This window comes from Meles meles, chromosome X (assembly GCF_922984935.1).
Source record: "Meles meles chromosome X, mMelMel3.1 paternal haplotype, whole genome shotgun sequence".
NCBI lineage: Eukaryota > Metazoa > Chordata > Mammalia > Carnivora > Mustelidae > Meles > Meles meles.
The window spans coordinates 116712298-116834193 of record NC_060087.1 but is presented as its reverse complement, the minus strand read 5'-3'; the positions used below and the strand labels follow the sequence as shown (position 1 = coordinate 116834193).

The 121896-nt window shown below is 47.0% G+C and overlaps 2 protein-coding genes across 14 annotated transcripts; one reads left to right on the top strand and one right to left on the bottom strand.

Annotated features, from left to right (window-relative positions):
- Positions 1–570: 570 nt before the first annotated feature.
- MAP7D3 (MAP7 domain containing 3) lies at positions 571–34599 on the top strand. 9 transcript variants are annotated; one of them, XM_045995808.1, is made up of 19 exons: positions 571–677; positions 5642–5740; positions 5838–5921; positions 7442–7605; positions 11024–11138; positions 11844–11948; positions 15850–15945; positions 17829–17954; positions 21158–21702; positions 22669–22796; positions 23062–23267; positions 24814–24943; positions 26294–26426; positions 27420–27524; positions 28679–28732; positions 29964–30066; positions 31093–31291; positions 32350–32621; positions 33199–34599. In XM_045995808.1, exons 1-19 carry the CDS (start codon positions 623–625, stop codon positions 33267–33269), a joined length of 2790 nt encoding a protein of 929 aa, XP_045851764.1. In that variant the 5' UTR covers positions 571–622; the 3' UTR covers positions 33270–34599. The 9 variants fall into 9 exon arrangements, with proteins under 9 accessions (XP_045851764.1, XP_045851757.1, XP_045851762.1 ...); XM_045995801.1 differs by having other exon boundaries at positions 21158–21954; positions 23065–23267; XM_045995806.1 differs by having other exon boundaries at positions 21158–21954; positions 32350–32395.
- A 3799-nt stretch (positions 34600–38398) lies between these two features.
- On the bottom strand, positions 38399–100279 carry FHL1 (four and a half LIM domains 1). 5 transcript variants are annotated; one of them, XM_045996067.1, is made up of 8 exons: positions 100129–100279; positions 77976–78049; positions 42996–43177; positions 42493–42667; positions 41740–41909; positions 41093–41279; positions 40271–40470; positions 38399–39885 (listed from the first exon to the last, which is right to left on the bottom strand). In XM_045996067.1, exons 3-8 carry the CDS (start codon positions 43149–43151, stop codon positions 39802–39804), a joined length of 972 nt encoding a protein of 323 aa, XP_045852023.1. In that variant the 5' UTR covers positions 43152–43177; positions 77976–78049; positions 100129–100279; the 3' UTR covers positions 38399–39801. The 5 variants fall into 5 exon arrangements, with proteins under 5 accessions (XP_045852023.1, XP_045852022.1, XP_045852024.1 ...); XM_045996066.1 differs by lacking the exons at positions 77976–78049; positions 100129–100279 and adding an exon at positions 51000–51074; XM_045996068.1 differs by lacking the exons at positions 77976–78049; positions 100129–100279 and adding an exon at positions 44445–44589.
- Between the last annotated feature and the right edge of the window lie 21617 nt (positions 100280–121896).

Here is a 121896-nt window from a genome sequence, read left to right as displayed (position 1 = left end):
TCAAGACCCACAAACACTCTAGAGATAATCCATGCAACTTTGAGACCTAACAGTGTCATGATTTATTTTGCAACAATTTAAAGAAAGGCTCTACTCTTGATTGGGCCCCTAGTGCCTCCCAGGAACATCTCTACCCCCTAACCTGTCTCTGGGCCTCTTGTCCCTCACTTAGGACTTTCTGTAGTGTTTCAAAGACTAGCAAACTCCGGATACAAGCGCACCCAGGAGGCGCTCAGTATAATGCTCCCTAAAGGAACGAAGGAACAAACGAAGAGAGAAAGGAATGTTACTGCGTTGCTCTGTAGACGGGATGAAAGGGAAAAAGGAATGTTGGACGGCCAAGCCGGCTGATGACTGGCTGGCCCCCGCACACGGATGCGAGGAGAACATGGAACATAGGAGAGAGTTGCTTTAGACAGAGGTCCCTGCCCAGCGGGTCAGGACGTGGTGTGTAGTGAGCCGCGCTGCAGGGTTTGCGGGTCTCAGGCGGCGCGGCAGCTCTGCGGGCCCCGCCCCGCCCCGCCCCCCGGCGCCGCGGCCGAAGCGGGCCAGACGGCTGCGCCGGAGCCTGCGCACTGGACCCCCAGCGCCGCCAGCGGTTTCAGACGCAGCGGCTCGGAAGATGGCGGAGCGCGCCGGCGGCGGCACCTCCCTGAGGGGGATGCGCGAACGCATGGGTGAGCGGCCCGGCGGCTCCCGGGGGAACTCGGAACCGCGCGGGAGGCGGGTGTCTCGTGGCCCCGGGGGCCGTTGAAGCGGCGCGGAGGGCGCCAGAAAACTTTACTCCGGAGTGGCCTCGCGCCGTCCGGTCCTCCCCTCACCCGCCCCGGAGTTTCCCTGGACGCGACAGAGAACCGTTGTGGGACGGGGGTGGGGAGGAGGAACGGTCGGCCGGCATCACCGACGGCCGAAGTCCCGCGGCCAACGGCCCAACGGTCGCCGCCACCGGCCGAACGCCGCGAGCGGGGCGTGAGGGAACTAACGGACGCCGTGGGCGCGGGGGTGAGGGTGGTAGGGCCTGTGACCCCGGACCCCGAAGACGGTCCTGAGCTGCGCCTGCCGTTGGAGGGCGGCGGGCGCCCGCGCAGCCATCGAACGGACGCGCCACAGCCCGGGATGTGCGGGCGCCCGCCCAGACCCCGCGCGCCGGGGCAGCCTTTCCAGGCGCCGGGAGCCGGGAGTTTTCCCTCTGCGCGGGGCGCTCGCATCCTCTCCCACGGTCGCAGTCCTTGCCTCTCCCAGGGACTTAATCTACCGCACCCTCCCGGTCAACGTCCGGTGAGGAGGGAGCCTTGGGGGCTGTTCCTTTGAAAGTTGGGAGAAACTTGCCTCTCCGCTCCTCCTGATTTGCCTGCTGTAGCACATGACTTCGTCAAGATGTCACCTTCCGTGGGACATCTTGCAGACCCTAGGCGGCAGTGAACGGGAAGCAGCACTTCAGTGTGCTTTTTTCCCGAACTGGTCCCAATGCCAAAATGTTTGTTGCCCCCAAATCGTTAATTTTCTAAAATTTGGCAGCGCATTGCTTAGCTCAGGAGACTTGCTCCGCTAGCTGAGCGAAATGGTATTTCTCGCTTGTGGGAGGTTGCTTGGTTTTCTCAGGCCAGTTGCTATTACTATGAACTTGAGAATAAAACGGTCTTAATTGATTTTATCGAAAGCCCTGGGGATTTTTTCATTTGCAGTTGAAAAATTGGCTGAGATTGAGAGGCTTTGTTACTTCAGAATATGTGTTACTTCGAATCCACTCCCCAAACAACGTATCAGAAGCAAATACACTTTCATCTTTACCTAGAGAGAGAGTGCAGTAAATTCGGATTGTTTTACTACTTGTCGATACCTAAGGGTCTCTGCCATTTGTTTATTTCAGTGATTTAAAGTAACCAGCATTCTGGATAACCCCCTTCCCAAGCATTTTTGGATATTGAATGTTGTGAAGTATTTTAAAATCTTTTATGAAACAGTTGCTTGGATTCACAGTATTTCAAGCCAAAAACTTAGTCATGCCAAAAGGGCTTAACCCAGAACCCTAATTGACCTCCTTGCTGCCCATTTCCTATTAGGAATTGAAAACATCATATGTTATATGTTAGAATTTTCACAGACTACCGGCTTTAATAAGATTTGCCTTCATGGTCTCAGCCTTTTTCTGAAGGGGACAAGGAGTCATTGAAATGTTTTGACACTTTGTGGCAAATGAAATGCCACTGTGACAGTTGCTTCTTTTTATTTTGTTATCCAAATAACCATGAGTAGTCCTGAATCTGTTAATCTGGTCAATTTCATTTACTGCTGGGAGCCTGGCTCCAAGAGTTAAAACGTTGTCCCTGAAAAAGTGACTTCTAAGGGGGCATGAATTATGTACATTCATTTTATTATGTTTTCTGTGCATAGCACTGTGCTAAGATTGTAACATACTGAAGATGTACAGTTTTAAAAAATTTTTATTTACCTGAAAGAGATAGGGGTCAGGAGCATGGGTGGGGCAGAGAGAGGGGGAGAAACTGACTCCCCTGAGAGCATGACTTGAGTGGAAGGCAGACGTTTAACCCACTGAACCATCCAGGCATCCCTAAATACAATTCTTTTAACAGAACATGTGTTTTATACTTTTACACATAATTGTAAGATAATATATATGAATTTTTCAACCTGATGAGCATAAGAAACTTTGCCACTGATCTGTCATCTTGTTTTTCTTAATTCACAAGTAATTTCTTTAAACAAATGCAGAAAAAGCTACTAAGGTTGAGTGAGATGATTATAGAATTTTAGAGCTGGAGAAACCTTAAGATTCTCAAGTCTAACACCCAGAGTCCCAGCTATAAAATCCTGGGCAGTTTATGTATAGTCTAACAGCTTACTATTTTTCCAAGTAGCCATTCCACTGTAGGCAGCACTGACTGGTAGGAAACTGTCTGTAATTTACTTTAAGACATGCTATCTTTGAGGAATTTTTTGTTTTGTCTTGTTTATTTTTTAGTAATCTCTACCCACTTTGGGGCTCAAACACAAGACCCAGAGTTACTACCTGCGTGATCTGGGACAGTAATGTTTAGCTTCAGTTTTTCCTACCTGTAAAAAATATGGAAAATAATAATATCCACTTTATAGGATTGTTAGAATTTAATGAAGTCATATAAATGTAAAGAATATCGTAAATGGTGAGATTGATATATAGTATTTGTTATAGCAATTTTTAGGAAAGTACCATAAATACGGATTAAGGTTCTTACTTCAGTTCTGGTAATAAACTCTACCCCTTTTATTAACTTCCAGGCAAAAGGTGACTCTTTTAAGATTTTATTTGAGAGAGAGAGAGAACATGACTGGGGCTGGGGTGGACAGAGGCAGAGGTAGAGAGGGAGAGCGAGAAGCAGACTCACTGCTGAGCAGGGAACCAGATGCAGGGCTCAGGGCTGGATCCCAGGACCCTGAGAACATGACCCGAGTCGAAGGTTACCGAGGTGCTCTGCAAAAGGTAACTTTTAGCTTTAGTTTGGGATTCAGAATTAGTATAGGAACTACAGAAATACTGTAGTATACTTAAACTGTTCCTTACTGTGGCTTTAAAATGATTGGTAAGTGAATTCTCTCATTAATGGAGTTGAATAAAGTATTCTTTTAAGACATAAAGCCTTTCTCCCATTGCCTGGACATTTTAAACAACTTCTAGAGCCTGTCCTTTTGGTGAATATATTTCTTGCCAATGGGAATTTGGATATGCAGTTCTAAAAATCAGACTTGATATTATTACCACATTAACCTTTAAATTATTTAGTTCATTATTCCCACCACAGCTAATCCTGAGGTTACTGCTGTTTAATAAGATCTTTAAATATGGTAAAATTATACATTTCAAGAGAAATTGTCCTTATGCTCAGGTAATTTGTGCCGAAATAGGAACTTTCTTTGGGATTTCTAATCAGGAAAATGGAATGTGCAAAACCAACTGTTTTTTTCCTGCGCTCACATAGAGATGTTACAAGCAGGAGAGAGTATATAAGAGGGTTTAATTAATTTATAGACTATATTTAAGAATTGTTCTAATACAGTAGTATGCAAATTCAGAGGATAATCTGTGGTCCACAAAATTGCTGGTAGTTGAACTATGAAGGAAGCTGAGAAGAGTCTAATCTTCCAATTTAGCTAAATCATGGATCATCTAGGCTGTTAGGTCTCTGTGGTTAAAAAAAAAAAAATCCTTTTTCCTTTTTGAAATAGTGGTCCCTATGGCAGCAATTATGAGATCACTTTCAAGGGTACTCTGTAAAATGACTCCCAGATCTCTTTCCTCAGTGACAAGAAACATGTCAGAGTCCTTTCATTCTTTAAGGACAATGGCAGCTACTCTGTTCCTTTAATTATTTTAACCACCCATCTTCAACTGTTACATTTTTTCCTGATATATAGAAAACCAAATTGTATGCAAAATCACAGGGGCATATTTCCTGTGCTTTCACAGAGGTAGAAGGAGAGTTTTCAGTGTTAATCTCCAGATTCTTCCTGAAGATGCCCAGCACTGTGGGACATTTTAGATGGAGCCATAAATGGAATTCAAGTGCTCCTGAATCCCCTATAATAATTGCTGTGTGTGTCATCCTGGCATTTGTTTTTCTTACTCTCCCTCAAATTGTGCCCCCCTAATCTTGTATTTCACCCTTATTGAAGTTTATTTACCACTTTTGGGCACATTTTACTAGGCATGTGTAAATTTATCTTTGTTTGCGGGACATTTTTCTACCTAGAATAATACTATCTCAATGGGAATTCCTTGAGTGCTTCTCCACCTTCACTGCATTAGAATAGAGCTTTTAGCAACTGGAAGTGCCTGGGCCTCCACCCAGACTGAGACTGGGGGTGGGGAAAGGCAGGCATTGCTGGTATCTTTAAAGCAATGTGGGTAAAGAAAACCCCATATCTAGGTAATTTATAAATGTACTTTTTTAAAAAAGATTTTCTTTATTTTATTTAACAGACAGAGATCACAAATAGGCAGAGAGGCAGGCAGAGAGAGAGAGAGGAGGAATCAGGCTTCCTGCTGAGCAGAGAGCCTGATGCGGGGCTCGATCCCAGGACTCTGGGATCATGACCCAAGCTGAAGGCAGAGGCTTTAACCCACTGAGCCACCCAGGCGCCCCTATAAATTTACTTTTTAATATTGGATCCAATCTCTGAGGATCTCACTGTTGACACTTCTGCTTCCAAATTCAGATCTGTAAACACCACGTCTTTTCTAAATTCTCAATTTATGGTGAAACAGTTTTTCCATTTCTGTGCCAGCTCAGTTTTTCCAGTACTTGGTGTGATATCTTGTCTGAGGCATTTTTGAAAGTTATTAATCATTAGCTCCTACTTATCCACAAGCTAGTGCTGCCACTCCCACTAACAAGCTCTAAGTCCTCAGATAGACTGGCACACCCACAGTAAACACCCTTAATTCTTTTGTAAACTGTTGAACATCCTAGGTACTCAGTATGTCTTTGTTGTTGACCTGGATTAATCTGTCCTGATTTTGTCTTCTAGATGAGAGATGCTGTCCTGTATCATCAAGGACGATTGCCCAGGCCTTGCCTCCCCCTTTATTAGCTGTTTGTGTTCATAATATCTAATCCCTTCCTTTTCTCTCCCTGTATTCTAGTTGCGGCTGCTCACGCCATAGCTGAAGAAAGACGGAATCAAAGTAGTTTCAGCACTCATCCATCTCAATCTGCAAATATAAGATCAGCTTTCAAACCAGGTATAATTTCTAGAATGCTTTTTTATAGATGTCAGAGTGTCACGTCAGTAAAACCAGATCTATTAATGCCTTACTATATTTTCCTTTTTGTTTTTAGTAATAGATGGATCCGTGCTTAAAAATGATGTGAAGCAGAGGTTGGCAAAGGAGCGAAGAGAAGAAACAAAAAGACAACAAGAGGGTATATTTTAGACTTAAAATCAGAATGAATAAATTTTCTGTTGAGGTTGTATATTTTCAAAGTGATTTTATCTACTTTTCCTGATCTGTTTATACATAGATTACATGTTTTTCTGGGATGTATTATGTTGGATTGAATAATTATACGAAGGCAGATAAAGAAGGCCTTAAAAATAGTTGATTGTACAACTATCATATGATCTCCCTGATATGAGGACATGGAGAAGCAACATGGGGGGGTAGGAGATAGGAGAAGAATAAATGAAACAAGATGGGATTGGGAGGGAGACAAACCATAAATGACTCTTAATCTCACAAAACAAACTGGGGGTTGCTGCGGGGAGGTGGGATTGGGGGAGGGGGAGCGGGCTATGGACATTGGGGAGGGGAAGCGAACCATAAGAGACTATGGACTCTGAAAAACAACCTGAGGGTTTTGAAGGGTCAGGGGTGGGAGGTTGGGGCAACCTGAGGGTTTTGAAGGGTCAGGGGTGGGAGGTTGGGGGAACAGGTGGTGGGTAATGGAGAGGGCACGTTTTGCATGGAGCACTGGGTGTTGTGCAAAAAGAATGAATACTGTTACGCTGAAAAAATAAATAAAATGAGAAAAAAAAAAAAAAAAAAAATAGTTGATTGTTTAAATTTTGAAGTAGTTTCTGTTAGCTCTAATTTTCTGAAAACTAAGGTATGAAAATTTCAGCATTTGTAGAAACAAGCAGAATGGGGTTTCAATAAAAATGACTCTACAAAGGAAAATGAAGTTGTTAATAATCCTAACATAGGCTTCTCAAGTGTAAATTTGGACCTGAAAGAATAATCTTTTTACACCTCAAGAGAATGCCTTTCTCAACTAGGCATTTTTCTTTGGCCTTTGAAATCCCTTGACAAAACTTGTGCTCAGCTTCATTCAAATGGATATCATTTTTCTTTGTTTTGGTGAGGAGTTATTTCTTCCTGGAGCTCTTCAGGAGGGTATTTTAGAACTGCATAGATGCTCGCCAGGCTTTAGTGAGGGAAAATTTGAAATAGGAAAACATCATGCTGTTCCGTAGTGTGGTGTCTTAACTCCATGAATGTAAAATGGGCATGATTAAATCTGGTCTGCATAGATGAGGCCTTTGAAAGAAGTTTCCTAGTAGAAGGAAAAAAAAAAAACCCTTCTGGCCATGTGTTTTCTTTTTAATTTTTATTGTAATGTATATAGCATGTTAATCTGGTGGGGTTTAATTTTGCCTCAAATCAGTGGAAATATCACATGAAAGAAAATACTTGTTTTTAATTCGGAATTTTAGCTTGGACAGGATATGAGGGTCATCTGTGCCATCTCTGTTCTCTGGAATTAAATGAACACTCAGTGCAAATGATTCTTGTTCACTTATATAATCGTTTGTTATTGGCATAGGTCATGTTATTTTTAAGAAAGAGGAGGAGATACATTAACTTTTTCCTTTGTGAGTACTGTAGAAAACTTAAATATTTTCTTGGCTCTTACGCCTCGAAAATGTATTTGGAATATTTCAGCTACCAAGGAAACACAACTGCTTGAAAAAGAAAGAAAATCACGGATCCAATATGAAAAGCAGATGGAGGAGAAACAACGAAAACTGAAAGAACAAAAAGAAAAGGATGAGCAGCGGAGAATATCTGCAGAAGAAAAAAGGAAACAAAAATTACAGGAGGAAAGGGTACAGTACATGTTTCCTAGCCTGTTCATCAGATGCCACGTGGTGTCACCTGGCACTGGAATACTTTTTCCTTAGCCTTTCACTGCCTTTCCTGCCCCCTCTCCTGCCAAGGGATCCAGTCCCAGTTCTCTCTCCCCTTCAGCGGGAGAGCCTCTTGTCCCTGTGCTCTCAGATCCCCGAGTTGCGACCTGCTATCTGAGGTAAAGCGGAGCCTCGCAGGCCTGGAAAGAGAGCCCTTCCATGCTCTGGGATGCGGCTCACTGGTGTCTCTGCACTCTGTCCCGGTGGTCTCATGCTCATAGACCCATCCGTAGGCCGCGATCTCACTTCTCACAGCTGCTCCTCTGACTTGAGCGCAGGCCAGTCAGATGACAGCGCTTGCTCTCCCGTCTGGCTTCCACTGCCGTTCTGCCCTGGGCACTCTTCCTCCCTGCTGTGCTCGGGCCCTGCCTCTCTCTACCTTCCTGGACTCTTGGTGTCTGGCACTCTGTTGGTATGAGTCACTGCCTTCATGATGCCCTCTCTTTCCCTTTCTGTCCCTCTTCAGTCAGTTTGTCTTTTAGTGTCCATACTTGGGCATCTGGCTACCTGTCTCGTGCTGTCTGATGCTCTCTGGCACCAGAGTTTTCTCCTATAGGTCATTCTCCTACTTTACTTTGAGGATCCTTGACTCCTTGTGCATCTGCCGTGCTCTCTGGGATCCCGTTCTCTTTCTGGCTGGCATTCTCTTATTTGCTTTATTCCGGTGATTCTCAAGTGTCCCTGACTAAGTCTTTGTCTTCTGGTTCTCTGGCTGACTCTGACCTTTTTCTGCTTGAGGTGCCTCACTTTTCCTTCGTCTTTGTCTTAGCTTTTCTCTCTCCCCCCATCTTTGGGTTCTGCCTATTCTCTCAGTCTGTGTTTTTATCTCTCCCTCTTTTCTTCTCTTGCTCTAATTTTAAATTTTCTTTTTCTGTCCTTTCTTTTTGGTTTCATTCGTCCCCATGAGGCTTCTTCTCTGTGGGGCCCACTCTTCCGCCTTGTACGCACGGTTGCTCTCACATACCTCACCCCAGCCCCTGCCCCGTCTGTGGATCGTCCTTATTCTGGGACTGTTCCCATGCCATTTCTTCCCCACCCATGGTCCACGACCACTTCTTTGTCTTTCCGTGCCTTTTTCTGTGGTTGTTTATGCTGGGTTTTTTTTTTTTTTTTGTATTCTAGTATTTGATGAACTCTCATTCAAAATTTCTATCACTAGCTATCTTCCTCTATGGAAGAGCTCCTTAATTTACTTCTGTGGTGAAGAGAATGAAGGCCAGAGTTAGATTTGAACTAAGAGACTGAAAGAAAGTAAAACAGAACATTGCCAGACTGGAGAGAGACTCCCAGGGACTGAGAGAAAAAAAGATAGAAAGAAAGAGGAACCTGAGAGAGATCCCAGAGAAAATGTAACAAAATGGCACTGCAGGGGGGAGGGAGCCAGAGATGTGGTGGGGGAAAAGAGGCAGAAGGACAAGGAGAAAAGGGGCAAAAGAGAATCAGCCTCACAGACCTAATGTGATGGAGGAGGTGGTCCCTGACAGCAGGAGTGGTCGGTGGGACACTGAGCAGCCTGCACATAGAGACAATGATTCTTTTTTTTTTTTAAGATTATTTATTTATTTGACAGACAGAGATCACAAGTAGGCATAGAGACAGGCAGAGAGAGAGAGGAGGAAGCAGGCTCTTCATGGAGCAGAAAACCCGATGTGGGGCTCCATCCCAGGACCCCGGCATCATGACCTGAGCCGAAGGCAGAGGCTTTAACCCACTGAGCCACCCAGGCGCCCTGAGAGAATGATTCTTTAGAGCAGGGGTAATGTGGAGGAGGGGGAAGTATGAACAGGAAACCTGTAGAAACCACAGATGCTAGAGGAACCTGAGAGCACAGAGGGCCAGTGCATTTGGAAGCAGGGGGATAGGGTTTTTACAAATTAGAAATGTTAAAATAACACAATACGAGTCACTGTTTTCAGCCTTTATTATACTTTGTGGGTTTTTACTAATTTGAGCAACTTACTTTCTGTTAAAAAATATAATTATAAAGTATTGCCATTAGATACATTTTTAAGAATTGCAGCTGCTTTTCTCCTCAGAGGATATGGACGACTCTCCCATTTTTCTAGGGTGTTTATCTTTTGCCTCAGAAGTGTTTGGGGCCATTGTAAGGATGATGTTGCTATGAAACGGTCTTCGTTCTCAGGGAAGAATAGAAAGCCTCCTGGCCCTGCAGTTGATTTGCTTACTTGAGTTATAGTCCATGGTCTGTTATAGCACAAGGACTTGAAATATCAGAAAGGAAAATCATGCGTGCCGCTCATTTCTGGCGGGGAGGTGGTTTGGCCACAGTGTAGTGTTTAGTTGAATAGCTGTTACCCAGAACCCTTGCAGTTAAAGTTGAGGTCAAGGGGTGCCGGCTGGCTCATTCAGAAGAGCATGAACTCTTAATCTTCTGAGTTGGGGCCCCATGTTGAGTGCAGAGATGACTTAAAAAAACAAGACTTAAAAAAAAAATAAAATTGAGGTCAAGACAAACACATTGATTATCCCTTTCTTTTAAATTTTATCACCACTAGAATTTAAAATGTTACAAACATGGGTATTATAGATGATTCTGGCATAGATTTCACTTATATGTACGTTGGTTTTTTTTTTTCCTGCCTGATTCTACAAAGAATTTAAGGTGTATTTTATTTTAGTTTTTAAAGATTTTATGTATTTATTTAGAGAGTGAGCAGTGGGAGGGGCAGAGAGAGAGGAAGAATCCCAAACAGACTCTCATGTAGAGCGCAGAGCCCAATGTGGGGTCCTGAAATCATGACCTGAGCCAAAATCAAGAGTTGGATGCTTAACTCACTGCATCACTGAGGCACCCCTTAAGGTGTATTTAACCCACTGAGCCACCCAGGCACCCCTAGCTGTATTTAAAAAAAACCACATACCACAGGGGAACCTGGGTGGCTCTGTTGATTAAGCATCTGCCTTTGGCTCCGGTTGTGATCCCAGGGCCCTGGGATCCAGGCTCATGTCAGGCTCCCTGCTTCTCCTTCTCCCTCTGCCTGCTGCTCCCCTTGCTTGTGCACATTCTCTCTCTCAGATTAATTAATTAATTTCCTCATGATACAAGCAGAAGTAAGCACAGTCTGTTCTTCAGTTCATATCCATAAGATTAAAGCCTGTTACTCAGGAGAAGCATTGACATTGCTTGATACCAGAAATATGGTCTTCAGTTGATTTTTTGGTCTTCATTTTTAACTACTACCTACCTCATACCCCCCCCCCAAATTTTGCTTGATAGAAAAATTTGGTAATGGGTTGGTGTTCTAACCCACAGATCTAAATTATACTATCCAGTGTATTGAAAATGTAAAAATTTGTTGGCATTTATTTTAAATAGGAGAGATTCAAGGCTGTTCTCTGTCGGACATTGGAACGGAGCAACCGTGTTGATCATCGTCAAAAAAGATGGTCATGGGAAGGCTCTACAGCTGTGAACCCAGAAACCAAAACCGGTAACTAATAAACTGTTAAACTTTTAAGTTATTCATGCTCATATTTAGATATTGGCTGTTGCTGCAAGGTTGCATTTACAGTAGGGTTTTGAACTTTGTGTTTTAAGTGAAAATGCTGCCATGTACTCTTTGGTGTGCCCATTAAGTTTATGTTTAAATTTTTATCATGTAAGATTGCAAAAGAAAATTTTTTTAAAGATTTTATTTATTTATTTGAGAGACAGAGATCACAGGTAGGCAGAGAGCAGGCAGAGAGAGAGGAGGAAGCAGGGAGCCTGATGCGGGGCTCAATCCCAGGACGCTGGGATCATGACCTGAGCTGAAGGCAGAGGCTTTAACCCACTGAGCCACCCAGGCGCCCCTGCAAAAGAAATTTTAATATTTTATCCAGTATATCCAAAATCTTACCATTTAAATTTGTAATCTCTGTAAAAATGATTAAATTTTATATAGCTTTATCCAATGTGTATTTTTTCCAGTGCATATTTTAAAATAAGTCCCATTTACTATTGCAGCTACTATAAATTTTCCTATAAATGGACAGAGCTCTACAGTTTCATAAAATTTAAATTTATATCGCATGTAAGGAATGACAGTAAGCATTGTGCACCTCGTTAGTGCACGTACTCTATAGAGCTACATCATGAACTTTGTTTCAGCTAGTGATGCTTTAAGTATGAGTGCAGTAAATATATCTTTCCTCAGCCAGTAAACGTTCTATATCGACTGAGAAACTTGAACAAGAGACATCTGGTTTACAGAAGCAAATGTCTGTGTCATCTGTAGGTCTTCAGAGTTCTGTTGCCAAGAGTAAGTAGTTATTTCATGTATTCTGCTGAATTTTAAACCAACGAAGTAAATTCTTTTTAGTGTCTTTTCACAGTACCACTTATCCTTTAGATTGTGGAACATTTAGATTTATTTCAGAGGCGTACCACCTGGTTTCGTTGTTGGTGGAGGTGGTCATTACTGTTTCGTATTTTCATCAGTGTTAGTCCTTGTTTCATAATTCGCACATGCATCATCAGAGGCGCTTGTTGATTTCAGGTAGCCCAAACTGAAACACATTTTATTGCCATTGCTTGGCACAGTAACTTGGTATAAAACAGATTCATATTCTACCTAACCAGTAAATGAGATCCTTTTTCCTAGAGAGTAGCTAGACTGGTCATTCAATTTCCGTTAAGTTTCATGAATATCACCTCATTTAAGGAAAATGTTAGCGTATATACAGCAGTGGACAGGTTGATTTGCTTCACATATGTCGTACTTGTTACTCGGTGACAGGCAAGTGTAATTACCTTCCTGGCTTTATAGTTAAGACCCCAAGAAAGTCAGTGCTCTTCACTCTGTCATGCTTGTTTTTGGCTTATATTTTGGTCATTTGATAGATAGATCGTGATGTTGAAATTGTACATTGCAATAATCCTGTGTTTTCCTTCCAAGCAGATAACATGGTACCCATGTTTAATGAGCAAAGCATTGCTAACCTCCTCTTTACAACTCTTTGTAGTGCTAATGTGGTGTTCTTTAAACAGTAAAAGAAATTACCTACTATGACTGCCTCAATACCTTTTTTTTTGTTTTTGTTTTTGTTTTTAAAGATTTTGCTTATTTGACAGACAGATCACAAGTAGGCAGAGAGGTGGTGGGAAGCAGGCTCCCTGCTGAGCAGAGAGCCCGATGGATATGGGGCTCAATCCCAGGACCCTGAGATTATGATCTGAGCCGAAGGCAGAGGTTTTAACCCACTGAGCCACCTAGGCGCCCCAACCTCAATACCTTTTGCTTCTAGTGTTTGCCCTCTTTTTTTTTTTTTTTTTAAGATTTTATTTATTTATTTGACAGAGAGAGATCACAAGTAGGCAGAGAGGCAAGCAGAGAGAGTGAGAGGGAAGCAGGCTCCCCGCCGAGCAGAGAGCCCGATGCGGGACTCGATCCCAGGACCCTGAGATCATGACCTGAGCCGAAGGCAGCGGCTTAAACCACTGAGCCACCCAGGCGCCCCATAGTGTTTGCCCTCTTAATTAGTGTTCCTTTTTTAAAAAATCCTTCACCTGGGGCGCCTGGGTGGCTCAGTCATTAAATGTCTGCCTTCCGCTCGGGATCGTGATCCCAACGTCCTGGGATCGAACCCCATATCGGGGCTCCCTGCTCAGTAGGGAGCCTGCTTCTCCCTCTCCAGCTCTCCTGTGCTTTTGTTCCCTCTTTCACTATTTCTCTCTGTAATAAACAAATAAAATCTTTAAAAAAATCCTTCACCTGACTGTAAGTGACCATTTCTGGCTTGTTGTGCATGGTGTTTCCCACTGATAATTGAAATGGATTAGGCAAACCATACCCATCAATCAATTTTTAAAAATCCTTTCTGGAGGCAAAACCAAGTGATATTGGCAGGAAGAAGACATAGCAAAAATATTCCACATCATTCCCACTTCAGTGCCTTATGAACTAAAGGAAAAAAAGGCATAATTATGGTTTCAATGTAAAAATCTTTTTTTTTAAAGATTTTTATTTATTTATTTGACAGAGAGAGATCACAAGTAGGCAGAGAGAGAGAGGGAAGCAGGCTCCCCACTGAGCAGAGAGCCCGATGCGGGACTCGATCCCAGGACCCTGAGATCATGACCTGAGCCGAAAGCAGCGGCTTAACCCACTGAGCCACCCAGGCGCCCCTGTAAAAATCTTTTTTAAAAACATTTTATTTATTTGAGAGCAAGTGAGAGAGTGATAGAGCACAAGCGGTAAGTGGGGCAAAGGGAGAGGGAGACAAAGATTCCCCGCTGAGCAGGGAACCCCTGATCTGGGGTTATCACATTTTTTCTTTTAATGGTCTAACAAAAGTTGATCCACTTACCACCCTAACTGTTGATAGGCTTTCCCAGAGCACTTATGTGTAGCCTGGGATCATTTGTAGATTAATGTGGGAAGGTTTTCTCTAGCACCTTCCTTGTCATATAATGAAATTAATTTATTCACCATTTCAATCCTTTAGAAAAACTAGAATTCATTGCAATGTTGTATTTATATACTTTGATGTATGCACACAAACACACATTCATTTTGATATATTTTACTTGTTTAACTAGCATTCACTCTGTTTCAGAAACTATCTAATTGTTCTGAGGAGTTAGCAAATATTTCTTCCACAGACATGTATGACATTTTTAGTATCATGAGCAAATACTAGTATGCCTTCATTCATAGGCCTCATGCTATTAAAAGAGATTTGTAAAGAGGAGGAACAGGCGATGCCTTTTAGGATATTAATTAGTTAAATTGCACTGAAAGAGCAATTCCAAGTAATTTTTAAAAAGATTTTATTTATTTGACAGAGAAATAGCAAGAGAGGGAACATAAGCAGGGGGAGTGGGAGAGGGAGAAGGAGACTTCCTGCTGAGCAAGGAGCCTGATGCAGGGTGCTATCCCAGGACTTTGCAATCGTGACCTGAGCTGAAGGCAGATGCTTAATGACTGAGCCACCCAGGCACCCCTATATGATTTTTTTAAATGATTTTTTTACTAGTTTTTTTAAAAGATTTTATTTATTTATTTGACAGAGAGAGATCACAAGTAGGCAGAGAGAGAGGAAGGGACCCAGTCTCCCCACTGAGCAGAGAGCCGGATGCGGGGCTCGATCTCAGGACCCTGAGATCATGACCCAAGGTGAAGGCAGAGGCCTAACACACTGAGTCACCCAGGAGCCCCTTTTAGTAGTTTTTAATATAAGAATGTATGATGGAAGATACTTTGTGAAATAGCTTACTTACAGGTATAGTACTGCTGCACACTCTGAAAAAATGAATGTTGTCATTAATGATGTCAGGGAAAATAAAGTCCATATTGGTGGTGGCTTACCTTTGTAAAATCTCTTCAAATTGAAATGAAACCTGTTTGATCCAGAGAGATGAATATTTACATGTAAATGAAGTTCATAATCTGATAACCTGTAATATTTTAAGGAGTCCTGTTTTAGAGCTTGGCTGATTGAAATTGTCTGTTTTTCTGCTCATTGCCGACTCATAATAACTGTTCACTATCTTGTCTTTTCTTGCAGTATGAAAATAAAAGATGTGTGATTTAATCACATGATTGAATTGATTATACCTCTGATTCATGCTGTTCAATTACATTATCAGTTCAGGAATTTTCAAATGATGCTATGTTGTCAATATCTATAGGTCCCCAGTTTAATTTATAGGTTCCCAAAAGAGAAGTTATTCTTTAAACAGATACTCCTCACCTGAGTCAGAATATTTCAAGTGAAATAGAAAAGTGTCTACACAAACCATGTTTTTCATTAGGTTGCTAAAGTTGTGACCTCTGTGCCAAAGGTTAATGACAATTTTTGTTTAAAAAAATAACCATTATAATTAAAGTATACATTACTTTAGTAATAGATGTCATGGATTGTGTCCAGAATTAAAGGTTGTATAGTCCTGATTTGGGAATGTTGATCTTGTCAGGTAGTATTAGACATTATCCTCTTAATTTTTAACTATTTTTTTCCTAATAAATTTTATTGTCCAGATCACCTAAAGAGCAAATGAGCTTTAAGTTGGGGATATAGAATCTCTACAGAAGATTGGAAATCTAAATTTTTATAAGCAAAAGTGGAAAAGATAAAAAATGTGTGAAGAGTGACTTACTTCTGAAATAATACATTTAAATAATTTGTAAAAAATAATATTCCTTTGCCTTTGATCTCCAGAAAAAATAGAAAAGAAGAGAAGCTCATCCTTGACGAGAAGATCTAACAAACCGCAGGCACCTTTGGAAACTGTACAAGTAGAAGAAAAACCAACTGGTTAGTTATTTCTAAGTACCAGTCTTAAATAGTGGTTTAAAAGAGATCTTTTGTGGTACCTGTGTGGCTCAGTTGGTTGAGCTCCGCCTCCTGATTTTGGCTCAGGCCAGGATGCTGAGTTGAGCTCCAAGCTAAACTTGGAACCTGCTCAAGATCGTCTCTCCCTGCACTTCCCTATTCCCGTGCTTCTTGTAGTTCTCCCAAAAAAAGATCTCTGTCAACATTTGGTTGCCTGAGAAGTTGTTCCTGAAATTTGAAGCCAGAATATCCTTTCTTTAACTGCAAAATGTCCTTTGATGTCATACTTATTTGGCTGAAGCCAAGAGTCTGTCTTCGTTTTTTAAATTTTTTTTAAGATTTTATTTGTTGATTTGACATACAGAGATCACAAGCAGGCAGAGAGGCAGGCAGAGACAGAGAGAGGGGGAAGCAGGCTCCCCGCCAAGCAGAGGGCCCGATGTGGGGCTCGATCCCAGAACACTGGGATCATGACCCTAGCCGAAGGCAGAGGCTTTAACCCACTGAGCCACCCAGGCACCCCCAGAGTCTGTCTTTAAATGAAATAGGTAGTTCTGCTGTCATCTGAGCAGGAGGTCTATAATGAAGCTGAGGGACTAGATCACAGAGTGTTGGTATAGATAAAGATTTGTGCTGGAAGACTTAATTCTCTTCAAACATTTCATTAGTTAGTGTTAAGAAATTTTTGAGTTATTGGCCATAATTTGAACTTCAAAGCCTTGTTGTGTTTCATAGCATTACCCACGTCGAACCTTTGTGCATGTTTTCACTGCTGATTATTATACACAAAATTTCATACTTACTACTGAAGTACTTCTTTTTTTTCCTAAAGATTTTACCCATTTATTTGACAGAGATCACAAGTAGGCAGAGAGGCAGGCAGAGAGAGAGGGGGAAGCAGGCCCCCCGCTGAGCAGAGAGCCCAAGACCCCGAGATCATGATCATGACCCGAGGCGAAGGCAGAGGCCCTAACCCACTGAGCCACCCAGGCGCCCAGGACTTCTTTATTTAAAGTAGTTTCTTTCTAATACCCCCTCCCCCAACTTTTCTCTGTCAAACACTACTGTTGCTTTTTGTTTTATACCAAACCACTTACAGAATACTCTCCAGTTTGTTGATTCAGGTCAAATCCTGTTATAACAAATGCCATTGTCACAGGGATCTTTAGGAACATGAAAACTTGGAGCAAGGTATTTACAAGATGCACTTTTTTTTTTAAAGATTTTATTTAACAGATCACAAGTAGGCAGAGAGGCAGGCAGAGAGAGGAGGAAGCAGGCTCCCCGCTGAGCAGAGAGCCCAATGCTTGGCTCAGTTTCAGGACCCTGAGATCGTGACCTGAGCTGAAGGCAGAGGCTTTAACCCACTGAGCTACACAGGCGCCCCTACAAGATGCACTTTTAACAAAAGAATTCAGTTAGTCCCTTGGAGCTTTTGGTAATGAATTTGACCACTATGACTGTCAGTGGCATATATCTGTAGAAGTCCACCTCAAAGTTGTTTTGCCACATACAACTTTGTGAATTCCCGTAGAGACGATATGTTGGGATAGGGCTTTGTTAGCTATGTTACCTGGATTTCTTCATTGGGTTATTGAGTGTGCCGGGGACTTTGACCCTTAATTCAGGTGCTCTCTTCCCTACCAAGGCAGTCGGATCCAGTGGTGATGTTCAGTCCCATTATTTATATATATTTATATATATACGTATATGTGTACATATACATATATACGTATATGTGTGTATATATATATTGCTCTCATTTCCTCTACTTGTAGGCTGGGAAAGTTCTCATGAGCAGTTCATATGCTTTGCATTTATTTGTGAGACTTCAACTTGAATTCTTTTTGTTTGTTCTCATTTAGCTCGTCAGCCATACACCAGTCTTCGGGAGAATAATTTAATCACTCGCCTGCTTGTCCCTACCAAAGCGTCAATAGCCAGGAGCAAAAGTGCTGTTTCCTTGTCAGTTCCTGGCAAAGATACTTCAGGTAATAGGCATAAGGCAGAAAGCCTAAAAGTGTTAGTGTTTGCACTTAAAAAGCAGGTTAATATCATTTCATTTGTTGCAGTAAGACATAAAAATAATTTGAATCAGTAGTTTCCAGATGACTGATATTTACGTTGCATATTTATTTTATGCCTTCTAGCATGGTAGGTTGAGTTATCTGGATGATAGTTGATTGATAGGATGAAATAAGGTAGTTGTGGTGGTGGTTGTTAGATTTTAAGTGATTTTTTTTTAAAAGTACTAGATGTTAAAAGTATCAAAAATTTTTATAATATTAAGGGAGGAAGTTTCCTACTCCACTTTCTTTTTCCCCCTAAAATGTGGAAGAATGACTTTGAGCTGTTGTTCAGCATTTTATTAATAGTAAAATAAAACCCATTTTCAGGCTGATGTGGGTTTTCTCACTTAGACGTTTCAAAGAGTGTTAGACATGCCTGTGGGTAGTAAGAAGTCCTCGGTAGTGGAGAGCTCAAATGCACTATTCCCATTATTCTGTTTTCCTCCACTTTTTTCTTCCCACCACTTTTATTCTTTTATTTTTTCTTCTGTTAATATTCATATAATTAAAAAATTACAGTGCTATCATAGACTTTCTGGTAGCGCAGCTTTACTTCTTCTGGTTCAGATTCCGGACTTTGTTTTTGCCCTGTTATATGTATGTCAAATTATTTTCTGCCAATCTTCCCCCAGTCTCCTGTAAGATAGTCCTTGTATTAACTTTCATTCTTGTTAAATAATCTGTTACTTCCATCAAAAATATAATATTTATCTTAAATTTCTCTAGCTGCACTTAATATATTCTTTGTAGCACAAACTGTCAGTGTTAAATAATGTGACTGTTTAGATACATACAGATCTGTAAATAAAATGCTTTTTCCACCAAAAGTGGGTGACTAAAAGAAAACATTTAAGTCAGATTGTTTATTTATGAGTAGTCAGTCTTTGGTAATTTGTTTTATTTTGATTACTTGATGAGATCGTGTAAAAGTTTACCACCCAGTTAAAGAGGAGGCGACAAATTTACCAAGTCTTATAAAAACTACCACCAAATACTTTCTAAAAAAATAATTACTTTTCTTTATTATACAAGCAATAAATATTTAGTGTAGAAAAAATTTTAAATATAATTTATTATTATCTCAGTAACTCACTGGTAATTGAATATTTTGTTTGTGTTTTCTTTACAAAATGGGATTGTAACTTGTTTTTGTTTTTTTGATTTGCTTTTGTCTATACTCAATATATACCATTTTCTGGGGGGCACCTGGGTGGCTCAGTTGGTTAAGCATCTGACTTCGGCTCAAGTCATGATCTCTGGGTCCTGGTATCCAGCCCTGCATTGGGCTCCCCTCTCAGCGGGGAGTGTCCTTTGTCCCTGTCCCTCTCTGCCCCTCCCCTTGTGTGCCTGTGTGTGCAGGCACTCTCTCAGATAAAACTTTTTTTAAGATTTATTGATTTATTTATTTGACAGAGAGAGATCACAAGTAGGCAGACAGAGATGGGGAAGCAGGCTCCCTGCTGAGCAGAGAGCCTGATTTGGGGCTGGATCCCAGGACCCTGAGACATGACCTAAGGCAGAGGCTTAACCCACTGAGCCACCCAGGGCACGCTAAATAAAATCTTTTTTAAAAAAGTATATATATATCATTTTCTAGGTCCGAAAATTGTATAACTGTGAATGACTGCCTTAGTATTTCTTTTCTTTTTTTTTTTTTTTTAAAGATTCATTTATTTGACAGAGATCACTAGTAGGCAGAGAGGCAGGCAGAGAAAGAGGGGGAAGCAGGCTCCCCGCCAAGCAGAAAGCCCAATGTGGGGCTTGATCCCAGGACCCCGAGACCATGACCTGAGCCAAAGGCAGAGGCTTTAACCCACTGAGCCACCCAGGCGCCCCTGCCTTAGTATTTTCTAAATTTCTTGTTGAATATTTGGATTATAGTTCTGTTTCAGTATTATTAAGTAACCTTATTACATATGTTTTCATGTCTGATTTTTTTCCTAAGAATAGATCTAGAAGTAAAATTCTGGGAACAAAGAGTATGTCCTTTTAATGACTTTTAATGCCTTATTGCCCCAATCCCCCTGTCAGGAGCATATACAGATCTACACCCCACCAGTAGTGTGGGGCTGCCTGGTTCCCAACATTGGCATTACCACTTTTTTCCTCCTGTGCTGGTACCAAGTATTACCATTTTTATCCATTTATTAGGCAAAAAATTACTTATTTTAAAGATTTTTTTTTTATTTGACAGGGAGAGAGCAAGAGAGGGAATACAAGCAGGGGGAGTGGGAGAGGTTCGAGAAGCAGGCCTCCTGCTGAGCAGGGAGCCCGATGCAGGGCTCGAACCCAGGACCCCAGGATCACCACCTGAGCCAAAGGCAGATGTTTAATGACTGAGCCACCCAGGCACCCTGGCAAAAAAAATTTAGATTGTTAAAGCTGGAAGAGACCTTGAAAATCTAGCCCATTCTGATTAATGTCTTATAGTTTTTAGAATGGGTGAGAAATACTCTTTTTTTTTTTAAAGATTTTATTTATTTATTTGACAGACAGAGATCACAAGTAGGCAGAGAGGCAGGCAGAGAGAGAGGAGGAAGCAGGCTCCCTGCTGAGCAGAGAGCCCGATGTGGGACTCCATCCCAGGACCCTGAGATCATGACCTGAGCTGAAGGCAGAGGCTTTAAACCACTGAGCCACCCAGGAGCCCCGAGAAATACTCTTTTCTTAAATTTAAATCACCCTATATGGAGTTTCTTACCTGATCACTTGAAATGGTAGGTCTCTGGCCCTAGTGAAATTGTTCTAGATTACTTTTTCAAAGTGTTGAATATCTTACAATGTGTTATAAAAATCATTCAAAACTGTGATATTAAAAGAGAAACGACTTACTGCAAACATCGACTTTGAAGAAGCATCCTCTTTTCACCTGTAGTGGACTTTTGCTTTCACTACACCTCTTAATGGTGGCGCTTCTGAAGTAACCAACTTCGAGGTGTTTCTGTTGGGTGTGTGGGTTCCATTTCACTAGACACTTCCATGTTGTGGGGTAATCCCTGCAATTTACTAATGAACACATAGTCTGTCTTTTTTTTCTTCCTGTTCTTGTACTGTTCCGTGGTGCGTTTCTGTCTTGTTTGGTTTCTGTGTATAGGCAGTCTCATCCTGTCCTCGTTCACCCACAGGTACCCACAGTGCCTTAATCCAGTATATAAACATGCCCTTGCGGAGCCACAGCAGTGAGGAACTGAAGAATACCATGGTGCTTCGCAAGTCCGCAGTGGCAGGGCCTCCCCAGGAGAAGGTGGAAGCACCCCCTGACGTGAGTGTGGTGGCAGCCCCTCACGTGAAGGTGGAAGCAACCCCCGAGGCGACCGTGGAAGCGGCTCCCGAGGCGACCGTGGAAGTGGCTCCCGAGGCGACCGTGGAACCGGCCCCCGAGGTGACCGTGGAAGCGGCCCCCGAGGCGACCGTGGAACCGGCCCCCGAGGTGACCGTGGAAGTGGCCCCTGAAGGGAATGCAGAAGCCACCCCCAAGGTGAGCATGGAAGGGCCCCCTGAAGGGAGCGTGGAAGCATCATGTGAAGCAGGTGTGGAAGCACTCCCTGAGAGCATGGAAATATCACCGGAAGTGAGTGTGGACGTGACCCCTGAGGCGAGTGTGGACCCGTCCCCTGAGGCGAGCGTGGACCTGTCGTCCCCGGAGGTCAGCGTGGATCCATCCCCCGAGGTGAGCCTAGACTCATCTCCTGAGGTGAGCATGGATGCATCCCCTGATGTGAGCATGGAAGTGTCGTCTGAGGCCAGTGTGGAAGCGTCTCCCAAGGCTAGTGTGGGAGTGTCTCCTGAGGCCAGTGTGGAAACATCGCCTGGGGCTAGTGTGAAAGCACTCCCCAAAGAGAGTGTGGAAGCTTTCTCCAAGGCATCCCCCGAGGTGGGCGCAGAAGCATCTTCCAAGGTGAAAGTGAAAGACTCTCCACAGGTTTGTCAAGTGCCTTTTATTGACAAAATTTCTATTAAAATCTATATTTAGTTGTGTTATGATAGGTCAGGTTTCACAACATAAGCAACTTCTTTTGTTTTAGATTTATTTATTTGACAGAGAGAGAGAGATCACAGGTAGGCAGAGCAGCAGGCAGAGAAAGGGGGGGAAGCAGGCTCCCCGCTGAGCAAAGAGCCCGATGCGGGGCTCGATCCCAGGACCCTGAGATCATGACCAGAGCTGAAGGCAGAGGCTTAACCCACTGAGCCACCCAGGCGCCCCCATAAGCAGCTTCTTAATATTTATAGCATTCTGTAAAAAATTAGTAAAACAGGATAACTCACTTTAATGATTTAAAATTCTCTGATATTTGTTGTACAGTTTCCCCTCAAAGCTGGAATATTAGTTCATTTTTGGTAAGGAGTAACTGTTATCTGAACTATTTCTAAACTGAAGAGAAATTTTTTGAGAAATATAGTAAACCTTTTAATCAGGATTTAGAAATAGAATTAGGTTTTGAAGTGAAAGAAAGATGTTTTAAGGTAATTATTTCTGTGACCTTGACTTTTGTAATCTGAATTGTTATGCTTGAAAAGGAAATGGGGAATTTAAGGAGCTATAACTGTACTATATTCATGGTATTTTTAGTCTAAAAAAAGCCAGCTGCAGTAAGGCAAATGCTAATTTATTAATCTGATCATATGCTTTGTTCAGAAATCAGAAACGGACAAGCAGGCTTCAAACCCTGCTACCAAGAAGCGCCCATCATCGCATATACCGTGTTATAAATGGCCGTCATCTCCTGCAAGTGGGTGGCGTCCACCTTCTCCCATCAGTATTAAGTAAGTTTATTTGCAACTGTTCCTGATAGGTATTTTACCAGGACAAATTTCACATCAGTGTTTCATAAATGAAATAATGTAGTATGTATCGTAATGTAAATATAAAGAGAAAACAAACCTTTAAAATGGATTTACCCCATCATAAAATATTATCTCATAGTATCAAGACATTATATTTATGAAATGACACTTTATAAACTTAATTAGCACATATCTATTACAAAACCATATCAGATTTCCCCCATTAATGGTTACTTTTTCCCAGTAGGCAAATGCAAAAGAATCGCCCGTCATCACCATCACCTGTCGTGTCAAAACAGTCACAGTCTTCTCTTTCCTATAAAGTAATCCCTGTTCAGCGTAGCCTATTGGCACAAAATGCATTGGGTAGTCTTGGAAAGAAAAGAGAAGGAGTGCCTAAAGCTGCTAGCAGCGCTGAGGCTGTGAGCCCAAAGCAGATGGTCTGTGAGGGTAAGTTCCTTTACTAAGAAGTTTATTTTGGCAACACGGAAAATCTAGGGTAGTTTGGGAATGGTTGCCTTTGTTTTATTCTCCATTTCTGAGAACTTCAGGGGGTGAGCCTTCTTTTGATAGAGAATTTAACCAGTCATTGGTACCTTGTTTTCTTTTTTCCTTGCCAGAGCTGCTTACTCACCCCCACCCCCTTGTTGTTTAGGAAAATCCATTTTTGGAACTGATGGTTTTTTTTTTAAGATTTTATTTATTTGACAGACAGAGATCCCAAGTAGGCAGAGAGGCAGGCAGAGAGAGAGGAGAAAGCAGGCTCCCTGCCAAGCAGAGAGCCTGATGCGGGTCTCCATCCCAGGACTCTGGGATCGTGACCTGAGCCGAAGGCAGAGGCCTTAACCCACTGAGCCACCCAGGCGCCCCTGGAACTGATGTTAAAAGTACTGGTTGGGGGCCACCTGGGTGGCACAGTCAGTGAAGCAACTAATTCTTGGTTTGGGCTCTGGTCCTGATCTCAGGATCCTGAGATTGAGTCCCATGGCAGGTTGTGTGCTTGGCATGGAGTTTGCTTGGGATTCTCTCTCTTCCTCTGCCTGCCCTCCCCTCAAATAAATAAACCTTAAAAAAACAAAAAAAGCACTGCTTGGATGAGCTTATTGCTCTAGGTGATCCCTGGGGTCCCGTCCAGCTCTGATAGTGGATGGTTCCGTGAATGGCCATAAGATGTTGTCCATCCTTGGAGAGAGTACATCTGGCCATTTGTGGCCCTGCAGGTGTCCATAAAGAGTTGACGGTCATTTCCATACATAGGCCGTGACATTTTAAATACACTAGTAAATTCTTTTTTGAAGGATTTCCATGGTGATTTTTTCAAATCATAGGAATAATCTTTTTATTACAAATTATTCATTCCTGATGCCTTAAGATCCTTGTTGTTATATGTGATCTATTTAAAATAGTCATTATATGGACTGAAATATTACAGTATGCCTCTGTGTGGTCTCCTTATTTTACTGACAGTCTTGGTTTCTTTGGTTATGTAGTTCGCCACTTTATGATCAGTCAGATACAGTTTACTATTACCATGTTCATCGAAACAGTAATTATTTAGTAAAAATTATGCACAAATTTCAAAATGCATGCTGGATATATTTTTGTTTAGTCAGGTTACTTGTATGTTTCATATAGACTGAGCATAAGTTTGTCTTCCTCAGTATTCACTGTGTCTTAATCTTTGTCCCCCATAAGGTCAGTTTAGTCTGATGTCTCTCAAAGCAGCTAAACCAAAGTGGGAGTACATTATTTCATTTGGAGCAAGTAGTTGTTAACAAGAGAGAAACTGCTACTTACATTATTGGGAGTGGGGTTGGGTTTTTGAACCAAACCTGTTCTGTTGTAACCACTTACTTATACGTTGCTGGTTATCTATAAATTTTAGAGCATGTGCGTATTTGGCTTTTTAATGTTGTTGGTTGTCTTGCACCTCTTTATTGGACCTAAGGGGGTTAAGTTCCCTCAGTTAACTGTTTTACCTGTGAATTTCAACTAGAGTCTAGTAATAAAAGCACACCAGGGACTATGAATGCCAAGGAGGCAACAAAAATTTTGGCAGAGAAACGACGGCTTGCTCGGGAACAAAGAGAGAGAGAAGAAAGAATACAAAAGGAAAGGGAGCAAAGGTCAGCACAAATCCACTCTTTCCCTACTCTTAGTCTTGGCCGGGGCCCAGATTTTGAAAGTCAAAATGTACCTTCAGGTTCGACGTATTGTAAATAATCAAAGAGCAACTGACTTTAGTGTGAATCAGAAATGACTCGTTGCCTTCGAAACAAATGTGGGAAGCATCTCCAGCAGAGAGGACACTGGTCTGTAGAGAGAGGTCGTCTGGGAGCCGTGCATCATGCGTGAAGATGCACAAGGAGACCAGCACTTGGGTCAGGGTTCCACATTGGCAGGAACACCCAAGTGGGCCCGCCAGGCTGTTGCTGTTGGCATTCACTGGGGCCGGCCCCTTTCTTTGTTTCAGAAGTCTTTAAAGTTACTAACTTTAGACTTTGTAAACCTGGAAAGTGTACTTCCTCGTGTTTCGCTAGGACTTTCCAGTGACTTTTGTGATACCTCAGTGTCACCAGGCCTTGCCGAAATGCTTTCCTCGTGTACACTTGAGTTCATTCTAACTCCATCTCAGGGTTTCTTGACCCTCAGTCTTGAAGCTCACTTGACTTAGGGCCCTGGAATAGAAATCTCTGTCCACGGCCTGCACAGAATAGCTACAGTCCTGAGGTCGTTTTGAAGTACTAAGTATTTGAAATGCAGTCACACGCTTTCAGTACTCTCTATGTGGGTTTGGAAAGAAAGGGATGTTGTGAATAGCAAGAACATGTTAAGGGGAAGAACATCATTGCTTTGTGTAAACAGCTCATTTAACATTTTAAAAGCCCTGCATACTGGTCGTTGGGGATGGGCTTCCCTTTGGCACCACCAGACCCTCCTTTAAATTATGTGTGAGATTGGGTGGGAACATGCGTATAATGAGGCCTTTTTGAGGGTCCCGTGTGTTTAACACAGTTAAGGATTGTCATTCTTTCTCTCCTTTTAAAATGTAGCCTACTATTTGATAAACATCTTTTCTACTACCAGGAGCTAGTTTCGTTTCCCCCATTTAAAAATGGTAAAATTGAGGTGCCTCGGTGGCTCAGTCGGTTGAGTGTCTGACTCCTGGTTTCAACTCAAGTCAGATCTCAGCCTTTGGTTGAGCTCTGTGCTGAGTGTGGAGCCTGCCTGGGATTCTCTCTCTCTCTCTCCCTCCCTCTGTCCCACCCCCAACTCATGCGTGCATGCATGCAGCCTCTAGAATAGACTGGCTGCCTCAGTTGGGGGACCATGTGACTCTTGATCTCGGGGTCGGGAGTTTGAGCCCCGTGTTGGATGTAGAGATGACTTTAAAAAATGCACGTATAACTGTAAGCTGTATTATGGTAGAGACTGAGACAAATACTAAGAGTTGTTTTAATGTGCTGTGTTATTAGCAAACTGAAGGACACAGCAGAGAAAGCAGTGGAAGGCCAACAAGAAGAATTCTCGAAACTGGAAGAAGGGCAACAACAGAAGGAAATGAAGAAAGGATCTCCAGAACCAGAAGACCAGAAAGTGTTACTACAGGTTTGCTGACTCTCCACTTTATCAGGGGTTCAGGACCAGATTCATTTAAAACCCAAGGCAAAAATTTGTTTCCCCCAGAAAGATGATGAACAGATGCAGCCTTGTGTGGCTGCGTTTTTCCATTATCATCTAGCTGCTACCTGGGGCCACTACAAGTCATTCCCAGCCACCCTTGGCAAAATTCTAGAATATCTTCCAAGTGAAACAGAAGCAGAAAGCTGAGAATTATAAATTATTAGTTTTTTATTTTGTCTACATAAACAACATTGCAGCTCGGTTTCAGGAAGTCCCATGGCTTGCACAGATTAAACGTCCTATGTGAGTTTTCCCAGTCCTGCACTCTGTGGCACTCACAACTGCACTCCACATACCCCCCCAACAGAGACGATAAAAATCATGAGTGCCTCCAAACGTTTAAAGTCCTCCAGTTCCCCAGTAAGAATGTCTCACCCATGCAAATTCAAATCCTCTGGTGAATAAATCCACAAACTGAGCTCAGACTATACACTCACTTTAAATTGCTTACTTAATATTCCACTTTTAGTGTATCACTTAATAGAATCAGTTGTGTGTCGCATAAGCGGTTGTGTGTATTTGCATTCCCTGGGAAGCTGTCTTAAAGGATCCTCTCCATGCTTTCGAAAGGTGTAAGAGTTTTGGCTCCTGTTGCTGTGTTAATGGATAGCTGTATAATTCCTGATTTTGGGACCATAGTGGCCTGATAACCACGGTGCTGGAATGGTGACCCTGAGGTCCTGGAGGGGACAGACATGGCTTCTAAATCTTCAAGACGATGGTTAGCCTGGTTTTGTGCATTTTTAGCTGATGTTTGAAAACTCAGAATTCATGAATGTCGTGTGTATAGGTACTGTCAGTCAGAAGGTTACATTCTTTTATGCTGGATAACCTTTAATTGTTTAACTTTCTCAGCTGTTGTTCTCAGTTATCACTTGTATATTGAGAGTAAGTGGTATTTTTATGCAAATTTTCTAGAAAGGGGACGCCAAAATAAAAGCTCAGGAGGAGGCTGACAAGCGCAAGAAGGAACAGGAGAGAATTATGTTACAGAATTTGCAGGAGAGATTAGAGAGAAAAAAGGTACTGTTTCTGTTTTGGGAGTTTGGTTCGTTTGGAAAACAATGTTGGGCACATGATACCAAAACATGTTCTTCAAAATCACAAGTAAGTGGCATGTTAGCCTCTGGTGGTTTTCCCACTGCAGCTCTCTTCTTCCTTATCCAAGGATCTCACTCTTCTGATATAGAAGGGTCTCCTCTTGTTGACCTGACCTCTCTGTGGCAGACCACTGATGGCACTGTGGTATCGCAAACCTCTAGGAACAAAGCTCCTTTGAGCAGAATCACTCTGGTCCTGGGAGGGTAGTTTCTTTTGGACTGGGCTGGAAACCGTAGTGGCTGAGTGGGAGGGAGCACCAGCTGCCCGCTTCTCTCAAAGGCCAAGGTGCAGGCTGTTTGTAAGGTGGGACCTCACTTTGTGCAACTCAGTTTGGCTCGTCTGGGATCAGAAGGCCCCAGTCCAGGCTGCAAGGCCTCTCTGTTGGGAGTGGGTCACCCTGAGGAGGCCAGGTGTGCACCAGGGAGAAAATTCTTTCCCTCCTGTGCGTGTGCTCTTTGCAGCCTCAGCCTTCTGACAATGTTACATCATTGGGGTGCATTCTTTTTGTTATTATCCGCTTCAGTCTTGATCTGTTCAGACTAAAACATTAAAAAGTCCTAACTGGCTCGCAGTATGTGCTTTTAAGTCATGAGTTTCTGAGTCTACAAAATGAGAAGTGAAAGGTAATTGGATTTCAGGGTTAAGATGGCTAGTTCGGGGGTATGCCTGGGTGACTCAGTGGGTTAAAGCCTCTGCCTCCAGCTCAGGTCATGGTCTCAGGGTCCTGGGATCGAGCCACACATCGGGCTCTCTGCTCAGTGGGGAGCCTGCTTCCCCTTCTCTCTCTGCCTGCCTGTCTGCCTACTTGTGATCTCTGTCAAAATAAATTTTTAAAAAATTAAAAAAAAAAGATGGCTAGTTCGGCTGCTACCCCTCCAGATGTTTTCAGGATGATTGACATTGGGATTGGGAGGGCCCCTGGCGGCAGCCCCGAGCTCTCAGAGTGGTGAAAGCTGTGGCTTGGGACCAGTTCTGGTGCGTCTGCTTGTGGAAAATAGAAGTAATCAACTTCCTCGGGACTGTTGGTTTGTTTTTAATCTGTTTTCACGTTTGAATTTTTATTTTCCTTTAAATAGAGAATTGAGGAGATTATGAAGCGGACAAGAAAGACAGATTCGAATGCCGCAAAGGTAGTCTATGTGTCCCCACCAGCAGTGCGTAAGAAGTCCTGTTGCTTCAGCTGCTTGCCGCCTTTTGGCCAGTCGGGCGGTAACGCGAGCATCATGCGTGCGTGTCCCTCATTATGGGAGGTGGAGCACATTCTGTCCTTAATGAGCTGTCCTGCTTTTTCTTGTGCGAGATGCTTGTTCGGGTCTGTGCCCAGAGCCTTTGGGCTGATACTTTCTCTCACTGACTTGCGGTTCTTCCTCTGTTCTGGACGCTCCTGTTTTCCTGCTCGTTTGTGCTGCGTGTGTCCTCTGCCACTTCGTGGCCTGTCTTAACGCGTGGCCTCCTGCTGCATAGAAGTTCTTAATTTCCACACTACCGAGCTGATGGGTAGTTTTTGGTGATTAATGAACTCGAGTGCCTTTTCATCTGCTTTTTGGCCATTTGGAGATCTGCTTTGGTGAAGTGCCTTGTCGAGTCCTTCGTCCATGTTTCCGTTCGGTGGCTTCTTACTGATGTGTAGTTTTTACCGCCTGCTTCTGTGCATGTGTAGGTATTACTCTAGTTTGCCCCATACTCTCACAATGCTTTCTGATGGACAGACGTTCATCTTCATGAATTCAATTCAGCAGTTTTTTCTTTTATGGTAAGTGCTTTTTGGGGTTGCTCTCACAAGTATTTGCTTACCCCAGCATCCTGTCTTTTGAGGCATCACATGCCTCTAAGGCCTTTTCCCTCCAAATTCTATGCCCTTTAACCTTTGTGCTACCACACTGGTATTTTAGCTCTTTCCAGTTCCCCAGTGTGGTCATTCATACTGCGACAATGTAGAATACAAATGTCATTTCTGGAAAGTGCAGCGAGTCATCACCTGAAAGATCATTTAAGCCTGCTGGCCTGGGAAGTTTCCCCTCAAGAGACAGCCAGGAATTTTTTTAGCTCTTCCGTCAGTTGGCCCTACCTTAGCTTAGTTCGGACTCTGCATCCCAACCCAGAGCCATGGCCCCCTTGGCTCCCACTCGGGGAAGTCTTTCATTCCTGAGTGTCTTTCCCTAACCGAAAGACATAACTAGGGCCAGCTCTTCTGTCCCCTGTCATCTTTGGGCCCAAGACATTAGATTTTTTTTACTTTTTAATTGAAACGATGAAAAATAGCCATCAATCGGTCCAGCATGAAACCTCTTCTCTCCGAAATAGCCAAGTCAGGCTGATAGCATATTAGATGTGATCCTGACTTCTTTTCTCGTCCTATAGGCTGCAGAACCATTCGTTGATAACACGTACGAGGAGGACGAGGCGGACGACGAGGATGAGTCAGAAAGTGATGACAATTCGTTTGATGACCTGCATCCGTCAGGTTTGTAGCCTTTTGAGTTTTGTTAGTTGCTGTGTAGGACTTGGACTGTCTGGGTTCATCTAGGGGCTCCTCTGCTTCTGAGCTGTGTGGCTTTGGGCAACTTCCCGAACCTCTCTGTACTCAGTTTTCCTACCTGAAAAAGGGGAAGCAAATGTGGTCCTTCTAGGGTAGCAGGAGGTAGCCCATTGCAATAGGCTGATCCATGTCGTGCTGAGAATAGTACCTGGCGCGTAGACAACTCGGGAAAGCCTGCCGCGGTGGCGTCCGTCAGTTGGTGCAGCTTGTGCCGTTAGGCTGCAGGTAGCAGCTCTTACCTGAACGTGAGGCTTCACGAGCACTTCCTGGCTCCCAGCCTTGGACGGCATCCGTGATTAACCGCAGGAGGAATGCCACTTTGCACCTCCCGGAGAGAAACGTCACCTGTCATGACCTGAGAACCCTTTGAAACGTATGGCTGGGTCCCTCATGGGTAGGCACCACTTCATGGCAGCAGAACTAGGCACTCCTTAATGCCACAAATGGAAACGAACATGCATTTCTCTCTCCTGGGCTAGCTGGGATACGGAGAGGAGGAGACCTAGCCTCAGGGCAGCCCGGGGCAAAACAGGGGCACACAGTGATACTGCCACCGGCGGGTTGGCCCGAACGCAGTGAGAGTAGAGCAGTCAGAGCAGGGCCAGGGGCACGGAGGAGGCAGCACTGGAATCGAGGCCGAAAGAAGAGGCGGGATTGGCCAGGTGGCTGGGCAGGAGGAGGGGTAAGAAGCCTGCTACCTGCTACCCTCCGGCCTCCCACTCTTGCCTGGCAGAGGAAGGAGGCAGGTTCCTCAGAGGTGGCTCCTTTGTGCTTTGAGGCCCGAGCAGGCCTGTGCGCCGGGCGGCACCCTGCACCCCAGCATCCCACTGCATGGCCCCCCTCGCCTGTAGGTGGCCGCTGTGCCCCGATGCGCCACCGTCACAGCCTTTGCCTTCTGTTGCCTTCGTTGTCGAAACTCCAGTTTTAATCTTTTTCCTTTTGTTTTCCAAGCCTTTATAAATGGCATGGATTCATCCACAAAACTCAAAACACATTTTAAAAACATGAAGAAGAACACTCCCAAGCTGGTGTTTTTAGACGCCACTTCTGGCCAAGTCCGTAGAGAGACAAAAACATTTTTTAATGGCGACATGAAAAACTTCAGACAAAAAAGTGCGAAAGACCCTTTGGCTCAGGCAAAGGGTACCAGGTGAGTCACTCAGCAAGCTTATCAGAATAAACTTGGTGGGAGTCATACACAAAATTACTGACTGAGCTCTTAGTTTTTACCAAGCACTGTGTCAAGCACTTCCAGAAGTAAATTGATCCCCACAGCAGCCTTGCTAGGTAAGGGCTATCGTCTTCACTTTTACAGACGAGGAAACTGAGGCACGGAGAGACGATGGGCCTTATTTGCCCAACATCCCATTGTGATAAGGCAGAGCCCACATTCAAACCAGATACATCCGGCCCTAAGCTGTGCTTTTGTGCACACTGGTGTTGCTCATAAAATCGGGGAGGGGGGCACCGAGTGACTGCCGCATACCAGGTGTTTGATGTTGCCTGTCCCGATGCGCGTTTCAACTCTGACTTCGGTGTGGATGTCGTTTTACATGTGGGGAATCTGAGGGCAGGAGTTAGGTTGGGAGAGTGGCACTAGATTCTTAGGGAGGCTCCCTGGGGATTGCCTAAGAAGACGTGAGCCTGGGGCGCCTGGGTGGCTCAGTCATTAAGCATCTGCCTTATGGCGCAGCTCATGATCCCGGGGTCCTGCTCAGCAGGAAGCCTGCTTCTCCCTCTCCCACTCCCCACTGTCTGTGTTTCCTCGCTCTGTTTCTGTGTCAAATAAATAAAATCTTAAAAAAAGACACGAGACTCCAAGGCCCATGTGAACACAAGGGGCCAAGAGGCTCATTGATGGGCTGGACTAAGCCCCGGAGCGGGGAGAACCAGTCCGTCCTCACTCCATGGTTCTGGCCACGTCCTGGATCCACGTGAAGTGGGGGATGGGGCTTCTGGAGGCCTGCGTGCTCAGCTGCTCTTGGCCTTGCTTAGTGTTTGCTGAACCCCAGGACTCGGCAGGACACAATTTGGAAACCAGTATGTTCTGTGGTTTCTAGGGTCTCTTCCCGCTTTCCCATGCTAGGATTCTGAAGGATAAGTTACTTATCCTAAGTTACTTATCCTTCATTTAAGGATAAAGCTTCTTTCAGGACAAAACCTTGGCTTTGGGATAGTCAGGGTTCTAACCTAAGCATCTCTTTCCAGATCGCCCACCAAAAGAATGACGAGCCATGCAGCCAATACCAGAAAGGCAAGTGAAACCTGTAACACCGTGGGACCTTCCAAGAGTTTAGACCCAGAGGCACAGGAGTGGATCTGTGACAAAATTATTGACATCAGAAATGAGGCAGAGTCCCTTATGTCCAGTACCCCTCCTGATAGCCGAAAATACCATCCGAAAAGTTCCATGACATTCCACCAGAGTCCCCCGTTGCCTTTAGACGACAAGAAAAACAATTCTGTTCCTGCTCCATCGGGTAAGGCCTCCTCCTGTCTTTACCTTGCTTGAAAGGCAGTTGGCCATGAACTCTCCTGCTTCTGGCTCTTCCCAGGCCTTCTTGGCACCCTGTAACTTTGAGGCAAGTAGGGAGATGGTGGTGGGTTTGAAGGCTAGGTGGATGTCAAAGGGTCTTCCACTGAGTTGGCTTTGAGAGCATAAAGGACTTGATTCTAGCTCTGATGCCCTGCCGTTTCCTACCAGATACACAAAGTAGCTTCTCGTCAGCGCCCCGGGTACCCCTGCTGCTTTACAGCATGCAGATAAATAATCATGTAGGGCGCAAGTTCGTCAGCCCTTTGGACTTAGTCTCTCAACCTGATTTCCAAAAACCAAAAGGCCTTTTCTTTCCTTTAAGAAGCTTTTTTGTTTTTGAAGTTGAGAGGCAGCGTGGGCCTGTTTGGGGGTTGGGATCCTGGGGGCACTGTGTCAGGAACGATGGTTCGGGGAGGGGGTTGCCAAAGGTCCTGGACCCACCACGAGGCTGGGGCCCAGCGGCAGTGCGACCGGCATCTTCTCTACTGTTCTTTTTCTTTTTTCTTTTTCCCTCTGGTCAGATATGCAGCCTTCGTGCAGCCCAGAAGAGAACTCACCCTCTACTCTGGATCTCATCTTCCAGACCCCCTAATTTTTCAGCCTCTGACTTGAACCTTGCCACAAAATGACCATCAGACACAGGGAAAACTACAGACAGACGCCTTAATGTGTATCATCTCAGAAGATGCACGATAGCATCTTGACTCTTAACAACATCCAGGGTTTCGAGTAAAGAGTCATTTTCGTTTCCCTGTGAAAACCTCTGCTGTCTCGTTCTTGGTTTCCCGCCGGGGTGTCTGAGTGCACGGCCGGAGCGCCTTCCGGAAGTGGCCACTCTAAGTTTCTAAACTGAGGACGGAGTTTCTCCCTTAAAATACTGCTTATTCTGTTTAATAGTTACATTACTTTAGAAATTCAGAGCAGATGTTCGATCTTGTAGAGGCCAGATGGGGTGGGCGAGGGGTTCAAGATGGTGCATAAGAGCTTTGCTGGGTTGTTTCTAATCCACAAGCAGGAGGTTGCAAAATACAGTAGGTCACATGTCACCATGACGTATGTATGTTCTTAACTCTGCCGTCTCCTGAGTGCACAGGCCCTGGCCCCCCCCAAATGCTCCGGGTCCTAGAAAGGGCTCTCAGGACGGTGTCCGCACCTTCCGTGCTTACCCGTGTTACCTTTTTTGAAGTGCACCTTGGATTTATTTCCAAAAACGTGCAGTGTTGGTATCGTAGCTAAGACAGTATGTGGCTGCTGTCCGGCCGGGCACGTGTCATGCTCCTAGTGGTTTGCAACATGTCTTCTTTTGGTCCTTGTGCCTGCCAGGCTTGCACTTCGTTTACACACTCAGCCTTGGGATGTAGGGACCAGAGCTGCTTGCCTTGCCCTAGCCACTGGCTGCAAGTGAGCACAGGAGCAGTGCCATTCTTGGTCTCCGTGATAGATAGGTGTGCGCACATGCACGCGTACACACGTGCATACACACTTGTGCGCACACGTCCCGCGTGCACGCAGAATAGGTTTCCTGAAATCTGTCAAATTCTGCTTACACACACCATCAATTCAAACTTGAATGCGGGATAGTCCTACTGCTAATGAGTTTGCTGGCAAATCACAACGAGTTTCAAGCAAGCCTTGTGTTCCTTTCTAGCCACCAGCCTTGGATTAATAAAAGGAAGGAATTCTTTCTGATTCTTTAATTTTGGGGCATTCAGAATACTGTACCATTGTTATGGGTTAGAACTTGGTGGCTTAGATTTGAAAACTATTTTTATACACTAGCTGTTTTGCATAGAAGGCAGAGACAATCATCCCGACAGAGTTTCTGGTCTTTTTCTGCACAAATGTCGCATGTTGAAACACTGTTATACCCATGTTTGTGTGCTCTGTGAAATAAACTTTGCAGATAAAGCAAGTTTTCTTTATCATTCTTGTTTTTAAAGATTTTATTTATTTATCACAGATCACAAGTAGGCAGAGAGGCAGGCAGAGAGAGAGGAGGAAGCAGGCTCCCCGCTGAGCAGAGAGCCCGATGCGGGGCTCGATCCCAGGACCGTGGGACCATGACCTGAGCCGAAGGCAGAGGCTTTGACCCACCGAGCCACCCAGGTGCCCGTTCTTTTTCATTCTAATCATAAAACCCTTACTGCTGGTGGTTTGAAGGTGGCCCTAATTGTTAACCAGGCTGTGATTGGAGCCAAGTGGTAGGTTCAGTAAAAGATGAGCAGACCCGGGCGCCTGGGTGCCTCAGTGGGTTAAGCCGCTGCCTACGGCCCAGGTCATGATCTCGGGGTCCTGGGATCGAGTCCCGCATCAGGCTCTCTGCTCGGCAGGGAGCCTGCTTTCCCCTCTCTCTCTGCCTGCCTCTCTGTCTACTTGTGATCTCTCTGTCAAATAAATAAAAAATCTTTAAAAAAAAAAAAAAAAAAAGATGAGCAGACCCTCTGCTGTCCCCCCTCAGCCACCTGTGGGGCACGGAGGTGCTATCTTCAAATTCTGTGCCTGTTTCAGTGCTTGTTACTCTCTCCAGCAGTGGCTCTTCACTTCTCCGGGAGGCCAGTGGTCATAAAGTATTTTTCTCCGGGGCACGTGAGGGGTTCAGTGAAGTGGCTCCTTTGGGCTCAGGTCATGATCCCGGGCTCCCTGCTCATCGGGGATTCTGCCTCTCCCTCCGTCCCTCCCTCCCCCCACCTCGCCTGCTCGGGTGCTTGCTCTCTCAATTGAATAAAATCTTGAAAAAAAAATTCCTACATGTTGTTGGGCAGCTGTCTGGTTCCAGAACATTTTCATCACCCTCAAAACACCCATCCCCTCTAAGCAGTCACTCCTCACCTCCCTCCGCAGCCCCTTTAGGGGCCTCACTTGGGTGCCTGCCACAGGGACAGTGCTCTGCCTCCATCCTGCGGGTGCGCACGCGTGGCCAGTGGCTGGGCGCATGTCCTGACTCCCGACCCCTCCCTGGTCCTGTGCGTGGCTAAACCCTGCGTTCTGACCCACCCGTAGGTGTCTGGTGTCCCGCCCGGAGACATGTTCTGTTCTGCTAGGTTTTGTTTCCGACAGGCGAGGCCCCTGTTTATCCCGTCTCCGGGTCCGGTGCTGAGAACAGCGGCAGCCAGCCCCGCTCGGCCTTGCACGTTGCCGGTCCGGCTGCAGTCGCCGACCCCGATGCCCCGGGCACACGCCACCTGCAGCGGCTCTCAGCTCCCAGGTGGCGGACACTGGCTGAGCCCCTTGAACTCAGTGGGGGTATGGGACACCTTGGTTACCTCTCATGTTCCTTCCTCTCTAGGTAGTCTCTTAGTGTCCCTGTCCCTGAGGGACAGGTCCCTAACTTCTGCCAGCGGGTTCTGCCTATGAGCCCGTTTCCTGTACCTGTGTCCTCTCGCACAGGTATGATGCCTTGGGACAGCTCTGTTCCCAGGCTGCCACAGCGGTGCGGTAGGGACTGCTGGAAAGGGTGCCGGCCAGGGACTGAAAGTACTCAAGTCCTGCGTCTTAGCTGAGGTGTCCGTGTGCTCCCTCTGGGACTTGGCTTGTGTTTTCACGTGGCCGTGCTATGGTCTCGGAGTCCCTCGTGGCGAGAGAGGGAAGAGCAGCAGGAGCTAGTGCCAGGAAGCAAAAACCTGGAGGCAGGCTGGACCCCACAATTCCATCAGGGGTCCGTTCCTGGTGGCCTGGTGGTGCCTCCCCCCAGCCCCCCTGCCCTGCCACCCCAGGGCCGTGGAGGCCTGGTTTGTAGAAGCAGGCCCTGGAGAGGCCGCCTCACTGTTGCTTTCCCGTCCCACAGTCCAGTCGCAGTGTTCCCGGATGGGTGCATCCAGGGGGTTCCCCAAGTCTGGTAATAACTATAGTTACATCTACACGCGCCATATGCCGGGGACTCTATTATTAGGCATCTTTAAACCCTGTGAGGATGGGTATTCATTTTTACCTGGGACGACACAGAATGGTGGAGACTGGCACTTGTTCAACATCGTACAGCCAGGAAGAGGCAGAGCTGATGCTCAAATTCAAGGGTGATCGTAAAGCCAACAACCCCGTCTTGCTTTGCGAGTGGGAAGTGCCCTGTGGCTTGCGTGGTGGGCAACAGACTGCCTTTGATGCTGGAGGTACGAGCAAATTGCTAACATTCATCGAGCTTTTACTGGATGTCCGTCGTCCTGCTAAGCGCTTATTCTGTCCTCTGCATGTGATTCCGGGAGGTAGGAATTCCGTCACATTTTACAGGCGAGGAGAGCTCAGAGAGGTCAGGTCTCGGTGGCAGAGTGAGTGGCAGAACCCAGGGGTTTGAACCCAGGCCACCCGCTCCAGAACACACCCTGTGAACCACAGTATGTTCCTGATATTCCGATCCCTGTAATTACCAGGGAGAAAAGGGTTCTCTGATGAAAAGCTGACATCTCCCCTCCCCCCTCCTGTGTCTCTATGGCGTCCGTCTGCGGATGGAGTACTGAGCAGACGCGATGGTTTTCGCAGTGTGATGCGGCAGACACAGCCCCTACCGCGAGGGGCTCACCATTTCGGTGGCGATGCCTGCTCACAATGCCCTCCGGCAGACCTCTCTGACCTTCCGCCTTCTCACCTGGAAAATGGGGCCATAGTGCCATCAGCGGAGGCCGTGAGGGTTAGCTATCAAGCCAGACCTGTTCTCGGGTGAGGAACGGGGAGGAAGCAGCCTGCTGGTCCGGGGAAGGCAAGGCCGAGCTGGCCGGGCCGGCCTGGCCTGGCTTGGGCGGTGCCAGTGGCTGCGGTCGTGGTGCATTTTCGTAGCGGACCCTGGCGCTGGTGTGGGCTGGAGTTTTACGGGCCAAGGGGGATAGGAAGGCCAGAGGGTGACACAGGATGGCAGAGGAGTGGAGAATCTAGGGCAGATGAGAGAAGTTAGGAAGGGAAGGGGCTGGGAGCAGTCAGTGGACTGGGGGGGGGGCGGCCAAGCACAAGCTCAGTGGGAATAAGGACCCCTCCCTCCACTGGGTCCCTGAAGGAAGTCCCCACTCCACGCCAGGCTTGTCTCCTCTGGGCTCTGCCCCTTACCGCGATCTCCATAACCTGGCCAGCTCCCTTGGGAGGCGGGGGCGGGGTGGGAGGATCACCCCAATTCCCCACCCCACCCTGCTCCCTTGGGGCTCCAGATGACCCAGCACTTCCGTGGTTTTAACTGCTCATTTCTCTAGGGAGACAGACACAAGGGGCTGTCACCCGTTCATAAAAATGCCCGTGGTCTCTTGCTGACAGGCGGATTCCCTGCTAACACGGTCAGGTTCACACTAGCATGAGAGCGGTCCTGCCCTTTGCTTTCTCGACTATGGCCCCGACGCTCCTCAGACCGTCGCCCCATCCCCGGGCCGGCCACAAGGGGGAGCGAGTTTCTCCCGCCGGCCCAAGGGTGGAGGGAGCCCTTGACAGCGGCGCTCCGCAGGGCACAGGGAAAGGGCAGCCTTCAGCTGCCAATCCCTTCCTACTTCCGGCTCCCCCCGTCCAGCCCCCCCCCCCGTTTCTTTCAGGGATGTGAGCATCTGCGAAATGCTTCTTTGGGATCAGAGTGGGGTTCTGTTTTTAACTGGATCTGAGGGCTCTTACAGGTTTTATCTTGCTCGGAATTCCTATTCCGTGCTGCACTGAATGGGCTCCATGCTTGAAGGAAGGAAAACAGTCACTGGGGTTCTGGGATCAGTCGTGTCCCCCTACAGCAACCCCAGCGGCAAAATGAAAAGACCAGGCCAGTTATTTATATGCTGCTTTATTTCTGTAAGGGTACACTGAAACGTTAGAGGATAATAGCTAATGACAAAATGCAGAAATGAGGCGTTGGCTTCGCTAACCACTCCTACGAGAATGTTCGTATGCACTGGCATTACGTGTTTACTTGTACTGTCTCGTTATACTACGTCCTAGAACAATGTCGATGAGAGTGCAGTGAGGTGAGCACTACATGGGCGTCCGGCTGGCCCGGGAGGGTGGCCGCCACGCCCCCAGAGATCCCGCGAAGCTGAGGGGCAGTCCTTTAAGAGTCACAAGAAGAGGGACTGGGCGGGGCTCTTCACCACGGGGACCAAGAGCAGACAACTACTACATTACGTCACTGTCCAGAGACATCCTGTCGGGTCAGTGACCGTCCCGGTGCCTGCTCAGCTACCCCTCTCGGGTGTTAGGGTTACTTCTGTAGGATGGATTTCAAAACTGCAGGAACGCTGGAGGGGGCGAAAATACTGACATGCAAGTCTCCAAACCCATAAACTATGTTACTATTCATATTAAAACAAAAATATTAAAAAAAATAAAAGAAAGGGCAGCTGGGTTAGTTCTGTTAAGCTTCCAGAAGCATTCGCGGTGACGATGTTCCTGTGCAACAGGCTCGTTCTCTCGGGTCTGCCTACACTTTGCAAATCACCTGCACGTTCCATGCTTGAAAGTAGGAACGTTCAGAAAACACGCCACACGGGGAAATTGGAAGTTAGTATGGGGGGTGGGGAAGGTCAGTTTAGAGTTACTTAACAGCTAAGTTCAAATGTTAACTTTCTGGAAATTCGTATCAGTCGTTTGAAAGCACAAAAGAACAGAAGAGACTCTGATGAGCAAGTTCAACCATGCATTTCGCTAAGTTTGCTTTCTGCTCACCAAAGACGTGAGCAGCCGAGTTGCAGCAGCCGCTGCAACTCTCGCGTGGCCCGGGGACACGGGGACACGGCAGGTCCTGGCTGAGCCGCGAGACGCAGCTCGGCAGGGGCTTCGTGGGGCACGCCGCTTGCTTGCATCGCTAAGCAGCTACGTGGTCAGCACTTTTCTGCTCTAGGATAAACATGCAGAAGAGTCAGTCTACCTAAGTGTGTGTGTTCTCATGGCAGCTACGGAGAAGTGTACTTGGCCGCTACATCCTAACGCGAGCACTGTGCGCCCTGGTGGGAGTGACAGTGTAGAATGGGGGCAAAGGCAGGAGGAGGGCTTCAGAGGCAAGAGGCCACTCTGGCCCGGGGGGGGGGGGTGGCGCTGGCCAGAGGGCGAGGACACAGAGAACAAGACTCGATTCCACTTTACAGGACAGGAGCCCCTGTCACTTTACAGCTTTTTGGCACAGTCGGGGCAATACACTTGCTCCTCGTGGAAAACAAAGCGCTTGTTGGCCAGGTTCACGGAGCACTTTTTGCAGTGGAAGCAGTAGTCGTGCCAGGATTGTCCTTCATAGGCCACCACACTGGAGCCTTTACCAAACCCTGGGGAGACAGCAAAGCAAACAGAGGAGCCACCTGAGTGCGGGCGAGAGGCAGGCCGCCGCCTGGCCCGTTCACGTTCACGGAGCCGACAAGCACGCGGGGGCCGCATCGGTCCGGCCCGTCCCCCCGCCTGGCCGCCGCCCCCCACACCGCGCACTGCCTCCCCCTCCCCCTCAGTGCGCCGCCGCCACCCTGCTCCGGCTCTCCAGGACCTGAGAAGATGCCAGAGCTCGGCCACGAGCCCACACTCCCCTGCCACCACTATCGCCCCTGTGACGCGCACCGACCTCCCAGCATAACCAGTTTCTTTGATTTAGGTCAGGGCCACGGCATCAAAGTGGCCACCAGGAGGCAAACTTGGGCTGTTCGTAGGGTGTGCACTTACCGGGCCTCGAGGAGCTGCTAAGCTTCGATTTTTTCTATAAAGAACCACCACCCACGAGGGACAAGTCCTCTCTCCACCCGGATGCCTGCCCCGGAGGTTGGCGCTGGGAAACAGGGTGAGAGGCAAGCGTTTCCCGTGGCACACTGGGGGCTTCCTAGCTTTAGAGACTGGGTGGCTCACTCTTGACACAGTCCTTTTCCCTGAGGATGGCAAAAGTCTTCTCAAATGTACATTTCAAGGCTCCCCGGGGAGATGGGAAAATTGGAGGCGGGGAAAGGGCCCAGGGCACATGGACCGCGGCCGCGAGATGAGGAATGAAGTGATTAGCTCTGCTCTGATCGCAAAGAAGCTGCCCGCAGCGACCCCTCCACTAGCCTGCCGCTAGGGGCGCTCTAATCCCAGCTTGCCACTCGCCAGCTTCCCCTCCCCCCACCTCCCCACCCCCCCCCCCCAACCCTGCCACCACCCACCCCGGCCTCTCCCTGCCCCGCCGGACCCCCCCCCCCAACCTCACCGCTCCCCTCCCTGCGCGTGAGTGCGCACGGTGCCTGCCTGCCCGTGGCCATGGCCGTGGGTCTCAGGCTCGTGAACTCCGGCAGCGTCGTTAGTCAGCAGTAGTCAGGAGGTGTTCTGTATGGCAAAGGCTAAGCTGGCCTGAGGGAGAATCCAAACTATTGGGGGGGGCCTTCAGGATCACAATGGCAGGGGGAGAGGACATTCTCTGGGGCCTTTGTGGATGAAACCGACGACGGAGGAAAATGAGAGATGGTTACCATGCGCAAGACCTAGCCTGGCAGACTTAGCAAGGACTCTTTAGCCTACCAGTGATGGGGTTCTTGCATCCAGCACACTTCTTGGCCACAAAGTTCTTGTAGCAATCCACGCAGTAATACTGGTCCTCCACAGCGGTGAAACGCTGCCCAGCCAGCTTCTTAGAGCAGGTAACACACACAAAGCACTCGGCATGCCAGGGCTGATCCTGGTAAGTGATTCCTCCAGATGTGATGGCCTAGACCAGGGAGTGTAGCACCGGATTCAGATTCAACAACCATTTTGTTGAATGCCTACTATGTGCCAGGCACTGTGCTGGGCGCTTTGGTATACAATATCTCATTTAATCGCCACAACAGCCATGGGAGGCAGGTGCCATTATTATCCCCGGGTTCCAGATGAAGACACCGAGGCTCAGAGACAGGGAGCACCTGCGTGAGGTCACGCACAGCCAACCAGGTGGCAGAGGCAGGCCTCTAGAGCTGGGGCTGCCAGGGGCCTCCATAGTGCGTGTGTCCCCGGACAGCGGGCCGGGGCCCGGGCGCCACTTTCTCCTGCCACAGTCTCCTCATCTGCAAACCGAGAATAATAATTCCCACGTCGCAGGGCTGTCGTGAGGATGGAATGGGATAGTGTGTGTGCAAGTGCTCTGCAAACTGTCCAACGCTTCTAGAAGCAACACACCCTTGACAACGTACCTTGTTGCACTTGACGCAATGCTTGGCAAATTTGGTCTCATGGCAAGTCACGCAGTAGAAGTCCTCCCCTTTAGGGAAGAAGCTTCCAGTCCCGATGACTTGCTTGCAGTTGCTGCAGGTGAAGCAGTCTTTGTGCCAGACGGTCTTCTTGTACTCCACGTTCTGATCTCCTGCGGTGGGGGGGAAGCCAGCGAGAGCCCCCATGTCGGTGCCCTGCAAGGGGCTGCAATCCGTGCCCCCTCCCCCCGCCCTGGGCCCTCCAGAGGGGAGGGAATGTAGGCCCCGCAGATCTCGGCCTCGTGCTTCCAAAGACCCTCCCCGTGGGGGCCTCTCTCGCCACCGGCCCACCTACCAGGGTGGTGCGGACCCAGCTTCTATCAGGGGAGGAGTCGATGCCTGAAGCCCCGCCCCACGCCCCCCCGGCCCTGGCGGACCTGACCTGGCTCAGAATTCCACCCTGAGGAGGTCGCATGCTTTGCTCACTCACTCTATCCAAATGAGAAAGCGCTACATACTTTTCACTTCTTTCTCTTGCCACAGACCGCTCTCTCCAGTGTTCTTTAGCTGCCGAGTGTGTGCGTGTGTGCGAGCATATATGTGTACGCAGATATACGTGTACGTATATGCGTGCATATATACGCTAAGACCTAAGCGCGGCTCACAGCAGCATCACCCCACCACCACGAGCCCCGGCATCAGCTCGGCCCTGCGGGCCTCGGCCCTGGCTGCCCCGGGGGGGAGAGAGGACACTACCTGCCACGATCGGCTTGAAGCACCCCTTGCACTTGGGGGCATCCTCCCGAGTGGTGCACTTGTTGCAATAGATCTTGTTGTCCTTGGCCACAAAGGTCTCGTTGGCCAAGGGGTGAAGGCACTTGGCACAGCGGAAGCAGGTGTCATGCCAGTAGCGGTTCTTATAGTGAACCTCCTGGAAGCCAAGCAGAAGGAGACGGGCTGCTGTGACAGGTGCTGGGGGGAGGGGGCCAGGGGCCCTCCCATCAAGCCCAAAATCTCTGGGGCAGACTACTGTGACGACACAGTCCCTTACACCTGGAGTCCCCGAGGTGTTCTTGTGAGTCACATGAGAACACCGAGGCGAGGAAGAGCTCCTGGGGAACCCCCCCGCCCCAGACCGGGGGCGGGGAGCTGGGGCCTCGCGCCGGAAGCCGGGGCCGCCACTCCCTCACCACCACATCCCTGCCGGCCGTGCCCTGTACGGGTGTCCCCCGCCCCACACACCGGGCCAGCCCGGTCACCTTGGAGTCGGCGCCGATGGGCTTCCGGCACTCCGCACAGGTGTTGGCGCAGAACTTGTCGAAGCACTTCAGGCAGCAGTGGTGGCCGTCCTTCTGCACGTACTTCTTGCCCTGCAGGTTGTCCCTGCAGTAGTGGCAGTCGAACTTCTCGGTCATGGTGCCCACCTTGTAGCTGGATGGACCTGCGGGGGCAAGCAGGCAGAGCAAATGAGCCCAAGGAAGAGGGCAGCGCGCTGCCGCCGAGCCTCCGGAGGACAGCTGCGCGGTGCCGCCAGGGCCTGGAGGTCAGGTCCCCGCTGCCGCCGAGCCTGGCTGGCCATGGGCGCCACGACCGGACGTCCTTCGCTGGGACCCTGGGAAGAAACAGCCTCCCCACTGGCCGGGGATCAGAGTCCGCGGCTGGTGGGTCCCTGGGAACATGGGAGAAAGTCCTGCTGGAGGAGGAGACAAGTGGGTCAGGGCTTGTGTTGGCCAGACAGGGCTTCGAGAAAGGTGTGGTGCCTTCGAGCCGTGGACGCACAGCTTGGGCACCGCGGCAGCGGCCGCTGCGGGAGGCAAGCTGCTCGGCAGCCCGAGGAGGAGGAGCCGCCGCTCTGCTCCCCCCACCGCCGGCCTCGGGCTCTTCCTCCCAGACCCCGCTCCCTCCTACTGCAGGAGTCAGCGTGCCGGACAGACAGACCGGGGCTCACTGCCCAGAGAGGAGAGGACGCTGGCCCCGTGAACCACCCTTATGGATCCGTTCAAAATGCCTGCATCCAATCCTTCAAATCCGGCAGAGCACTTTTAAATCCCGAATGGACCCAACAGAGTTCACAGACCCCCGAGGCCTGAGCCAGGATCCCAGAGAGGACTTCTCACAACAGCATTCTCCGTCTGTACTGGCCAGGGCCACCACCGTGAGCACTTGTCACGGCGATGAGCCGTTCTGCGACATGCCAAAATCCGGGCCCCCCTTTGTTCGAGCAAGTGAGGCCCGAGAGTCAATGAAGCATTTGTGGTTTTAAAAACTGCAACGTGAAAGTCTGATTGCGGGGGAGAGGGGCGGGAGAGAAAAGCTTTTAAAGTGTTAAGCTGATCATTCCAAGAACCCCTTCCACTGCCTTCATATGGAACAACTCCCCTTGTCCCCAAGCCCCCACCACCCCCTCCAGACCCCAGACGGCACATCTGTAATCGCTGTGAGCTAAGGCACTCCGTTCCTCCGCCACCAGAAAGCTGCCAGATCTATGGGCTCCAACTTCTTGAAACATATGCTAATTTTCCCCGCTCCTCCTGAAAAGAACCGTACGTGGGTAAGTAGACAGCAATTATTTAATTTGCGCAGGAAACATGAGAATGGAGAGAATTTTCTCCAATGACCCACCAACACGGTTCTTGCGCTAGCAAATACCCCCGTGGAATCTAGCGAGGGAACGAGGCGAGACAAATGAGCAGCTGCCTGGTACTCACCGTGGCTCGTCCACTAGCTGAATGGCCCCTGACTCCCGCTCTGGGTCCCATTCCCAGTTTTTTTATACAAACACACGTCCAAGTTGTTTGGATCCCGTTGCCACAGACAACCAAATAGCACAGAGTGAGCTAAGGAAACCACACCCTGCGTCTCGGAGGCCGCCTCGGCCAAGGCTGGTGAACTCTCCCTCGGAGCTGGGCGCATTTCGGAAGCTGGCCTCCGGACAAAGCAGATCGCACCACGGACGGGAAGAATGTTCTGGGCCAGCTGCAGCCCCTGCTCAGGCAGGCCCTCGCACAGACTCCCCCCCCCCCCTCCAGGGAGCGAACGGCGGAAAGCGAGTGGGAGGCATTCTCGGGCAAAGACAGTTGCCCGAGGCAGTCGTGCCAGAGCTCAGAAGTTCACCGAGACCAGAGAAGGGTCCTTAGCGGCACTTTCTCCCCCAAAAGGCCAGTGGGATGTTCCCTTATGTAATCGGGTTAGAGAGGAAAAGCAGAGACGCAGAGGGACCGAGGCCTGGTCTCCTTGAGCAGCACCGCACGCTGTTTACCTAAGGCAGCTGCAAAGTGCCATTAGCCTCTGTGCACAGAAAAAAGCGCCCGTCACAGTGAGAGCACGCGGACAATCACTCTCCTCCTCTCGGCCCGGCTGGTCTTTCTTTTTTTTTTTTTTTTAAAGATTTTATTTATTTATTTGACAAAGAGAGATCAGAAGTAGGCAGAGAGGCAGGCAGAGAGAGAGAGAGAGGGAAGCAGGCTCCCCGCTAAGCAGAGAGCCCCATGCGGGACTCGATCCCAGGACCCTGAGATCATGACCCGAGCCGAAGGCAGCGGCTTAACCCACTGAGCCACCCAGGCGCCCCCCTGCTGGTCTTTCACAGGCCACGCAAAATCCTCGTCTCACTAGCTTTTCCGTATTGAAATTGTGCCCTCAACCAAGATGGACTTTCTTGGTAAGAGCCGAGTAGAGAAACCAAGTAAATGCCAGCAAGTTCAATTATCAGCGGCTCCGAAATGCCATTTGGCAGGAAATCAGAACTTGTAAGAGCAGACGGCACCGGCTTCCTGCGTGGCGAGGAATCGTGGCTGCCTTAGCCCTTCGGAGACTATCTTCCTGGACCATATGGGGACATCCCTCCTCCTCCCTCACCGAAGTCCCTATTTAGCACAGAACTTGGAGTCACGCTCCTTTTCCTATCATTCCTTTGACGTCTGCTAAAGAGGAGATGGCCTCCAAATATTTCTATATGTGACAGCATGGCGGCGAACGCCACCTGACGGAGTCCCATCTCGTGCTTGATGGCAGAAACGGGGGGTCAGGGTCCCACGGAGAAGCAACGCCAGGAAGCGCAGGGAGGCCCCTTTAGGTATTCGGAGCTCGGGAGAGGAAAACCACTACAGTAAGAGAGATCTTACCTTCCTAGCCTCTTTCACTTGAAAACTACCTACTTTCAAACAGTCACGGGGCGCCTGGGTGGCTCAGTGGGTTAAAGCCGCTGCCTCCGGCTCAGGTCATGATCCCGGGGTCCTGGGATCGAGCCCCACATCGGGCTCTCTGCTCAGCAGGGAGCCTGCTTCTCCGCCCCCTCTCTCTGCCTGTCTCTCTGCCTACTTGTGATCTCTGTCAAATAAAAAAAAAAAACAAAAAACAGTCACTTTGACAATGCCAAGTTCTTCACTGGTTATTTTCATGGTTCTAGAACATGACTTGCTTGGGAGTTTTTACATGTCCAGCTGGTGAAATAACCCCACGGCTCACCAGCTGAACGCGCAAGCACCAGGACAGGGTCCTGAAGTGGGTGAAAGGGAAATTAAACAAGTTCGCCCCGAGTTAAGGGTGCCGCTGTGGAGAGTCCCACCTCCTCGAGGTTTCGAGTCCCGGTTTGTGGGCATTATTAGTTTTTCTTTCTGCAGAATGAAAGCCCAGGGCCACCCTCTGTTCCCCTGCACTGCACATTTGAGCCCGAGCCTGCACCCAGAGGGACAGATTTCAAAGGTCATGTCCTCTTAGGGCTCATTTCCACAGTGGACTCAAGCCTTTTTTGTGTGTGTGTGGAAACGCTTATTTGTCAAGATAAAATAGGCACTTCTAGGAACGTTAGTTTTTATTGCCTAATAAGTAAACAGGCTGGAAACACTTGAGGCATGTTAACAATGCTGATGTCAAATTCATGAACTTTAGTACTTTTTTTTGCAATGATTCCAATGAAGTCGAACTCTGGGTAACCTGAATTAGTTTACCTTGTGTTTTTCTAAACTAGGATTACTGGGTCCCAAACTGTTTCAAGCCTTCATGGCAGCGTGCTTAGGAGGAAGCCAGAGGGCTATGTTCCTGCTGATGAGATAGTCCCCATGTCAAAACTGTGCATGAAGCATGAACGGTACGAGGGCAGGAGAGTCTGTTACTGCTCGTCTTCGGAGCCGCTAATCGCTTGGGGAGAACAGAGCTGGGACACACAGAAGTTCCCAAAACACAGCCAGTGCTCTGGTGTGTGGGCTCCCCGAAAATAAGCCACAGTGAAATTCTGACTTCACGAGGAGACAAACACTTTGTGCCTCCCTCTGTTTCCCCTTTGTTAGAAATCAGAGAACGGACAAAAATGAAGATAGCATTTCACCTGTCTTGGAGGCTCCCTTTAATCTTACTAAATTAACATATACCTAAGGCGTTTATCTCTTAGGGGGTACTTTTTTTTTTTCTTATCTCCCTACCCTGGTCACCTTCTAACCTTCCAAAACTTCCAGATCTGTTTCTCCTGACCTGCGGCTGTTACCTGGGAAAGGGCGCCTCATCAGTCATCACACAGTCATCACAGAAAGTCACTGGGTACAAAATTAACTTCCCTTCCTGCTGGTCCCCGCCCGCCCCGTGGCTGTGTCTGCCCTCCCGCAGCTCTTGCACTCATCTCAGGCTCCGACGGGTGCACAGAAGTTGTTTGCAAATTCCCGGGGGCCCTGCCTCTTGTCCACTAAGTCACACGCTATGACTGTGGATGGATAGATTGGGGGGGGGGGTAGATCACTGCCACAAAGCTCCTAAAAGCTCTTTCATTCAAAGCATTTTATAACAGATTTGTTTTTAAAAAACCGGGGCACAGCTCCTGCCACCCTAAGGGCCTGACGTCTGACCCTCAGGCCTTCAGAGAAGTAGCAGGTTCAAATGTGGTTGGAAAAGTGACCGGCTGATCGCATTTTAGAGACTGCTTCCAGGATGGCGGACTGACTTTCTTGCCGTGCCTGCTTCAAAGGACACATCATTCTTCACTTAATAAGTAAGCTTCCTCTTTCAGAAAATTCCTGAACGACAGCCAACATGCTAAGAGGTGCCTACATAAACCTCAGTATCTCAGTAAGAAGTTTTGGCCATCACGTACACATCAGAGAATCGTCTCGTTAGAGAAGACTCAATTTGTATTCAATAACCTCTCGCTTGTGTTTTTATATGGATTTTCTCACGTATTTCTTGCTAATGTCCACTTTCCCCCTCATGCCTGAGTGGCTCAAAATTGGAAGGTTTAAGGAAACCGTGACCAGGAGGGCAAAGGCGCATTCTCCGACGTGCTCTCCCTGAGTGGTATAACGAACAGCGCAAACGATGAACTGCAACCCAGAGGGGGAAAAAAATTCGGGTTATTTCTGGTCTGTTAATTGCTAAGTCCAACATACCGGCCCGTTAGTCACCCCAAAGAGAGGTGTCGTCAGACATTTGGGAATAAATACCTAACTTGCTGCGATGAGACAGAGGTCATGAGTCATGGCTGAAAAGTGGTCTCTCACAGAATTTCACAGAAAATCAGAAAGTGTTTTTTTCCCCTTAAAAACAGAAATGACTCAGTGCTATTTGCAAGTTCGCTTGTATGCTGCCTTTAGAGAAAATCCCATAAATCTCTATCCCAGTCCTACTTTGTCCGGATACGTAGCTTTTCTTAAGGTTGTGCACATTAGGCGAGCACCTTCCTTTCATTTTCCGCCCTGGCAGCAACAGAACAGGGGTTCTTAGTTTTTCTAGTGGTGCTGAAGTCACTGGCGGCCGTTACGTGGTCATTAGAGGGACCAGCTCTTCTGACTACCATATTTCAGTTATTTTCAGAACCCGACCCAGTGTTCTTGCTCACCCCACCATGTCATTTTCTATCCCTGCCTCCCCCCAAAAGACTGCCGGGTGCGTGTGACCCACTGGGCAGTGGCTGGCAAAAGGAACGAATGGCGATGGAACAGGGCAAATGGTCTTACTTCCCTCCCCATCACCCCCCAGTCTGGCCCTCAACTTGCAAGGCCAAGGGTAAAGGAACTGAATCTACATAATCTTGCAGCCTGAAAGCGTTCAAGAACGAAAGTATACATTCTTGCCCTTGAAATGTCCTTTCAGTATAGAGACAGCCACTACAAACGGATCCTGAAGCAATGATCTGAGCCTCTCCTTTGTCCATACAAAACCCATTTCAGGGCAACGTGCAATTTCTTCACGTGAGGACTTCTCTCCCGTCTGCTTCACAGACCTATAAACCTAATGCAATACAAAACGACAGCTCCTGGTTTTAAAAATCATCTAAAAGGTGTCCATAATCTAATTCAGTCACGCTTATCGTCTCCAGATTTATATAAAGCAAGAATCGAGTCTGGATTTGGTGCAAAGTAAAACCAGAGGTTGGTACGTTGTAAACAGGTCACCTTTTAAATGTATTTAAATGTATTTTCGGGGGCGCCTGGGTGGCTCAGTGGGTTAAAGCCTCTGCCTTCGGCTCAGGTCATGATCCCAGGGTCCTGGGATCGAGCCCCGCATCGGGCTGTCTGCTCTGCGGGGATCCTGCTTCCTCCTCTCTCTCTGCCTGCCTCTCTGCCTACTTGTGATCTGTCTGTCAAATAAATAAATAAAATCTTTAAAAAAAATGTATTTTCAGGGGCGCCTGGGTGGCTCAGTGGTTTGAGCCGCTGCCTTCGGCTCGGGTCATGATCTCGGGGTCCTGGGATCGAGTCCCGCGTCCGGCTCTCTGCTCTGAAGGGAGCCTGCTTCCCTCTCACTCTCTCTGCCTGCCTCTCTGCCTACTTGTGGTCTCTCTCTGTCAAATAAATAAATAAAATCTTAAAAAAATTAAAAAAAAATTAAAAAAAATGTATTTTCGAAAGTACCTCCTAAGCCGTCCCTTAATTAGTCAACAAAATGGGGAGTTACTCTACCAGTTACCACGTGTTCAAGGTCCACCGGAACAAGTGGTCCAGCTGAACACTGCCTGCACCCAGGGAATGTGTACGTTCGCTGATTATCACGATCTCAGGCAAGTGCTGCCATGTTTTAAAATGGCTCCTGGAGGTGGGGGGCGGGAAGACAGCTCTTCAACATTGGAAACAAGAACGACATTGCATATTAATTCATTAAAGCATAGAATGCATTGCGGTGCATTTGTTTTAAAGTATCTGAGGAGAAATTTCTCAAAGAATTCTCATTACTTAAATTTTGATGAGCGGGCCCCTGGGAGGCTCAGTCGGTCAAGTATCTGCCTTGGGCTCAGGTTGGGATCCTGGGGTCCTGGGATCAAGTCCTCACATCAGGTTCTCTGCTCAGCAGACAGCCTGCTTCTCCCTCTTCCCTCTGTGCTCGCTCTCTCATGTAAATAAACATGACATCTTTAAAAAAATAAAAGACATTTTGGTGGGCAATTACAAGTTTTCAAAAATCACTTTTCCAAAAGACTGCCACCAACAATTACTTTGTCCCGTAATCTGAAAGCCAGGAGAGAGGACGAAGTGCCTGTTTGTAAGAGAGGGGACCGTCCCGTCCCTTAGGCAGAGAGGGCAAAAGAGCCACAGCGACATTCCTGGCTTTGGAGGAAAGACAGGCAAGCAGGGTGACTTCAGAGAGCCGAGCTTTCTGGGGAAGACGGCCTGTCCTTCTGTCCTTTCACCCCTGTTCCACGGGTGTCTGTCCACGGCCAAAGGGCCTCCTTCATGTCAGGTTGCAAAACAAGAAGACGACTCTCATGGTCATGACGTTCTGGAGATTCTGAAATGTAATGTTGCCCCTTTTCTGATAAGAACAATTCCTAACCTGTTACATCAAAAGGATCATAGCTGCTTCTCTGCGGCAGGACTAAGCCCACGGCTCAGGAAGGGGAAGATGTGGTGAGTCATTTACGGACTCTCTCCGGCCCCATACCCAGCGGCCCTTCCCTACACACCTTAAATTCGATTTAAAGCAGTCAAGATGAACATTCCCATCTTACAAATAACAAAGAATTGCTCCCCCCCCCCCACTGCCCACCACCACAAAATCTTTCCTCGCACAATGTCTTGCAATTTCACAGAATGTCCTGAAAAATGTAAACTATAGTCGTAAGTTTAGATTAAAAAAAAAACAAAAAAGCCACAAGCCACTCATACTGCCTTTTGTCTCTGAAACAACAATAGAAAAAGGACAGAACGGAGATGAACTAGGCCTTACTTAGCTTCTAGACAAGCCTAAAATCATTTCATTAAAAAGTATCTTTCAGTCGAGTGACGGATTCACTGCTGCAAGAAAACTGTGCTCGACGGGAGATGAAGAACAGGAAGCTTTACCTGAGTGCCTATGGGAAGCCATGGCTTAGAGACCAAGTTCAGGAGCAGCACCTAGACCCGTCTTCCCTCGACCCCAGCTGATAAGGCTGTGGCTCATTTGTGGACATACATTTAAGGGGAAGCGGCCAACACAAAAATAACCGAGAGCAGATGGCCCACCCCTCCCCAGAGATCACAACCTTAATCCCACTAGAAAATTCTTAACCATTTTAGGTGATCCAAGGGAGAAGAATAGGACCCAGTAAAAATACCAAACACTACATATAAATACCTGTGGAGCTACTCAGCATCCAAATTAGCTCCAGAGCCGGAGAGGCCACATAGAAAGTCATCCCTGTACCGGAATAAAATTTGGACTCGGCTCTGGCATAGCTTAGCGCTGAGCCACCCTTATGGATCCGCTTCCTATGCCTAAACAGCCTGCCCTGGGCCCTAGGAAGAACTCATTTCTGTGCTGCTGACGAGAGAAAGGACCGTAAGGGACAGACGCATGTTAACCAGTGTAATTAAAAGGTGTTAGACACTAGGAATACAGAGGTCGGGGCATTCTCCACGTGCTCCTTGCTATGTACCAGACGCCAGCAGAAGAGTGAAAGAGCCACTCTAACCACACGTCTCCTCACTGTCAGAGGACAGACGGACACCTGTATAGTTGCCATGTACACAAGAAAGATACTTTGTCCCACAGATGAAATCTCCTGCTTTCAGTGTCAGGGACAACAAAAGTAAAAAACAAAAAAACAAAAAAAGAAAAGACAAAAAGGATGAAAATGAAGAGGGTGACCTCACGTGTTGTAACAGCTGGAGGATGGCCTCTAAGTCCCTCCATGACCCCGTGCCCGTTCCTTCTCTGCCCTTATCCCACCCGTCCCCACACCCGTCCGCACCCTAGCTTCCCTGCCGGCCTCTGCACCCTCCAGACACGCCCCACCTCGGACCCCAACACCCACTCCCCCAGCATGGGGTGCTCATCAACCTCCTTCCTGGCTTTGCTCCAAGTCACTTTCAGGGACATCTCATGGCACCACCTATTTAAAACTGCAACCGCACTCCCCGCCCCCACTCTCTATCCGCTTCCCCAGTGTATTCCCCACTGTAAGTGTCTGCTGAGAAATGAATTAAGAGAAGCAGAAAGTGTTCATCGAGCCTCATAGCAAACTAACACACAGTCCCTCCTGGAACCCAGAAAGTGTCTTCGGCTGCTGAACATCAAGGAAGGCTTCCAACCTTCATTCACGGGCAGGCCCTGGGCTCAGTACCATATAGACACTGCCTTGTCTAGCGCAGGTCACCGGTTTCAGCCCACTTCTGTGCCCCCACTGGCCCGGGCCGGTCTTGTCTCCTCCTCCTCCCAGCCTGCAGCAGGTGAGCCAGAAGTTCTCCATGGATATGTGCATGAAGGAGTTTGATGATGACTGTGCTCTTCAAATGTTTAATGAAAAAGTTACTCTCAGGGCACCCGGGTGTCGCAGTCCGTTAAGCAACCAACTCTTGGTCTTGGTGTAGGTCGGGATCCCAGGGTCACGAGATCGAGCCCCATGGCAGGCTCTGTGCTCAGTACAGAGTCTGCTGCTTCTCTCTCTCTGTCTCTCCCTCTGCCCCTCCCCTAGCTCACGCTCACTCTCTCTCAAATAAATAAATAAATAAATAAAAGAATGCTCATGAGCAGGGGTAGGCACAAAGGGAGAGGGAGAGAGTCTCAAGCAGGCTCCCTGCTGAGCCCAGAGCCCGAGGTGGGGCTTGATCTCCCAACCCTGAGATCAACACCTGAGCTGAAACCAAGAGTCAGGCTCTTAACTGACTGTGCCACCCAGGCGCCCCTGAGTAAGTTTATTCTGAGAGAAAGCTGAAGCTGTAAGTCCTAGTTAGCTGGAAAATGCCAGAACAACAAAAACTGGGAGGTCGCAGGCAAATTTATCATGTGTTCGGTGCAGGAATCAGCCTGGGAGAAGGGGGGTGACTCCCAACCCGCCACATCCCCTTTCTCAGTGGCCTGATGAAAAGCGACAGGGAGACTGGCCAGCTGGGACCATGCGGCACCCCTGAAGTAAAGGTCGCCTGGCGGAACCACGTGTGTCGTAGCAGGTAATCGACCTTTATGAACCGGAAACCAGACTTGAGCGAGGAGCGTTCGAGGCCGAGCTTCCCCGCGGGAAGCCAGTCCTGGCTTCAGGCCCCCGCATCAGGACAAGTGCGGGAGCTCGTCAGCGTTCTGAAAAGTCCCAACAGACCACGGACAGACCGACGGCCTCACCGCGTTAGCAAACCACCAGAAACCTATTTTGTCCGAAACACGAGAGAAACTACATAAACCAGAGAGTCTCTTTCTGACCCGTTATTAGCTGGCGGCCGAGGACAAGCCGGCCTGAGCTGGCGCCCGGGCCTGCGGCTCCCCCCACCCCGCCGAACCCCCTTCTTCCTTCCCAAGCCTCAGGAAGCACGGACGGGGTGCCCCCCGCTCGGGGCCCCAAGGCAGAGCCGCGCTTTCACAAAACCCAGACAGAAAAGGCCCTTGGTGAGGTGACGAAGGGCTCCTCATGCGGAGGGCCGGTAACGTCATGGACCGGAACAGTCGCTGCTTTCGTTAGCGTCCGAGCCAAGTTCACGACACGTTACCAGTGTGACGTTGAATGGTCTCCGCGATCGCCGCGGTGTTCACAAGGCGCCCGCGCTGACCGCTGCTGGGCTGGCTGCGGCCTGAGGAACGGGCCCGTCACTGCCCGAAGGCCGCGCCCCGGCCTTCTCTCCTCTCGCTCTGGCGGCCCATCTTCCAGGGAGTGTCAGGCCTCAGAACCCCTGAGCTTCCTCTCGCGTGCGATCCTCCGAGAACCACTCCGGTCCGCCACTGTCTGTCTGTCCGCTTCTGCCGTCCAGCTGCTCTGCAGCCAGGCCGCCGCCCACCCCGGGCTCGGCCTGCGGGGGCCGCCACCCCCGCCTTCGTGTACTGTAGAGGCAAACACTGCCCGCGCGTCCCGCTGGGTGGCACGAGCCATTTCCCTGGTCACGAAGAGCACGAGGCCGTCCTTCCTTCCAAAGCGCATGGACACTGGGCACGAGGTGCCGCGAGGGCGAGGCAGGGCGCGGCGGCCCCGAGACTCGGCAGTGGCCGAGCTCCGCATGCGGGCTCAGGTAGGGCTTGGGGGACCCGAGGGCCTGGGAGCCGGCCTGGAGGACGGGACGCAGGGGTGCTCTGAGGACAGGCACAGCGCCAGCAGGGCGCCCCAGAGGCATCAGGAGCTGGCGGCACGGGGGGAGGGGGGCTGCAAGGGGGGTGAGGGAGGATGGGAGGGAGGCCAGAGGCAGGGAGATAGCCTGGAAGGGTACCGCTGGGGCCCGATGGGGTGACACGGGGCGGATCGCGGGCAGGAGGCGAAGGGCCCGAGAAGACAAGGAAGCGCTAGGATATGCGGGACGTCGGTGGAGGTGGGGGGGGAGGGACCCTCGGAGGTGCAGGGTCGTGGTGGTCAGGGCAACGGGGGGGGGGGCGCCTGGGACGCAGAGCCAGTGGGAGGAACAGTGGCACTGTATCTGGGCCCTTGTGAGGAGGTTCTTCTGAGGGGTCCATGGCTTGCCCCCTTGGGGGTGAAGATCCGAGCTGTTGCATTGAGGGGGGGGGGGACAGGGACCTGACAGTGTGGTGCCGGGGAGTCGCTTTTGTGGGCCTTCCCACGGGGCAACCCGACCCTGCACTCTCTACCTCAGGGACACCACACCCCCGGGACCTACGAGTCAAACACAGCCAACTCGGTGACCCAGGTGGCCCACACCGTGGGAGCTTCCACGTCTCGAAGCCTGACTGGTGGCGCCCTCCTCCCTCCCCTATGGTCTCCTCTGACCAAAGAAATTTCCAAAGGGTTGAAAACATATTCCCATGAGTACGGCCAGAGGCCAGAGCCTGACAACCACGTGGGATGGAGCGTGTACACACACCGGGGGCCTCATCCTTGCCCATTCGCACACGTGTCCTCGTCTGCCCAAGCCCACGACTGATGAAAACACTGGACTAGGGCTTTTTTTCTCCACAGAACTCTGGCCACTAGGCCCTCCGCCAACAATTTCACCGAGTGACTCTCCAACTGCGAGCTTCGGGCAGCTAGTCATGCACTATGATATGATGGGATTCCGCGGCGGGCTCTCTGGAGTATCTCTTGTCCTGTGTGCTCTTGCCAGCAAAGGCCCAGTACAGCTTCAGCCATCTCATGTTCCCGTCAATCTGTAGGGTGGGAAGAGGACTTTTTCCTACTGACAAGTCAAATTTTGCAAAGTCACTGCACTTAAATGTTGTAATTCGGGGCAAACGTGTCAAGGTGTAAAAGGAGGGAGGCCCCCCCCAAGAACCACATAGGGGGCAACTTCATGCAAGATCCGAAAGAAAGCAAAGCCCCAGAAAACTGTGCCTCCCCAAAGGAAGGCAAAGGCCGAATTGCAGGGCAAAGGAAAAGGAAGGCCCATGAAAGGCAAAGGCCTCCCACCAACGAGGTCAGCTATGGGCAGTGGAAGACGCTGTACACAGCTGAGCACCTCAAACATGCTCATCACGCCAGAGAAGACCTGTCCACCTCATACTGCACCAGGGCTCACGTGGTTTCCTTGTAATCCTCGCTGGGAGAAAACTGAAACACGAGCCACGGCCCGCACTATTTGATTTTTGAAAATGTCATTCTAGGATTAGGAAGAGTTTTATTTTTTTATTTTCTAAGATTTTCTTTATTTATTTGATATAGACAGCAAGAGAGGGAACACAAGCAGCAGGCAGAGGCAGAGGGAAAAACAGGCTCCCCACTGAACAGGGAGCCCGATGCGGGGCTCGGTCCCAGGACCTGGGATCAAGACCTGAGCTGAAGGCAGATGCGTAAGGACTGAGCCACCCAGGTGCCCCTAGGAAGAGTTTTAAATGTATCCTCCTCCTGGAGTCTGCCCCCTAGAGTCTCACCAACATGTAGGAATGATCCCAACCACATCCTATACATATTTTTATGGGCCTCTGACGAGAAATTGCCATCAGGACAATCAATGTTGAACAAATGATTTTCAAAGTAAGCCACTATAATGACTTCAGATTTAAAAAAAAAAAGGAGTGGCACTTAAAACAGAAAATAAAGAGGAAAATGACTTAAGCAAAGAAACAGAAACCAGGAAGAGTTTTAGAAGGAAATACGTAATGTGAATGCAGAATCTCAGATCAGATGAAAATAAATGTTTCATGAAATTGAGAAGCTAGCCAGGATAAATCTTTGTCATATTTTAGGTGTTAAAATTCTCTTCCAGTCTATTTCTACCACCCACTTGTGATGTTTCTGTTTTATTTCCATGTTGCCATGTTCCATGACTCAAAACACCCTTTCAATCATGCTAAGTCCTGGCATTCACCAAGCCCACCTGTTAGGGACATTTCAAGCCTCGGATAGATGCTCGAGGGCGAAACATTCCGTGACCCCAGTCTATAATTCACCCGCAACAGGAAAGGACAGGCCCTCGAATAAGCTCCCATCTCTTCGTTCTTAATGCTGCTAACTGGGATCGACTGCCTTGACCTGAGGTGTCCTCACCGCACCGCACGAGCCCTGCTTCCTGGTGGGAGAGCTCACCTAGAAACACATACCCTGTCTTCACCTACCAAAAGACTGTAGCTACCCTGCTACCCTATCATGCACCGCTGTGGCCCTGGAATCCAGGGCAAAGGTCAGAAACCCTTGTGAGTGGCTCTGTGGGGTACGGTCACAGGGCACAGGGTGGCAGTGAGGGCACAGGAGGAAGGAGATGAAGCAGGGATCTGGGGGGTCACGCGAGAAGTCCACAGGCAACAGCACTAAGAGAGGATGATCCAGGTTTCTGGAGGGTCGGAAGGACATCAAGGTGAAAGCCTCGCTCGGTCCCCACCCGCCAGGTCTCCCGAGGGCCATGTTCTGGCTGCCAGAGCAGTACTGCAGCCCAGATTTGAAGCCCACACTCACAGGCAGCCCCCGGAGGGTGGTGGCCCCCCGTGATTCACGTCTGAGGGAGCAAACGTGAATGGCTTTCTGGGACAAGGGCTGCTCTGTGTGCAAGGACGGGCCTTAGACCGTGAAAACGCTACAGCGAGACCAGAGTGGAGGCCGGTGTGATCTCATGGGTGGCCTGCCATGACCTCACTGCCCCGAAGGGTAGCTTGTTTTCTGTGAGTCCACGTGGTGAGGATGGAGTCTAGCGGGCGGGGTCTGTGTGCGATGCCCCCCGTCACAGAGACGGCGTAACGACACAGTTGGAAATGACCAGGCCCAGCCACCCCACTTGACAGGCAGGAAAACTAAAGCCCAGAGATGGGACATGACCTGCTTCACTGCCTTATCAGCAGCTCCAGACCTGGAACCTGAGTGGCCGGACCCCTGACGCCCCGTCCCTTGCACATCAGGCTGCTCAGTCACGCCACTGTCAAACTTGGGAACGCAGTTGACGGTCCCCTGACTTCTGAGGGTCATCGGCAGGGGCGAGCTGTCTGGGTCACAGACCTCCAGGCTCAGGGACAGCGGTCCGATTCGCAGGTGAAACACCCAGCAGGTCCTTTCCTGCTACTGCAACAGTCCAGTCAGAGACCGACACTTGAGCTGAGGCAACCGGGAAGGAGCCAAGACAGGGAAGGTACGGGTTGATGGAAGCAAAGGGCCCACCTACAACAGCTGACACAAGGAGCACGAGTGAGTGGTTCCAAGCCTCTTGAAGTCAAGCCATGCGCTCACCATGCCAGGCTGCGGGTACGTGAATAGAATGACGGGAACACAAAGTCCGGCAAATAGAACACGAGAAGCAGTCTGCGGCTAGAGTGGCAGGAGCCACCAAAGGTCACACACTTGGAAAGATGACCTCACATTTACCTCAAACCCCAAGCTTTCTTGTTCGTGTTCAGGCCGTGTGAGAGTCGAAGAACAAACACGTGAATATGGACCAAGTGCAGAGGAGCCCAGCCGGTCTCAGGTATGGAGGAGGAGAGCAGGGCGAGGACGCTGCCTCGCAATGCAGATCAGACGGTGTAGACCGGGCTGTCATGATTTTTGAGGGCATCCATGAAAGAAATTCAAGCCTTAATTTTTACACGAGACTGTCTGAACTCACGTTGTTCTAAGACAAACAACATGGGATTTGCCCTGAGTTTAGTACATCTGTATCTATTTTCTCAGGTTTCGGGGAACAGTGTAGTGGCTAAGGGCATGGACTTTGGAGACAGAAGGGCCTAGAATCGAATCCCATCTCCACCACTTACTGGTTGTGTGCCAGCAAATTCTACTTAATGTCTCTGTGACTCGGTTTGCCCCTCTGTAGAATGGGGATAACAGGAGCACCTATGTCAATGGGGTTGCTCTAAGCACGATACACTGCTATTTATTCAATTATATTCTATAACTGAGGATTCCTGAGCAGCAGATTCCTGCAAAAGAAAAACAACTTTTCGAGCTTACCACTTCAAAGAGGACATGTGGAAAAGAGGTAAGAGCCCACCTATAAGGGCTACGGCACGAGAGGTCTCCATGAGGACAATATTAAATGTCCTAAGGACTCAGGGCAATTAGCCTCTGGTAGCACGACAGCCCGGGCAGGGACACAGAGGGTCTAGGAGCGGATGGCGGACACCTAGGGAGAATGAGACTGCTCTCTTGATCCTCTAGTGAAAACAGAAGACCCCTTACATCTAGGGGTGGGGAGGGATTTTCTCTGGGAGCGAGAAGAGGCTACCCGTACCATCAGAAACAGCAGCTCTGGCCATAACATAGGTTAGTTTTGTATGTAATACGTAAATTAATTCTGAACGAATGCTAAGGGCATGGGTCTCAGAGACCCGTCCTAGGGGCGTCCAGGTGGCTCAGTCAGTTAAGCGTTTGACTCTTGGTTTTGGTTCAGATCCTGATCTCAAGGTTGTGGGATTGAGCCCCGCATCAGGCTCCACACTCAGCGGGGAGTCCACTTAGGATTCTCTCCCTTTCCCTCTCCCTCTGCCCCTCTCTCCGCTCACGTTCTCTCTAAAATAAATAAAGAAAATCTTCAAAAAAAAATAAGGAAAAAAAGAAACCACCGTCTTATCATCTTACTAGGCCACGCAGAGGTAGGACTCAGCGGCAGACCTGAGGTGAGCTGGTGTGTAGAGAGACTTGGCTTGAGTGAACACAGGAAGGCCTGAGGTCTCGGGGGTGTCAGAACTGAAAGACACATCATCTCCCCCGCTCCTGACCAAAGACACGTTGTGGTCAACCTCCCATGCCCGCCGCAAGAGGAATTTGGGTTTAAGCTCCCAGAGTTGGGAACGCTGACACAACACTGTTACCTGCCCAACCCACAGCTGCCATGATGGGAGCTGTCCTGCTGGGGGACAGTGCGTAGTGCCACAGCACCTGTGAAGGCGAGCGACTAGGGGGAGGAGGAGTTATGTCTGTCAGGCCCACCGGTGTCCCCTCCTCTTACAAAGAGCTCCTTAAACCCTATGACTCGGCTCAACCCAGGAGAATACAAGAAAGGGAAAGGGAGTGGCTCCTGGGAACAGGGAGGCAGGAGGGGGCCGGGGGCCCCTCTGAGATCAGTTGCTGGGAGAGAAAGGGCAGAGTAGTCCGAACGGTTCCCTGAGGCTCCTTTCCAAGCTGCCGTGGCCTTCTGTCCCAGTGGCATGGACCCGGGAAGGCCTCTAGCCACAGCACCTCGAGCCCATGTACCACAAGCCCTTAATATGGAGCAGGGTTTCCTTCCTCGGGGTCACCAATATTCCCCAATGAAATGAGATCACCGGCGAGTGTCAGGGAAAGCAGCTAAAGGACAGAAGGCCCCTGGTGTCATCAGTGACACTATGTGAAATATTTTACAATGGAAATATTTCTTAAGTGGGAACAGAAGGAAGTTGTTCACGGCTTCATATGCTCACGGTGACTCTTAAAGTTTCCACGTTCCTGACTCCACCAAGTTGCTGATCAGTTTATGTATTAAGGTCCAATTTACGCACCATAAAATTCACTGTCGCAAAGTGCGCACCTCAGTGGCTTTTAGCATCTTTGTGAAGTTGTGCAAACATCGCCCTCATCTGATTCCAGAACATTTCTGACACCAAGAAAGATACCCTGTGACCACCAGCAGTCACTCCGGGCCCCCCTCCCTTTCCTCCAGTCCCCCAGCAACCACTGTGGGGAGCTGCCGATTCTGGACACTTCATACCAATGCAATCATACGATGTATGTGATCTGTGCCTGCCTTCCTTTCCCCAAGCCTGCTCTTTCCAAGTTTCATCCGTGCTGTAGCAGGTACGGCCCTTCGTGGTATCTTACCGCCACACCCTGTTTATTCACTCCTCTGGTGACAGACAGGGGCTGTTTTGGCTTTCTCGCTATTATGAATAATGCTGCTGCTGAACCTTCTGTTTTGTGTATGGATTTACTTTATTTTTGAAATAGCAAAATGTTTTTTTAAAAGGTACAAGAGCGTCTATAGTGAAAAATCTTTCTGTCCTGCCTGTCCCTAGACACCCACTTTGTCTCTCTCCATCAGTCACCAACGGTCCCAGTGTCTTCTTAGGGTTCCAGAGATACTGGGCCTAGGAAAAGAGGGAGCTGTATACGTTTGGTCTTTTTCCCTTTTTTTTTTTTTAAGATTTTATTTACTTATTTGACAGAGAGAGAGATCACAAGTAGGCAGAGAGGCAGGCAGAGAGAGAGGGGGAAGCAGGCTCCCCGCTGAGCAGAGAGCCGGATGCGGGGCTGGATCCCAGGACCCTGAGACCATGACCCGAGCCGAAGGCAGCGGCTTAATCCACTGAGCCACCCAGGCGCCCCTGGTCTTTTTCCCTTTTTTAAAAACATAACGGTGATGTACTACACATACTCTATTCTACACTTTGCCTTTTGGACTTAATATATTTTCGAGAGTTTTGCAAGCAAGGGCACGAAGAGCTTCCTACTTTGACAAGGTACCTAGTATTCGGCTGGACAGATACACCGCAATTGTCTTAACTGGTCCCTTACTGAAAGACACTTGAGTTGTTCTCAGTCTGTTATTACAAACAACGAACCAACTCGTAAAAGTAGTAAGTTCATTTCATCGGACTGCCTTCCCCTCACACCCAGCAGGGGTCGGACGCACGGAGGAGTTGTGATTTACAAGGGATGCAAGGGAGCAAGAGAGAAAAAGGAAGAGGATGAAAGGCTCTCAAGTCGATGGGGTGAAAGCTTACTGAAATGGCAGATCATTTTTGTCCTCGCGGGGAGGATGCCATCTGGAAGTCCCATGCCAACTATGCTAAGGTTACCCTGAGTTAATAAGCCACCCAGACAGGAAGTGGCTTTTGATTCCAAGTTTAGTGCTCTTTGCACCAAACCTCAATGCCTCGCCAGTGAATTACAAAACAAGAAAGGGAGTAGAACACTTACCCGGACAACGCACACGCTCGCTCACATTGCTGGCCGGGGTGGGAGGCGGGGGACAGGGTCCCCGGGCCGACACCGACGAGGCACTCTGTGCTCATCAAGTCTTTGGGCTGAGGAGCTATAAAGTATATATGGTACCTGATTTTCTAATGTTTGTGTTCTCCTCTCTGTTTTTTTAAAAAACGCAAGGCAGCTGCCGAGCTGGGGGTTATAATGGAGTGACCTGAGGCAGCCACGAAGCCTGGCGGGTGATTAGACAGGGACCGTGTCCCTCACGCGCACCACCAGCCCAGTGCCTGGCTCTGACTCACAGGCCTGACCTTCAGGCCACACGCTGGGAGAAGAGGACCCCAGCCTCATTCCTCGCAGAAACCGGGCAGGGATCTTCTGGCCTCTATCTGCAGCAGGGTTTGAAATGAACCCCGTGAGTGTTCCTTCTTTTTTTTTTTTTTTTAAGATTTTTTTATTTATTCATTTGACTGAGAGAGTCACAGCGAGAGAGGGAACACAAGCAGGGGGAGTGGGAGAGGGAGAAGCAGGCTCCTCCCTGAGCAGGGAGCCCGATGTGGGGCTCGATCCCAGGACCCTGGGATCATGACCTGAGCCAAAGGCAGACGCTCAATGACTGAGCCACCCAGGTGCCCCCGTGAGTGTTCCTTCTTGAAAGCAAGAGAGCAGCTCGATGTCCGTGGCCTCAAAAGTCCGTCTTTCCTGAAATGGGCGCTTATTCCAAGGTCACATCACTGATCCCAGGCCAGGTGACCTGAGTTGTCCTCGACCCTGACTTACCAGCTGAGACCAACGAGAGAAAAAAATGTCCCCAGCACCACTCTGATCTCCCAGCAGACACTGGACAAGTTAACTCTTTGGAGATCAGGAAAAAGGACAAATGTTTATGAATCAGCGTTAATATATGCAAACCGATCTAGAAGCATGATTCCCAACTATTTTGGTTAGATGTGAAAACAGGGGTCCTCAGTCATAGGGTTGTAGCAATTCAGTGTGGCAAACCGGGAGTATTATAAAAATCATGAACCAAATTAATTTTAATTCACTTCAAACTATCTATTCGTTTAATGTCACAAATTAATGCTGAAGCCCATATAAGCGATCATACTGGGTCAGGAAGTGGGCAGGGAAGAGCTTAATTCAGGAGTTTAGCCACGGCCAAGCCAATTACAAGTGGACTTTGTGAAAACAGAGAGAAGAGTATAAAAGTGAAATTAACTTTAAGCTTTCATTTAATGAAAAGACCTGAAAGAGTGTTTTGTTGACTTGACTGTTTTGTAACTCAAGGAACGAGCAATAGACATAGAATCAGAAATCCCAGAGAGAGGGGTGCCTGGGTGGCTCAGTGGGTTAAAGCCTCTGCTTTCAGCTCAGGTCATGATCCCAGGGTCCTGGGACCGAGCTCCTCATCGGGTTCTCTGCTCAGCAGGGAGCCTGCTCCCTGCCCCCCAACCACCCTCTCTGCCTGCCTCTCTTCCTACTTGTGATCTCTGTCTATCAAATAAATAAATAAAATCTTTAAAAAAAAAAAAAAAAGAAAGAAAGAAATCCCAGAGAGAATTCTTGGCTTTGTTGGTTCCTTTTCCTTCCCTACTGATATGATGGGGATGTTAATACCGATCGAATTGTTTTAGGAACTGAATTAAATCGTCTGTGCCCTGGTACTGTCCAAAATGAAAAGGAACGCTGAAAAGACAGAAGTGTCAAAGAAAAGAAAAATACATACATCTATCACGCTCTGTACCCGAGCAAGTAGTGTCTCCAAGTTTTCACATGATTCACACCCCATGAGTCTCACAAAAAAATACACCTATTTATCATGCACCGTGAAATCTAGGAGCAGATCACTGGGAAGAGAACGACAACCTCCGGGACGGGGATTCTCTGTGTCGTGAGCCCACACCTCTCAGGACAGAGAAGTCAGAAAGGAGTCATATGAGCATTTCACTTTCAATTAGGGTCTAGCTCTTTAATCCTCTTGTATTTCGTTACGATCTCATTCTCTGCAAAGACACAAGGGCCTGGGAACAAATGTGTAATAGGCTCCACATAATCTTGGCTCTTGGCTTTGATCTACTAATCAAAGGCATACCTCCCCCTCTGCACACTTGGAGAGGGGCAATTTCAGTTGCTTTGGGTCTCTGACATGGTATACCCTTCCATCTCCACAAAGAGAATAATTTGGAAAACACTCAACCACAGAAAAAAATTACCCCAGGGTTAGTCTGAAGACTTCTATCCTGGAAAAAGCAAAGAAAACAAGGAGCACTTTTTATTTCTGTTGTGGAAAGGGCTGGAGATTTAGTAACAACTTGAAGAAGTGAGTTAATCCCTTTGCAACACGGCCAAGACAGGGTTTATTTTCCTACTGTTATGATGGTAACTTAGAACACACAGGACAACAATATCAAATATCAATTCCCTCCAGAGCTGTAACTTTCTAAATGTAGTAAGTAGTAATTTGTCAAGATCATCATTCGACATACGAATAATTTCTACATAGTCATTTGAACCTCCATGCCACATTCTGTACCACATCCTCAAATGCAATATAAACCAGGTACTGTTTTCGTGAAAGAAGGCTACAGGTGGTACCGAGGGATAAACTGAGACATTAAAAAGATTAAGTGTCTTGCCTTAAGTGAGGGGGGCGAGGTCAAACCAAGAATAGAAGCACAAGTTTTGTCCTAATCATAAATCTAGACAACTGTCCACCTTCCTGCTAGCAGTAAGTACACAGTCGAACCAATTTTGATGTGTTTTAAAAACACGTTTTTGCAGGGAAAAGACGCATCTTCTGAATGGATCTGTGGAAATGTTTAATGAAGGTACCTAGGACACTCTTTTCAAAAATTAAACCTGATTCATGATAGCACCTAGTCGTTAATGAAAAAATTCAAGCACTTGAGCTGTAACAAAATCTAGAAGCACTTGTAACCTGCTCTAGTATAGCGAAGACAACTTGTCCGCTGCGTTGTTGTGCTCATGCCACGGACTCCCAACAGGCCAGTCACATTCTGAGATCAAAGACCAAGTCGGGGTGCCTGTGGGGCTCAGTCGGTTGGGCATCTACCTTCGGCTTGGGTTGTGATCCCAGGGTCCTGGGATCCAGTCCCATGTCAGGCTCCTTGCTTGATGGGGAGCCTGCTTCTCCCTCTGTGTCTGCCTCTCCCCCTGCCTCTCTCCGCAGTCAGACAAATAAACGAATAAAATCCTTAGAAAGAAAAACAAACAAACAGAAGAGCAATTAGGGACTCCCGGGTGGCTCAGTGGGCTAAGCGTCTGCCTTCAGCTTAGGTCATTATTTCGGAGTCCCGGGACTGAGTCCCGTGTCGGGCTCCCTGCTCAGCAGGGAGTCTGCTTCTCCCTCTCCCTCTGCTTCCTGCTTCCCCTGCTTATACTGTCTCTTTCTCTCTCTCTGTCATATAAATAAAAATCTTAAAAAACCAACCAACCAACCAACCAAAGAGCAAGGCAATGGTAGAGGGGAATCACAACCTCTGCGACCTAATAGTCTCTTCCTAATGGTCTCTTCCGAGATCAAAGTACATATTGTTCTATGGTGCCAAGGAGTTTTTATGAGCTCGAAAGGGTGGTGTATCCATCTGAGGAGCTCGGTAAAATCTGTACAAGTCCCTATGCATAATTTGGTCCTAGTCAATTTCTGACACATTTAAAATGTATCTCATCACCCAGTTCTCCACCCACATCCCCCACCTACTCCCCGCCCCCAAAGATCTCCTCTCCTAACTTTTCGTTCATCTACACTAACACTTCTTGGAAGGTCAGAGAGATGGGGAACACAGCAGGGACCTGCTTCCGCCCAAGCAACAGCAGCTGGAACTGGGGTGGAAGCTACAGGAATTGCCCCTATGGGGAGTGGGAAAAGCTGCTTGGAAATGCTTTTAAGGGATCTGCCAGCTAACTCGAGAGTGCAAGTAAAAACTTCCAGAAGGAAGTATACCCAGCCAACCCCCTGGGCCAAGGGAGAGCGTTTGGACAAGATTCTGGGGATTGAGGATAAAGGGAACAACAACAAAGCTTTGCAAGAATGTACAGTGCTTTCTGTACAAAGAGGGGCAAAAGCCATACACTCAAAGCTCTCATCTCCATCCTGGTCTCACCGCTCCAATTGTAACAGGAGTGTTTTATAATAATTTGCACTTAACACCTTGACACCAGCGTTTGGGATCGGGTCCAACAGAGACCAATTTAGTCGTCAGTTAACGGCTCCCCTCTGCTTTCCAAATAAAATAGATTTTGTTGGAGTGACCAACACTTGCCGTTCATAACAGTTTTAAAGGTGACCTGCCTCTCTGTAAGAGCTGGAAGGTATTCGGCTCCTGTCTCAACAATGAAAACAAAATTTACAAGGATACCCCCCTTCTTTATTAGGGTTCAGTAACGTATGAGTCACGAGAAAGTTCAGATTTAAAAATACGCCAGTGTTCTTTTCCGACACAAGGCCAGAATTCCAGAAAATCCGTTACTTTTAAAATAAGTCTTCTAAGATTTTTCCCAGTAAAACCGAGCATTTCTTTTATGTCTTTCATGGGCCTCTACGCCAACGTATGCACGTTACACAAACGTGTTCAAAAAGCCAGACTCCAAGGGTGTAAAATACATCAAACTCCTTAACTGGCGAAATCTACTGCATTTACTTTGAAATGCATCCAAAGAAGAGCGTGAATTTATGGATAGACAGTGGGATGCGTAGAAACAGTGATGGAAGAGAGTAAAACGTTAATGGTGGACCTGGATGACGGGTATATAGGTGTGCACCACAAAGTCACTTCGGCTTTGAAAGTCGTCATAAAATGTTAGGGGAGAAGAAAGTCTACATAAGCAAACATTTCGAAACACAACTGCAGCCACATACAAGCGGGTGCTGGCTTCGGAAAGGCATTTTAGACGACAAGCACAGAACGTGGTACAGTCCAGACGAAGGGACGGTGAGTACCACTGCCGCCAGCTCAAAGAAATCTGCCAAAGCCACCAGAAAGCTTTTCGGGCAGAATCCAAGAAGCCCTGAAAAATCTCATTGGGAACTGCAATACTGCAGACTTAGGTTGAGCAGTCTGAGCTATGGGCCAGGAGAGAGACCTTTTAGAAGGTTCTCTGATCCATTTACTCGGCCCCAACTGAGGGATGAGACAGGAGCCAGCCTCCGGCTTCTTAACTACCTTTCCCCCTTTTATGGCCATTTCAAGCTGAAAGTATATACTCATCGCTTTCCAGATTCCTAAAGGTACTAGAAAAAAAAATCTAAATATAACAGATGGCTAAGCGCTCATGGTAACTGGAAACCAAACTGTAACTTCAGCTTTCTTAGGCCAAGGCCTTAACACCATGGCTTTAGTGCAATGCTCTTGCTGAAGATCTTTTGTCTTTATTCCCGTAACAGAAATAGTACCCTGGCTTTGATGGATGACAGATAGGTGTTAACCCAAATTTTATTTTAAGTTGACATGAATAACCTTTACTTATTTTCAAGTCAACTGGTAAGTGTTCCCCGGTATGTTAAAATTTATAATAAAACACCGCCGAATAGGTCTGCTGCTTTTTGTCAGTTTTTTAATTTTTATTTTTTAAAAAGATTTTATTTACTTATTTGACAGAGAGAGAGAGAGAGAGATCACAAGTAGGCAGAGAGAGAGGGGGAAGCGGGCTCCCCGCTGAACAGAGAGGCCGATGCGGGCCTCGACTCCAGGACCCTGGGATCGTGACCTGAGCTGAAGGCAGAGGCTTTAACCCACTGAGGCAGCAGGCACCCACTGTCAGTTTTTTTTTAAATAGTTCAATACACTTTGAAAAGTCTAACTCCAACATTGGTGAAACCTCTGCCACATTTCTATGAATTCTAGGGTTCCACGGAATATAATGGGAAAACCAATGGAACGGAGGGACCCATGAGATACCTGGCCGGCTCCATCGCTAGAGTGCGTGACTCTTGATCTCGGGTTGTGAGATTGAGCCCCACATTGGGCACGGAGATTACGTAATAATAAAATCTTGGGGGGGGGAACGGAAGGACCCTGTACTTGGACTGTTAGTGTTTATGAGACCCATGGCCACTGAGCCCTCCCCAGACTGTGAGAAGTAGTGTACTGCTCACTTCCTGCTTCTGAACCTCCTTCCCCATCCGTTGCCAGACCTAGCTCGAACCTTCTGCCCCACTAGCCTCAACCCTAATTCTCCAGTTTTCCTCATATAAATGAGGCCCTCAACTCTACGTCCTCGGCTGGTGTTCCAAGTCTCAACAATACAAATCCTGTGACCGTGCCGCGTGCGGGGAGAGGGGGCGGAGGCATGTACAGGCTGGCGTGCTTGCTGTACTTAGACAACAACCAAACCCCCCCACGCCTGAAAAGGGAGCTTATTTCACATTCGGCTTACCGTCTCTTCTTAGCCACTGCCCCCACAAGCGCCAGGACCCTACAAATCTGAAAGCAGCTCCAAGGTCAAGGCTGAAACCACATAATGACATGCACGCTGAAGTGTTTGGGGCTGGAGTATATGGGTGCTGGCGGCTTATGCTGAAATGCCTCCGAAGACGAAGACAGACTAACGCATGGATGGATACGTGAAGCAGCGAACACAGTGAAATGCTTAATCGTAGAATCTGGGCGGTGCGCCTACGAACATTTCCTGTATAGCTTCAACTTTTCTGCCTATTTGAAAAACTGCATGATAAAAGGTTGGAAACCAATGATGCCATGCCACAGTGAGGTAGGAGGGATTCTTCTATTCGAGAACATGCTCCAGTGATGGCCGGTATTAGAGGAACAGGGAGTCCAACAACGATCCTGGGGCAGTCCTGAGTAATAACATGGTAATGCTCTGTAGGGTTTCTAATTCATAAAATGCCCTTCGTTCAATTAACGGTTTCTCTAGTGACTGCCTGCAAAGCCTTTAGCACTGAGTCAGAGCTGACTGATGTGGAGGGTATCAGAGAAAACACAGTATTTCCAGTTTCCTGCGGGGAGGACAGCAGCGCCCGCTCACCTGCAGGGGATCTGTTTCACGACTCCCCATGGATGCCTGAAGCCACAGACAGTACTGATCCCGACATGGACTGTTTTTTCCTGAATACATACCGATGGTCAAGTTTCATTTGTAAATTAAGCACAGTAAGAGACGAATGACAAAACCTAATAATAAAACAGACCGATCAGAGCGATATACCGTCATAAAGGTTAGGCGAACGTGGTCCCTCTCGCAGTATCGTATCGTGGCACGCTCTTCCTCCATGTGGTGCTGATGGGAAGGAAAACGCCTCCGTGAGGAGACAAAGCGAGGTGAAGGACGGAGGCACCCTCATGTGGCATCGGGCTGCTTCTGATATTCTGACGCCACGTCGGGAGGAGGATCACCTGCTTCCAGGCCATGGCTGACCGCAGGTGACAAAAACCCCAGAAAGTGGAACCGTAGCTCAGAGATGGCAGCCCCAAGCAAATCCCTAACTCCCTTTGGGCCTTCGATTGTTCCCAGTGCCAAAAAGAGAACACCCAGGAGAGGACCAAAGGAGCTGGGCAAGTTCCTGCGTCAAATCCGTAAGGACTGAGGATATGGAGGACACAGCTGGGAACACGAAGGAAGGGTTAAAATAACGGAACACACTGGGTCGTCTCCGGGTTCAAACCTGTCTCGTGAGTCCAATGCCAAGAGTGGAACTCACTTTCTCCATTCGTGAGCATATGAACCACTTTGGTGAGCAGAAGGCACTATCGATTACGACTCTCCGACCACACGGACACTGACAACTGTGTACACAAACCCATCATAGAATCCACAGAAAAAGCGTCACTAGCAAATGTCAAACTTTAGGAAAAAAAAAAGTACCACTGGCTCTGGAATAGAAACACTTGGTTTATCTTATGTAAGTGACTAATTCGTAGCCCTGAAGAATGTATAAAAATGGTCCTATCGTATACACACGTGACATGGTTGAAGAGGAAGACCACAGATTTTCACCAAACTCCCTTAGGACTGCTGCTTGGTATCTTAGGTGAGGAAACAGTCACGAAACTGACTGTTCACCTGCTACCTGGCTACCCCTGTGGAAGACACGGGATGGGAAGGACGGAGCTCATCTGGCGGACGGCACAAGAGAGGGAGGCGGCTGTTCCACATGCATTTTTGAGTATTTCATCCTTTTTAGTTAAACTGATCTGATGCCTAGAGCCGTTTAAACAAAATGGAAATACTCACAATTATAGAAATAGTAAATTACGACTAGTATAAGCACGGTTCTCCACGCCGGGCTTTCACGCAAGGCTGACAGGATAAGCGTGATGGTGACAACGACAATAAGGAGGATAAAAAGTGCTACTCTTTCGCCAAAGCACTGTCAAGGGCTTCGGCCTTCAGGGTTTGAGGTCTGCGAAAGCTCTGACCTCAGCTGGGCTTATGGCACTGACCAGGATAAAATGTACATGATTTAGCTGTGCCCTTAATCTGAGAAGTTTCAAACCTAGGACTTAAGTGACTACCCAACATTCATCTCCCAAGCATGGATCTCTTTACAGGCGAGCATCTGTTGTTGGCTTCTCAAGTCTTTGTCCTATTAATAGACGAGTTGATGATGGAGGAAAGTCTGAAAACAACTTCCACATCCATGGAGTTTTACGACGTTAAAAAGTCTTAATAAAAACATTAAATATTCACAAGTTCCTACCCGACTTGAACCGAATTTGATGACAGATCAAATCCCTAATTATTTCACTGTGGAATAAGGATGCAACACACATTTACGTCACCTCCTGCCTTGGCCTTCGCGCCATGCTTGTTAGTCATGGATGGGCTCCTTTGCTATGGTTTGAAAGAGAATTCGCACATAGGAATTTGCTCCTAGAGAAGATATAAGGACCTGCAAACAGGTAAATTCTCCACGAAAAGACTAACACAGTATATACAAGCCTTATATAAAGTAAAGCACTCTGATGTGATTATGGATAAATCATTAAACTTCCTAAAACCGGAGTATCCTTCGAAGTCTCAAAGCATCGTACGGGAGATGATGCAAAATTTTAACAGTTTGAGCCAATTTTAGTCCAAGATGGCTTGACACGAGCTACCTTGGAGGTCAGACATCCCAGGCCTTTGTTTCACATCGAGTGGATATACTAGACTTCAACTGCAGCGTCCAAATCTAGCTTCTTCCATGGGAATCCTTGTCCAACCCAACCTTTATTATGGACTTCCACGCCTCAGTTCAATATGCTTAAAGTCTGAAATGTGGTTTAAACATGTACATGCATGTGAATTTATAATCCTGTAATGGATAAAGAAGATACATTTTAAAAATAAAGAAATGTGTAACGTCCAATCAGTCAATGTTCCTTCCCATTGATTTAACTTTTCTTACAAATGGTTCTCTTACAGAAAGTTCTTATAGGAAGTTCTTACGGACGGTTCCTTCGCATTATCTATAGAGTACTTTATTTCGCCGAAAAGAAAATGACTTCCTGGGGCTATCAGTAAAGTTGCGTGCATGTGCAGGTTTCCGTAGAAGACTTCTCAGTTTCTTTACAAGTGCTACATGAACTCTGATTGAAGACGGCCAAAGAGCCCAAGACTCTGGAGATCCCACTTTTCAAGAAACGTGTGAGGACCCCTCCTCTAAGTGAGGCAGTTTCCCTCCTCCAGGGAAAATGAATTCCTTCTATATCAGAGGCTGGGAAAGCTAGGCCGTGTACAAGAGGTCAAAATTAAGTCCATTAAATCCCAGCACTGGACTTAGTCACCATAGAGACAGGGGAGATAAATAAACCAGTAACCTTAACAAATGGGCTGCACCTTTGCCAGACAGATCTCTGACTTACCATTATTTTTACTTAAGCATCTCTCAGTCCAAACATAACGGACGAGGAAGACTACAAAACCAAACAGAACTGGGCCCAAAAGCAATAGGAACGCTCATGCAGGCAAAGGGCAGGCAAAGAGTCAAGAGCTACCCGCGCCCCCCCCCCCCCAGTAATGTGCTCTCTGTTCCCCTTGAACAACGATTGCAACATGAAGCTCTAGAGGCAATGACATATGGGGAAAATATGCGGTGCTCAAGCCAGAGGAAACCATGTCAGAAAAGAAAAACAGACATGAAGTAAGTGACCTAATTAAAGGAGAAGAGTACACTTCCAGCAGGGAAACAAGTCAGTCTGACACAGGGAACCCAGCTGGGCGGGGGGCGCTGTACAGAGGCTCGGGACAGCAGAGGGGACTCTGTCACTTAGCGCAAGGCCACCAGAAGAGGAACCGGGCACTGCCCTTGCATTGCGGCCCCACCGGCGCTCTACTTACGGGCACCCGGAGCCTTCAGACAGCGAGATTTGCTCCCTGGCACTGCTACCCGGGAAGGGAAAGCTCGGAGACGAAGATTTACACTCGACCACATGGGTCGCCAAGATGCCTCTCTACCAACCACAGAAGACAGAAGAAAAATGGGGAAAGAGAAGGAAAAGGGACGAAAACCGAGAGTGGAGGATGATGGAACAAAGCAGCAAGTAGGAACTCTATCCTCAGAACCCTAGGCCTAGGCTCTAGGCAGGAGTCCCCACCAGGTCTCGTAGTCTCATAGGTATTCACTCAACACCAACGGCTTGGGACATCAGTGGAGGAGGTGAAAGCTGGGGGAGCTCGACCGCGAGGCGGGCCGTAGACCTGCGGTACAATGTACAAACCGCAGACGGTAATATGGAGAAAACCTCAAACGACGTGTTCCCTCTCGCTCTTGTCCACATGCACGTGGCTCTTTACCAGGCTGTCATCATGGCACACAGACAGACGTGCACGGCGCGTTTTAGGAAGGCCGTGTTGTACAACCCTTCCAGACTGCTCTGCATGCCTCAAGATGATCGTTTCAAGCCGATTCGTGGAATTCCACCGCACAGATGTATCCTAATGGCTTAACCAAGACTCCTTCTAGAGTCCTTAAACCAATTCTCTAATGTTGGACATGTAAATCCTTTCTTTTTGTCCATGACTTAATACCTGTGATAAATACCTTCATTCTCTGCCTAGAACAACTTGTTTCTTAGAACACATTTCCCAGCATAGGATCAAGGGACCAAGGGTACCAAACTTTGGGACCTTGGCCACAAACTGCCAAATCGTGTTCCAGAAGGCTTATTACCAGCTTCCAGCGCCAACAGCAGTAAGGGTTTCTCAGTTTCGAGGCAACCAACTGTATGAGCACTAGGTTCTCCTTTGGTTTCTGTTGACCTAATAGGTGAAAAATATATCTTCCAGATGTTTGAATATGCTTTACCTTTGCACACCAAAGAGGCTGAATGTTTCTGCAGGCATTTATTTGCTCTGTGAGATAATGGTGCATCTCTCACCCTTCTACCTAGCTGCAGAATTCACTCAGCCAGCAGTTAGGGAGCACCTACCATCATACCTGCCTGAATTCACTCAAACAGCAGTTAGGGAGCACCTACCACTGTACCTAGCTGCAGAATTCATTCACCTGGCGGTTACAGAACACCTACCATCCCACCTAGCTGGAAAATTCGATCACCTGGTGGTTAGGGAGCACCTACCATCGTACTTAGCCATAAAATTCACTCAGCCAGCAGTTAGGGAGCACCTACCATCAGGCGGCCCTATCTCAGCGCATTCTGGGCGTGATATGGAAATGAGCTATCTTACCAAATGCACCACACTCTTCTCCTGGTGTGTTTTCCTTTCGTGAGTTTTTCCTAGCTTTCCTGAGGTTTAATTAACAAGAAATATATGCGCTGCAGGTAGAGAGCACGATGACCTGACATGGGCTTATGCTGGGAGCCGACTGCCACTGTCGAGTTAGTTAACGTATCCGCCACCTCAGAGCTCCTGTTTCTTGTGTGGGTGCTTAAGAACACAGAAGATCGGGCGCCTGGGTGTCTCAGTGGGTTAAAGCCTCTGCCTTCGGCTTAGGTCATGATCCCAGGGTCCTGGGATTGAGCCCCGCATCGGGCTCTCTGCTCGGCGGGGAGCCTGCTTCCTCCTCTCTCTGCCTGCCTCTCTGCCTACTTGCGATCTCTGTCTGTCAAATAAATAAATAAAATCTTGAAAAAAAAAAAAAGAACACGGAAGTTCAACTCTCAGAAAATTTTTATGTATTTGAGCCTGTTGATACTCTTTCTGACTACCACTCTCACTATATAGCTCACAAGGCTATCATTTATCCAGGGACTCGATAACTGTCTTATTTTTTGTGGTCTTATTTATAAGTTTTCTAAGCATCTCATAAATATATTCTCCTACAACTACAAAATTCGCAGTTCCAATTCCTACTTCACTATTCTTGAGCTTTAACACGTGTAGCTATTTTACTGTAGGTACTTAATTTAAAGCATGTTTTTAAATAAAAATTTATCTTTTATATAGCTATGTTATATTAAAAGACTGACTTCTGGGGTGCCTGGCTGGCTCAGTTGGTTGGGCATCTGCGTTCAGCTCAGGTCATGATCCCGGGGTCCTGGGATCGAGCCTCACACTGGGCTCCCTGCTCGGCGAACCTGCTTCTCCCTCTCCCTCTGTCTGCTGCTCCCCCTGCCATGTGCATGCTTGCTCTCTCTCCCTCTCTCTCTCTCTGTCAAATAAATAAAATCTTAATAAAAAAAGAAAGAAAAGAAACATCACTGCATGAGCTTTTCCTTAGGATTTCTTTTTTTTTTTTTTTTTTATTTGACAGAGAGAGATCACAAGTAGGCAGAGAGGCAAGCAGAGAGAGTGAGAGGGAAGCAGGCTCCCTGCCGAGCAGAGAGCCCGATGCGGGACTCGATCCCAGGACCCTGAGATCATGACCTGAGCCGAAGGCAGTGGCCCAAACCACTGAGCCACCCAGGCGCCCCTCCTTAGGATTTCTTTAGGGTTGAGTCCCCTTGCTGGTCAAAGGGACATGCGTCCTCGGACTAGCAGTGGTACAATCCAGTGTTTACCGGAACTGGGAAATCTCAGGCCCTTCTCCCAGACTCCCTGTGTTAGAATCCAAGTATAGAGGGTTTGAGAAAAGCTGGGGGAAAGGGCACAGGAACCCCCAAACTCTGTTGATGCTCAATCAGATACCACGAGGAGGTAGCTCTCTCCTCAAATGTTTACCCTCCACCCTTCTGGGGGAAGCAATCTCCACACCCAATGTGGGGCTCGGACTCACAACCCCAGGAGAAGAGTGGCACATTCTACTGACGGAACCAGCCAGGCGCCCGACCCTCAACCCCTCCAATGCAGGCTCTTACGTTCAAATGAGCACCACCCAACCTCATGTACCTGAAAATTAAAAGCTCATACTTTGAGAGAAAGGATGGCTCTCCGTCTGGAACCTCGACTTCATCTAAACCGGAGGCTGAAAACTCACATGCCTCTAAGAGCCAAGCAGCTCTTCGAAATGAGCGGAACACTCGGATAACAGCCACCGACACCTGTCCCTGGTGTCGGGGAGGTTGAGAGAGCAGCAGAGGCCCTGGCAAACTTGGGAGGCCGCCTTCCACCTGAAGACACAGCAGCTCCTCGGCTCTCAGGAATGCAGGCTCCATGTGGCCAGATCTTCTGGTGTTTCAAAAGCAGCTAGAAGTCTGGGTCTTTAAAGCATGTGAAATCTCTCAATTTTTAAATGCTGGCAGTTCACTTAAAATTTCAAAAAGAACACCTCTGTGTGCCAGATTCAGCCTACCAGTTTGAGACCTTGGCTCTAGACTGACAATTTCCAAATTCCTTAAGCTTGTGGAACCCATCTGTGCTGGTTTTCATGCTTGCTTGCCAGGGCACCAAGAAGAGAGGTCACATCAATACAAATGGTACAAACCAAATCACTATGACTACTATATTTTAAATTTTTGTTTTGTGAATATTACTAACTGCCAAATCAATAATGAAAGTGACCATATGTCAGTGATACAAATATTTCCTAGATGTGAAATACATGTTTAATTCATTAACAACATTGTCACTACTAGAGAAACAAATACATAGAATACCCAGCTCAAGGGCGCCTGGGTGGCTCAATCATTAAGCGTCTGCCTTTGGCTCAGGTCATGATCCCAGGGTCCGGGGATGGAGCCCTCCACTGGGCTCCCTGCTTGGCGGGGAGCCTGCTGCTCCCTCTCCCACTCCCCCTGCCTGTATTCCCTCTCTTGATGTCTCTCTCTGTCAAACAAATAAAAAAAAATCTTTAAAAAAAAATACCCAGCTCATGGGTGTGTTAAGAATTATGGTGGGTTCGGGGCGCCTGGCTGGCTCAGTCAGAGGAATATGAGACTGCTGATTTCGTGGTTGTGAGTTCGAGCCCCACGCTGGGTGTAGAAAGGACTTCAGTGAACAAATGAATAAATGACTCAGTGAACAAACAAACAAATAAATACAAAGTTTAAAAGAAAGAAAAAAAGAGTTATGTTGGGTTGAAGTTTTTGTTCCAAGTAATTCCATAATTAAAAGGGGGCCAAATGACAAATACTGTATTAAACACAAGTTGGGATTCATTATTATCTAAAAACCAAAATATCCACATATGAAAACTGCAAAGTCCATTTTCCTAAACTGTTCAATTGTTTCGAGCAACCTTAAACAACAGAGTGTGAAGTACACGACTTACACTTGTTTCCATTTCAGGGCATGGGGGTTCCAGGCAGGGCTGTGCCCCCAGCACTGGGCTTGCATACTTCATTATTTGCACGTGTCTCACCCAAGGTGGCATAAATCACAGGCCCAGAGAGCACACCGGCGACAGGCACTTTGAACTGCACCCCTGAACCCACCCGGGCCTACGCGATACTGGGCAATTTAATTAAAAAGGAAAACCAGCTGTCAGCTTCCCCATCTGCAGACAGGAAAAGCATCCAGGGATGGCCTACACTTGGGGAGCACCAGACCAAAATGCAGTACTACTGTCCTTGGCCCGTGCCTACACGCCCGGCCTTGTACACAGTAGGGCTGAAGGAATGAGTCCTTCAGGATGAGGCAAGATACAGCAGCGTGGGGGCCACCGTGCTGCTTCCCGTCAAGCCTGTAGATTCCCGCCGCGGGGAAACCGCATTCAACAGACTCCATGAAGCCACCTGCGAAACTCACTGCTCTAGCAGGAAACCCACGGATGCTGAGTTTTGGTGAAATTAAAGATGTCGCCGGGGTGGTTTAATACCACAAGACCACTCTGAGTATGTACTCAAAAGCCTCCAGTGAAAATGTTTCCTTCCCAGAATACACACTTTCCATGGAAGTGGCCCCAGGGCGGCAGCCTCTGCTCCTCAGACCGAGGGCACCGGGCTTCCAGCTGCCCTCAGGGTCCTCAGAGGACACTGGGAGTCACGGTTCTGCGCTGGTGTTCTCCGGGGACGGACGGTGGGGGGAAGACCTAAGATTTCATTTGAAGACAGGTTTATATCATTAGAAAAAACAAAGTGTGAAAATCACCCTTCTAAGTAAAGTCTACAGATGGCAGCCACGGCAGGGTTGGGACCCTCGGAGGGCAGAATCGAGCGCTGGTGGCCAAGAAGCTGCAGATGCTTTGGTCTGTGGCCAGCTGGAAGCCCCGGGCCCCGGGAAGACGTTCCTTCCATGTAATTGAGGAAACTGACAAACCTCGCATTCAGCAGTCCTAAAAATCTGTCCGACTTTTTTTTTTTTTTTAATTCTTTAAGGTGTGAATATATAGATTTCAAAACGTGTGAAGAATTCTCCAGCAAGTGGGTGTCAGGGAAACAGCGAGGGCCAGTTGCGAGCCTCTACCCTCGCTGAAATCAACCGCCCACACCGCATGTGAGAGTCCCGAGTAGTCTGGGGCCGGCACATGTCAGCTCCTCTCCCACAAACATGGGGGTGGGGGAAGGCTGGGACCCGGAAAGCACAAAGCCAGGGGCCCCTGACGCTGGGCCTGGGTGAGCCATCTCTGAGATGTGCGAAGGTGACTATGCCGCCTTTCCGGGAGAGCCCTGAGCCACCGAGTCGTCCCAGAGGACTGGGACGTTTTGGCCACAGGACTAAAGGAAGCCCACCGAGGATGTGTGCTAATGAGACGGTTGCCCAATCTGGCCCTTCACACCCATGCAGCCAGGCTCTGAACTTTGGTTCCCATCTGCAAACAGCGCGCTGGCCCCGGCTGATGTAACCCCTTGGAAGCCCCCTCGGGCACTCCTACCCCAGATCCTGCAAGGCCAGCAGCGCGCACCTTGGCTCCCTGCACCCAGGACAGCTGACTGAGTCAGTCCGACCCTCCCACAAGGTCGTCCGGGCACCAAGCCCCTCCCACGAGGTCGCCCGGGCACCAAGCCCCTCCCTCGATGCCGCCACTGCTCTGCGGAGCTTTCCTGCTCCCTGCTGTCTGTGTTGGGACATGAACACCTCTGGGTTCTCGGGCAGTTCATCTAACAGTTCCATTGTGCCTGGCACAATCACTTTTCATGGCCCCAAATTAAAAGCAAGAGATTTTTTTCCCCCCTCAAAAAAACATATAATATTTAGGATAAGTAGGGATACTGGTTGGATCAATTAAAATGAATCCTCTTCAATCTACTATACAAATAGAGCTTTTTTTTTTTTTAAACAGTGTTGACCCCAACATCACCTATTGGAAGACTGAAAATCAGTGTTTGAATCTGTGGCCATCGGTACAACTTACCTTACACTGGACGCGCAGAGACTGGGATGTAGTCAGCAAGGGCGGGACACAGCGGAGGACAACTTCCAAGGTGCCTGAGTCAGGAAAAAAATGCGAAGCGAGATGCGAAGTTACCTTTTCAGAAAAGTTAAGAGAGTCTAAGAAAAAAAAAAAAAAAACCCCACAAAAAAAAAAATACCCCAAAGTCTACTTCCTTCGAAATGGCTCACAGTAACACCTTCTACTTCGTATTTACAACCCTCAAAGTTAAACTGCCAAGATGTTCCGCATATTTCCCCACTGTCTGTTTATCGCGTAACATTCGCACCAGCGGGCGGATCTGGCCCCCTCATTATCAGGCTGCATTAACTCAAACACTCAGCATTGTTAGCACAGTGAGCTCATGGCCTATTTCAGTTTTAAATTAACATTTGGCAATCGCCCGGGTAATCAAAACAAATGACTCAGTCGTTTAGAATAGATTTATTAGTTGAGCCTTAGCCCCCCCTTTTAACATCTTTAGAATATTTTGCCACAGGAGGGCTAGGATCCAGGCAGAATGTAGAGCACAAGTCACCAGAGGAATATTTAGAGGTGTTGCCATGGAGACAAGGGGCCCGCGTGACCACCGAAGTTATCTCCAATCAACAACGGCTTTAGGATGCAGGCTGACAAGGGGGCTCATCCCTGCCTGGGGAGGAGGGCTTGCATCGCTAGCAAACAGGTGTGCTCTGTGCTCTTCCCGTCATCCAAGCAAAGACAGTTCCCTAACATGCTGCCCACAAGCCCTTGACGCCTCCCCAGAGGCACCTCAATGCCCTCTCCCCCCAATTCAGATGGGCCGGCTGGGGCTAAGGAGAAAAGAGGTGCGTGAAATCCTGAAACCCAGCCCAAGAGTATCTTTAGAGCAACTGTGAAAGGGACATGAGCAAATGAGACCCGAGGAAACAATGGCTCCCTGAAAGGAGGGCCCCCTCTGTTCTGTTCCCTGCTCCACGTCCATGCCCGAACAGGTCTGATGGACACACAGGACACTCTCAAAAGGGATCTATGGAGCCATGTCCGGTGGTGCAGTGCGCTAAGCCTCTGACTCTTGGTTTCCGCTTGGGTAGTGCGATCAAGATCGGGGGGCCTGACATGGGGGACTCTGGGATCCTGGGATCAAGGCCTGCATCAGGCTCCCTGCTCAGTGGGAAGCCTGCTTCTCCCTCTCCCACTCCCCCTGCTTGTGTTCCCTCTCTCGCTGCCTTTCTCTGTCAAATAAATAAATAAAATCCTTAAAAAGTATCTACGGAACAAGGCAGGGCAAACATAGACCGTGGATTATAACCAGGCTCGTGAATGCCCATCTCCTGCCCCCAACCAACGTTTCCTTGGGCTGCTCACCAAACAAGCAGGGGTTAGAGAGTTTTAAAAGGGCTCGCATCCTGGAAAAGAAGTAGCTGGCCCGGTTAGTTCAACAGGCCGATGGGTTCATCTGTGCAGAGATCTTAAAGACAACTGTCATGCTGAAGACAACTACTCCCAACTCAAGACGGACAAGGATGCTGACCACAGGGACAGGTTCTTGTCTGCCGATCAAAAGCCCAGAGGAAGGCCACCTGCACCAGCGACCAGTCGCTAGCTTTCAAAAGCAAATGTCTGAAAGGGACTGACTTCAAAGAAATACCTTCTAGTCCTCTTCCCACGTCTGTTTACCTGGAGCTACATACGAATACGCATTACTTGTTCCATGTTGTGTCTCCTCGGTCCTACAGAACCTGCAGGGTCTCTGTCTCGGAGGCAGGGCCAGAAACCCCACCTTTCTTTCCTGCCGGTACTCAGCAGGACACATACACATATACAAAGAAGGCTTCAGCCAGTCTCCTTTCCCACTACCCACAACCCATTCACATGGAACTCACGGATTCTAGAAGGTGCCACACCCTTTCCAGCAACTGGGGTGCGAACGCAGCATGGCACAGCTGTTCACACGAGGGTGCCGGAGTCAGACTGCCTGGGCCCAAACACCGGCCCGGCCTCACAGCCGCTGTATAAACCTCTCTGAGCCTCACAATGGGGAGCCGCCTCACAGAGCGGCTGTTTGGCAGGAGGGCAGCACATGGGAAGCCCCTGCCAGTGCCTCACCGAATAGGAGAGGGGCCCAGATCACCCCCAGGATAGCAGGTGCCCAGTAAAAACGTTACCAAACTCCGATAACGATTTCCTGCCCTGCCACAAGCACTTGGCACCACCTACGCCCCTGCTCAGATTCAGCCCAACGTAAACTTCAAACCCAAACCCATCACACACGAGCGTTAATGACCTATTTCATCTTACTCCCCCTTGTGGAATGGATTGCTCCTGGAAATGGGATCCCGTACACATGGGGCTCCACCTGAGGGAATGGGTTCTGGGCTTAAAGAACCGGAAGAGCTTCCTCCCTACAGCGCCCACCCTGCCCGTACCTTTCCTGCCTCCTCGGTCTGCTCCCCGTCTCTACAAGTTCAGGCTTGGAGAGGCTGGGTGCGGTGGGGGGGCAGCAAAAGAGACCGGGTTCTCTTTCCCATAGGGAGTCCTTGCCTGCCATGTTCCCACACACCCTCCAGGGGGCAGGAGAGAGAAAGGCCCAAAGGCTGGGTGGGCGGAGCTCTCACACTGGGGCCTACCTTGGGGCCCCCCACCCCTCCCCAAGTCCGCCGTGCCACAGCTCATGCTACCCCCCCCCCCCCCCCCCGTCAAGTGCTAGACCACCAGGGACAGTAACAACAGGCAGGGAGATAATAACAGCCGGCCTCTGCATCTGCCCTTCCCTCCTCTGTGCTGGTGTGGCCCCGCTGGGGAGGATGAGACACGGCAGGCGGGAGCCGTGTCCCCTTCCTGACGTGCGGCGTGTAACCGCGCCTCTGGACACACACGACACGGACTGTACTGACGACTGTGCACAAGTCAAAGAATGAAAACCCAATGGCAGCCAAACACACTGGGTGAGATGTTGATGACAGCGAAGTCAAACCCAAACAACCTAGGGTTAGTCGTGCTTTTAAAAAAACCACGTTCGTCTCATCCCACCCCGACAGCATTAATAAGTGCTCATTTCACCATTCACAGGATTCCAGAAGGAGCCAGCAGGTTTATTCGGGTGACACTGAACATACGTAACCATTCTCCTGCGGGTTTAACAACAGTCTGTTGCGGTCACAGACAGGGGTGACCCTGTCACTACCTGCAGCCAAGCTTCAGCGGTCTCCAAATCACCCATCGAGTGGGTGAATTACGTGGGAAAAATAAAATCCAGAGACAGCAGCTGCTGGAATGAACTGAAAAGACCAGCTGAATCAGGCACAACGGATGAGCCCCACAGATTCATTGTCTCCTCTGAATTCTCTGAAACGGGATTGTCATGGTAACCGCTCCTCAATGACGCTCTTCAGACTATTCTCCCTTACCTCCGAAACCCGAGAGAGACCGGTGAAGCCCGAACATCTTCATCAGGTCCACTCGGCCTGGCAACAGGCGGCTCAGACTCTTTTCCTACCTTTTTTTTTTTGGTGAAGATTTCATTTATTTATTTGACAGAGACCACATGTAGGCAGAGAGGCAGGCAGAGAGAGAGAGGAAGCGGGCTCCCTGCTAAGCAGAGAGCCTGATGCGGGGCTCGATCCCAGGACCCTGGAACCATGACCTGAACCGAAGGTAGAGGCCTTAACCCACTGAGCCACCCAGGTGCCCCCACTTTTCCTACTTTTATCCGGATGCTCACACTACGGTGGTCAGAGACACTGGTCTACATACCGTTCAGAACACACTTTAAATGCAGCTTCATAAATGCAGTAAATACAAATGAGTCGGCCACGGGCTGGTTTATCAGAACTGATACGCTGGCTCTCATTCAGCAAAATAACTTATTGGCAAAAATTAACACAGAAGAAAGATGCCTCGTTTGCAGTAATTTCAACATAATCAAGATCTGGAACATCAGCCAATCTCTAACAATATATTAACTTAATAAACAAAAACCGAAAGGATGTTAGGTTACAGAAATGCAATAAAATCTAAATTTTGTGTCAGAATTTAGTATACAGTATATCACAAAACGTGCTCTGGAAGATCATTTATTTATTCTACACAAGTTTCTAATCCTCATTATATGTAACAGAATCATAATATTCTTCACAATTTTTTCTTTGTTTTACTTATCTATTATATACAGAACTGCCTCATTTTCAAATGGCTGGCTGGTAAGTCCATTGTATGAAAGTACTATTTTGGCTTTTTAAAATTTTTTAACTATTCTAGCTGGGTTTTTTGAGACAGAGAGCAAATGGTGGTAGGGGACAGAGGGAGAGGGAGAGAGAGAATCCTAAGCAGGCTCCATGCCTCAGGGCTCCATCCTACGACCCTGAGATCATGACAGGAGCCGAAATCGAGTCAGATGCTTAATGGACTGAGAAACCCAGGCATCCCACTTTTATTTTATTTTATTTTTAAAGATTTTATTTATTTATTTATTTGACAGATGGAGATCACAAGTAGGGGCAGAGACAGGCAGGGGGAGGGGGGGAGCAGGCTCCTTGCTAAGCAGCCAGCCTGATGCGGGGCTCGATCTCAAGAACCCGGGATCATGACTTGAGCCGAATGCAGAGGCTTAACCCACTGAGCCACCCGGGTGCCCTCCACTTTATTTTTATTAATTTATTTTTGTTTGTTGAGTCTAGTTGACACACAGTATTACATTAGTTTCAGGCTCCCCATTATCCTCCACAATTTGGAAAGAGAAAGGTTTGATCCTTACTCAGTTTCAGAGGAGACAGGCTATATTTTTAAAAGATATCCATTAGATGTACTACACATTTAAAGTGCGATCACTCTGGATTTTTCCCCAGATTTTTACAGTTCCTATGGAAAATTAAAAGTACACACCTTTATCCAAGTTGGAGTGATGAGCCATTTTTTAAACCTTGCACTGAAAGAAATGTAACACTTCTAAAATATTGAATTTGCTTTTATAGGTTGCCAAACAAGGTAAGAAAAGGTGCCTTGCCTTCCAGATATAGCATGACCTATGATCTAACAAAAGGGGGAAAGGTGAGCGGTGCCCCCACCACGACCCAAATAAACAGCAAGAAGCTCTTTCCATGGGCCATTTCTGGATGCAAATTTGAAGAATTTTTTGGTCATAAAGGAGGAGATATTAAATACAAATACATTTGTTTATTTTTTTGACTGGGGTACTAAAAACATTAAGAATACTTTTGCAACAAAAACAAAAAAGAGGGGCGCCTGGGTGGCTCAGTGGGTTAAGCCTGTGCCTTCGGCTCAGGTCATGATCCCAGGGTCCTAGGATCGAGCCCCGCATCGGGCTCCCTGCTGAGCAGAGCTTCTCCCTCTGCCTCTGCCTCTCCCCCTGTTTGTGCTCTCTCGCTCTCTCAAATAAATAAAATCTCAAAACAACACACACAAAAAATAAACAAACGGGACTACATCATACTAAAATGCTTGAGCACAGCAGAGGAAGCCATCAACAAAAAGAAAAGGCAACTTATGAATGGGAGAAGATAGGTGCAAATCATATATCCGATGGGGGCGCATACCCATTACAGAAAGCACTCCACAGCTTCAGGGCCAAAACCAAACGATCCAACTAAAAGATGGGCAGAAGGCTCAGCGGAGAGCCTGCTTCCCTCTCTCTCTGCCTGTCTCTCTGCCTACTTGTGATCTCTGTCTGTCAAATAAATAAATAAAATCTTTTTTTTTTTAAAAAAAGATGGGCAGAAGATCTCAACAGACATTTCCCAAAGAAGACATCCAGATGGCCAACAGGTACATGAAAAGATGCTCAACCCCATTCAGCATCAGGGAAACGCAAATCCAAACAGTGAGCTTCCACCTCACAGCTGGCAGAACGGCCCGTTAAGAAGGAGACAGGAAACAACAAGCATTGGTGGGGATGTGGAGAAAGGGGATCCCTTGTGTGCTGTGGGTGGGAATGGAAATTGATGTGGCCGCTGTGGAAAATACTATGGAGATTCCTCAAAAAAAAAATAAAAAGGAACTACCGTCTGGCAATTCCACTTCTGGGTATTTGGCCAAAGAAAATGCAAACACAAACTTGAAAAGGTACCTGCAGCCCCACGTTCATTGCAGCATCATCTATGACAACCAAGACATGGGATAAAGAAAATGTGGTAAGATGCATAGTGGAATATTACTCAACCATTAAAAAGAATGGAATCCAGCCACTTGCAATGACAGGGAATGGAGCTCGAGGTCATTGCGCAGAGGGAAGTCAGAGAAAGACAAATACCAAATGATCTCCCACATTATATGTGGAATCTTTAAAAAAAAAAAAAAGCCTATAGAGAACAGACAGGTGGCTGCCAGAGGCAGGGGGTTGGGGGTGGGAGAAATGGGTGAAAAGTTAAGAAATAAAACAACAAAGACCAGAGCTATTTTTCCACATAGATCATTGCACAATTGCCAGTAAATGAGCTTGATGAGAATAAAGTAGAAAATGAAAAAATGTAATGAGACTTCAAGAATACATAAAGAATAGGGCCACCTGGGTGGCTCAGTAGGTGAAGCATCTACCTTCGGCTCAGGTCATGATCCTGGGGTCCTGGGACTGAGCCCCACACTGGGATCCCTGCTCAGCGGGAAGTCTGCTGCTCCCTCTCCCTCTGCTGCTCCCCCTGCTTGTGTTCACTCTCTCCTCAAGTAAATAAAATCTTTTAAAAAAGGGGAGTACTTAAGAATAAAAAAGCCATCTATAACAGAAGAGAGGACACTAAAATTATCAGGCATTGGGAACAAATGTGAATAATGCAAAACAACCACAGCAAAACAAATCAAAAGGTGAAATCCAGCAAGAAAAATGGAGTGGCAAATATTTGCTAAAGTCAAAAGGTAAGGCCTTAACATTCTTGTCCTTTGCCCTAATGTCCAATGGTATTTTTGTTTTGTTTTAAAAATAAGAAGATTAATGGCCCTTCAATGACTATTACAACAGCTCCCAGATAAAACAAATGATAAAATAAAAATTCACTTAATTGACTGAGAGGCTCGAATTACTCATTGCCAAGTTTATGACTTTCCCACAACTCCAAGCATTCTTTCGTTAAGAAATGGGATTGCTTCCCCTGCCATGATGACTGTGGGTCATTTTCTGGGGGACTACAGTTCTGTATTTTTACATAACTCACTGCGGAATACCAGCTCCTCAAATCAAAGCAATGAGGGACAAAGGATGGACACAGATCCATAGAATGGGACAATTCTGATAGAAGCATCTGGAGAGCACCGGCCGTCTTAGAAGTTTGAGAGGAAGTACTGGGCAAAGACATTCTAATACTGCCCTCACTCCCTCAAACCATCACCCAGTCATGTCTACTCAATCTGCGAAAGTGCCTCCAGACCTTCTCTTCCTTACAGTCTCAATTCCACGACCCTAATTTGGCCCATCATCACTTCGCACCTAGACCACCTTCATCAGACACGCCCCTTCTTCATAGAGCCGCCGGAATAATTTTTCAAATGTACCGCAGGGAATGCACCCCTCCCTTTCCCCTCAACCTTCCTCCATCGTAATCTAAAGACCAAATTTCCAGCCTTCCCATCAGACCCATTTCACCTTCCCCCATTCTCAACTCTAGACTTCTAGCCGAAAGTTCGGTCGCTGCTGGAGAAGAGCAGGTGCTCTGGCTCATGCCCCCCGCCCCTTAAACCAGAGATTCTCAAATTCTGGCTGCTCCTGCAGAGCTGGAACCACTAGCGACATCTGGGTGCCCCCACCCCCCGCCAAACTCCCTCAGATGAATATAATGTGTAACCAAATCTGAGAACGACTACCCCGAATGCCTACAGCCTGTAGCTGTAGTTTAGTGGGCATCAGAGTCTCCAGGGCGTGTGGGAGTTATTCACACACAAAGTGTTGGGCCCCATTCCCAGTGTTCCTGGTTCATTTGGTCTGGGTGGCCAATGAATCTGCATTTCTAACAAGCTCCCCGGTGACGCTGCTGGTCCAAGGACCCCACCTGGAAGAACAGTGGTCAGTGGCTAAAATGAGTACAGTGATACGTACAGATATGTTCTGTAGACACACAGCAGTAACTACTGTAGGTACACCTCATTTAGCAAAAGAGAATGTACCATCTTCTGGAACCTCTTCCATGGTTGGCAACCTTGGGCTAAGATCCAGACTTCCGGCTCTCTCCTCCTCCCCCTCAGCTCCATACTCTCCCCCACCCCCTTGCCGTGTCTCTAACATCTTCTGCAATCGGAACGGAAGTTTTTTTGCTTGAAGAGATCACTTTCGTTATCAATAACTCCCCACAGCACCTAGGAAGCTTAGCCAAGTGCCTTGCACATAGAGTAAGCACACAACAAACATTTGCTGATTTCATTGTATGATGTTCTCTGGCTCCTACTTTAGAAAGCTGGGGCTGGCACCCCATGAACTGTTTCCTCGCATGTGGGCAACCGGCCGGCCCTGCTCCCATCAATTAGCCACAGAGTAAATCCTTCACAGCGGCGTGCACTCTGCTGGAATCCGCTATACGGACAAGAGTAAGCCCACAAAGAAGAATGACAGGGGCTTATAAGGGGACACAACTTGACTTTTGAGCTGCGTCTCAGAAAACATTTACAAAGTACCCCTGGGTTCCATCGTCCCACAGCCCAGTGCTGCAGGACAAACCCCGTCATCAGGGTAGAGCACTGCTCTTGTAGCGCAAATGCTTAGGCCAACAGTTCCCCAACTCTTTTGTGATGAGGTCCTCCTTGTTCCTTAACAGAAAATCCACAAGTAACTGAATTACGGGTAAAGAGGAGACAGACGGGAAGGAGGAGATGAGGGGCCAAAGGGCTGGGGAAGCACTCGGGCAAACAACAAAAGGCCAGAGGAGCAAGACTATTGGAGCCTCACGACTCGCCACGCCTTTCTCTACCTATAATTCAGACACATCACGATGTGGTCAGATGTTGAACTGACCACACCGATGATGGCCAGAAATTCCTGTTCCATCAGGTCGGCTGCAGAACACGGTATCCATGACGAGGGCGGCCACGAGGAACGCGCTGGCTCTGCCTCCATTTGCTCACCGCTGGCAGAGAGGGACCTGTGATCTTGGCAATGGAACTGGAACCCCCTGGCCTCCACATGGACTGTGACTCAGGGGAGAGCTCTTTTCTGTGCCCAACGGAGGGGGCGGCACAGGTAGTCGGTCAGTGCAACGACATGGTGGCATCAAGAAGAAAATACAAAGAAGTTTATCTGGTAACAGGTGTAATGATGAGTATACACACAAAAAATTACTTCTGACATATAAAACATGTTTTAAATAGGTGAGCTCTAGGGGTGCCTGGGTGGCTCAGTGGGTTAAAGCCTCTGCCTTCGGCTCAGGTCATGGTCTCAGGGTCCTGGGATCGAGCCCCGCATCAGGCTCTCTGCTCAGCAGGGAGCCTGCTTCCTCCTCTCTCTCTGCCTGCCTCTCTGCCTACTTGTGATCTCTCTATCAAATAAATAAATAAAATCTTTTAAAAAAAATAGGTGAGCTCTATAACCAACTCTCCCCTTTATTCGCATTTTTTCAGGCAACTCTGGAGTTTTTCTCTCTGGGTCTAATGACAGACCCAAGGGGATGGACACAATCTGTGATCAACCACATCCCCAAGGCATCCATTCCTTGGGTGATCACCTTCATTTATGCTCTAATCCTGGATGTCTCATCAGTTGTTTCTCTTCTAATCTCCCCCAGTCTCAATACCCCTCTCAGAACCCAACCTCTGACCTCTGCTTACTACCACCTGCCATAAAACGCTCTGTTTTATTTTTAAGTACACTCTATCCCCAACATGGGGTTCAAACTCATGACCCTGAGAGTAAGAGTCGCACGTTCCACCCACTGAGCTGGCCAGGTGCCCCTAGAATGTTCTGTTTCTACAGCCAACTCAAGAAAGCAACACACACTTGCAGTTGGCTCGTCATCATCACCCAGTTCCAATATATAGAAACCAATTACAGTAAGACCTTAAAAAGCTCAATCTTCTCACCGGGGTTTCCTGGACAGCTGGCTGCAGTGAGTAACGGCATGGAGGTTCTGATGCTAAGTCTCTCCCCTATCTCACGCCATGAGAGTGCCTCTGGGACAAAGCCACCAGATTGATCTTGATATTGGCTCCGAGTCGGCGTGAGCTCACCAACTATCACTGCTGCTCGCGACACCGTAAATACAAGGGTCAAAAAAGGGAACATGGAGTTGTAGGGCAGGAAATTTGTTAAGTCCGGGGCCCTACTCCACCACAAAGATGGCATGATGTCCCCCAGTGGTGACAAAGCAAGCAAGACCCAACCCAATGCTCCCACAGACCTCTCCAGAAACAACTGTGCAACCAGCCAGCTGGAACTGGCCTGCTCCCTCGGAAGCTCCCCCTTCCATTTGGCGGGGAGAGGGGGCTCAGGATACCAGTTACAGCCCCCCAGAACCACGTCTCTTATGTTACTAGCATTGAAACACACACACGGCCCTTCTATCTGCAAGTTCACAGTAAAAAAGTGCCTGATATAGTCTTGGTATTTCTGAATCCTGAAGGGTTTTTAAATAGATTTGGGGAGCAGTTTTAGGTTTGCAGAAAAACTGAGCAGAAAGTACGGTTTCCGTTTACCTCAACACCTCCCTCCTGGTTTCCTTGGTCAATATCCTATATTCCCGTAGCACATCTGTCACAACCGATGAGCCGGTATTCACACGTTATTATTCCTTAAAGTCCACAGTGTACATTGGTGCTGTGCATTCTACGGATTTTGACAAATGTTGAAGGTTTTCTCCCCTTTACAGTACGTGCTGAGACGCGATGAATCACCTACCTTACCTCGAGACGACTGTAATTGCTTTAGCTTTGTAGAAGGAAGTTTCCTAGGAATCTAACATAAATCATTTGCTTCTTTTGAATGATTCACGGTTTCAAAGCCTGTCCCCCCGCCCCATAGCCCACAAACACATTCAACTCTGATTATCTGGAAGCCAACCGTTCACCCCTCTCAAACCTCCAGCGTGGCCCCAACCTTGAAAGGAGTCTGGAGAAATGACAGGACCACAGAACAAAAAGTAAGAAAAACAGCCTCTGAAATGATAGCTGACGTGCTGGAATTAGTCAGTCTGTTGATAACTCGGGCTGGAGAGGTTTACAAAAACAGCTTTGTTAGCAGAAAGCGGGGCAGTTGAAGAGCAGAGGCAGAATCAGGATCAGAATCAGGAGACAGAAAAGCCGAGGAAGAAGAGACCGGGGAGAGGAAGACGGGGCGGGGCAGACGCGGAGGAGCGACAGATGGACACTAGCCGGACAACGTGATGGCAGCGAAACAGACCGCCAGCTAGACGCACGCAACAGTGACATGGACGGTTTTCCAAGGAGCGAGGGAGGAAGGGACAAAGTGCGTCTCGGTACTCTGGCCCCGAAACTGCCTAACTATTCTTCCATCTCAATCTGTCAATGGGAAGGCAACGTTTAACATATTAAAAGCTTGCTTTTCACATGAGCGTGGAAACATGAAACTCCTTCCACCCACAGAAAATGCCTTCCGAAACCTTTGGGAAGGCTCAAGGGATAGGGTTTCTTTATTCCTGTCTGTCGACTACGTACAGACACTAGCTAGAGGTAGGCAAAATATTTACTAGTGTGAAGCAAAATTCAAATTATTTCATCTGTCCTGCTCTTGGGGGACGTGACGGAGCGCACCGTAACTCCATCAGAAGAACACGGCCACTCTTCTGTTTTTATCAGCATCACTTCCCTCTGGGCTGGAATCTAAGCTTACAAAGTGGCTCTCACACGAAAGCAGATCAGCGGCTGCCTGGGGCTGGGGGCAGAGGGTAGAATGTAAGGGCCGAAGGAGCACAAGGAGAGTTTTGGGGGAGTGATAAAAATATCCTACCTCCTGCTGGTGGCCCTGGCTTCATGGGTGCATACGTCTGCCCAAGCTCAACAAAGCGCACGCCTTAAGTGGATGCACTTGATAGTCCATAAATGATAAGCAATGAAGTGGGTTTGAAATCATCTCGATCATTCTACAGCGTACATGTGCACCACATCATGACGTGGTACCCTTTAAACTTACGCAATTTGATTAGTCCTTAATAAAGTAGGGAAAACACTTGATATTAAAAAGGGGGCTCTAGGGGTGCCTGGGTGGCTCAGTGGGTTAAAGCCTCTGCCTTCGGCTCGGGTCATGATCCCAGGGTCCTGGGATCGAGCCCCGCATCGGGCTCTCTGCTTGGCGGGGAGCCTGCTTCCTCCTCTCTGCCTCCTCTCTGCCTACTTGTGATCTCTGTCTGTCAAATAAATAAATAACATCTTAAAAAAGCGGGGAGCTCTATCTGACAAAAGGGGGGCTCTAACAAGGGCAGACAGCTTTAGCTGTAGAAGCAAGTATAAACATTCACCTCCTATTAGATACACGGCTGCCTGGTTTCTTTCCTTCGCGTGGTTCTCTGTGCTTACCACATTGCAAAATTCCTTCCCACGTCCTTCCTTAAAAGATGCAGGGCTTTTTTGTAGCCTAGATGGAAAGCGCCTAGGATTTAAATATTTGAACTGATCCTGGAATCTGGAGATGCCCAATTGTTGACAAGGAACTTAGTGTTCCTTTAGCTTCCAGAAGCTACCTGGCTGAGGAACTGATCATTTTAGGAATTGGGAGACTACAGTTATTTATAGGCTGTTTCTTAGAAGCTGCTGAAAAACATAAAGTTGTGTTAATTCAAGTCTCTAAATCTACTACCATGGCTTACTGATGCCGAAATGTTTGGACTTTATGGCTCCTATGTGTGTGCTTGTGTATACTTTGTGGTCTCTAAGAGACCTGTGGGGGAGGGGGGAACACCTGTTACTTCCCTTCACCTGGCCACATATAGTGCACGTGATGGATTAGGCCTGGGCAGATGCTAGCCATCAGCTTCGCGAACAAGAATTATGTGCAAAACCAAGCTTCGATGTCTTCCTAGTAAATCACACGTCTCCAACGTGACACGAGTCAAGTTGTCTTATCCACACCCTAAAACTGAAAGTGAGTAACAAGTCTTAATTAACCAAATATAGAAATTAAGGGGCGCCTGGGTGGCTCAGTGGGTAAAAGCCTCTGCCTTCAGCTTGGGTCATGATCTCGGGGTCCTGGGATCGAGCCCCTCATTGGGCTCTCTGCTCTGCAGGGAGCCTGCTTCCTCCTCTCTCTCTCTGCCTGCCTCTCTGCCTACTTGTGATCGCTCTCTGTGTGTCAAATAAATAAATAAATAAATCTTTAAAAAATAATATAGAAATTTAGTTTTGTCCCAGCCTCATCAAAAGCACCTTGCCAATAAAACCTCTGTACGCCCAGTTAACATTTTCTTAGTATTGAGAGGTAAACGTAAACCCTCGTGGCTATTACGAATTCTTGTGATTACAGCGCGTATGGTGAACGTTTCCTGGCTTGGAATATATGTAAAACCCAGAGAGTTTATGTGGGGAAAGAAAATATGAATTCGGGCGCCTGGGTGGCTCAGTGGGTTAAAGCCTCTGCCTCCGGCTCAGGTCATGATCCCAGAGTCCTGGGATCGAGTCCCGCATCGGGCTCACTGCTCAGCGGGGAGCCTGCTTCCCTCCCTCTCTCTCTGCCTGCCTCTCTGCCTACTTGTGATCTCTGTCAAATAAATAAATAAATAAAATCTTTAAAAAAAAGCAAACATGAATCCTATGAGCACTGAAGTGCCGACAGCAGACATTTTGATTGTTCTTTTTCTAGGTTTCGCTGCGTTTAAAAACCACTACGCATATATCTTCTGTGCATTTTATATCTATGGCTGTTCAAAAATGAAGCCCAAGCAAATCTCGCTGGTTTAAATACAGAGGAAAACCCATTTTCCGAAGAGAGATCCGGTGTACTCCAAGACGCTGGGAAGCGCCGTTTGAGCCCCGATAACGCGCACAGTCATTAGCAGGCGGTAATGAGGGGCGAGAGCAAAACCTAAAGAACACACCCCTAGGCAAGGGTACAATTTTCTCATTTGTTCCAATGGTAAGCCCTTGGCAATGAGTATCTGATCCATATTCATTATCTCACGGAGCTGCCGCTTCGCTGGGGCCCGGGCCTTAGACAAGGGAGGAGGTCGTGTTTGCAGGTTTCCGTGTCTACGCAGCCGGCGTGATCTCTATGCGGAGTGTGTGCTTAATTCTCGTCCACCGGGGACGTTTCTCTACCAAGTGACAGCAGCTCTCTTTATCCCACGCCTGCTCCGGGTTGGGGTGACCCTAACACTGTCAAGCGGGGTCAGCGGAAGACAAGGCGACAGACGAGCGGGACGATGTGGCTACACCCAGAGCCCAGAAAAAGGCAAGTGGGGAGAGTGTGCTGGGCTGAAAAGAGAGTGACCCCACGAGTGAGAGAGACACACAGACAAAGGAGATGCAGAGAGAAGGAGCTACAGGAAGAAAGGAAGCAGGGTAGGCGAGGAAAGGGAGGGAAGCTTGTGGATGGTTTTCATAGGACCACATTACAACTCCTCTGTGGGTCTGTGTTAACGACGCCACATGGCCAGCATTTGCTACGATTTTAACTTCCTACCTAAGTCAAAGCAGATGCCATCTTTATTTTTTAAAAAGATTTTGATTTATTTGACAGAGAGAGATGGAACACAAGCAGGGAGGAGTGGGAGAGGGAAAAGCAGGTTTCGTGCCAAGCAGGGAGCCCGATGCGGGGCTTGATCCCAGAACCCTGGGATCATGACCTGAGTGGAAGGCAGATGCTTAATGACTGAGCCACTGAGGCACCCCAGATGCAATCTTTAAAATTTCCCTCCCACATTTTTAACAGACATCCCATTTTACAAAGGAAAAGAACACATTCATGCAACAATAGTCCCATGGTCTTCCAGACTACCGCGTAGAAAGACTCTCAAAAAATCAATTTTCACTTCTGCGACTATAGGCAGCTTTGACATGCCTTGGTACTTGGTACTTGCCCCACAAGCCAGGGGAAATTAAACGGAGAGCTAGATGCAAGAAAGAGGTTCCCCACCACTAATGCTCAATTTCAATAAAGCAAACAAGAGGCCAAATTCCTATAAGGCTTCCAGCTGATTTTTTCCTTTGTAAGGAGTTTTTTTAAAGTCATCTCCACGCCTAGTGTGGGGCTCGAACTCACAACCCTGAGATCAAGCGTGGTGGGCTCTACGGACTGAGTCAGGCAGGCGCCCCTACTCCCAATTGTTTTGATCATTTTCTGAAGTTGGGAAACACTTGGCCTTTTTGGTATCCTTTTATATAGTTACCATACTTCTACCATAGAAGTCTTCTTTTGAGGGACAGGCCAACAAAGTTTGCGACTGTGAAGAGTTTTTATTTAGGAAATAAAAACTTACCTCTGTACGTAGGACCTAAAACTTCAAACTGGAACTCCAACATTAACACGTTATATTTTTATATCTGGAAGGAGATGCTCCACACCTCTTTGAGCCTGTTTACTTAGCCATAAAATGAGGGGGAGTGGGTCTTGACAGCCCTTTCCAGCATGGGAATGCCGTGACTCAAGTTAGAGGAGGAGAAATTTAAAGGAGCTTACGTGATCATTCTCTCACTCCCCGGCACTGCTCCCATCTCACTCCTATGACCATGACTTCTCTCTAGAGATGTAATCTCTCAGAATCTTTTAGTAAAGTTTTTTAAAAAAAATAACTTAGGCTACGTTTGTAAGTTGGAGACTTCGCAGTTGGGATTCCCTCGAGTGCACCATTAAAAAAACCACTACATTTTAAAAACAATACAAAACGCTGTCACTAATTTCTGGGCGGTGGGTTATAACTGATTTTTCTACTCTTCTTTAGGGTTTTCTGTATTTTCTGAACTTCCCTACAATGAAAAAGTACCAGTACTGTCATTAAAAAGTTGGATTTTTGAAAGGGATTAGTGCATTCTTACGAGTTTCATCAGCTCTCCCAAGTCTACTCTAAAATCATGAAGGAGGGGTACAAAATCCCTATCACAATGCATGCCCATGCTCAGTGGCTGACTGCTGCAGCCTGAGTCACGACGTTATTATTATAATCAGAATCTAGGGTTCCCAGACCTCTGTGGAAATCAAAACATGCATTTTACCTAAATAACATTTATTTTTCCCCCCAGCATCCTGGCTCTTGAGAATCATGGTTAAAATTCCTTTCCGATTTAAAGTAAATGAAATGAAACATGAAGTCCTCCTTCTACACACACACACACACACACACACACACACACCACACAACCCCCCCCCAAAAAAACTGCTTGCCAGACAAAATATGATTGCTACTGGGCTGTTTTTTTTTTCCTCTTGTTATGCTCGAAAACACAACACATCAAAAGTTAAAATAAATATGTAGCTGTCAAAACAAAACACACCCCCCATATGGAACACACAAGTATGAGTTTGATGACGTTTATTATGAAAACAACTTCCACAGCAAAAACAAATGTTTAAATTGTTTTAAAAGGTGACAAAACCAGATGATGTCATTACTAAGTTCTACACGACAGTCCCAAGAAAGGTAGCAGGTGCACCGCAGAAGGAATATGAACACCACCGGCTAACTTCCAGGGTCATGGTTATCAGAACAGTGTTCGAAAAATTCAAGTCAGACAGCAAATGAAGTTCTCCAAAATGACAGTTATAGGCTTAGTTCGGGTAGCTCCCTAGAACAAATTCACTGCTGAACTCATTTCTCATCAGTGGAGGAAAGTGCAGTGATTCAGCTCCCCATTCCCTACCTGAATACCACCCATCATCTATGACACGTTACCTCTGAAGTCTCTTTTTATCCAGGACCAGTAACTCACCTTCGTGCAGAATGCTCAGCTCACCCCACTTCACTGACATCAAGATTTAAAAAGCAGCAAGGCACCGGGGCTTAGTCATGGGACTTACCTTCAAATCCCAACTCTCCCGCTTGGTTGTGCAATCTTAGACAAGCTACTTCGCTAGCCTCATCTGTGAAATGCACAGCGCTACTCTGCAGAGCTGCCGGGAGGATCAAATTACACAATGGGTGTAAATTCAGCGGAGCGTAATTTCTAGAACTGTATCAGGCCTTCAAGGAATGTCAGTTCCCTTTCTCCCCCCTACTCCTGGCCACTTACTTCCAAGTATGATCAAATTTAACGTTCATGGTTTTAATTACTCTCAAGCAAGCAAGCTCAATGGTATATAGGGCATGTAGTAATTTTAATTTTGTTAAGTAAAATTTTGAATGGAGCATGCCACGAGGGAGACAGTACAGTGAGGTTGTGCTCAAAAACCATGAACTTCTGAAGAATAAGATGATCTTAACCTTGATGTCTGCTTCCAACCCTGACCAGCTGTACAACCTAAAGAAAGTCCCTTTGCATTCCGAGCCTGGTTCTTCATGTGAAAGATGAAAAGAATATAGAATGTATACAAAGGCCCAGCACAGCCCAAGTACCATAGATGGTAGCTCTTACTGGCCTTTTAATTATTCGGGTCGAAATATTGGGACTAGTCACTTTTAAGACTAGAAGGGTGAGCTCAGCCAACATTAAATGTCATGTCAAGGCGCTGTTACTGCTTTCTACTCTGCCTGAAGTTACGTTTCACTGCCTCTTGTAGAGGGAATTCCACCAACCTCAGTACGACTGACATTCCGGGCCAGGTGTTCTTTGTTGTGGGGGTTGCCCCAGGTGACACAGACTGCCGAGGCCAAATCCTTGGCCTCTACCCGCTAGACACCAGCAGGTGCCGCATCCTAATTCATGACAGCCCAAAATGTCTCCAGACATTGTACAGTGGCCCATAGAGGGCCAGCTGCCCCAGTTAAAAACCACTGGTCTAACACTATCCACAAACAGGGCAATGCACAAGGATCTTGGGAGACACCCCTGCGGGAGGGCAAAGGTTTCCCAGACCTACTATTCAGTATCATTCACTCTTCTGGGTTCCAACGTCTATTATTCATAACTCAAAGTTGACCACAGAAGAATAATTTTGCTTGGGCCCATTTGCTGTTTGAAGATGACTTTAAGTCACAGGAAGGAATGCTGGCCTAGCCACTGTCTCCTCATAGCTCCATGAAGTGACATAAAATGCTGACCTTAGGGGCACCTGGGTGGCTGAGTGGGTTAGAGCCTCTGCCTTCGGCTTGGGTCATGATCTCAGGGTCCTGGGATTGAGCCCCGCATCGGGTTCTCTGGTCAGTGGGAAGCCTGCTTCCTCCTCTCTCTGCCTGCCTCTCTGCCTACTTGTGATCTCTGTCAAATAAATAAATAAAATCTTTAAAAAAAAATGCTGACCTTAAAGAGCACAACTCTCCTATGTCCTAAGCACTTCACGTCAAACGTACCTTTTTTTTTTTTTTAAAGGCCACAGGCCTTAAGACCCTTAAGATGACTTACAAACCAGGCACCTGGGTGGCTCAGTGGGTTAAGTGTCTGCCTTCGGCTCAGGTCATGATCTCGGGGTCCTGGGTTCGAGCCCTGCATCAGGTTCCCTGCTCAGGGGGTCTGCTTCTCCCTCTCCCTCTGCCCCTTCCCTGCTTGTGCTCTCCCTCTCATTCTTTCTCTCTAATAAACAAATAAAATCTTTTTTTAGAAAGATGACTTACAAACCATATTATTACCCAAATTGAAAAAGTACATCTTCGTCAGGAAGGTGTGGTACTATTTATACAATGAATATCTCCCTGGCAAGAAACAACTCCACTGTGCGCACGGCAGAAGCATGTTTAATGTGTATAAAGTGCTATGTTAATACCCAAAAGACCCTGCACACCCCTCGATTATTCACAACAAATTCATGGTCTGTTTTTCGTTCTAATAACTGCCCCCAAAGGCGGGAACCATTTCTTATCCACCATGTATCCCTGGATCTCGTGTAGAGCCTCCAACCCAGGCGGCAACTCAGTAAATGTTTGCTGAATAAATAAATGGTCATATATTCTGCTTAATTAAGTACTCTGTTGACAAAGAAAAAAAAGAACCTTTCTTTGCTCTCATCCAACAGATCTCTTTAGGAGAAAATAATTACAGTCTACTCCCTTTTACCCCAAATCCAAACAACTGGAAAGTTCAATTAACCAAAAAAATTTTGTAGGCAAAAGTTGGGGAAAGCAGCCAAAGAGATAAGGCCTAAAGTTCAAGCAAGCACAAACATTTGTTCAGCTCCCAATGTTGCTGGCACCAGAGGGGGGAAAAAGGAGGGGTGTAGGGCAGAAGGGAACCAGGAGGTGGAGAGCAGGAAAACAGGGATCAGCCTCTGATGGTTGGCTTCCATTCCTTCAACAAACTGTTTTCTTTTTTTATTGTCAAAACTTTAGGGGTGAGAATCAAATTTCTTTTTTAAAAAAGATTTTTATTTCTTTAACAGAGAAAGAGAGAGAGAGATCACAAGTAGGCAGAGAAACAGGCAGAGAGAGAGGGGGAAGCAGTCTTCCTGTCTAGCAGAGAGCCTGATGTGCGACTCAATCCCAGGACCCTGAGATCATGACCTGAGCCAAAGGCAGAGGCTTAACCCACTGAGCCACCCAAGTGTCCCAAAGGGTCAAATTTCTACTGCAAAGACTTGATTTGCCAATTATTCTTCAAATGGCTATACGCAAAAATCTTCAAGACTATTTAGAATGATTCTTGATCATTCTTTCATTAATTTCTGAAATTTCTTCATCTTTTTTCCTCCTCCAGTCCTGCGGGCAAACAACAGGTTCTCAAAAAGCTGGCTAAAGACATCCATTTACTCCTTTTGTCTGGAGAAACTGTAAGTCCCCCTCCACCCATCAAAATGCTTCCTTCTATAAAAGATTTTACCATTCTCAGCATTCTATTCTTAATAGAGAAAACAATCAGACTTAAATTGTATTTTAAATGCACAAGTTTTAGATTGTTGCCTGTATACAGAACGTGTCTCAGAGTAACATTAGAAATGCTGCACTTAAAAAAAAAAAAGAAAGAAAGAAATGGTGCACTTAGTAATGCTTTTTTAAACGTATTTTCATTAATCTCTGAGAGGAGAATCTCTATTTCCACTTAAAACATTCTCAGTTTCACATTTCCAGTAAATAAAGTAATTACTTAAGTGGTCCATTCATTTGGTAGATACTAAATTAGCTTCAATGCACTGGTTTCATACAAGAGGAATCTTACACAAATTTTTTTGAAAATTTCACTCAAAAATCTAGACTTGGTTGAAAAAAAAAAAAACCAACACGAAAATTCAGTATGGGCATGGAAGCATAGAATTCTAAAAACCATATATGGTCACAGATCCTATACGGTGGTCTTTGATACAAACTTATTGCAAGGCGGTATGTACAAATCATGGCCTATTTGACCAATTTCCTGTTGCATAAAGATTATACTTGCTCTTAAAAATGTTAAATAACCATTTTTAAAGACTGAAGGTAAAGACTAGATTGGAACCTTATGTAACCAAAATGGGAAGGCACGTATAGCCTCACCACATTAAAGGCGGATGCCTTTTTAGTATGCACCCTTCTTAAACAAATATGAGCATCAGTTTCCGAAGAAGGCAAAGCTACCATCCCAGAAGCCCTTGCTGCTTCAGTGTAAAGAATGGGGAGGGTTCTGTTCCCCGAGAAGAGGAGTTGGGGAGGAAGGCTTTGCAAAATTCCAAGGGACTCGTAGTTGAAACTTCTGCTATTCTGAAAATGTTCACATGTCCAAGGAACAACATCAAATTTACATTAAAACTGTCTTAATCAAGATAACGAAAAAAAATATTCCTACTGCTCTATAGGCTTGCCATAGATTTGATAACCGAGGGAAGAATTACAGGCAATTACAAAATGATGGCTCCAATTAGGAAAACTGGATCTATTCCAAATTTAAATCAAAGGGGGGCTCAGATAATCCCGATGGAATAATTTAAACGAATATAGGGGACTTCCAGCAAAAGCGTACATTTATTCTACTTCTACTTCGTCCAAAAGCCAAGCCAAAAAGAAAAAAAAAATGTCAAGCAAAATGCTAACACGACGTATCTCTTGCCCTTCAGGAAATTAAAAAACCAAACCCCGAGTCCCCTATGTAAACCTCGTTCGCTTTTCTTTTCCCAAGGGGTCTCCCTAGCACAGGGTTTTTATTGTAAAGGGCAATCCAAACAAACCTGAGAAACTCGCACAGTCCCCAGCGCAGAAAATAATATAGCACTGAACACGAACCACACGCAGTCTTCCCTTGCTCATTTGCAAACCTCTACCTAGTCCTGGACGGCTGGGAAGAGGCCGCCAGTAATGGAAGAGAAAGAGAAGGAATGGAAGAGAACGAGAAACTTCGAAAGCACAAACCTCTCTCCCAGAACCTAGAACAGACAGCACCTTGTAGGGATTTCACGTTTTTCGAAACGGAAAGGTCACACCCTGCAGTTTTGAAAATCCACCTTCTAAGGCTCAACCCACGTGACAGAACGTTCCTCTGGCTTCTCTAGGATCCACGCTGGAGCTGAAATCTCCCACTCTCCCCACCCCCATTCGCCCACCCCCCGCCAACCCCTCAGTAAGAAGAACCGATGCGGACCCTCCCCGCCCCCCTCACTCTCTCTGCACCCCACCCCCAACTCCTCCAACAGCCCCCCCAGCATCCCCGTCGAGAAAACCCCGGCTAGCCCGCTCACCTCCACGCCCGCTCGTCCCCACCCCAGTCCTCTTCGTTGTGCGAAACCAGGCAGGTCCCCCCTCGCTCCGGCCCCATCCCCGCCGCCCCGGAGGTGCACGCCGGGGGAGGGGGGGCCCCGCCTCGCCCCGCGCCCCCCAGCCATCCTGGCTGAGAACACCAATGGGTACCCCCACCTCACCCCGCCCCCACCGCCCTCCACTCTCGAGAGGAAAACCAGGGGCCCCTCCCCCCGCCCCGCTCCCCACCATTCCGCGGAGAAAGCACCGGGAGCCCCCCACCCCCCGGCACGCCCGCTCCCCCGCCCCCACGCCACTCCCTCCCCAGTCGCTCCCCTTCCCCACGCCCGCCACCGGGGTGGCCGAGGCACGCACCCGAGGGACCCCGCGGCCCCCACCCCGGCCGGGCGGCCGAGGCCCGCGGCTGCAGGTACTCGCTGCCGCAGGCCGGGCGGCCCGGGCGGCGGCGGGGCAGGAGGGCGGCCGCTCCCCCGGGCCGCGGGGCCTGCGGGCGGGAGGCGCACACGCACGCACACGCGGGGAGAAAGCGGGCTTACTGCCTGGCGATGCTCGCCCGCGCAGCTGTCTCGGCGGCGGCCGCTGCCTGCACCGAAGCCGAGGTGCAGCGGCGGCGGCGGCGTCGGCGGCGGCTGCGGACTGAGCCCCCTGGGCCGGGCGCTGGATGTAGGGCGCGGGAGGGGCGCGAGAGGAGGGGCGCGCGGGGGAGGCGGGGAGGGGGCGGGCGCGCGCGCGCGGGGGCGGGGCGCGGCGCGCGCCTGCCAGGGCTCTGCCGGCCGGGGCTGAGGGGCGCGGCGCGCGCGGGAGCCGGCCCGGCAAGGGGGCGGGGGCGCCACGCACCCCGCGCGGGCACGTGCCCCCGCCTTGGGAGCGGCCGGGCTACTGTCGCGGCGTGAGCGCGCGGGGAAGGAGGCTGCGGGAAGGCGGGGACGAGCGTCCCCCCCCCTTCCCCGCCAAGGGGCGTCTCTGGTCTGGAGACCGAGGGGAGGGCAGGCGGGCGGGGGGCGCTCGGGCCCCCCCCCCTCCCTCGCGCTGCAGCCCTCGAGGCCGGCGGGGAGTCACGAGTCACTGCAGGCAGCCGCGGCCAGGGCAGGGGAGGTGGGAGCAACAAAGAGAGTCGAGCGAAGGTGGCCTCACCGGCGGCCTCCGCTAACCTGCGCACTCCCTGCAAAGCGGTCGGGGTCCCAGGTGCACCCCGTTACGGCCGCGGACTGCGGAACCCCGTGGGTAGAAACGCTGTTCGAGGATCCACCGGCCACCCTTCCGCTTAGTAACAAGCTGGTGGGAGCGAAAGTAGCTCCATGCATACGCCTAATGCCACCATCCATCCAGGGCTTTTACATCACCCAGAAAAGCACTGATGGCAAAGCGGCACGTGGCTACTCATTCACTCGACATTTGGTTTACTGCGCCCTCACCACGTGCCAAGCCCAGTGCCAGGTGCTGGGGATACAGCGCAGAGCCATACGAAGCACCACCCGCCCTGCCCTGGGAGCTTGCAATCTAGAGGGGGGAGACAGATGAAAAAGAAGGGAGAAAACAATCAGATTTGGGCTAAGGCCTGTGCAGGAAAAGAAGAGGTTGCAAAATGGGTGGTTAGGAGAGGAAGGAGGAGGTGGCGTTTAAGCCGAGCCCTGGAAGTTCTCACAGAAGCAACCATAGAAATAGCCAAGGAAGAGCCTTCCAGAAAGAGGGAGCAGATGTGTGAAGGCCAGAAGGAGGGGGCAGATCTTGATGCCTTGAAATTAAGAGGTGGTGACTGATCGGCACCAGCAGAGCCCGGGAGAGAAGCGTAATATAAAGCTGGACAGGACAGGCTGGCAGGGACCAGATTTCGCCCTGCGTGCTAGACCATGGGCAGACTATTTTATTCCAAAAACAATGGGAGGCCATTGAATGAATGGCTTTATCCCAGGACATGACATGATCTCATTTATATTTCTTTTACATTTCTTTTCCTCTTGGAATAATTGTGAATTCACATACATTTGTAAGCACTTATACAGAGAGATGCTATGCACAGCTTACCCCACTGCAGAGCAATCGTACAAGATCACAGCCACAATGTTGACATTAGTACAGTCTACCAATCTTACTCAGATTTCCCTGGTTTTACTGGTACTCATGGGTGTGTACGTTTAATTCATACAATTTTATCACATCTGTAAATGCATGTATCCACCACCACCATCAAAATACAAAACAGTCCCATCAATACAAGAATCCACCCTATTCCTCTTTCATGGCCACACCCACTGCCCTAGACCTCAAGTTCTTCCCTGCTGGTGACCATTAATCTGCCCTCCATTTCTATACTTTCGTTAGTTCTAGAATGTTATGTAAATGAACCCTGCATCTGTAACCTCTGGGGATTGGCTTTTTTCCTCCCCATCTGCTTAATTCTCTTGAGCTTCATCCAAATTGTTGCATGTACCCATAGCTCTTTCTTTTTTACTGGTGATTAGTATTCCTGGTCTGATTTATAGTTTTTAAAAAGATCGCCTTGTTTTGGACTTGATGGAGCTGAATGAAAGAGGAAATTGGAACTCAAGTGGAGACAGCGCAGTGTAGACAATTGTTTTGAGAACTTTCACTGTACAAGAGGAACAGACGTCCAGTAGAACAGGAGAAACAACTGGGGAGCAGAGAAGGTTCCCTTCTCTCTTGACTTTTGAGAGATGCAAGCATGTTTAGGCACAAGCAGGAGGGAGGCATTGCTAATGAGAGAAGGGCTCCCTAAAGCCCCTGCCCAGGCAAGATGAAATGGGAGCTGGATTCTGTGCAGAGGATGGGCCCTCCACCTGCTCAAAAGCATTCTCCACTGTGACCCTAAAGGTATATTGGGAGCGGGGTGGGGGGAGGGGCAGCTGGCTGTATGTATAGATCAATCAAATCCAGTCTGATGACTTCTGTTTTCTCCCGTGATGCACAAAGTGGGTGCTGGCCTCCCTTAGGAGAGACCATAAGCCCTTGCAAAGTTCCCCTCTCTCTCCCTGGCACCAGTCACGTGGGCTTTCTCCCTTCCCATTCCAAGCCCTCAAAAGCACTGAACTTTGGTCCTTCTGGATGGCAGAAGAGACTCTGGCTTCGCACTTGCTAGGAAGAGAAGCAGCTGATCGGCCCCACTCTGATGCCCAGAAGGCTCTGAATGAGCAGGCAACTCCCCGAATGGAATACCAGCCCAGCGGCCAGCCCAAATGTAGCCAAGAGGCACCCAGAGATGGAGGGCTCTGAATGGAGGGCCCTCTCCCAGCACCCTCCCGGCCATCCTTGGGCAATAACATCAGTGTTATTTGTGGTTCGTTTCTCACCAGACCCCTTTCTCCATCCCTTTCCTTTCTCCATCTTTTCTTCTTTCCTTTTCCTTCCTTCCTGCCACCCACCCTCTTTCCTGCCTCCTCCACTTCCCCCCCTTCCTCCTTTCCACAGATCTTTTCGATGTGCTCCTTGTAGGTACAAGGCACGGCTCTCCCACATTGCCCCCGCTGGGTCTACAACGCAAGGCCAGTCCTGTCTGCCTCTTCACACTTCATCAACTTGGATTTGAACTCAACTTCTGTGGGTCATGGAAACACATTGTTCCACTCAAAATATGTAGGAGACTGTGTTGCAGAATAAGCAAAATGAATAAAAGGAAAAAAGCGGCCCAAATTGTGAACTTGTGTGCTACATTCTGGTAATGTTTTCAGCATTAGAAAGCAAAAATAAATTACACAGACTAAAATCAGATGGTGTGATCTCAGATCTGATCTTCTTTTTCCTTTTTGTTTTAGTAAAGAAATCGGCAGGAGGAGAAAAATCTTAGATTTCAACAGAACTTAAAAGACCTTTGGAAGGGATTTTGAAGCAGTTATCAGCATATGGAATAATCAAGTCCTTTGCCTTCTCTTCAAAAAGTACCATCATGACTAATGAGTCTAAGTTCTTGAGAGGGTATTACTATACTACTGTATTATTATACCAGTTTATATGCATCCTTTTATTTTCTCATTTTCTTTACTCTTCACATTAGATACTCATCCCCACTGCACAGATGAGAAGACTGATACTCAAAGAGATTCAACAACTTTGGAGACAGGGCTTAAAACCAAGCATTGTGGCCCCAGAGCCCACAATCCAAAGCAGTATACTAGACTTCTGAAACGATGAAAGAGGAGAGTTCATCACTTTCATTGTGGTCATCCAAAGTGGCTGATTCTTTCCGGGTCAGTGGTTCTTTTTTCCAAAGTGATGCCAAGTCCTTGATCTCAGTGACTTTTCCCTATCAACGAAACCCATGGGGTGCAAATGTCTTCTTCCACAAGGGCCTCAAGCCTACTGACGATCTCTTTAGTTCATAACCTTCACATGTGGTGGAACCTGGCTCATCTCCCAGGGAGCACGTCTGCTTCCATGTTCAGCCTTACGTCCCACTTCTTCCTTCTCAGACGCAGTGGGTCAGCAGCCTGGGGTCTTGGAGGATCTTGAAATACATCCTGTGCAGTCCCCTGTGGAAAATGCTGTTCCTGCAGTTCCTTCGATGACAACAGGGCTTCAGCAACTTCCTGGACATCCCCCCACTGCCTGCACACACCTTGACCTTTTTTCTTTTTTCTTTTCTTTTTTTTTTTAAAGATTTTATTTATTTATATGACAGAGAGAGATCACAAGTAAGCAGAGAGACAGGCAGAGAGAGAGGGGGAAGCAGGTTCCCAGGACCCTGAGACCATGACCTGAGCCAAAGGCAGTGGCTTAACCCACTGAGCCACCCAGGCGCCCCCTGACCTGTTTTTCCTCTCACATTCCCTGTCTTCGTTAATGGCATGCTGCCCACCCGGGTACCCACGGCAAAAGCTTCCATTAGCTTTTGTAAAAGCTTTTATTTATTTATCTTAGAGAGTGAAAGAGAGAGAGTGAGAGAGAGAGCTCATGCACAGAGGGAAAGCAGACTCCTCACTGAGCAGAGAGTCCAATGTGGAGCTTGATCCCATGACCCCCAGATCATGACCCACAGCCCCGAAATCATGACCCGAGCCAAAGGTAGGTGCCCAACCAGCTGAGTCCCTCAGGTGCCTATTCCACCACCTTTGACTCCTTCACATCCATTTAAGTTGCCAAATCCTGTAAAATCTGCTTAGGGGGCACCTGGCTGGCTCAGTCAGTAGAGCATGTGACTCTTGATCTCAGGTCGTGAGTTTGAGCCCCACGTTGGGCATGGAACCTACTTAAAAAAATAAATACATAAATTCTGCTTGTGAAATAGTCAAACCTCACCTCTTTCCAAGTCAACCCTGACAAACTCTGGCAGAAATCGTTGCTCCCATGGCAATAGGTTTATACTGCTAGTACAGCAGGGAATCATTTACAATCCTGCTGATTTCAGGGGTCTGTTTCCCTCAAACATCATAGGCTTCTCGAGGGCAGGCAATGGGTCTTTCCTGTTTATATTTCCAGTTTCTTGGAACACAGTCGGCATTAAATTAATATTAAAATTAGGGGCACCTGGGTGGCTCAGTGGGTTAAAGCCTCTGCCTTCGGCTCAGGTCATGATCCCAGGGTCCTGGGATCGAGCCCCGCATTGGGCTCTCTGCACAGCGGGGATCCTGCTTCCTCCTCTCCCTCTGCCTGCCTCCCTACCTACTTGTGATCTCTGTCTGTCAAATAAATAAATAAAATCTTTCAAAAATATTAAACTTAAAAATTATCTCATTATGATAAAATGTAGACATATACAAAATACAGAAAATAGTGTAATGAACTTACATGTACCCGACAAGCCTTAACAATTATCCACACTTGCCCAATTTTGTGTCATTTATATTCCCCATCTACTCCCACCAACGCACACACGCACACTGGACTACTTTAAAGCGGACGCAACACATCGTGTTCCATGCAGAAATAATTTAGTATACATTGCTAAAGGATAGAGACTTTTCTCTCTCTCTCTTTTTTAAGATTTCATATTCACCCAAAATGGGGGTCGAACTTACAACCTCGAGATCAAGAGTCACATGTTCCAACGACTGAGCCAGCCAGGCGCCCCCAACTTTCTCCTTTTGTTTTCTTAACAGAAGTGCAACATCATTATCACACCTAAAAGCGATTAACTAAAGTTCCTTAATATCAACAAGTACCCTGTCCAGATTCAGAATCCCCCCAAAGTCTCCCAAATGTGTTTTTTTTTTTTTTTACAGTTTATTAATTCCAACCAGGACAATTTAAAAGTCTCATTTATTATATTTGGCTGATGTCTCTAGTTAGTGGTTCTTGGATGAATGGTTGTGTGGATAAGTGAATGAATGAATGAGTGTGTGAATGCTCCCTACCTTCTCTCACTAACACGCCTTCACTCGTCCAAATTCTACCCATTTTACAGAGACCCATCTATCTGATGCCAGAATATGCTTGAGCTCCCCTCTGAGACCCCAGCTCAAAGCAAACTCTCCCTGTCTCATAACATTTTTCAAAATATCTGTTGCTTTTATTACATTCAATCTTATTTTAATGATCTTGTGAAGACAGCTTATCTCTCCTGTAACGTTTTTAGCTCCAAGAAGTAATACACCTCAATCACTGTTTTGTATCTGGTGGTACCAAACACAGCACCTTGCTCATATTAAACAACTAAATAAATTCTTTCTAAACTGAATGGAGCTTAATTAAGACCAACATTCATAGACCCCCTTTGTCTCCCTCAGGTACACTGAAAGGACCACAATCTCTGGAATCTTCCAGACAGGGATTCAAGTTTGAGCTTGGCCACCTGATGGTTGTTGTGGCCCAGGGTAAGTTACAAATGCAGGTGTCTTCAAAGTTTTTTGCTGGTGACTATAGCAAGAAGGAAAAAAAAAAACCTTCAAAAACCCAAAACCCAAAAACCTTTCTTGCTCTCAAGCTCCCTACGATATCTAAAAGTTTTTCATCCATGTTTAGTTACAAAAGAAGTTTTTTTTTTTAAAGATTTTATTTATTTATTTGACAGACAGAGATCACAAGTAGGCAGAGAGGCAGGCAGAGAGAGGAGGGGAAGCAGGCTCCCTGCCAAGCTGAGAGCCGGATGCGGGGCTCCATCCCAGGACCCTGAGATCATGACCCGAACTGAAAGCAGAGGCTTTAACCCACAGAGCCACCCAGGCGCCCCAAAAGAAGTTATTTTTAGTGTATAGTAAATATCGACATTTAAAATAATTACATTACGTTTTTTAGTCTGCCCAACTGAATCTGAATACAATGCCCATTTCATACCTACCATCAGCTACTGTAAAAATACATGATTAAGATCTTTAGCCGTTGGAAATTTTACATCTCTTCCCTTTTCCCCTTTCCACCTCTCGCACAGAATGTTGTCCTAAAGGCATGTGTTTTATGCTTTTAAGTCTATTTTTGATCACTCTGTACTTCTCTGGGTTTCAGCAACTTCAGGAACTCCACCACTACCGCCCCACCCTGCCCCCATCTCCGGCAACCACCAAACCTTCAGTTCTCAGTATCTATGGGCTTGGGGTGCTTTTTATTTGTTTAGATTCTTTCTGCCTTTCTCTACCTTATTTCACTTAGTGTAATGCCCTTAACGTCCATCTAGGTTGCCACAAATGGGAAGACGTCATCCTTTTTTATGGCCAGGTAATATTTCATTTTATTCCATATTATTTCATTTGATACCACAATTTCTTTTTTTCTTAAAGATTTTATTTATTTATTTGACAGAGATCACAAGTAAGCAGAGAGTCAGGAAGAGAGAGAGGGGGAAGCAGGCTCCCTGCTGAGCAGAGAGCCTGATGTAGGGATTGATCCCAGGACCCTGAGATCATGATCTGAGCCGATGGCAGAGGCTTAACCCATTGAGCCACCCAGGCGCCCCAATACCACAATTTCTTTATCCATTCCTTCGCTGATGGATACTTTCCATATCTTGACTATTGTAAATAATGTTGCAGTGAACATGGGCCTGCAGATACCTTTTCAAGTTAGTGTTTTCAGTTAAATACCCAGAAGTGGAATTACTGAATCATACGGTGGTTCTATTATTAATTTTTTTTGAGAAACCTCCGTACTGTTTTCTATGGCTGCATCAGTTTACATTTCCACCAATAAAGCCAGGGCAGTTAAAATAGATTTTTAAAATGTTTTATCACCAAACCCTGAAGCAAATAATACATTATATGTTAATAAAAATAAAATAAAATAAAACTATAAAATGTTTTATATATTATATAAAAATGTCTTATCGGGCGCCTGGGTGGCTCAGTGGTTTAAGCCGCTGCCTTCGGCTCAGGTCATGATCTCAGGGGCCTGGGATCGAGTCCCGCATCGGGCTCTCTGCTCAGCAGGGAGCCTGCTTCCCTCTCACTCTCTCTCTGCCTGCCTCTCTGCCTACTTGTGATCTCTCTCTGTCAAATACATAAATAAAAATAAAATAAAATAAAATAAAATAAAGTCTTATCACCATAAAGCTCTATGTGTTAAAAAAAGAAAGTTAGCCTTAGTACCCAACTGATCAAAAGAACAAATATTTTTTAAAAAGAACAAATATTTTATGAAGTTTGAAAAATAATTTAAATATACAATGTAAGGAATGTTTTTAAAGAATATTTTATTTTTTATTAATGTATAATATATTATTAGCCCCAGGGGTAAAGGTCTGTGAATCTACAATGTAAGGAATGTTTTGAAAACATTTGTCTTAGGGATGGATGAGGTGTTTTTTCAATTGGTTCATGCATTTGTGAATAAATATTCCTTTTTGGTAGAATGAAACAGAATTCAGTATTGATTTTATTTTGATCCCTTTTTCACTTTTTAAAAAATGTAAATGCTAAGAAGTTTTGTTCACAGAAATAGTTAGAATGAAATAAATCTTTTTTGCTCACAGCACGACCACAGAGTTATTTGTATTTCTTCTGAGATATGTACCGAAAATCCCATCGCGATCTATCATCAAAAATTAATTTTAATGATTTATTAGCTGACAATTCCATTAGCGCCTTCAGCAGTTTTGTTGAAAGCAAAGAATTAGAAACCACCTGTGTTGCAAAAGGGCTTGTTAGGCGGTGATTAGGGTCATTCATTTTTCCACACCATCACCCTGATTTGGGCCATTTCCTTTGTTTGGTACCGGGAGGCTGTTCCCCCCCACCCCCAGGCTATGCACCAAAGTCAGATTAATGACGGACAGGAGGGGAGGGGCGGAGGCAGGATTGTCTTTCTTTTATAAAATGGGAGAAAGGCTGTTGAGCCAGAGGAGGTGAGAAAGAGAATCCACCTGGCAGAGACTCCGTGTTCTCAGGGGATCAGTTTTAGTCCAGAAATTGATTTCTTTACAACTGAATGTGCCCAGGGACTGCAATTTGGGACTGGCCTTACCTGACTCACAGGATTAATATGAGGATGGAATTAAATTACACACTGCATGTGAAGCACTTAGCACGATGTCAGCCGTAGAGTAGATAGTCGGCAAATATTAGCTTCCTTCTCCACCTTTCCACCTTGACTTGCCCATTTTTACACAAGTACCGTTGATAATCTTTTTTTTTTTTTTTTACAGCCTAAGAAGCATGTTTAAAAATGTTATGTGGCCAAGATGACACATGAAATCAATAAAAGTGGGCTGAAAATCCAATTCAGGACCTTTCCCTGTGCATTATTTTTTAACTTTTAGACATTTTTAAAAAGAAAAACACAAAGAATAATAATAGAACACACACTCATGCTTCCATTACTCAGAATTAACAGCTGATAACAGTTTATATTTACTTTAACTCTCTCTTTGGAGACACAAAGGAATTAAACATTTAGATAAATATTTAATATTGACCACTGACGTCAGTGCAACTCCCTTCTCTTCCTTGTGTCAACCACTATTATGAGTTGGTTTTGTTTTACGATTTTATGTTTAATGTACATTAGTGGTACCATTAGTATATATCATTCTGCAACTTATTTTTTTAATCTATTTGACTGATATCATGGCTTTATATATTCCTCTCCTTCTTCCTTGCCATCATCACTTTTGGAAGTTATAAATACTATTTATATCATTTGGTCCAATATACTGTGTATGTCTATCCTTCTCCCAGTTTCTCCCCCTCCACCCTCAACTCTGGTGTTTTTGTTGTTTGTGACTTCAGTTCCAGTTTTTTGTTCTGTTTTTGTACGGCATGTTGATTGGATACATTTTCTTCCTGCAGCATGATTGCCATGGCAGCCTTAGTTAGCACCTGTTTGTTTTTGAATTACGATATATTTCATCAACCATAAAATCCATGCTCTACCATAAAACCCATGCTCAAGTGTATAATTCATTGGTTTTCAGCGTATGTACCGAGTTGTGCAACCATCACCACTATCTAATTCCAGGACATTTATCGTCCAGAACGAAACCCTGCTAGCAGTCAGTCTCTCCGTCATTTCCTGTCCCCCACCTCCAGCTCCAGCAACCACTTATCTACTTCCTTTCCCCATGTATTTGTCTATTCTGGATGTTTCATATAAATGAAACTATACAGTACGTGGCCTTTTGTGTCTGGCTTCTTTCACTTAGCTTAATCTTCTCAAGGTTCATCCTTTATATGCTGAATAAAAGGCATTCTATGGATATTTTGTTCGTCCATTCCATTTTGTTTATCTTCTCATCAGTTGAAGGGCATTTGAGTTGTTTCCTCCTTTTGGTTATGCATAATACTTTATGAATATTTGTATGTAACTTGTATGGACATATGGTTCAGCTCTCTTGGATATGTGAAAATTAATAAGGGAAACCTCCTTTAGAATGGAGTCATTTGTCATTGTCAGTTATAGACCCAACAGGAAGAGAGAGACCTTACATAAGGGTACGATTTTACTACCCCAGTGCGAGGAAAGAAGGCTTCCTTCTCACCCTGGCAACTGCCCAGCCAATGAGAAACTGTCACAGCTCAGCCAATGAGAAGCCACTATACTTAGAGCTCCCAGTTTACTCCAATGGACTTCTTGTTTACAAGAGCCCTCCCAACTGCCCCCTTTCCTCTAGGAAAGAGCCTTCCTCTTTTTTCATCTCTGGTCTTGCCTGGGGTTTCCTCTTAACTTGCTTGTCCTAGATTGCAACTCTGTGCTATTCCTGAAGAAACCTATGTTTGCTGGTAAAATAACTGGCAGTTTTATTTTAAGGTTAACAAGTACATACCTAGGGGTGGAGTTGCTGGGTCAAATGGTAACCATATCTTTAAGCTTTGGGGGAAACTGCGAAAACTTTTTCCAAAGTGACTGCACTATTTTACACTACCGATGGAAATGTATAAGTGTTCGGATTTCTCCATATTCTCATCAACACTTGTCTTTTTTAGTATAGCCATGCTGGTATGTGCGAAGTGGTATTTCATTGTAGATTTTGCATTTCCCCAAGATGACGAATGATGTTTGTCAATTTCTGCAGAAAAGCCAGCTGGGATTTTGATAGGGATTGCGTTGAATTTGTAGATCAATTTGGGAAGTATTGTCATCTTCACAAATTAAGTCTTCTAATGCATAAACATGGGATGTCTTTCAATTTCTTTTTTTTTTCTTTCAATTTCCTTAGGCCTTCTTTAAACAATGTTTTATAGTTTCCAGAGTATAGGTTTTATACTTTTTTGGGTTAAATTAATTCCTGTTTTATTTTTTTCTGATGCTGTCATAAATGGAATTGTTTTCTTAATTTCACCAGTGGATTGTTCATTGTTAGTGTGTAGAATGATAATTGATTTTTAAATATTGATCTTGTACCCCACAGTTTTGTTGCCCTCGTTTATTAGTTCTGATAGGTTTATTTGTTCTGTAGGATCTTTCATACACAAAATCATGTCATATGCAAGAAAAGATAGTTTTACTTCTTTCTTTCCAATCTGGATGTCTTTTGTTTCTTTCTTCTTGCCTGATAACAGTGGCCAGAACCTCCAGAACAATGTTGAGTCAAAGTGGTAAGAACGGACATCTTGTCCTATATCTGAGCTTAGAGGGAAAGCTTCCAGATTTTCATCATTCAGTATAATGTGAGCTGTAGATTTTTGTAGTGGAAAGCCCTCTCCATTACTAGTTTATTCAGTGTTTTTATCATGCAGAGATGTTGGATTTTGTTAAGTGCTTTTTCTGGGTGTATTGAGATGATCATGTGTCCTTTATTCTATTGTTACAGATATTCTACATTAATCCTGTTGCTATGCTATAGGATAGTGTTTGTCTGATGTTAAATTATCCTTGCATTCTTGGAATAAATCCCACTTGGCCAGATGTATAATAGTTCTTATGTGCGTATATATTGCCAGATTCAGTTTGCTAGTATTATGTTGAGGATTTTTGCATCTACATTCATAGGAGATTTTGATTGTAGTTTTCTTGTGGTGTCTTTGTTTGGCTTTGGTATCAGTATCAGTATACTGGCCCGATTGAATGAGTTAGGGAGAGATTCCTCCTCTTCAGTCTTTTGGAAGAGCTTGTGAAGAATTGATATTCTTCTTTAAATGTTTGATGAAGTTCATCAGGGAAGCCAGCTGGTCCTGGGCTTTTCTTCATGTGCAATTTAAAAATTACTAAATCAGTCTCATTACTTATTACAGTTCTACTCAGATTCCTTATTTTTTTCTTGAGTCAGTTTCAGTAGTTTGTGTCTTTCTAGGAATCCACTTGTAATCCTTGTAATTTCTTTTTCTTTTATCCTTGTAATTTCTATAAAATCAGTAGTAATGTACCTTCTTTCATTTCTGATTTTAGTAATCTGAGTCTTCTTTATTCTTTGGTCAGTCTCACAAAAGGCTTGTGAATTTTATTGATATTTTCATTTCAAAGAAACAACTTTTTGTTTGGTTGTATTGTTTTTCTGTTCTTTACCCAGTTAGATTCTTCTCTATTTTTTTCAATTCATTTCTTATTGTATGTTCCTACTTCATAATCTATTAAAATTTTATGTGCTAATTTTCCTTTCTTATCTTTGGAAATTTTATTTGTTTTTGGTTTATATTTTTGTTTTCCTCAACTTTTTATTTGGGAATATTTTACACCTTTAGAAAAATTGCAAAAACAGTATCATGAAAACCCATATACCCCTCACCTAGATTCATCTATTGTTAATATTTTGAATATATTTAAATAAAAATATTAATATTTAATATTTTTCACATTTGCTTTACCTGTCATAAAGTTTACCTGCAACAAAGTTATAGTTGCACATAATATGATGCTTCACCCCTAAATACTTCAAACATACATTTCCTAAAAACTAGGGCATATGCTCTCATAACCGGCATACAATGATCACACTTGGGAAATTTAATATTGATATAATAATACCATTGAATTTTCATCCACAATCAAATTTCCCCGGTTGTCCCAGTAATATCCTTTAGAACTGTTTGTATTTCTTTATTTCATTAAAGACTTTTTAAAAAAAGATTTTCTTTTTAAGTAATCTCTACACCCAACGTAGGACTCAAACTTACAACACCGAGATCAATCAGCAAGTATAGGAATCAACAAGTATATAAAGATGTAGGGGGAACCATGAGAGACTATGGACTCTGAAAAACAACCTGAGGGTTTTGAAGGGGCGGGGGTGGGAGGTTGGGGGAACCAGGTGGTGGGTAATAGGGAGGGCACGTATTGCATGGAGCACTGGGTGTTGTGCAAAAACAATGAATACTGTTACGCTGAAAAAAATAAATAAATTTAAAGATGTAGGGGGCGCCTGGGTGGCTCAGTGGGTTAAGCCTCTGCCTTCGGCTCAGAGTCTGGGCTCTACTGAGTCAGCTGGGCACCCCTAGAGCTGTTTTTTTTTTTAAGATTTTATTTATTTATTCGACAGACAGAGATCACAGGTAGGCAGAGAGGCAGCCAGAGAGAGAGAGGAAGGGAAGCAGGCTCCCTGCTAAGCAGAGAGCCCAATGCGGGGCTCGATCCCAGGACCCTGGGACCATGACCTGAGCCGAAGGCAGAGGCTTTAACCCACTGAGCCACCCAGGCGCCCCCCTAGAGCTGTTTTTAAATCAAAATCCAATTGAGAATTAATCATTGCATGTTGTGTCTCTTTAGTCTACTTTAATCTAAACTAGATTTAATCTAGTCTAGGAATAACTTCCCAGCCTTTTTTTTTTTTTTTGCTTTCATAATATTGACATTTTGAAGAGTCCAGATCAGTTACCTTCTAGAAAGTCCCTCAATTTGGATTTGTCTGACTGTTTACATATTGGCAAAATATACAACATATGTGTTCTTCTTGGTGCATCCTATCAGAAGGCACGTGATGTCAGCTTGTCCCGTTATTATAACGTGAGGTTTGATCTCTTGGTTTTGAGTGGTTTCCAGCAGACTTCTCCACTGAAAGGGTTCCTTTCCTCTTTGTACTTAGTAAGGGATCTGTGAAGCGATATTTTGAGACTGTGTGAACACCCTATTCCTCAACCTGCTTTCACTTGATAGTTTTAGCATCCACTGATGAATTTCACTTGAGTCAATTATTACTTTGGTACTTAGAAAATGATGATTCGCTATTTCTTTTTTTTTAAATCTTTTAAAAAATATTTTATTTATTTATTTCACAGAGATCACAAGTAGGCAGAGAGGCAGGCAGAGAGAGAGGAGGAAACAGTCTCCCTGCAGAGCAGAGAGCCTGACACGGGGCTCGATCCCGGGACTCTGGGATCATGACCTGAGCTGAAGGCAGAGGCTTTAACCCACTGAGCCACCCAGGCGCCCCTGATTTGCTATTTCTATCATCCCTTCCACTTTCTTAGTTGGAATTCTGTCGATAAGAGCTCTCCCTTCTCCCACTTTTTTTTGAACTTTTTATTTTCTGTATCTGTATGGACTCATGGGTTCTTTATTATTATTCAATGTGTTACAATCCATTCCTGTCCTTATCCATTTTTATGCTCAAATGATCCCAAATGGGTCTAGTGGGGACCCCTTCTAGCTGGCCCCTGTGTCCCTTTTACATAGTCTATCCAATTTTGAGCATTTCCTTGCATTCTGACACAATAAGATATTCCAGCTCAGTTCATTCTTTCCTTGCCCTGGGCATAGGATGAGTCGGTTCTCCAAGGAGATCTAGCACCTTTTAGTGGGGCATAGTGAGGTGGACATGGAGAGGTACAGATCACCCTTCAGGAAGGGACTTGTTGGGGCACCCGGGTGGCTGTCGGTTGAGCATCTGACTCCTGATCTCGGCTCAGGTCTTGATCTCATGGTCGTGAGTTCAAGCTCCATGCTGGGTATGGAGCCTACTTTAAAAAAAAAAAAAAAAGGAAAGGAAAGGATTTGCTGTCCAGCGGTGGGGAGTGTGGTTAGTGGGGTACCTCCAGCTGTCAGCTCCTCCAAGGCCTGGCTCAGATGCTGAACCACTTCACCTAAAGTGCATGCCCTTCCTGGGGCAACCCACGGCCAGTGACTGAGTGAAGGAGCTGTATCAAGGCCCAGCTTTTCAACTTGATCGAAGACCCTCTGTTAGGGCAAAAATGCAGCTCCAGAGCTCCCTGCTGGGTTGAACGAAGCTTTGTCAGGCTTGAATCTTGTTTATCTTCTCAATTCTGTTTCCCATACATCTTTTTTTAAAAGATTTTAAAAATTTATTTGATAGGGGCACCTGGGTGGCTCAGTCGGTTGGGCATCTGCCTTAGGCTCAGGTCATGATCCCAGGATCCCGGGATCGAGTCCCACATCGGGCTCCCTGCTTAGCGGGAAGCCTGCTTCTCCCTCTGCCTGCTGCTCCCCCTGCTTGTGCTCGCTCACTCTCTCACTCTTGCTCTCTCTCTGACAAATAAATAAACTCTTAAAAAAAATTTATTTGATAGAGAGAGAGGTGGGGAGCACAAGTAGGCAGAGAGGCAGCCAGAGGGAGAGGGAGCAGCAGGCTCCCCACTGAGCAGGGAGCCCGATGCAGGGCTCGATCCCAGGACCTTGAGATCACGACCTGAGCCGAAGGCAGACACTTAACCCACTGAGCTACCCAGGCGCCCCCTACATCTTTATATACTTGTTGATTCCTAGTCAATATCTTGTACTTCACACTCCGTCCCAGCACTGTTTCCAGAGAACCCAACCTGAGGCATGTAGTGTTTAGTAAATGAGATCAAGGTGCTGTGTGCTCATTGCAACTGGGATGTCATTGCTTCTAGGCCCTTCCAGCAGACAGATACCTATTTTTAAACCATGAGTTCACACTACTAGCTGTGTTCAGTTCAACATCACATGGTTCTTCCTCTCCTTTCCTCATTATATAGTTTGTATTTCCTTTTACTCATGGCGAGAAACCCTGACTCCCAGTGTATGTGCTCATTAGCAATGCATTGAATGATTTGCTATATCTAATGAGACACACAAAATAGCTTCAGAATTGTTGCAGCAATATATTACCCATAATAAAACTGCTAAAAATCTTCCAGATTGCTTTACAGGTGTTTTAAAAGTCTATATAATGTATCCCACTGAAGGAGTAAAGTGAGAGGACTATATCAAAAGTTATTGGACTAAATGTTTTTATTCTGCTGTGTAGTTATACCTTCAGTGTGTTGTGAAGTTAGATTAATTTGTTCATATTGAATTTTGGGTTTTTTTTCTCACATTGATTTGATTTTTTGAATATATAAAATATAAATGTAAGTAACAGACAAAATATACAAAAATACACCAGAAGAGTTCCATTGCCCTTTTCTTGCATTCTATTTGCATCTACTCCTTTTAGGTAATCTATGTTTTTGTTAAAGATTTTATTTATTTGTTTGACAGAGAGAGACACAGCGAGAGAGGGAATACAAGCAGGGGGAGTGGGAGAGGGAGAAGCAGGCTTCCCGCTGAGCAAGGAGCTCTATGCGGGGCTCGATCCCAGGACCCTGGGATCATGACCTGAGCCAAAGGTGGATGCTTAATGACTGAGCCACCCAGGAACCCCTAAGTAATTAATTTTCTTAATTTCTGGTTTATCCTTCCTGCAAAATATATTTTGCAGATACTAGCAGATACGTAAAAAGATATCTTTTTACACAAAAGGTAGCATACTGTATAGAATATTTCGCATCTTGCAAGCACAATGCAGTCTATGAAGTTATAATACAAGGTCACTTGAAAGTCCTTTTTTTGATTGTTCTGTTGTCTCCACTTTTCAGATACTGGATCTGCTGATCACTGGTCGTGGTGCCCAACTTCCCATAAATTTTGCAGATTTGGTTTTAGAGCTAATTGTCTGTGGGGATTTTCTTGCATGCCCATTCCTGTTCGGGGGAGGGTTTCTCAGTTGCCTCAAGTCTGGCCCCTCAAGTGAGCAGCAGCTCAGCTCACGGAGTCTTTCTATAAGATTTAATGGTTCTAATGCCCATACCCACATGGCACAAACCCAGACCTAAGTGCTATGTTGGTTCGGGTTTTCTGATTCAGCTGTTCCCTAAAGCAGGAAGGAGATCCTGGCCCAACCCTGGTGGGTAGACAGAGCTCTTTCAACCATTGCTCTCGGGAGAAAGCATGGTTCTAAGCCCTGGCTTCACGTGCTTCTAAGCCCTGGGATCCTGGTTCCAAGCCTGTACCACCTACTGGGCAAGTCTGGCTCTATTGCCCACAGACACGAAGCCCCGGGCCCAACTGCTCACGGCTTCCCACTGTGGTTTGCTTCTTGGTGTGGGTCCATGCCAATTTTCCTCTCACATTTGATTGCTATGTACTTTTAAATACATCTTTTAAAGACCTTATGGATCATTCCCCTGTGTTTGAAATAGCATGGGGGAGAATTTTGCATGTGTTTGCATCACCATCTTGATGTGAAACCACATTCATTTGTTCAATGAATATTTATTGAGACCTATTATGTGCCCAGCACTGGTCCAGGGTCTTGGGACACCAAAACAAATTCAAGAAACGATCAGAAGTAGTCAAAGCTCACGTTTCTTTCGCTTTATGCTTTGTGTATTAAACACGTGCACTTTGTCTTCATAATCCAATAAAACCTTTCAAAAACATTGGGATTGCTAGGATCCGCGGAAGCTGTGCTCACCTCACTCTTTTCCTCCTCCCTCATCTGCACCGAATACACACTCTCAAAATAAAAGAAGCTTTCCTATAGAAAATAAAAACTCACCCCGAGAAGAAAAGCTTTTTCTTTATTCCTTTATTCCTTCCATTAGATGCCCAGGAGCCCTTAAATGGTAAAGTAGCCCATAGGAATCTGTTTCTGGTAAAAATAAATACATAAGGGGCGCCTGGATAGCTCAGTGGGTTAAGGCTCTGCCTTCGGCTCAGGTTGTGATCTCAGGGTCCTGGGATCGAGCCCTGCATCGGGCTCTCTGCTCAATGGGGAGCCTGCTTCCCCCCCCCCCCCCCCGCCTGCCTCTCTGCCTACTTGTGATCTCTCTCTCTGTCAAATAAATAAATAAAATCTTATAAATAAATAAATAAATAAATAAATACAGCCTGCCACCTACTCAGTGCCCTGTATCACCCTCTAAGACCTCTTATCTAGACGGAGTCTTGGCTTTTTTCTTTTTTTTTAATGGTAAATTATCTTACGGAACCCACTTGTGATGGTGAATTCTGGCTTCCGGGCAGACTTCTTACTTATGTGGCCACCCTCCCAGCATTTCTCCCCTGACGGATGTGTGCTTAGGTCATGCGTGACATTTTCCTTGATTATTGTGTTTTACGTCTTCTTATCCTCCTCTGGAAATGCTAAAATTGGATGCATTTTGAGTGTCTGGTTCAAGGCTGAGACAAAGGGCCTCCTCTGCTCTTTGATATTTAACAGGCTGATGTGCTGACTAATTCTGCAGCGGCTTTCTGTGTTAGTGCAGTCGCTAAATATAGCCGTGGCCATGTGTCTGATAAAAGCAAGTTAATTAAACATTACTCTTCAGCCATTAATATTTCAGTTGTTCACCGTGGAAGCACAACCAGTATTGTTGTATAGAAAAAGCAATTCACAGCAACAACACACGCATCTTCAGGACACATGAATGTCCTAGTCTACCATTTTCCTGCTACCTCAGAACTGAGAGCCACTGATAACTGCAAAACTTCCCTCCCCGCAAAATGCGGTCTCCCACACATCAGAGGTTAATGTTCCCATGTAGAATTCTGAGGGCCGAGGGAAGCCAGACCCACCGAAGCTTGGGAGGGTTGCTCTGGCTGGTCTCAAATCATGTCCGTGTAATTGTTTTCTTAGTCCGGATTGTACAAATTGACAATATTGAACAAAAATGGAGGCAAATGAAGTCTTGACTTGTTTTCTAGACTGGAATGATTTCGGAGTGAGAGCCCGTGCCGCTGGCGGTTAGGCCTATATTTGGGAACTGGGTGTGAACGATTCTCTGTAAAGCTCACCGTGAAGACAGCCATGAAGTCGGGCGGGGGGGGGGGGCGTTGCAGTGACTGAAGATACCGTTAGCTGGAGCCGGTTTTTCTTCTCTGGGCCCCCCACCCCCATATCTCAGCTCAGAGAGCAGGTCATCAATGGCTGTGAGTTTAGTACAGATGTCAACTGCCTCATTTCTATGTTTTTTTTTTATTTGTTTTTGTTTTTTGCAAACAAGGCAGGAATCAAGAAAGAAAACTAGTACATGTTTGTTGATATAAAGTAGAGCTTTACATGTTGTTGTATAGAAAAAGCAATTCACAGCAACAACACACGCATCTTCAGGTCTCATTGAAACTTTACAGTAACCTTATGAAGGAGGTGCTATATTGTCCTGTTTCCTAGATGGTGAAACTGAAGGCCCAGAGAAGTGAAGCAACTTTCCGAGGGTCACACAGTTGTTAAGAGGGGTTGTGAGTATTCAAGCCCCGGCCGCTGTGACCACTAAGCTGGCAGAGATAGATTTCTTTTCATTGACGTGTTCCTCATCATCACATATAACGGTTTTTTAAAAAAAGATTCTACATATTTTTTATTTGAGATAGAGAGAGAGCAGGGGGAGAGGGAGAGAACAAGCGGGAGCAGGGAGAGGGACAAGCAGACTCCGTGTTGAGCACAGAGACCGACTCAGGGCTCGATCTTACCACCCTGAGGTCATGACCTGAGCGGAAAGGGAGAATTGGCTCCTCCACCAGCTGAGACACCCAGGCGCCCCTCATAGAATGTTTTTTAGGGGCGCCTGAGTGGCTCAGTGGGTTAGAGCCTCTGCCTTTGGCTCAGGTTGTGATCTCAGGGTCCTGGGATCGAGCCCCGCATAGGGCTCTCTGCTTGGTGGGGAGCCTGCTTCTCCCTCTCTCTCTGCCTGCCTCTCTGCCTACTTGTGATCTCTGTCTGTCAAATAAATAAATAAAATATTTTTTAAAAAAAGAATGTTTTTTAGCAGCGTTGGACCATGATTTACCATTGACTTAAGTCATTGTTTGGGGGAATGTTTGATCAAAACTTGGCACGATGGGGCGCCTGGGTGGCTCAGTGGGTTAAAGCCTCTGCCTTCGGCTCAGGTCATGATCTTGGGGTCCTGGGTTCGAGCCCCGCATCGGGCTCTCTGCTCAGCGGGGAGCCTGCTTCCTCCTCTCTCTCTCTGCCTACCTCTGCCTACTTGTGATCTCTCTCTGTCAAATAAATAAATAAATCTTTAAGAAAAAAAAAATTGGCACGATTGCCTTCTTCCTGTCACTTTCAATAAATCAGTGAATGGGGAAGTTCAGAACTCTGCGAGAGCAGCCCGGAGCTCTCAGTGGAAACCCTTTAGTTTTTTTGTTGTTCATTTTAAGTTGTATTTATTTATTTTCTCTATTGTTATTATTTTTATTTTATCTTATTTATTATTGAAGCACAGTTGACATACAATGTTTCAGGTGTACGACATAGTGATAGGACAATTCTACGCACTACTCAATGCTCACCACGATAAGTGTAGTCACCATACAATATTATTTTATTATAATATTATTATAATTAATTAGCCAATGAATCAGTAAGTATTTATTCACTCACTACAGCTATATCTGCTACAGAAGACTCAGAAAAAATTTAAGGGATGAGCGATGTAATGGAAAGCCCTCCAATGGCTTCTAAAGCAGAATTAAATCTGAACCTCTTGCCATGACCTACAAGGCCTTCATGTCTGGCCCCTGCCTCGCTTCGCCATCACAACTCCTACCAGCCTCCCCCCTCTCTGTGCTCCAGCTATACTGCCTTTTCCTTCGTGGAACACACTTAGCTTATTTCTACCTCAGGGCCTTTGCACTTACTTTTCTCTCTGCCCAGAACAATCTTCCTCTACAACCTCATATGGCTGTTTCCTTGCCATCAAGTCGTCTCTAAGCACCCTATCTCAGTAGTACCCAGCCCAATACACTGTCACAGATCTTCCTTCTATATCTTCATAGTGCCTGTAACTATCAGACTAATTTTGTTCATTTGCTTATTGTTTCTTTCTCCCACGAGACTGTGAACTGCACAAGGGATTTTTGTGTCTTGTTCTCTGTGCTATCCCAAGGGCCTAGAACAGCACTTGGCATCTAGCAAGTGCTCAAATAAGTATTGATTGAGTGAATAAATGATTGAGTGCTAACTTGTTACCCAGAGATGTAAGTAAATCCCAGGGATTCCAAGGAAAAGGGGAGAAATGAAAGAGAATTTTAAAGAGGAGGTCAGAGTTCAACCAGGAGATAGGGTTTTTTAAAAGGTTTATTTATTTATTTGAGAGAGAGAGAGAAAGAGAGAGAGCCCATGCAAGTGGGGGAAGAGGTAGAGGGAGAGGGGGAGAGAGAATCCTCAAGGAGACTCCCAGCTGAGCAGGGAGCCTGGCACAGGGCTGGATCCCAGGACCCTGAGATCATAACCCGAATTGAAACTGAGAATTGGAAGTTTAACTGACTGAGCCACCCAGATGCCCTTCAACTGGGAGACAGGTTTTAAAAAATGATGATTCAGGGACACCTGGGTGGTGCAATTGGTTGGGTGTCTGACTCTTGGTTTCGGCTCACATGACCTCAGGATCTTGAGATGGAGCCCTGCATTGGGCTCGGGGCTGGGTGTGGAGCTTGCTTGAGATTCTCTCTCATGCCCTCCCTCTGCTTGTTCTCGCTCTTTCAAAATAAAGAAATCTTTAAAAAAATAAAAAAATAAATAAAAATGGTGATTCAGAGCCCATTTTCCTGATTTTAGATGTGACTGATCTTTGTTTAGCTGTGGTTCCTTTAGCTCCTCTGTTGGTTAAACATATTTAAAAAGGCCAAGGACAGGGCACCTGGGTGGCTCAGTCATTAAGACTCTGCCTTCGGCTCAGGTCAGGATCCCAGGGTCCTGGGATCAAGCCCTGCATCGAGCTCCCTGCTCGGCGGGGAGCCTGCTTCTCCCTCTCCCACTCCCCCTGCTTGTGTTCCCTCTCTCACTCTCTCTCTCTGTCAAATAAATAAATAAA

What these genes read in the sequence shown, in the direction of transcription:
- FHL1 (XM_045996066.1), bottom strand. Translation starts at nt 51,021, where the DNA reads ATGGCTTCCCATAGGCACTCAG. An exon ending in CTTCAAGCCGATCGTGGCAG is followed by an intron (nt 41,910 to 42,492) that starts GTAGTGTCCTCT and finishes CCCCCACCGCAG; the next exon opens with GAGATCAGAACGTGGAGTAC. An exon ending in ATGCAAGAACCCCATCACTG is followed by an intron (nt 40,471 to 41,092) that starts GTAGGCTAAAGA and finishes TGCCATCCTCAG; the next exon opens with GGAAAAGGACTGTGTCAAGA.
- MAP7D3 (XM_045995800.1), top strand. Translation starts at nt 623, where the DNA reads ATGGCGGAGCGCGCCGGCGGCGGCACCTCCCTGAGGGGGATGCGCGAA. An exon ending in AAAAATTACAGGAGGAAAGG is followed by an intron (nt 7,606 to 11,023) that starts GTACAGTACATG and finishes TATTTTAAATAG; the next exon opens with GAGAGATTCAAGGCTGTTCT. An exon ending in AGTAGAAGAAAAACCAACTG is followed by an intron (nt 15,946 to 17,828) that starts GTTAGTTATTTC and finishes GTTCTCATTTAG; the next exon opens with CTCGTCAGCCATACACCAGT.